Here is a 144,179-nt window from a genome sequence, read left to right as displayed (position 1 = left end):
TATAATAATGTAATTCAAATAAAAACAGCTTACCTTTTTATTTCACCAATAAATAGTTGTTTTTTTCTCTCTTTAGTTGATAGATTAGGTTAAGTTCTCTGTACACTATTTAAATGCATTGACTCGACTGCAAACTAAATCTGCTATTGTTTAATGCTATTATTGGGTTTAAAATTACAATTCAACAATATTTTTGTTTAGAGGATACATTGAAAAGAAAATTGGATGAAGTTTCAGAATTTTTCCTTGTTAATCTTTCTGAAATTGATGACGAAATAAAAAATGAACAGATAATCAGAACTCAACTGCATGAAATACAGTCAAAAAAGGTAAATTTTAATGGTCTCATTAAATGTAAATTTTTATATTTTAGTACTATATATTATTACTGCTGTTTATAAGAAATGTTTAATTCGTTTTGCATTTAACCTTTAGTTAAAAAAAATGACAAATGAATATCAAAGTGCTATTAAAAAACTGAAGATTGAACATATTTTGATGGAAAGACAATTAAAAGCATATAATTATATCTCTTAATGTATAGATATTCATTACTATTGTAGATACATTTTAAAAAGTCGAGGCCATGTTATTTTTCTTTAAAAAATATTTGATTTATATAATTAATAACACCTTAAATGTATTTTTATTTTTAATAACCTTTATCATAAAATGTTATACTGACAAAATACCTTAAATGTAATAGTGTTATATGGACATTACTATTTATAAAATAAATTATTTATGTATTAGGTATGTTTCAAGTGTGTTTTAATTTAAGCATATTTAATCAATAGTTTCGAAACTATAATCAGGTGCACGTGGATTCAGATTTGCGTAATACATTTTTAAATATTATACATACATCTATGTGTAATTAAATACTTTTGTTTTTTTTTTAATTTTAATCGATAGGTTAATTGTGTTGTTTTATTTTATGTAAATGCATTAATTTTGTTTTTTTTTTTAATATTTACATAATGCATAGCAAATAATGTCAACTCATTGCGTGTTTAAATATTAATGCTGAAGCGAGGGAAAATATTTTATACAACTTCTTTGGTACGAAACCACGTGGTATCAACCAGACATCACTTGCGAAATGCTGTGAACCATATGTTTTATTGTGCTCGCTATCGGAGACGAGTTCATTATCTCGGGGCAACAAGAAGGGAATATTAAACAATCGAATTTAACAATAATTAATATTATTACGTATTCAACATTAGTTTTTTGTTTAAAAATTCGATTGTTGAACTTAGCGCTTAAAATTTAGTCTGGTGATTGTTATTCGGTTCGAGAACACAACAGAGAATCATAAGGTAAGTGGTAATGTTAATATACAAATTGTATGTAGGGATAAAATATTATACTTAATATATTCCTACCTAGGTGTACATGTATTATATTATTATTTTTAGTCGTGTACATATTACCATACACATTTAATTTAGTAGCGAACACGCTTATTTGTTTAATAAGGGTTTGTGTTGTGCATTGTGGGTCTTCTTGAATTTTTTTTATATAGTGTAGTCGTGTATGTGTTTGGTGTTAGTGATGTGTGTTAATAATATGTAGTATGTTAGTTTTACTGTCAACTAGCAAGGGCGTTTAAAATTGGAATTCAATCGGGTATAACACCAATCATTACCTACATATTTTAAACCTTTAATTAAACATTTCATATGTTTTGCATTAATATATTATTGTAAGTGTTCGTAGAAACTGAATTTGTATTAGTAATTATTATTTTGTTTTTCAATAAAATATTATAAATTTAATGTTAGGAGGCAACCTAAAAAAATATTGTAGCTTGTAGCTTTAACAAATTAATTACAGCATAAAATGAATATATCAACATAAAACATAACTTTATTTTAGCCATAAGTGTAAAATACATTTGTTAGTGTTATAGTATTTTTATAAATTGCATTCATTTGTTTTGATATAAACATTTTTAATTTGGACATAGTTTTAATAGTGTTAATTTATATATTAATTTTAATTTTGACTAGATGAATTAAATGTTGTTAAACTTGCCATTGAACATATAGATTATTTATTTGCTGTGATATTAGAGTTGAAATTCATTATATAAAATATATTACTGTGAAACATGTCTAAGATGGAATCGCAAGACTTATAATTTTGTTTAACACTATTTAATAAAATATAAATACACAGTCTATCTTATACATTTTGCCAATTTACTCAGGGTCTATCTAAGATAGGCTTTGTTATAATTAAAATGATGCATACTGCACGCAAGCTTTAAATTAATGATAATATTGAATCCTTCAATGTGCTATCTATTATTATTGGTTTGTTAACCATTTTATTATGCTTAAACTTTTATTGCATTTCTTGTTTAATTCCCATACTATTTTTAAAGATTATAATATGTATCTGTAGTTGGATTGTTGATACCTACCTAAATATTTATTTTTAAATTGTAGGAAATACAATTATTCCCTTCATTAGGTACATCAAACTAATTTAATAGTAAGTAAAATAATAATATTTTCCGTTAAGATTTTTGTGAAATAAAAAAAAAACTGATTAACAGTGGCAGGTTAAATATAGCTATGTATTCGTCCTACGTTTTAAACAAAATAATTCTTCTTGTGAATGTTCACGCTCTACAAAATACGTCGGTTTGAACAATAGATCGTGTGTTGAGTGATGACAGATTATTTGGAATTTAAATTTAGAAGTAAAAAAAAACGTGTAAAACGCAATATGTAGTGTAAGATAATAATATTTTTTTTTACAGTGTATTCGAGTTTCAAAAAAAAAAAAATTCGGGTTCAAAAAATATATATTGAGTGATAATTAAGCAGAATATTAAGTGGCGATTGTACAAACTGCAACGCGAATTCAACCGTTTAATAACCGTCCAAGGTTAAACGCGTGTAGTGTACCCATATGAAAATTTCGTATAAAATAAATTACTCTTTAGATCCATATAAAGCTCAAGCATAATGTTATCATCATCGTCGTCAACCAGTACCTAATAATTTCGCGTTGATATTACAATTATTTTCGCATAATTTGTTCATTGTTGTGGTCTAACCACATCGACTGCGGCTGCCTACAAGGAAATGCCTAATAAATTGATCGTCATGTAGTGTTCTTTTCAATTTTAATAATAATTGAAAACACACTTTATTTAAATGCTTCAAAGAATAAAATATGTTGACCATAAGTAGCAAGTTGAAGGCTATGTTTCCGCGTACGCGTGTGTAGGAAATATGTTTTTGAAAGTAAACGAACGATTGTCGAAATTACCAGCGTTTTATGTATAAATTTCATTATATTTACATCGAGTTGTTGGATCGTGATCACCATAAAAACGAACGATATATTTTTATCTGTACAAACCTTTTTATAGCGTAGTATAATGTGTATACACTATTGCGGAGTATTTAACCTTTAGTTGGTTGAATAATCGACTTTAATAATAATCGTTTATATTGGTTTCGTGCAAAAGCAAATGACTCGTGCAGTAATACTATTTTACGTGTTTACATTTTGTTCTTCTGAATTTCGGCTGTCGTACCCCTTTGTTACAATTACAGTTACGAAAATCCATTTAAAGCCCTCACAGAAAATCTCCACTAATAAGGACTGCCGGCTGTGACAATATTTCATTAGAGACCACCCCTGCAATGTAACTAAATTCAGAAAAATTGATGATTAATATACGCGACCAAACCATTTTTTTAGCAAATAACTAAATTGGATTGCAACAATATTTTCGTTCAATCCGAACGGTGAAGTTTTTCTGTTGACCATAGAAAGCGCTAAGCAATCTAAATATAGTTTACAAATAGATTCATAATTCAATCAGATATCCGAAAATTTAGTTTGGATTGTTCAGTGCTCTCTTGCACACATTAATTGATACCATGAGTTAACTTTCTCTTGTCGATTTACAAGTTTGCTATTTTACTGAAAATTTGTCTAAAAAAACACCTTTACCGCGAGAAAAATCTACAACACTGCTATATATATATATATATATATATATATATATATATATATATATATGGTGCACACATTAGTACCTGCGGTTGCGCGCCAAAGTTTGTATGTTATAGATTTGTCACACGTCATCGTGTCTCGTTCAATCTTTTTATACACTAGTTTTCTTTTATATTACTATTATTTCTGTTAGACGTTTGGGCGCGCAGCCGTCCCGTTGTTATATACAGCATGCATTGACGTCGTCTTCGGTCTTCGGGCGTTAACGGCATTTAACGTGTATACATCTTAGACGTGTGCCCATCAGCAGCAGCTGACCAGCATTATTGATTGATTGACGTTTGGCATGCTCATTGTGTTGCCGCCGGTCACTGCAGCAGCGAACCACTTTTTTATTTAAGTAAATATCTGATAATTTTCGTTTTTCTCGAAATCGCCGCTTATATTACATTACATTTTTATTATGGTTTAATATTCCGTAATGAGAATTATCGATTTATGTTTTATTATTATCGTGTTTGAGATTTGAGGCTCGCTTAAGGTGTTGTGTAAGACCGCCTGTATGCACAGACCAATGAATTTTTACTCATATACACACACATAGACCCATGTAGGTGGTCGTCCTTAGTCGGCGGGTTTATTGTTCTTCCATTTCCCTTGCCCCCCGGCTTAACCATAAAACCAACAACAGCTGAATCGTACGGGTTGTGCGACAGGGCCACCTATGTAATATATTTTGTATACTAAACACCTCGACGTGTCATTTTCTCACTCAGTCTTGTTAATTAGTGTCGTATTGTACACGGTAAATTATATGGTCGATGAAACTTCTGGTAGCGCGTTTAAAATCATGTCCATACAAGGTGATTACGGTGAAAGCCCCTACTTAGGTCCATTAAAAAATATAATTATTATTGTATCGTCAAATTAGTACGATCGGTGCGGATGAAAGCAGTCTTATGGTTTTCTATTTTGTTGTTTCGGGAGGGAAAAAGAGAGGTGAACATAAAAATTTCACCGGGATAATAAATTAACGTGGCGTTTTTCTTTTTCTCTCCCCTTCCTTTCCTCATCTTGTACAACACGTTTTCAAAATGCAGCGACAAGGATAGAATATTGCACGGTTTCGTCATAGCCATTGAATAACAAATATATATTATTTATACATACACTACGGAGACTACGCAGTCTGTACAGTTTACCTATCACCGTCGCCGGTAGCCACAAACCAAGTGGGTTACAGTACAGCAGAAAATATATACTAATATTATGATGATTCATAGCGACCGATTTGTGTTACATACACGGGAAAGCGACCGGCAAGGTCATTGTCCAACATCGACACCTACTAAGTTTCCGTTTGTGTGTGTGTGTGTGGTTTGTAATATTACTTGTCGTCTGGAAAAATGCTCTTTAGCCGCGGCTGGATCTTTTTAAATCTCAAAGAAAGAATCTCGTACGCACACACATATCCATTGTCTACACCGAATACCTCGTGGCCGGTTGCCATCGGTGCGTGTACAACTTTTGTATAAAATAATATAATCCTATATACTGAGTTCTGTTTTTTTTTTTTTTGTAGTACAAATTAGCTGACAGCTGGTACACCGTGTACGTGCGCATTGTCGAGTGTGTGGTTTCTATTGAGAGAACGGAGGCGACAACGTATTCTATGTTGGTTGACCTAAAAAGAAATATGAAAATAGTGATCGGTTGGACTATGTTTTCTATGAAAACGTTTTTTACTTCTTCCAATATTATACTTTTCTAATAGTTGGTTTTCTCATAACATTTCTATGCCGATTGCCAGGAAGATGTTGGCGTTTAGTTTATTTTTTTATGACACATTTGGTTGAGCTCTTTCATTTATAAAGACGAGGGGACTGAGGAGGGATCTAAATCGCATTCAATAGAGGTAAACGAGTATAGTTAAAAAGTGTACTCGAATTTAATACTTACAATACCTTTTTTGCACGCAAATTAGCCACAGTCACTTAAAACCCTAGTAACAATAGACTATAAAATCGATGGTGTCTGTTTTGTTTTTGTTGTGATTTTATTTCAATTTTTATTGTTTGAACGAATGTATTTTGGAACGAGAAAAATAAACGAATCACAAATGTTGTTGAACAAAAAACAATGAATATACTGCAAATTTTCTTGTTTACACCAATGTTGAGTCTGCATAGCGTCGCACGTTCTACCAGTTTTCATTATATTTCTAAGAACTTTACTAAAGTACTCTGGCGTGAGCGCTACGTACTCGACTGGATTATTACTCGTCAATAAGCGACAAATGGTTTGTTTGCGTCGTTATTCTGCTCTGTCTAGCGCCAAAATGTCTGACCTGTTTTATCAGAATGAAATACGGATCAGTTGTCAGTTTTAAAGAATTAAGAAACATTTTCTTAAAATAGTTCTTCAAGAATCGAGTAGGTGTTGGAACAAATTAAATTACATTTTCTTATTAGGTATTATATACTAATAAATGTTAAATATGGTCTAGTATTACATTTTGTTGTATTTGAAGACGCTAGAAATCAAGGAATACAATTGAAATTTAAAATAAAATCGAGTCAAGTGCAAAATGTGTGCACCATCTGGTCTTTGTAGTTTGAACACATTTAAATTCAATTGGTTCAACAAGCAACAGCGATTGAAATAATCAGCTGTGTTCAAATGTCTCAATATAAAAATACCATAATTAATTATTACTTAACACATTGTGCAATTGACTTTATTTTATTTTTTATTACATTTTTACGATATACCCTATAGTATTTATTGTAAAATATTATGTCTCTAAAAAGTCGTGGAGTAATAATAATACTTACAAACCATTATAATAAACGTGCAAGTGTCTTGGCCGTTTGGAAGGAAAGAAGAAGTGGAAGTCAAAACAACTGAACTTCAAGACGTCAATTAGACGTATCTCTAAATTAATAGGTTTTATATAATCACAAATTTGAATGTTTAACAAATTTAAGATTTTTGAGTATACGAACTCATAAAATTAGTGACGTGTAAATGTGCCTTTCCCATCACAACTGTTGTGACCTAATATTAAATGCGATAACTTAAGTGATGACAGTTGGGCATAAATGTTTACATTTTGTGCTCAAAAAAAGCTTTAGGGTAAAAACGATAAAATAATTGACCAGATTGTGTTCCTAACTACGCAATTGTTATTGTTTATTTTTTTTCTGGGATGGACAAATAATGCTAGACCTATTTTTGATGTATGCTGGAACGAAGAATAATTTTTGAAATACGCGAATTAAACGACACAAATTCCTTTTACGGAGAACATAAACAAGACGAATGGGTTTTCCTTCTGTTACAATGTCAAGATTAATAACATTTTTCACACTACTATAGTCTATAATATTATATTTGCCGATTTGCGTACTCGTGGATATATTTTAACCTAAATCAAAATATGGTTATCGATTGTCGTGTAATCTATATAAATATGACTTTGAGTCGTCAAGGAAACCGACATATTTCTGTATAATCTAACATTTTTTATACTTTTTTTTTTCACAAAAGAATTTGGTTAGGTATAACGTAGAGTCGTGACGGTTTGCATTATTATTTCATAATACGTTTGTCCCGTTATGCAGCCTATGTAGTTTTTTTTTATATACCAGTAAATTTATACGGTTAAAAAAATCCAAGATTGTCACAGCAATCGCGCGATTGACGTGCACCAGTATTGCGGTGGCTAATTAAATGTCAACCAATAGGTATTAAATATTTTGTCTATTTAGGTTTATTACATTTTTACAAACCATTAGGTAGCTCGTCAGACTAGTTTTTATTTTTTGCTGAATAACTTAAAAACCATTTTTTAAAAAGATTTTTTTATTACGTTGGTGGTTCTTGTTACATATTAACATAAAATTATTATTGTATATTTTATCCGTTAAAACCAGTTACGGTTCTCAGTCAGTTTTTATGGTTTTTTTTTTACAATTATTTTTGGTCGTTTAATATATTTTAAAAATAAACATGTCTTTTTTCACACGGGAAATTCAAAATGGTACCAAGACGACCATTCTTCCACAAAATACAGCTATATAGTAAAAACAGCGGTAGTTAGTACTCAAAAGTAAATCTTCAACACATTTATAATTATTGTTATTTTATTGCCGTATTGCCTGTATCATCATGTGTATAATAACGATATTAGCACTATAATATTCTGTATTAAACGTGTAACTAATTTTGGAGTCCGGGAAGAGCGTTGGTCTGTGTATTGAAGACGTTTTCATTACCATATCAATTTATTGGTCTTTGATGTCATTAATGTTTAATAATTAAACAATTATTGTCTCTCAGCTTTTGTACAGTTGCTATTATTCTTTACAATCCGTATACGTTGCTGTAAGCCACCCCGTCGCTATTTAAAGCGAGTCCGAACCTTAGGCGTCCTTCTATACATCAATACAATAGAATTTTAAAAAAAATGAAGGCCAAGGTCAATAATATGTTAATATATTTTCTGTGCATTGGAAACTACTGTGGGAAATTCACTTTAAATAAAAACAATACTAATATTAATATTAAATATTATAATGTAAAAAAATAATAATAATTTCTCCAACAAAATTTCCCATGAAATATAAAAATAATGCTAGTGTCTTTTAATAAAATAATAATAAACAGTGGTTAACAGTTTCATAAAAAAAAAAACTTAAATAACTCCCAAACATTTAAGCTAATCGTTAGACTACTTATTATGAGTGAGTACTTAATAGATTTTAAGTGTACTATAATAAACATCTTGCATGCTATATCTGCATTATACATTACTCATCGCCACACGCCATAATGGGTTATAATATGACTAATAGACTTTTGTAGATTCGTTTAATTTATAGTTTATTAATGCGGGTGTTCCTAAGGTGCCCCTACCATCGAGTGTTGGCCTAGTTGTCGCCGAACTATGAATTAACATAATGATAGACAATTTTGCACACAATTTTGTTTATAAGTAGTTTAAGTTTTCCTCATAGCGAAAACAAATTTTTAATTAGAATTAGGCAAAATTGATTTAAATAACAGCTAAAACAAATCGAATAAGATATTAATTAAAACTTAAAAAAAAAAATGTATTTCAAATAATTTACTTTTTGAAGGGCTGCGGGGAAAAATATCAATGTCAATTTTTTTTGAAAATGAGATTTTGGTATCAAATTATTTGTATTGATGTATTGTATCTTTTATAATCTCGAACCAAGGAAAAAAATAGGTTATTACGTTTTGAAATTAAAAACATGGTTTTCTCAGAATGTTAAAAAATTGACATTCATCTTTTTTCCCCGCTGCCCTTCATTTGATAGTTTTCAAATAACATTTGAATAATTAAAATATAACCAATTTTATTTTAAATACTTTTATTTATTTATTATGTTAATATATTTGTAAATCTATAAAATTACAAATAACATAATTTAATAAAATATATTTTAAATACTTTGAGGGTTTAATAATATGTTGCACATAAAAATATCTGTTTTTTGTATTTCTTCTCTGTTGAGTATTTTATTTTGTTTAGTTATTAATGCAAATTAAATAGTTATTTTGACCTCAAGTTATCGCTACATAGTCTGTTTATTTAAAATATCATTATCAAAATTAAATTTAAAAAATACATAAAAATGGAAGTACTGCTAGTTGTGTGGATTGCTATCTGTTTCGTTTGCCGGAACAGTTGGCATGTGTTCTCCATACAAATAGTTTGTCGTACTCTATTAATATACCGCTCCGTGATCAGGAAAAGGAAAAACCTCTAAAAATAAATTAATATAGTGTGCCTTTAGAATTTGCATCATCAAGGCCAAATTTGTTGTTCTATGATAATGACTATGTATAGTAATAACCATAATAAGAATATAATATTATACTGAAAATATAATTGAAGATTGATTATCGATAACATTTTTATCTTGTGAAATTAACACAAATACCATAACTAGATAACGATGATTTTATCGAAAGTTCAATAAGAATAATCACTATAGATTATGTGTACTATACGTTTAAAAATTAAAATCCCACTTAATATCATTAAACTTGTAAAAATTGTTGCCGTCACAAGTTGTATTAATTTGTTCTTCTTTAATTTGTGTTCCAGGATCTAGCTAAGAGGTTAAGTTCCAGAAAATACTTCAGAGTATGTCTGGAGATTACTATTCCGTGTTGGGAGTGACCCAGAATGCATCCATAAACGATATTAAAAAAGCGTATGTATTATTTATACTTAATACTTATTCCTATATACTATCATCGATTGGTGATTAAAATACAACTATTTACTTATATTAACAGGTATAGAAAATTGGCATTAAAATGGCATCCGGACAAGAATCCAGAAAACCAAGAACAAGCGAATAGAATGTTTAAAACAATATCTGAAGCTTACGAAGTATTATCTGACGGTACTGAAAAAACATGATGTATCTCTGTATTTGTACAAATCTATTACACTCTTAGAAATATCTTGAAAAAAATTGTTTTAAACAACTCTAAACATATATATATAATGACTAATTAAGCTAATTGTTTCTCAAAGAATAATAATGAATAGAATATTTAATGATTTTAAAAACTGAAATAGTGGCATACCAAATTATATATATATATACTAAGTAGTATATACTACTACTTGTAGTACTACTATATATATACTAGTATATATATATATATATATATACTAAGCAGGGGCTATACCTTAATATTGTATTTTCTTCAAACAGAGACAAAAAGAAAGTTGTATGACGACCAGCGTAAAAGAAAATTTTCTGCATCACCTAAGCCGTTCTTCTACAACTTCTTTGAAAGCCCGTTTCATCGTTATTTCGGTAGAACCCCTAATTTAAAGTTTATTTTGTGTCGAGTTATTAACTATCATTTAACAACAACAATAATCCGTAACTAGCATTATTGGCGTGCGCCGTCTAGTCATGGTCGTACCTTGGATTTTTTGTTTAGCTTACAACAAGTAAATTTAGTTTTATGCATTTGGAATTTATATCAATCAATTAAAATCATTTCGTGCATTATGTAAAAATTATAATGTATATTGTATTTCAATATTCACTAAGGTAGTGTAAATAGTACCTAAGAAAGCTGCCCATTCGAGCTATTGCTAATTTAATTTACTCGTTGACTGCATAGCAAGTTGCTAACTAATTAATAATCCTAATGTATTTATTAAAGTTTTAAAAAAGATAATCATTGACCGGCTCTTCAAAAAATATTATCTTAAAATACAATTTTTTTAATAGACTTGCGCACGCCTATGTAAACTTGTTTTTAATATTTACTGATTTACATTTCACTAAAACACCAAATAAAATTTATCAGAGCCGGAGCATGGAAAATTAACAAGAAGAATTGACGCCTATCTAAAGCCACTCTTAACCCTATTAATTTCTCTTTTCATACTAATAACAACATTTTTCTTTAAGCAAAGTTGGCAATAAAAATCCCAAACCCAAAGAAATTGTATAGTGTTTTTTTTGTTTAATCCCAGCGAATGTTTGGTTTTTACCCAAAACTATTGGGTTTGTGCATACCTCAGAAACTTAACTGGGTTGGGCTTAAAAAAAAACCTGGGTTATTGCCAACTCTGATCTTAAATGATTATTAGTTCTTAAGCCTTAATTACTGATTTACAGACAAAAAACGAAAGGCATACAACCAATATGGCAAAGATGGTTTGATAAACGGTGGAGCAGGACATGGTGGTCGCCGCAGAGGCCCTCGACACACTAATCACTACGATCCATTTGGCCAAGACTTTGGATCTGGATTTTTCAATTTTAGAGATCCGGAAGACGTTTTCAGAGAGTTTTTCAACACTTCTGATATTACAGACCTTCTATTTCCGGGTATGTATTGGACATTGATATATATTGTAGTGAGATTATGTAAATTTTATATTTTGTGGTTAAGTAATAAATGTGCCAGTACCATGCGACCTTTGTAATATGTAGCAACTTCAGTGTTAATCAATTGTGGAATTATGTACACATAAATATATTACAGACATAATGTTTTTGTCAGTAATTAATCACTCCATAATTAAATAGTTTCAAACATATTTTAGGCCAAAGGTACAGTGGACATCATGAGATGTCGACGATGATGAATCCTTTTGGATTTGGAGGTTTCGGCGGAGGATTCGGTTCTGGATTTGACGACATGTTCTCAATGGCAAATGCGGGATTCGCTAATGGCGGTGGTGGCAGTGGCGGTAATATAAAAAGAACGTCGATATCCACAAGATTTGTTAATGGGAAAAAAATTACTACTAAAAAGTATGTAATATAAAATGTAAATCAGTTAGTTAATGATAACTTTAAAACTTGCAATATTTACGTCTATTACAGAATATCAGAAGGAGGCAAAGAAATAGTCGAAACATATGAGAATGATATGCTCAAGTCGAAAACTATTAATGGCGTGCCACAAGCAATTGCATACGGCCATTAGATCGATCTCTCTTTTCACCTCATTCTGTATTGCAAAATAAAAAAGGTTTATGCGAAAATAAACGTTCTCCATTCTAATATGGGAAAATAAATTAAACTTTTTTTGTATAATAATTCTATTAGAAAATAATTTTTTTTATTCATGAATAAAGTATATTTAATACTACTAGGTTTTTTTTTTTAAATAGCTGTGACATTGATTTTAAGAAATAAATTAATTTTCATAAAAGCACGTAACGATAATCTATCGACAGGCTCCACTGATTAATAAGACTTACACTATTTTTACGCGCTTTCATAATTTTATTATTATAAATAAATATATGTATTTTAACTTAATTACCTTTTTTGGTATATCATATTTAAAACTAAATATAAAAATAAATACCCAACTATTTATTGTAATAATAATTGTTATAAAAAGATAAACTTATTTTCTCTCTCGCCTTTTCTTTTTTTTTTTTTCATCTAGAATAATATTAGAGGGTTTCACCATCTTCCTATTGTGTTTTCTACGTATGTTGTATGAGAACTCATTTCGTATTATATGGTGTATCACCAACATTGTACTTATATTATTAATGAGATATTAATATGAATAAATGTTTAATGTTTATTAAATATTTAAAAACTGTGTGTTTCTTAATGTTTAATGTTTATTAAATAGAAGCTGTCCGGACCCGGCGTTCCCCGACATTTAGTCTGCCAAGGCTGAGCAAAATAATTCCCCATCCCCACCCCTCATCTTTAATCTCTTATCTTTTATCAGATAACAGCGTGACAGAATTTTTGTGACACTTTTTCGGTTATTATGTCCTCCTCTTACTCAAGGGTCCCAGTCTCAGTCCCAGATCCTAATCCAACAGTTAAAAGCTTGCCCAGAATCGTGGTACATAAAATCGGCCTGTTCCTTTAATCATCACCTACCATTTGCTCGAGTACCGTAGTTACAAACCAAGTGTTTATTTTGGGTTACTATGGTTACAAACATTTAATTTATTTAAAGTACAAAGTTCGTGTTTGAGGTCATTCTTAGGGGAGGAATTTTCGAAAAGTACTATGCCAGTTAGGTTCGCGGGAGTGTACTCAACAACTTCTCAAAGTTTCAGGACGATCGGATGAATGGTGTACTAATGCATAAAGGACAAATAGACAAGAATTCGTTTTTATATATATAGATTTAAAAACAGTGTGCTGCTTATTATTACTTTTGTCTGTTTGTATAAATAATTGTTCGAGCCTAATGTCATTTGAAAAGCTTTTAATTAATATTGATTGTATGTATCGTTAAACAATTAGTATTAGTGCAGTGTAAGTGTTATAATATAATATAAACGTCATAATTGAAAAGAGAGCATTGTCATTACGGAGATAATTTTTAAATCGGCTGCTTTAGATAAATGAATAAATGTACGGTAGAAATCAAAGTGTTGGGTATTTTTTATAATTCAGCGTTAAACAAAAATAATGTAGTAAATAATGAAAAATTCGCAAAAACACGAATTATACCTAACTTAATAATAAAAAATTGTTAATTAGTTAATTTATTAATTATAGATAAAAAAAATGATTTGAGATAATTTCAAATTAAATTTTAATAACTAAAAAATTGTTATTCATTTATAAGTAATAAATTATCTTAAATTGTTTGTCTAAATCAGGGCTCATACCAGGGGCAAATACCCCCTCCCCTGAAATATTTTGCTTATAATAATGGTCACGTAAACTTTCAATTGTTTTAAAATATACACTACCTCTTAATTGGGCCTTAGTAACTTGTGCTCTTACAAATAATTTAATTTTTGACAAGGAATGAAGTCGAAAACATAAATGTATTGTTTTTATAATTATAATACTTAAAAATCCAATATTTGAAAGTTGTTTATGGTTTGTGTGTTTTTCACTTATATTTAATTACTTTTATAACTAGACTCTTTGATTTTTACTGTTTTATGTTAATGAATTAAACTTTATTTTTGGATAAATCAGACTTAATTTGTTTTCACCAAATTCGGAAAATTTATCACATTTCATATAAAAAAATGAATCAAAGAATGCTTATCTCTGTTCAAAATTAAATTTAAAAAAAAACGATTGAAACCGTTTTTTTGAATCTACTTAAAATAACTAATATCGTTAGGTAAATTAGTATCGTTTATTCGCATAAACATTTTGTCGATTTAGTTCATTGACTTCTTTTCGATCGCCAACATCAACAAGTGTTAGTGTCTAAAATATAAAAAACGTTACAGTCTACTTAAAGCTTATCGGCTAAAACTATAAAACATGGTACACGCTTTAGCCTGCTGGCTCCTGAATAGTGATTATTTCTGATCTATAATTTCCTTGCGATTTATGACGACTGTATAGTCTTAATTAATAATTATATGTTCTGGCTGAAACGTTTGCATGACGACGACGACGACGACTCGTTATATTGTTCGTTTAAAGTAGACGCGCTACTTTCGTGATGCTATCTTGTGTCGTTTTCGAGCTAGGAGGCTAAATCTAAAGCATGTCCCATGCTAAAAATTGTCCATAGCCGACTTCTTCTAAACAGATGTTCGCCCATTATTTGGTATCGAATACCGAGGATTTTTGTCCAAGACATTATCATATTGTGATCAGATATCCGCGTATAGAGGTAGAGGTCATAGGGTCGAAGTCCAGAGTATTATACGTCTAAATCCGGAAGTAATCGGTAGCGCAAAGGGGTAGGTATACGACGTTCGTGTGACGGAGAAGGCGAATATGTGGCAACGTTGCTCACCCTCGCCACCGAATAATCGATGCACCACTACAGGACGGCCGCCGCCAAAGGGGAAGGCCACCCTACCTCGCTCACACTATGGGTATGGCCGCCACAGTGTACCAATATCGATGTGGCACAATCTAGTTTCGATATTTCTTACATCACCACATCGATAATAGTAACTGGAGAGCGATTTTCTACATTTTGAATTTTCCTGCGAGTAGTGTTATCGACAAATATATTTAAATGGCCACGTTTAGTTATACGGCTATAATGTTTTCAGCTACATATCAATTGGTTTCAGTTCAATAAGCGTAAATCGTAAATGTTGACAAACTAATAATATCATACATAGATCGCGCTAGCTTAAAAAAGAGAAAAAAAGACAAATTCAGGGATACCAAAACCTTAGATTTGAAATATTTCGATATACGGCCTTCTTGTACTGGCAGTGCGAATTATTTATTGGATTTATGCAACTCGACGGAGGTAAAAAATATGAACGATTTGTTTGTCGATCGCAGAATTCCTAAAACAAATTTATTTCGCATAATACCTCAAAGATTAGAGATTATTTGCAGATTAATTTTTTTTTTTTGACATATCTTATCAGTTTTTTGTTTTTACTTGAATATTAAGAGTGTATTTTTTTAGGTTTTTTTTTATACAATAAAAATTAAGTTTATTGTTTTGTATGTAGTTTACACATTAAGCGGCTAGTTATAAAATAACCAATATTGTGCTGGAAAAAATCGTTTTAAATGTATACATTTTGGTTTTTATTTCGAAGGTCATTGTTATTAACCCGTTTTAATATAATTAAATATTATGAAGTTACGTTGTTTGCATTCGATTAATTATGTTGTACAACAAAATGTTGCCTTTTATTTACGAGTAAAAACAAAATATATACATTTTAAAAAATTTATTTATTGGATTAGAATCTAGTCTCTAGCACGTCAGTTTAAGCATAGGTACAAAACAAAAATCACAATTTTCTTTTGTGTTTAAAATAAAAACTAAACATTTTACATTACTTATGAGATTCGTTCCGAATTGAGTGGAATTAAATCAATTTCATAGAAAATATAATAAAAATAAAAAACTTTGAAATAAATTATATTATTCTAATAGTACAGAACTCTTAAAATACCAAAAAACTGTGTTTTTTAAAACTATTTTGGATTTTATTTCGAGATCTTATTGTAATGTGAAATAGGCAGACTATGCGCATTCATAGACAATTTTAGAACCTTACACCATAAGCCTGTGGTTTTCATACCACTCATTACTGCTGGCAATTATTATGTTTATCAACATTTGAGGATTGAATAACTTACAACTGACTAATGGTGGACAACATTAACGGTTAAGTCTAACTTAAGCTATAATAATAAGCTATACTGGGGTATATGGCTTTACTATCAATAATATTCAATATAATAGTAATAACTAATAAGCAGTAGCCGGTGCTGTAAGTATTAGCGATGGGACCTTTACATATTGTCCGGAAAACATTATTCTATTTAGGTATTCAAAAGTTATATACATAATCAATATAAAATACATTACTTTCATTAAAATTAAAAATATTTCGTCAAACAATTTTTTACAAAAGCAAAAAGATAAACCAACAAAATTCTAATTTTAAACGAATTATTCTTTCAGAATTGCTTTTAAACACATATTTTTCTACAACATGTAGTATTACTAAAAAAATATGACCAATATTTATTTATAGAAGGATCTATCACCTTTTTCCGTTTTCGTAAGTAGTTTTTGTACCTTTTTTTCATAGTAGTCAGTGGTGGTTGTTTTGAAATTTTGGGAAATCGTAGAGAACAATAGCATACCCTTATAAGTCGTCGGTTTTCGTTAATATTTCCAATACTTTCATTTTGAATATAATTGTTTAAAAGTAATTTAGTTAACTGTTTTTAATTACTTTAGTCAAAACTTATTTTGTTACGGTATTAGTACAATTCATATAACAATCAAAAATGTTAATGAACGATTTTGAAAATGTTACCAAACCTAACCTATCACAATTTTAAAACAAAACCCATACATTTATTCAATTTTTCTTTGATACCAAAGGAAAGCTGGCCTAAAAATAATTGTTCTTGCACATCTAGCAGTTCTAAGCTTTTAAATCGCCTTTAAACAGTTTTCGGAATTTATAGCGTGTTCTGTATGTTTGAATTATTTTCTAAAATTTATTTTTCAGATAAAGTTTTTAATTTTCTTTTTTTTGCTGAAATCAGAATTTATGTAAAACTTGTTTTTGTGCAAACAAACAAAAATATTATAAAACTGTTTTTTTGTTTTGTAATTTGTTTGCGATATTGGGGATGATTTATAAAATAACAACAATTCTGAGATTAATATTCGAATTCAGCTAAAAGGATTCGAAAAATAAAAAATGTATCTATTTTGCCTGTTGGTTCATATACCGAAAAAAAAACTCATTTTTTGTTTGACTTTAATAAATTGTTTGATTGAAATGTACAATTTATCGATATGTTTTTTTTTATTAGATATTCTTTCCTAGTTTCGCTATTTTTCTATTAGCCGGCAACGGAAGATGTGCCGGCGGCACAGCATCTTCATCACGTCCGCCGCTTTGCCCCTCCCTCTTCTACCCCCAAGTTGTTTCCAAAAAACGCGCTGTCCACCTCCCGCACCCGCAAACGGCGGACTGTGAACTTTTGCGTAGCGATACGTTTTGCGTTGTGTTGTCGACTTGCACGACAACAAAACTGTACGCGGCGGCCGGCATCGCGCAACGTGACGTTTTGGCAACGTGCGTGCCGCGAGCTAACGGTATCGTCGGGTGCGCCGGTGCGCGCGCTATCGTCGCTAGCCGTCGCCGTGGGCGAGTTGGGTTTAGTCTATTTCGAGCGTCGCCGTCGGAGCTTACGCACATCGTCGCCCGGTGTCGCGTTTGTTAGCCCATCGAGCGTGCGTTTTCGGCCGTCGCCTAGCCGCCGCCGCTTTTTAACTGCGCGCTTAGTGGAGTGCGCTCGGCCGGTCCGTTAAAATATGTAATTGGCGAGCGGGCACCCACGTCCTGCTGCAACAGACATACCCGATACCGGCGGCGCAGTCCAAATGGGCAACTATTGCTCGTCGAAGCAAAAGGACAGCAATGGCTCCGACGAGTAAGTGTGCATGTACAAACGATGGACGGTGGTTTTCGAGGGGACGGGGGACGAGGCAAACTCGCGGTGCGACTGGCGCCCCCTCCGTCGGTCGTGCACCTGCGAGCGAGTTTCCCGCGTCTTCTAATGGCGCGCCGCGAACGGGGTAGGACGGCGGCGGCGGAGCTGTTTGGACAGCTGCCGCCGTCTCAACCACACTGGTTGGCGTGGCCGTGGACGACGCGTTTAACCACAACAATCATTATTCGGTGATCTCTGGTCGTATTGTTTGACCGATCGCGTCCAACAAGCGCGACGCGTCATTTTCATCGGACGACACGCATAGAATGTGAACGCGTCGACCATGGCGCATCTGTGCCAGTAGTCACTACAAATGTCACGAAATCACATTGCGCGTTGTCACTACTATTGTTATACTTGCTGATTGTTTTCTTTTCATGGTCTTAGGCGGATTGGGCAAGGTCGCGGCAATTGGGTTGTATCAGTTCCGCGACCAAGATTTGATTTTTTTAGGGAGGGTTTGGAAGTTCTAAGTCGTATCGACAATCCGTCAGATGATGTATGAAAGGAGATGAGATCATAATATATTACTATACTCGTAGTTCACCAAAAATAAGCCGATTTCGAGAAAGATTATTACTGCAAAACCCTCCCCTCAGTAGTGCCGGGACTGGTTAGAGTTAATAGTAATTTATCTAAAGAGATAAATGTGCCGCCTGGCCGGTATTTTCAAAATTGAATCAAGTGTTATTGTTGCAAAGAGTCAGTAAGGAAGAAAGTCTAAACTCAGACATTTTAGTAAAAATTATGCCTATTTGTCAAAAGTTTGAATAAAAAAGCTCTTTATATTGTATAAAAACAGCAAGACTATTCGATATGCCAAACTTAAGATATAAATTATCCAATCGGACAAGATATCCGTCTTTTGCGTGTCTGAATCTATTGTACAAATTATCTACAGTTCACAATTCCCAGGGCTCAGTTTAGTGTTAACGCCATCAAGTTTCACCTTCTGGCCTGAGTTTAATTAGAAAGAGTACGAAAAGGAAACGAATCTAGATATAGTTTTCTAACCATTATTGATTTAGTTGTTTTGTAAATTATACACTGTGTAAACACTACTGAAACATAAAAAAAACTACAGGGTTTGGTGTCATCAGTCCTTAATTATTTGCCCCCGTTGTTGATTGTTCGTTAATTGTCAATCGGAAATTAAAAAAACAAGTTAATATTTTCCCGGCTTAGGTTGAGCTTAAAAAGTGTCAAAAGAAAAATGTATTATACTACATTACCTAAACCTTACTAGCAAATTTATCTCACTTATCTCGTAAAATAATTAACTTAAAATTACAATAAGTACATTCATAAACAGCAGTTTTCATTATATTTATCATTATATAAAATGTAGGTACGTTATGTAGATAATTAACAAAACATTTTTTTAATTTCATTAAAATCAATCAGAATATATTGGTTATAATTTTCGTTTATACCTCATTTCAAACATAACATATATATGCACTTAAATGTTGGATACATTCACACCACATACAATTTCTATACCTAATTTTAAATTATTATTCTCACTGCAATGCTAAGTAAAGGCAATTTAAAAACTATTAGGTACTGTCATTCAACGATACCGCAAATGTTTGACAAAGAAACCCGAGAGAAAGTTATATTAAAAACACGCTTTAAAACGTTATCGTTAATTATCTAGTGCGTTTTGTGATGTCCAAAGCTAGCCTGATATTTAAACAACAACAGATAAAATTACTATGGCGAAAACAGTATCGTTTTCAGTTTAGATATTATTATACAAATTGCATTATTTTTCTCGGGTTTCAGAGCAAAATAAAATTCAATATTTTTTAAAACTTGTCTCTCTATATAATTTTACTAATCAAGTCGACATTTTATTCCAAGACACATAAATTCCCCAGCAGTTGGCCTATTTGCTTTTTACAAAACCCGTTTTTAAATGTGTATGTAGAAAACCAAATTTTAGTATCAATTGATTTCCATCTAAGCCCCGAGATTTCTATACGTGTTTATTATTGGAATTGGAATTTGTTTTTGAGTTTATTTTCGAGACCGCTGACGCTTTTATGCACCTCCTACAGTAGCAACTTTCTCTGTTTGCGGCCCAAAATCAACAACTTTATTTATTCCGTTTTCTGTCGACGAAGAAATATTAAGCGAACTAATTGATTTAGATTGCCAAAAACGCTGTTCAATGTTCGCTAAACCATCAAAAACGCCAAGTCAAAAAACACAACAAAATTCCTTATGATATATTTGGCATTAGTAGTTCGTTTGAACTATGTATGTTTTGTTAGCCGCGTGTGATGACACCAAAACGACGGGAATCATTCCAAAATATATTTTGCACTTTTCTAAAATAAGAATAGCCAAATAATAATTATTATTAAACTATGATATATATATATATTATATTTATAAACATTTTTGTTTTTCTCGATGAATTCGTATAGATACAAGAAATTCGTCCGTCCTAAGAAAAACAGGAAAAAAACAGACAAATCCAGCAATGTTGTTGGTGAAAAATGTAAAAATGCCAACACTCCAGCAACGACGACCACTGATATGACGAACAACAATGCCGAACAAACCAACGATGAAGAATTCCAAGGTGTCAGGACGATCGACTGCCATCAACCGTACAGGCCGGCCGAAAACTCCATTGTCAAAGGTGATGAACGGCATTATTTCATCGAGTCGGAGGAAGGCTTTTATAAGGTGATAATATTAAACTTTGTGTTTTTTTCTATCGTCGTGCAGTAGAAATCCCGGAGAATAGTTACGCTTACAAACTGCCGGACGAGCTGAAATGCGTTTCGGACGACATAAAAAAACTGCTCCTCGGCGTTCCCGATCCAAACGCTGATCAGAAGTCAAACAAAATCGTCGTCTATGTCTGCTTTCCAGACAATAGAGGTACGCACTACGTTCTTCGCACGGTGCACACACATTAAAAGGAATTTACCGTCTCATGTTTTACTGTTTGCAGGGTTCGCCCACGAGAGGACTTACCTGCATGAAAAGTTGATGCCGGCCGTGCGCTCCAAATGCACCGAATCCGGATACGAGTTGCACGTGGTCGACCTGAACTGCGATCGCGATCAAGAACACACTTGCCGATGTCCGGATGTCGACATTAACGAACTCCGTCGCCAGCGTCGTATAGGCCACGTGGTGCCGTTGTTGTTTGTGGACGACTCGCTAGGTACACCGGTGCTGCCCAAAAAAATCACTAAACAGGACTACGAAGTGGCCAAGTCCCGGTCGGAAATTTCCAAGCTGCTGGACAAATGGTACTGCCTGGATGAAAATAATAAAAACTACCTTCTGAAGGACGAAACGGCATTCGAAAGCACAGCCGAAACACGGGTAAGTGCGCGTACAAGACAATTCAAATATTGACGATAGAACCGAAAATGTATGACCCAAAGGGAGGAGTTGGGAAAGCGCGTTAAACGCTTCGCAAATTGCTATTTTAAGCGCTTCGTTCGATAGTATGAATGATAGTATCCTACGGTGTGTCGGTTGTCAATGTCCAAGTGTTAAATGTTAAATGAACGTAATTCAATGAACTGGATCACTTTGATATAGTTTGATTCAGGGGAGCCTTACGTTATTTCTTATAGTTGGAATCTCGGATGTCGGATTTTCGGAATCGACGCTTAAAACATAAACCGTCACAAGTTTTCTTTTAAATGAAAAATTTGTCTTGTACACATCATAGTGTTGTTTTTTTTTAATGATAATTTCCGAGTGCTATATTGCATATTGTCTCGTTCTAGGAACAAGACAAAAAGCTGTTGTGCGACGAAAAGATTCAAATGCAAATGTCAATGCTGAAGTATTTGGGTGTCAAATTTCGTGCAGGTTACTTCGAAAGAGTTTTCCAACATGTAAGTTGTTCACTTTAATGAAATATTTTGCACGAGTATTCTAAATGTCTAGGTAATACGTGTTGCAGGATATCTACAACGAAATCGTGTTGCGAAATGTATTAGCTAAAAAATCCGTTTGGATCGTTAAGAATCATGGTTCAAATTCTAATAACAGCAAAAACACTGCGATGGAATTAAAAAAAAGACTCGAACAACTTAGTAAACACTTAAAGGTAACGTTTAAATAGATCGGTACATTTAACTACATCCGGTCGGTAAATATATGTATAATTGTTCGCATATAGACCGAACTTCCAGAATCGAATATCATCATTTACGAAGATGTGAATAACGAAGAATTTACAAAAAAAAACACCGCCGTACTCTTGTCAATAGTCGATTCCATCTTGAAAGACAGTGTAAATTATTTTATTTAAAAAAAAAAAAAAACAACATCGAGTTGTTCTAACTGTATTCTTGTTATTCGTTACGTTTGTTCGTGTACAGAATAAGCCCGAAGCGACGTATGGCGTAGACACTTCGTTGTTACAAGAGTTGCGAGTTCAAAATGCATACGGTTGCAATATGACCAAAATGATTATCAATCGAGAATCGTTGATTGACAATATGAAAAAGTACGTTTTTCGTGTAACGTCAAGATGAAGACATTTATCACGCTATTTATCAATTAAACTAAAGCGAACTAAGTCCCGGTTAAACTTGATGTCTTGTTGCGGTTGAGTATTATGGGTAAATCGTTATTTTTCGTTTTTCAGATACCTCACCTCTTCGAAAACAGTTTATCCTCTGGTCGTGTACGGTCCGCCGGGATGCGGCAAAACGACAATTCTATCGTTCGTGGCTCAACACAGTCACATATGGAACCAAAACGCAGCCACCGTAGTGAGATATGTCAACGCTTCGGTTCGCAGTTCAACGCTAGAGCAAACCCTCAGCTCGGTGGCCATGCAGTTGAACTTTTTGAACAGCGGCAAATCGACGTGGTTCAAGCACGTAAGTGTTTGCTCTTCGTTATACGTCTTCCGGGTTTCAATGATATTATTTTGTCTGCGGTTTCGCAGGACGTCTATTTGTATTCAGAACACATTAAATCACTTTTGATCTCCATCGGTGCCAAACGACCAATAGTGTTGATCATTGACGGCATAGACCAAGTGAGAGGGCGTTGAATGATTCTCCGGGAAAAATCTCATCTAATCGATTCGGTTTTTGTTGTCTAGTTCAAAAACAGCAACGTGGGCTGGGTGACATCGAAATTGCCCAAGAACGTTAAGGTTATCGTATCGACGACCGAGACTTCGCCTCAATTCGAACGTTTGCGTCAACAAAGCGTGCCCGCAGAAGCGTTCATTCAGGTAAATTCCACAACTACGTCGAGTGGTTATTCACTTTTAGACGATTTAACCGTTTCGCATTGAATAGATCCCATACTTGACCGAACAACAAAGCAATGCTCTGACGTCACTCCTCACGACTAAGGACATCGCCAAAAATAAACACTTTTACAACGGCTTGCACATGACGCCGTTGAAACAGAAGACTTGTATGTTTTTGCCGTATACGACAAAAGTTGTCGATTGGATTGACGCTTTTTTCCACGGTATGGAGACACTTCTGGGAAGAGAAAAGGTGACTCAACCCCGACATTGTGTTTACGAATATGACGTGAATATTTTGATTTTTTAACGGCAGGTGTCTATCACAATTGGCCTTTTGTGTGCGACCCGATACGGTCTACTCGATTCGGAGGCAACCCAGATGCTAACGTCCGAAAACGAATTCGATGTTAACGATAAGGGTAAGCGATCGACACGCTCGACCGACGTTTTAAACCGCTACTTACATTGGTGTGTATTCCAGATAAATCGTCGTCGGTAGCAATGTTTTGGGCGGAGTTCAACGAGTTGTTCTCAATACTTTTGTTTTGGTTCAAAACCGAAAAATACGCGACCGTCCGGTGGAGTAATAGCATAATCGCTGAAGCTGCGGCAAGACGATACGATTCTTATGTGCAACTGTCAAGACCCAAACTCTTATCGTACTTTGAAGATGTAACGGACAATAAATCTATTTTTTTTAACCTATAAATTGATACAATATGAACTCGAATAATTATACATTTTTTTCTGTAGAAATCGCTTGGCACCACTTCGAGTTCACTCAACAACAGTTTGTCGAACCGCAGAAGACTAGATGAATGCACTTATTTGATGGACGAATCCAATGTGATCAGCCGTTGCTTCGATAATTTGAACTGGATTTTGGATATGTTAAATAACGGATTAGTGATGCAGGTAGTAATGTAGTATTTACAGTGTTTATTTTCTAATACAAAATCCAAAATAATTTGTTCATAAGCATTACGTCACGTGGGAGAGGGGCAGTTAAAAATAAATTTCCCAAATTTTAAAAGATCCCTCTTATCGTTACGTGCCATAAACCAGCGCATTTCTGCTTCGTTTTCTCGCATGTCTGGAATTTGTATTAAGGTCGTTGAAGTCATTTCTTGTTCGCAGTATGACATCGGAGACCCGAACTACAAGTTAATCTATTCTTGTACGTTGTTTCAGCTTCTAGACAACTTATCGGATTATTCGGATAATCCACAGGCTAGTTTCCTAAATAAATTCTTGTCGACAGCAACGCCTGCTCTGATGCACAATGGATATCAGTTATACTCGCAGATGTCATTGTACAAGCCGACGGAAGAAAAGTACCGTACACTAATAGAAACACCTCCATTCCCCACACTCATGCCTCTCATCCCAGATACGGACACATCTAGCAAAATAACTTTTGACGTCGTCAAGCGGCTGGCCGAAGATTCCACTTATGTGATTACCGTCAGCACTAAACAACAAGAGTTAGGCGTCTGGGACGTTCACACGTAAGCAAACTTACTGCAAGACATATTCGTTCCCTTTCTGGTTGACCGTTGTAGTCATAATGTTTATTATGATACTTAGCTTATGACTCTTCTTTGTTGTTTATAGTTGTAAGAGAGTGCGTACGCTGAGAGGTATTCCACATCCGTCAGCAATAAAAATGATAGACAATCACCGGTGTATAGTGTTGTGTGAACGCAAGTTGGCCGTGATCGACTTAGCTACGGGAAAAGTGTTAAGCAAGCTTAAAGGTTGGTAATGCGGATAGTTCACCGCGGTTTTCTCACAAACACGCTGACATACCCGATGGATGACTTTCAGGCGTTATGAATCAAAACATGCCGTACTTCGACCTGCATAGTCCCACAAAGCTAGTGGCTCTGGCTAGGAGTCGTATGCACGTGAGCCTGATTGACATCGAAACGGACACAATCGAAGCGTACTTTAAGGCCGGCGAAGACAGATTTTTGAATTCGCTATTAGTGTCAGGAAATGGACGGTAGAGTAGACGTTTTTTTCTCAAGTCTATATGAGCTGATCTGGCCTAGGCAACCGTTTCGTGTTTTTATCTTATTATACGTATAGGGTGATGGTGTGCGGCGATGAAACCCAAAAACCGTTCCCGCTGCTCGTATGGAATTTGACTTCTAGACAACTGATGTACGATTTACGGATACCGTACCACGAATTCATCACCTGTCTGGCGGCCATCACTCACGAGGGTCACTTCGTTTGTTGTGTAGCTCAAGTAAGGATTATCCGGCAAATGCCTATTACCTATTTCTTTGAAATTGTCCTTGACCACTGTTGTTTCTTTCACAGGAAGTCGACGAGCCAGGTCCAAACTTTATAGTAGTCTATGACCTGCAATCGGGCACGTTGTTTAAAAAATGGAAACCGGGCGTTAACTGCGTTGCTTTGGATATATCGTCCAAAGACAGTTGCGTGCTGAGCGGCCACGAGAACGGTCAAATATGCATATGGGACTTGACGACTGGCAATTGTCGATGGACCTTGGGGGGTCATATGGCGCCAGTCACCAGTCTCCGACTAGATCCCAGAGGAGGATCGTTTATATCGTTAGACACTCACACCAGAGACCGCACTATCAAACTGTGGAACGTGACCACCGGTGAGTGTTAAACAGACGATTATTGTAAGCTCCTTAAAAAAATTAAAAGTGGGGAACTGAGGAACTGAGTAGTTCTACAACATAAAAGTACAACATTTTATGTATATTAATAGTATATAATACTCATCAATTATTTATAATCAATGCTAAAGCCTAAAACGTAACTATTTGTACAATTTTAGGATTATTGATATGCTCGTATACCTGTTCGCTACCCTAAAAAAACATCACTGATGTAGCTAGCTTGTTCATTATCAAAGTCCAAGCTCAATTTTCAATCAATGGGTAGAAGACCTGAGAGCGTAAAAGCGGCACTTTTTTCCAGTTTTACATAATAACACAAATATTGCATAGATTGATCCGACTTAGTTATCGATATTACTTTCATTAAAGTCACAATCGACGATTTTAGTTATTGCGTGATCAACTTGAGGCTTCATATTAATGAAATTGTAAATATGTTGGCATATTATGCGACATTTCCATGGCGTAAATACCAGAAAACAAGATGCGGTCTTTTAGTATACAATAGACGAACTCAAGAGATGTTTAAAGGCACTTAACCATAATGTGGGCAATACGTTATTAAAATATTAACAATTTATTCGTGCTTATTAGGTATTTAAATTTAGTACACGCAACAATGTTAGGTATTGAGTAATGCTTAGTTGTGTCGATACCTTTGTGTAATGTATTCAATTTAATTTCCTGTTTCCTACTTAGTACTTTTAATACCTAGCCTAATACTAATAACAACTTGTTAATCGATAGGTAGACACACTAGGATATGTATTGTATAAGGGTTCTGTAAGAGTTAAAGTTAAAGTTATATTTACAATATCTACTCGTTGTAGTATATACAATCGTACATTATTGTAATCGCGTAGTCGTCGTCGCCGCCGACGTGTTGAGTTTCTACAGGGTACTTCCGATTGCCATGGCCCATGTGTGAATCAAAGCTAATGACCTCCAACCTTTATATAGGTACATATATGATAATTGATAAGTAAAGTGTACAGCTATACATAACGCAGAGTTTACAAGTTGTACCTATAATATATCAAGTAGAAAATACACGACACCATCGATTATGTAACATTACGGCGACACGATATTAATACTGCTTTCGCGTTTTGCAATTCATACTAATCACATTTACTATGTACTTATCTGTTTGCAGGTGAACTGGTGTCCGAGTTCACACCCGCCAAGCCAATAACGGCCTTTGACATTTTGCCCGGTGGACAATTTGTGGTGGTCGCCTCGTCGGATTCGTCGTACCCGACAGTGCTGCAGCTAAAAGGCCCGTCGGTCGGCGCGCCCATACCTCAGAAGAGCGTTTACAGCGAAGAATCGCTCGACGTTAACTTGTCGTTGGCGTTTCGAGAAGACGACAGATGACAGCCGAGTGTTTGGAAATTAATTGATGTCGTTCTTAAAATAAACATTTTACAGTGTCTGTATGCTAATTTCGAAGGTCCTAAGTGTACGCAGCCACGTCGTCTCCCCATTTGTTAAAACTCATGCTTCACCCTTCGGCTGTTTAATCAGATACGGTTGATATACTTAGGAGGAAGTCTCGTCGTCGAACACAACAGACAAGGCAATTATTGTGGGCCTTGTCGCAACACTCAAAAGCCATAAATATCTGATAAACAACTTACTTCTATTTTTTTATTTCCTAAGACTGATCCTAATTGTAAGAACGAAATTTTAGCACACTATTGTTAATTTTGTTTTTTTTTTCCAAATACACTATTGAGTGCTCTTTGACAAATTAAAACCAAAACAACAAGGCGAGATTACACAATTTTTTTTCTTTAATTGTGTAGAATTGTATTTTGTAAAATTCTAAAATATTAACAAGGGCCGTTCCTTAAAAAAAAAAATAATAAAATAAAACAACAAGGAAAAAACAATATTTGATTACAAAATTCTAGCAATCCTGAAGGAAGAAATGCTTCTCCAATTGCAAACAATAGTACAATAGTAAATATAATAATAATTATTATGTAACAAATAAAATAACATCACCTTATAGATAAAAAAATGGTAGATACACATAAAACAAATGATAACACTGTTTTAGGTAACATTTTTTCACAAATAAATAGATTTATGATTGTACATTCTTAGTGTAATATATCTTAACGACTATACCATTTCTTAAAAAACATTTACAATTACCCAAAACTATACAAAAAACGTACATTTTTTTAGTAATAAAATTATTATTGTATGTACAAAATATTAGTTTTGCATTAGTTTATTTTCTTACACGTCCTATTATCTGGTTGCATGTTGATCACGTTTTTAAATTCTTGGTCACCGGAATCAAAACAAACCATGTGCTCCTTTACTTCAGTCTCCATTATTCCTAAATGTCAAATCATGTTAGTTACTGTGTATTCATTTTTGAACACAGTCATGTTAGGTTGCACCAATATTTTATAAATTTAACATTCTAATTGTGGGTTTTTATTTGATACTTATGAGTCCATTAAATATCTATGGACTTTTCAAAACTTAAACGCAATCTAACAAAATAATTAATTGTTCCACAATCATCCTTGTGTATTAAAATGTGTTACTACAATTTAAGCTATTTTTTTTTTAAATTTATTTATGTGTAAAACTAAAATCACATATATTATGGGCAATAATTTGAAACAAACATTTTAAATTTACTTTTGAGTTTCCAAATATTCTTAATGTAATTACCTAATTTTATTACTTTTAAAACATACATTTTTACATTAAAAAAATAGACCAATTTACAACAACAACTATTGTGGATCATCTTAATTATTTAAGTAGTTATATAATATTAGATAATAAATCTTACTATCATTGCAATTTTGCGATTCATCATTGACTTCACACAGTTCATCTGAGCTTGTGTTTAAGAAATGATTATCAGATTCCACATTTGATACTCTAAGTATAAATATAAACATTTAATTAACTTTAATTAGTATATATTTTTTTTTTATGACCCTTAGGTCGATTTGACAACTCTTTTTAACAACAGTTGTATCATGGGGAAGTGGATAATGACGTAGTGGTTTGTCGTTGCCTTTCTGATCAGTCATGTGGTCATTTCTCTCTCCAGACATTTGTCTGCTCAGTGAGAGAAACGGCCACTAGACTCAAACTACGGCTAGTGCGTAAAAGCACTGCGGCGTTAAGCCTCTTGGACACGACGAATGAATATAATATAAAAGAATTATTGTTAAACTCACGGCATTTGAAGATCATTTATATTAATCATAGGTCCACCGCTATATATTCTCCATAAATAATCCCATTGGCCTTCACTTACAGATATATAATCAGTTCCTTTAAATGTAGAATATGAAAATATTGTTAGTACTTAGTAAATAGATTGAACAATAATTTTTAAAAATAAATACAAACCTAAAACTTTGCTCTCAGAATTGCTTAGTAATTTTATATTGTCAATAGGTCCCGGCGGTTCGTTGACTACACTATTTAAGAATGCCTCCCATCGCTTAAACCAACACATTGAAATGGCATAATCAGCCAGCATGTCCTGAAAAAATAGTTTTAAATATATTATTTGTTTACAAAAAAATGCAGGATGTAAAGTTTATTAGTACGTGAAGGTTTAATTCTTCTCCGAGTCGTGAAAAATGTTTAGTCTCGTTTTCTGCTCTTTTTTTCAATAGCATATCCATATATTCTCCATAGCAAATTTCGCATCTTTGAAGTTGATTATTGGTACATTTTGGACCACCTCCAAATCTACAAAATATCATACAAAAATTGAATAAATTTCTATTTAGTATAGAAAGTAATGCTAGGACTGGACGAGTGACACGTCTGTAATGGTCGCTATGGTAAAATATATGCCAGTTCGCTTATTATACTTATCAGTTTCTATTGCCAAAAATTAAAATTAATTCTTTTATTTAACCTACTTGCTATATAAATAATCCCAAATTTGGCCAGATACCATTGTTGCATAATGATTAATATGTGGTTCATAGGTTGGTTTTACTCTATTGTGGTGGCACATAAAATCATAGTTGTCAATGGGACCAGGTTCGGCAAATGAGTTGAACTTTGACAGCCATTTAGTTGAAATGAAACACGCCTCTTGTGAGCAGCTTGGCTGGTTTTTATTGATTTGTACTTGTCTCATTTGTGTTCTAATTCGGTTCGTTGTTGGACTATTTTTCCTGAAAGTAATTAAAATGTTATAAATATTGTAGAAATTCTATTTAGGCCATACACTTACTTGTAAAAAAGAACGTATGCTTCAGAATTACGAACAATTTCAGCAGAAACCAATGTAACACACTGATCATCGAATTCATACCATTGCTCATTGATAGGATTTAAAGAATAACATGTATAATGACCTCCACTACCGATTGTACCATGATGGCAAATCACTGACACCAATTTATATGTGGTGACTTGAGAAGTGCAATCTATGTGAACAAAAGAATAACATTATAGGAGCATTCCAATACAAATAATAGCAAAGCAAAAGCAAAATCATAGAGGTAGCACAAAGTAAAATAGGTGAAATTAATAATAACAAAATATATTAATCCAACGCGATATGGTCAAATAACCATACCTAAGCTCTAAAGTAAAGGTTATAACTTAGGTCTTAATTCATAAGATTATAGTCATTTTTACAAATATTAAGTAAACAAATTTAAATTGTCATTTAATACATTTTTTTTTTACACATATATAAACATAAGTCTTTTTTTTTGATATTCACATAAATTGACTCTTATTACTTTTAGCTATTTAAACAGTGACCTCAATTCTCATAATACATGTCATATGCTGTTATAATTTGTTTGACGTACCTTTGTGAACATATGGCCGTAAATCCAATCCATCAATGGGAAAAGTTACATATGAAGTGATTTTAGATGAAAACATCAACTCATGTCGAAAACGTTTTAGGTGAATGCACAGGACTTCAGGTAATTCAAGAAGTTTTGAAAATTTTATACCATTTCGAAGTTTTTTACACTTTTCACAACTAAAAATTTAATATCATTAAATAGTATTTGAAAGCTAGTAATTAAACTAAGTGCAATGCATACCTATACATATTGTCTCCCTTGAGTTCGTCGGCACTGAAAAATGCAGCAAGACAATCATGCAAGCCAACTGTCGGCCCCCAAAACCATTTATACATCATGTCCCAAAACCAGAAAATCCAATTCTACAATAAAATTATAATAGATGATTAATTAACATTATTACTCGCATATTAGTACTCATAAATAATTTAATATTATTAGCAGTGTAGTTGTAAGTATATATTGCCGCCCCAGTAGAACAATGACACAACTGCAAAATTTGGTAAAATTGACTAAATGCTTCAATGTGTTTAGATATTGCGAACGCATAAGGTAGAAAAACGACATAACTGTAGTAGTAATAATTGTCCAAGCATTCCCATTCCATTAAAATTACACCCCATAACATTTTAGTGAAAATAATTTGTTTTTTTGATTCTCCTGTAAAATTTCAATTATTGCAGTTGTGTCATTGTTCTACCGGGGCGGCGATATGCTATTTGTATTCACCTCCCACTCTACCTACGGCGACACAATTTCCATTAGAAATACATGCATACATGTAAATAGGAAAATGGGAAGTGGGTAGGTAACACACAACATAAATACCACTAAATATTATATTAATTATTATACTAATTATAGTTTTAAATAATTGTTAGAATAGTTATAAATCACTTGAACAACTTGTTGATTTGTATAAACATCTGTCAGCTTATGTACTGAACACAAATTGGTAGAAGAACTTTGGTGTAACACAGTAACGTGATCACGAGTAGGAATTGGCAAAGATAAATCTTGGAAAGCTTCAACCCTCGAAGAAACCTGAATAATAAATAATTCATTTATGATAAGTGTTTGCATAAATAATAAACTGAACTTAAGATGGCAATAACCCAGGTTTTTTTTTTAAATATCCCAACAGTTAAAAGTTTATTTTGATGATAAGTTTGAACGCATTTTTGGGTAAAAACCAACATTTTCAAAGTTTTTTTTTTTTTAACCATACATGTTTTTTAAATGATTATTATTAAAGACTCAACTTACACGGTTACAAGTTAGACATTGTACTGAACTTAATAATTTTCCATCAAATATTTCAGAAATAATGCTGTTATACTTGAAGTGAACCTTAAGATTTTTTTGATTTAAGTTTGTCTTATTCCCGTGGTTCATTTTTGTAATCAAATGTTGTTGAAGCTGCTTGTTTAAATTCATCCGTTCAGACATTTCTTCAGACAGCGAACTACGTTCACTTACACCAGAGTCGCATGTTTCATATTCATCTAAGCCTTCAGAGCTGCTATCAGCGTTCGTTAATGACTTAAGTTCATCGTTGTCTGAGCATTCCTCTTCATTATCCTCTGCAGCTGTTGTAAGATGGCCCTGTTCCAGACTTTGTTTTCTAGATATTGCTACAAAAGATAACCAATATGATAATATTATTTTAGTTAGAATAGTGATTATAAAAAATATATTACCCTTATACGAATGCCGTCTAGATGGCACTACTTCTAATTCACATTCTTTAAGTTCTTCGTGTAACTGATCCATAAAGCATCTTAAAAATTCCTGTGTATCGTGCTGATGAAAACCTCTAAACATTGGGTATACCTAAAAGTTAATAACAGAAGAGCGTTCATTAAAAATATAGCACAATACTGGTATCATTATTTCTCAGCGAAAAAACATATAATAAAATAAAATTGGCTATTCAACATTTTCTAGCCATTTTAAAAGTGTAAATTGTATGATTAAATATTTATAATAAAATAATAAACAATAAACATACATTACGCATTGTATATAAAATTGTAGTTGGTGTCACATAGCCGGGGCGTTTAGTGTGCCATATTTCCTGAAGGAGGCGGTGATAAGCTCTCGAAAGGTGTAAAGGATTATCCGATTGGTGGCAAGGGTTTTCAGGAAAACAAGTCAGAAAATATTCTGTCAGTGGAGGCGTATTAGATAAAGCTTGGAGTGCTGCATTCATGTAGCAAGTATTTCCAATATTTTGAAGACCAGTCAATCCTAAATATTTATAAATTGCGTTAATACGGAACAAAAAATAGTTATTAAATAGACAAAATAAAAATTGTATAAAGCATAAATTCAAATCAAAACAATTGTATAGTTCAAAATATCAATCAATCGATTATTATTTACAGGAGCGGAACTTTAAAAATACAAATTCACAAAAATATGGTTGTACTTATAAACAGACATTTAAATAGAATATAATATATCAAAGGAATACAATTTTTATAAGAATAATACTAAAAAAATACAAGTATAAAATTTTAAAAACTATTCAGAATTATTCAGCTTTAGAATTTTATAAATTTTTCAGTTTTAATTTTTTTATAGCTCAGTGAATATTCTTAATTCAAGTAAAAATATTTATAAATTATAACTAAACTGAATACTTATAATATTTTTTATAAGGCTAAAATAATGATTTTTTTGTAAAAATTCAATTTTTTTACATTTTTAAAAGAATGCTTTTTTAAGGAATGGACTTGTGAAGAAATAATGAGAGTACCATAAAGTTTAAGCTGATGAAAATATTTAGGTACTTTAGATTTTATTTTATTAATAGATTATTTTTATATTTACAGCTATCTAGAATTTGATTAAATACAGATATGGTATTTGAATATTGAAATATTTTAGTGATTTCCATCACCAATACCTGTTGGCTTGTGGTCTTTTGTGAGCCTGTATTCATCATCACTATCTTCTTCGGCAGATTCACCACTATTACTTGCCACTACATTATTGCGACATAATTCTATGGAACAGTTAGATCCACGGCGTACGCCATTTAACGTCCTAGGATTTTTTTCGATGTTGTATTCCTTATCACAAATATAACAACATAGTCGCATCGACGGTAGACTAAGATGCAAACAATGCGTTTTATCTTCCTAAATACATCAAATTATAATGTTACGTGGGAAGGAAGTTAATTTTGAATTTTGATTACATATTATTATTATCACATTCAGTGTCCAATGACCCATATGTAATACGTGGTATGAATTAATTAATTAATTATATTACGGCAGTAAAGCAAGGATTTTATTTCAGGAAGGGCTAACCTTTAATTTCCGAAAATTAAAAAAGTGACATACCGCGCTTTCATTAATAATTTATATTTTCTGTAATTTTAGGAGGGCTACAGCTTCCTCAGCCCTTCCTTTAAATACTCCATTGATGTACGGACAATGAACGTGGTATTATGGCTACTTACTGTAAAATGAAAGTAACTGTGATCGCATCCTCCATCGAAACAAAATGCTTGCATACATTCGGGATTGATACAAACCCATACTTCGGGTTTTTTCGACTGACAAAAGTAACAAGTCAACACTCCAGTATGCTGTAAAAAATAACATAATTAATTATGAGAAGTCATTAACAATATTAAAAAGAAACAATTAAATGCATACGTTTTCTAATAAATTAATGCTTTTATCGATGGCAGTCAAATGATGAACGGTAAAATGAGGACAGTCTTCCATTTCCAAGAACAATTGTTTAACTCAAGAATGTGTACAGAATTATGTAAAGATAATTACCAAAAGCATAGACAATTGCTTTTGTTCATATTTATGAGAACGTTTCCATAGTACGTTTCATAGAACAATAATGTACAAACATCATTGGTAATAGTGGCACATCATAATAATAAGCATCTATAAACGAATCAAGAAGCAATAAATCACCTGGAAAAGTTATCAAAACAAATATATTATACCTATTACATCATAGTTAATTTAATTATTTCCCATAAAAATCATACAACAGATTTATTTATCCACTAATGAAGAAGAATAAATTAAGATGTATCAATGCAAATTAAAAAAAAAAAACACACCAGAAAATACGTTTTTTAAGCACTGAACTGTAATAGCTGAAAATATTCGAAAAACATAACGAGATATTTAATAATGTAACTTTAAATTCTAATCAAACCCGTTGTCGTTTTAAATTTTTAAAAATTATTTAAGAAATTGTATTGCATGTCAAAATATTAGGTATGAGAATTATTAATTTGAACCAATCGCTGATGCACAAATAAACAAATTTGTACCAAGTTGAAAAAACTACTGGAGATTAGAGAACGGTATAGTATCCTAAATGGCCTACTCCACAGATAAAACTAACACAAGATAACTCGATATGAATGAATGTGATTGTGAAAAGGGGCGCTTACAAAACATTTTTTTACCAGTTCACCTTGACAGTACTGACGTGTACGTAGCGAAAAATTATCATCAAACGGGAATTGTACAACACTAATCACAAAATATATTATGTCGTATCATCGTAAACGTTATTGTTTTACTTATTTCCAAATGCCGTAAATAAATTTTGGTCAAAACAAAACCATCATTAAAATGTCGTTTAACCATCAAACGTTTACAAATATACGGTATTATGAAAACTGTGTTACATTATTTTATAACAATTTTAATTACGGTCATGTATCTACTGTAAAAACGATTGTTTAACCAAGAAAAGAATCTGCTGCACAACACGCAATTCTGATTAGTGAATAGTGATTATTGAATCATGATCATTGTCGACAATTTACAACTCGCTACACTCGTTAAAACATAGTATTTCCAGTTCTACCACTACATTAAACAGTTACTCGAAATTAAATTAAAAAAAAGGAATTGTAGGTACCTATTTAGCAAAAAAAAAATATATATACACCAATGTCCGATAATTCGTTTAAATTGAACTCCGCGTGAATAGTCTATCCAAGTCACTAAGAGAGACGCATTATTATTATACCCGGTTCAAATTACTCTCATCTTTGACCTTGGCTCTCGTTATTCAACTTCCATAATTTCATCTATGTTTGACAATCAAGGAGGATTAAAAACTATAATAACCCACGACTAAAGCGTTTACGAATATTTATTATAAATGGTTTGGACTTTGGCATTTAGTCGGAATTATAGAACGGGCGTTAAGCGTAAAATACCAAACTATATTAGACCAGTAATTATATTTTACGGACTAAACATAATATTATGTTTAATATTTTCATCTAATAATTCTATCCAAAACATTGGCTCTTAAAATTTCGTTCAAAACGATAAACCCATAAAAGAAATCGCTTTTGCTTTCCAGTTTCCACAACAACGGAATAAGGATGCCGGAAAGGCGAAAAATATAACAAGAAATTAAAAGTCGAAAAGCGATGAACTGTCAACACTGATAGAGCATACGCACATATGACCAGGCAGCAGCACTTGCAACCTGCACAATGCACATTCATTGTTACAGATGTAAAACAATAAAAGCGTATGTCGGCAACTTGTGATAACCGTGATATGGCTGCCGATATTTTCGGGCGGCCGGGTGTTTCTTAGGAGAGAATACCGGCTACCATATTGTAAATATTGATAACACAAGTTATACAGACATACCTATAAGTTTTTCCGCGATTGCACTTGTACTCCGCAGTAGAAACGTTCGTGATCCGTATGCTGTTATGAACATAACCAAGAGTTGAGTGCATCGCGTCAGATACAACGTAGGTCTTTGAGGTGAACACAAGTGCCGTATGACTATAAGTTAACAAGTGTCCTGTGTCCATACTTCGTTGCTATTTCGTCAACGCTTGAAAAATATATAATTGTCATCGATTCATTTTATAAAAGCAATCAAGCTCCATTATGGAAGACGAAAATAAAACCAAGTTAATGGGTGGACACCCTCAAGCAGGTAAATTAAAATGCACGAGGAACTAATTGTAACCACATGTTAACAAATTTGTACAAGTTGTTTATTAAATCTGTATCTTAAATGATTTCCAGTCAAAGTTGGAAATATGCGTGTTGTGCAGCATAAAAATAACGAAAAAGACAAGAGTGTAACTCCCGAGGTGACTAATTCGGCTTTGAAAGTGGATACTGGGTATAAAATATTTTCCATTAGATTTATACGTATAATTCAGATATTCCTCAAATAATGTATTTTTGTGAACATTTCAAAATGTTTTCACAGTGTGCAAGCTGCTGCTGTCGCGACTGCACATAATCTTAGCAATATTCAAACAGAGAGTGTTCAAAAAGCTCATACTAAGCAAATGCCATGTGTTGATCCTAGACAGCATCATCAGCCAAAACATGTTATTCATCAACCTCGCTAAGCATTAATATGCATCTCAACATACAAGTTTAAATTACTGTTATTTGATATTTCATTAACAATTTCAAAAGTACAATTGATATTCTTATACTTTATGTTAATATTGGTCATCTCATTATATTTTGTAAGTGGGTTAATTTATTTTATTTTTATTTTCTTCTCGAAAACAATAATTTTGTTGTTAATTTATCATTTATTAATGAAGTTATATTTTATTATATTCTATAAGATTATTTTTGTAAAGTACCAATAAAAAAGTATTTGTACTGTTATTAATTCTAGTATTGATTTGTATAAATGTGTAAGAAGAATTTATTGGAACTGCCATACACATTATCACTAAGTATATGTAAGTTTGATTACTATATGCCAACTAAGTATTTTTCTAAAAAAATAAAATGGTTAATAATTAATCTTAAATAACATTATACTGTTAAATTTATAGATATTTCAGTGTTACTACTATTCAACAACCTAGAAACTTTATTTTATGTAAGGATTATTTGTTAAATTACTCCAAAAAACAAAATAACAACCTTATCTTATCACTAAATTAATAGAAGTGGTTAGGAACTTGTATATGTAAGCTGTTGTTGTTCAATTAATAATTATGACACATAACATAAATGAATCTGCATTCCCAAATAGGTTCAACTTTCAACACATCAATTTTCACATGAATATTACATGGACTCGAGTAATTTAATTTTAATTAAATAATTAAACAATTATTGCTTCCTACAAAAAAAATTGAGGTTATTTTATTTTATAGTTATTTTTTCGTCATAAATCCTTTTATGGCATGTGTGTAATGTTTGGTACATAATATAATTAAGACGTTGAAAGTAAAATAGAGAACGGGGGTTTAGCCCCACCAAAAAACCAAAAAATATGTTAAATTTAATGGCAAAAAAAAATCAGTATGGTTTTATATTATTAATCCTATAGGTACTTATGTCATTTATGTAATAAACAATATAAATAGTAAAATATTCGGTACGAATCTACAAAAGACATAATATTAATTGATTCACTTTGAAGATTTTGTATATTTCTTCACACGGGCGTCCATTGGGAAGGGGGGCAATAATATGAACTTAAATCTAGTAAATATTACCTAATACCTAGACAGCCTAAATATTTTGTTTTTGTTTTTATATGCAGAAATAATATTACATATTTATTTAGCTTACATTTTTTTATTTTTTTTATTTTGCCTCTTCCCTAAAATTTTACTTATGGGCGCCCATGTATTTCTTCCTCTATAAATTAAATATGCAATACACTATTAGGTAGTGCAATACTTATCAGGGTAAAGTTTAATAAAATAGTATACTCCTAGGTATTTAGACTTAAGTAAATATTGAAAATATTTGTACCCCCCCCCCCTCCTTAACTAGTTGCTATCCGAAAGATTTGTCTTTGTGTTTTTTCTTATCAAGTAGCTCAGTAGGAATAATAATTGACATTTTTATTGTTAATAGGACAACCTTTTGTTCATAGAAACATGAATAATAGTAATAAATAAGAAGGTTCGCTTAATCGATATTAAGGGGGGGAAATCGAAATTAGGTGTAGGGTACTTGATTATTCTCATTGATTGCGATAATCTTAAGATATTTTTATTATTTTATTTTTTAAGCATAATTAATTAGATAACTGTAGTAGAAATACAATTTAGGTACTCATATTTAAAAGCCAAATTTATGCCTATGAAGTTTGCCGTTTAGTGTAAAATCGTTGTATAGGTACCTAATTTATAAATTATATATTAGGCTCACTCTGCGTTACTTTGTCATAGAAAACATTATATAAATGGAATTGGCCATTTTTGTATTTATTACCTTAATGTATATATGATCTGACTAATATAAAATTATAAAAAACCTAATATGTGTATGGTTTTTCATTAAAATTATAATTTAAGTTTTAACATTTGTGTGTTTTATTACGTATGTGGTATTGGTATAGCACAATGACAACTGTTTATAGTGAGATTGTACGCAACATGGTTTAACACTTGCGTGTATTTGTTCAATTTGTAATTTTTTGTGAATAAATAATAAAAAATCCTAGTGCGATGTTTTTTATCAATCTAGTAAAGAGCAAGTAGATTCAGTAATTTTGAGCACTTTGGTCAAACTGTTAATTTCATTTTAATAATGATATCATTAATAATAATTAAATAACAATTTATTTTTATAATTGTTTTGTCATAATATTTACATGTATCATAAAGATAAATAATGGTCCCTTACGGCCTCCCATCATTTTTATTAATCAAAATTGCGCTTATAATAATACGCAGTTCATGTATTAACTTTTGAACTTTATGAGCTTAGGTATAAAATAGTAATTCTTAAATAGTATTATAATGCTTAGAAAATGGTAAAATTCTTCCTTTAGGTATTTCATTAATATCAGTTACAAACATAACTGTAGAGAAATATAGCCAAAAATAATATAATACCTAATAACAATTGAAACATATTTTTTCTTAGGTTCAATTAATAAAATAATCCATTCGCTGTAGGAAGATAACTATGTTTAAAACTATATGCATAAGCGTACTGGATATGGGGGGGGGAAGCTTAATAAGTAATTAAGCAAACTGAAAGGTTTAGTGCCCTTTCCCCCAAATAGTGAGTCAATATTGCTCAATAGCGGTGTACTAGCCTGTCGCTTTTTAGGTAAAAACGAAAAAGGATGAGCGGGAGTAAAATAGTGGTATTTAATTCAGCTGTGATTAAAATTAAAATTCTTAATTCATTATTACATACAATATTTTTTATTATTATAGTAATTATATATTAAATAATTCATCTAGAAACCATATCATGATGGCAGCGCTGGGCCTTCAAGGCCCGTTAAGCAACAAGCGTTGTGATATATTGAATATTATTGTCTGTTGAATATTTTAATTAAATTTTCAAAAAGTAGACATAAAACTATAAAAAAAAAAAATTACGTATATTTTAATGTAGGTACCATTTATAGAATTGAACATATTTATTTTTATGTTTACCACATACGAATACAATATATTGAATTGTTTCTTAATTACGGTTATTTTATAATGGTTAAAAATAGTTTTATTGATATAGTAAAGTATTTGGGATTTTTTGTCTTAATGGTCGATTGAAAGCAAATGTAATTGTTATGATTTATGATGTTTACAGTTTATAACTTTGCAACAATAATTATTTTATTTTTAATAAATCATATCTACTGAATATTGAATTATGATGTATAAATAATTCAATAACCTTGGATAATATTCAATAGTGTTTGCAAGGTGTAAAGTAAAAACATAAGTTAATCGACTATGAAAAATAAAATTTTGTGGGCGAATGACGATTGCCGAAAATGTAATATATTTATTAAAATTAAACGACATTAGCGACATCTACAGTGTTCTTTAAGTACTGACGTGTTCTTTTTATTATCATAATTCTTATCAAATTTCTAGTTTTTATTTCCCACGGCTTATTAGAAGAATAAAATACCTATAGAAAAATGAAGTTTTATTGTACTCGTTTAATGAATTGAGAAAGTACAGCATTATTTTTTAATTGGAAAAACTTATCATCGTTAGGTTTAAGGTAAGAATTTTTTAATCAAACAATAATTATTAGTTAAATAAATGTTATTATACATATTTTTATTAAAACTAAGTATTGATTTTAAATAACAGCATGGAAAAAAGTAGTTTGCTTTAATTAAATATCTTTTTGATATTATAGATGACAGACTTTTCTGCTTGGTATAAAGATTTACCATTTTTCACAAAATGGTGGCTTACTCTGACAGCAGCTTTTACATTGGCTGGTCGATTTGGAATACTTTCCCCTTACCAGTTTGTGCTCATATATGAACCATTTATAAAGAAATTTCAAGTGAGTTTTAGTGCTTATATGTTAAAAGTGTAATAGTCTTAGTATTTAGAAGAAGTAATTAATATGATCTATAATTCTAATTTCTAGATATGGCGACCAATTACGGCTTTATTAATGTATCCATTGTCTCCCGGCAATGGGTTCCATTTTTTAGTTAATTGTTATTTCCTCTATAGTTATTCTCTGCGATTGGAAACAGGTAAAGGTTTATTACTTTTTGTTTTTTCCTTTAGTAAATAAAACATAGTTTACTCTTGTTAAAAATATTTTTGTTAATTTAAAATAGCAATTATCGATACACATGGGCACAACTAAGGTCACATTTAGGGAGAGGATAAGTTTGTTTTAAATAAAATTTAACAATAGCCAAAAATATTATAAAACAATTACGTAACATTGACTATCTATTATTAGTTAATATTTATATTAGTATGATTTAATGTGTAGCTTACTGTCAAATTTGAAGTCCGAGTGTGATCTACTTTTTGTTCATTGACCAAATACTATATCATGTAAAACATGTATCAAAATATGCACTCAGTTAATCATGTTTTTTTTCAAAATACATATGTTTTATCACACAATGTTTTTTCTAACATTTTTTGGTCAAGTTAGTTTTTTTACTTATGTTTAATACCCAAAACACCACATAAAATGTACAATATAAAAGTGTTAGTTGTTTCATAAAAAGAACCTACATATTTTATTTTTTCTTCTAAAATATGTGTTATTTTATGCATTAGATATCAGTGCAGTCAGAATTAACTAAGCTGACCTATTATTTTGTTACATTTATGCGTTTCCCAATATTATATTTAATTTATTATTATATTATATGCGTTTCCCAATATTATTATTAAGCAATTTATAAAGAACTCTACTGGAAAACTGGAAAGAACTAATAATTTTGAATGTTCCAGCTGATATTTTTGGAGGAGCTAAGCTTCACCCAGGCCCCTTGTCAAGTTGTGCCTATGGCAATATATTTTTATGGCTTGGGTCTAAAAGGCCAATCTCACTTTTTGCAACTTTCGGAAAATGAGCTTTGAAGTTTTTATTTTCCATTAGGCTCTATGTCAATTTTTTTACCAAACTCTTCATAAGTAATTCAATTTTTAGCCTTGGAGTGTGATTTTTTCACAGTATATAAGGATTTTTAAATTTTTTCATTTAACGGACTAACTCGTTTATGCCCAAAATTGACATTGTCCCTTTTAGCCCAAGCCACAGATTTAATATTTAATTTTTCAAAAGTGGATAAAATAAAATATTTTAAATTAATTTTTCTGTGATTTTAGATTCATATGATGGAAGACCGGCTGATTATTGTTTTTTACTTTTATTTAACTGGATGTGTTGTGTTATAATTGCCTTACTAGCTGAAATTTTGGTAATTTAATGTACTACATTTACTATAATATGGACGCTCCATACAAACCACAGCACATCTCAAATTGCCAATGGAAAATATAATTTCAGCTTGAATTAACAAAAAGCTGAAGTGTTGTTTTTCATTCAGCAAGTGAAACGTACTGTTTATTTAACCTAAATTGTATACCTTTAAAATTCAATGAATTTCAGGTTTTAATGGATCCTATGGTATTAAGTATACTTTATGTATGGTGCCAACTAAATAAGGATGTAATTGTAAGTTTCTGGTTCGGTACTCGCTTTAAAGCCATGTACTTGCCTTGGGTATTATTTGGATTCAACTTTGTTATATCCGGAGGGTTAGTTTATTTTTTAAAAATGCATGCAAGTATACGATTTAACATCATATTTTTTTTTTCAGAGGACTGCAAGAATTAGTTGGAATTATTGTTGGTCATATATATTTCTTCCTTATGTATAAATACCCACAAGAGATGGGTGGACCACAACTGATACAGACACCTGCAATACTGTTAGTTTTATTTTTGTAAATTAGTTTTACGGGGATATTAGTTTAACACAGGACTAATTTTCCCTGAAAATAGATTTATGTTTAATGTTTCTGTATTATAGTTTAATAACTATTAGTATTTTACTACCAACTGTTATTATTTGTCATAACTGTTGTATATTTTTATTTTTTAGGTACAAAATTTTTCCAAACCAAAGAACAGTTCACAGTTTTGGTCAACCGCCAACTAGAACGACACCAGCAGCAAATGAACCTCAACAACAGGGTGTAAACAGAGGTGTCTTTCAGCGTCATAACTGGGGGAGAGGCAACGTATTAGGACAGTGATAACTGATAAATAACAAGTCTGAATCAATGTTTTTTTTCATCTTAAAAATATCTTTCATCTAATATAAATTTATTAGATGCGGAATGTGATTTGTTTTTTAAATTTTATTATTAAGTTATAAGTAGTATAGAGGTGAGAAACTTTTGTGTAAAAGTGGTCCAGGAGATTATAATTTTGGGTATTGGCTAACGCGTAATTTTTTTTATTGTAATTATTTTGTATTATGAAAATAATCACTGTAAAATAGAGAACTACATAATATTAGTAAGTAAAAAGAAAATTCTATAGACTATTGCTTTAAATTATAATACTAAATTATTTAAAAATAAAGTTGTTTATTTGGTAGAACGTAAGTACTGAAAATTTAATTTAAACTAAAGATTTAATATATTTACACATAATATTTTGAAATTATATAAATTATAATAAATATAGTTTTATTTGTTTAATTCACGTGTGAATATTTAAGAAAAAAAATGAAAAGTAATGTTATTTATTAGATTTGAGATTATGTTTTGCACAACAATTCATTAAGTGCCAGCAACTTTGTTGTTTTTAAATTAAATTACTTGTATTTATCTTTTAAATACTTTTTATTTTTTGTAGGTTAAAGCTTACAATTTTAAAAACAACCTACAAAATAACTATTTTGAAAAAAAAAATTTGATTAAATTTTATGGAAAAACCAAGAAGAGTATATATTTTTTAGCAATAACAAGGTGCAAACATATCCTGTTAATCTGTTGCACTACAAACAAATTTTCATTATAGGTGGATATTATATAGTGTCACAAATTTGTTGACACAATGATGATGACACAACTTTTTTTAGGGTATCCAGCCCAAAAACATCCATGTTAAAAATAATATTTTAATATGAATTTTCAAAAGTAATTATATGTATCTACTTAATGAAAACGTAACTTTTAATTGTTAGATTTGTCTTTAAAAATATCTGAGATATAAAATGTGTAGGGAAATTAAATGCGTTTTGGAATTATTTTTCAATATTATATATGTTTTTGTCCCTTCCCTAGCCTTTCAATGTATAATTATCTAGTTTTTTTTACAAGTTAATAATTTAGGGATTGTATCGAGATGGCAAAAATGAATCACACAATACGTAAAAGAAACTAGTACAGGATAGACTACTTTTAATTTTTAAAAGTGCTATAATTTTCTTAATTTGTATTTAATTACTATGCTTTGTGAATATTTATGGTGCAATTCATCAGATGTCAAACTATATAGTTCTTAAGACGTTTGGAATAATGTATATTTTACAATAGTTGACAGTTATAATGCCCTCCCACAAATAATTTTATATGTAAAAATAATTTTTGGATGGTCTCGTAGCATCTTGCCTACGGTAGTGGGTGATTAATTTTTTGGTGTGGTGACTTGATGGCGTTTTACGAGTCTTTTCCCTTCTCTAAACTTGGATTTACATGGGTAATTATGAATTTTGGTTTGTAAACAAGTTCTTTGTTTCATTTGTGTTGTTATTAGAGCCTAAAGGGTATTTTTCTGGGACGTGACTCTATTAAAAAAGCATATAAATCAAAGAAGTAGTGGATGTAAAATATATATTTTGTTGCATGAATTAATTGACAATTTTATGTATACGAAAATATTTTAAAATTAATTTTTTCTGAAAATTATTTATGATTTTATTTAGATAGTATTGACATTCTGCAATTTATCTTTAACAATAAGCAACATGTGTAATACCACAGATTGTAATATGAAATTATGAATTATTGGTAATTGGTATTATAATGCACATTTTTAAAATTCATTTTGATAATAGTAAATAGTAATAAATTAGTTAACGTACAGATTTTTTAGTGCTAGATCGCGCTAGCGTAGCTTCAAATAGAGATTAATGTGTCCTTCATGCTGCCGGCATTACAAGGTACTACACAGCAGCTGGTTAATGGTAAGCGGTAACGGATAATAGGGCACACCGCCGTCGGCAGCATACACTACTCACTAGTAATAAGTAATAACTTAGGTCTAAGAACTCGGGACAAATTACGCAGAGTACATCATTACTAAGTGTGTCTTTAGTTGCAGTTAACACTGGCTATACATCCATACATTAAACTTTGTTGTGTTTGTTACTTGCTGCTTCGTATTTTTTATGCTGTCGGCTACGGTCAAGCCCCAAGGCTAGTGTAGTGTACACTGTACGAGCGGGCAGTTACGGACTGCGGTGGTGACTTCACTCATCAGTCTTGTCAGTTGTCTGGCCGGCCGCCGGTGGTTGATTACAGTGTTTTCGTACAGTGCGGCTTCAGTTTGTTATAAATGTAAATAATATTCTTAACAGAGTTTGTTTTTACTTTGTGGTTAACATTAATGTAATCATTTTTGGGTAATTATTTATTATTTCGCCATAAGAAATCAGTGTTCTTCCAGTTTAAAACGACGAGCGAACGCTAAAATTAAACAACGTGAGTACTACGCTAAATTGATAATTTTGTTATTGTTATTAAATCAGTCATCTATCACCATGTCGGAATAATCACGGCCGTTAAGTCTCGATCAAACAGTTTTAATCGTTATTATTGATTCGATCATAATTCTGTTGTTACTTGTTAATATAACCTTACCTTATGTTAAAAGTTACTTCGGTTTGTTGTTATTTTATTTTATAGGTATTGTGTGTGTTATCGCAGAATATTTCTAACAAAATACTTTTCGAACACAAATGGAAGTAAATGAAAACAAATTACCCGTTTCACTTGCCGGCATTCAAATATTAATATAATGTTCGAAATTGGCATATTAAAAAAGTCATTAATATTTAATATAATCTAAACATTTGTTTTTATAACGGTCATTCCAATTCCAGCTTTGTTATGTGTATAACAGATGGCGCTAGCGAGGGCTCCATTTGAAAATTTGCGTTTAAAGCAACACGTTTTCGGCGGTGATTACGAATAATAAAGAATTTCCAATTTTTAATTAATAATAATTAGTTATTTGATTATTATACTAAGTGTTAACACTATCGGTGTTAAAGCTTCTTCAATTCATTTTTTTAACAGTTGTTGAACATTTTATTTTTCAATTTACGTTTTTATTACAGGTAACCTTGTCTAAATGGTTTTAATTACCTATTACTATTATTTACTAAAATATATGTTATATTTCAAAATTATTAAAATTTGATTAATTCAATGTGTTCAGATTATTAAAAAATCAAAATGCCACGAACAAAGAGAAGAACAGTCAAGCGAGCGTCGTCTGATGAGGATAATATGACTGTAAATATGACTGTTGATAATCAAACAAAAAATATAAAACAGCTCTTGGAAGAGTTTGAATCCGAAAGTATGTACCTAAATGATACCTATAAAATTTAATATTATTATGAAAATATGTTGTATTGCATTTGTTTAATTCACCCAATTAATTAAATTATTTTCTTTTTTTTTTAAATCTAAATTCGAGGTCTGAACTAAGAATTCTTACTGGGTTAATAACATTTTCTGTTTCTTTTGTCTTTATTTTTACTACAACTCAACAAATTTAATGAAAATAAAATTAAACAATCGGCATTTAATTTTTTATTAAACACTTCAATACAAATTTTAAGCGATGGTTTGATATTTTTATATGATGAATATTTAGTTCAGTTCAGTCAAGTTTATTTAATACTCATGAATTATAATGTTTTAGAACGAAATATCGAAGACAACTTCTATGATGCTTTTGAAAATTCAAGGAACGCAATAGAAAATGCATTTTTAATGATAAAAATGAATTTAGGCGACAAATTATTAAAACAAAACCTCCAAGATTATGTAAGTAGTCGTATAAGAAAGATTTAAAACATAAAATAATATTTTAAGTTCATATATATTAGTTTTTTTTCTATTTTAATAGCTTCTTGAAAATAGTGCAGTCAAATCTGCTAAAGGATCCGAACGTCTCGCTAGACCAGTTACCAAATCTGCTGCTAATGGTGGAACCACTAGAAAAAAAAGTGGTAAGAAGATAGATTTAAATAATATACTTAAGTTTTATTTTTGTATTCTTTAGGTAAGTATTTTTTTTTAATAACGAATTAAAAAAGTGTTTTTTTGTTTCTTTTCACACAATAACATATTAAGTTGAATTTCTAAAGCTAAGAGCAAAAAAAAAAGCATTATAAAAAAATTAATTTTGTTTTGTTTATATAATTGTTAAAAATTTTTAAGCGCCTTTTAGGTTTTTTTTAAAAAATGGTGAGGACAAGTATAAACAAATTATTAAATTATTAATTAACAACAATTATCAATTATTAGCCTCTGTTTGTTATAATATATGTATTACATATGTTATGTTATGTAGTAGATAAAATATAAATAATACATTTGGAAAATACACATAAAATAAATTTTGCATGTGTTGACACTGAACAGAGTAGAAGGTTCGAAAGGAAAGAACGTGTATATATTTAAGAGCACTCAAAAAATTAATATACAAAAAAATTGTTTTTAAATGTGCCCCCATAATATGTGTACAAATAAATGTTTATCCATTGCGATAAAGTTAAAATTGAATTTTAATAATTCACTTGACATTATATAATATGTAATTGTTATTTCAGCATCTGCCGGTAGATCTAAACAAACAAGCTCTACCGCTACAGTAACCAAAAACCGTAGTAAAACGCAAAGTGAAGAAAGACCGCCGCTATCTGAAAAAAACAATGAACCCAAGTTTAAGGTAATAATAAAAATAATTTCTATTTATTTTATTAAAGTAATTTTCTCTATAAACACTTAAATTTAACTTAATCAACAATATAAATTATGATTTTACAACTATAGAAGGTAAAGGTAAATTAGAAATGTATGTATGAAATAAGCATTTTAAAATAGTACAAAGTCAATATTTAAATGTGTAGTTGTTAATAAAACTAACAAAATTAAAATCATGGTTTTCAAATTTTATTTTGCGTTAATGATTAAAAAAAAAATTGTATTAAGTTAAGTGATTTCCCAACATTAAATTTTAACCTACATGTGAGATTGTTCTTAAAAATAGTTGTACTTAGTTTTTGTTATATTTTTAAAATTTTACCAGACAACTTAAACTTGATAACCGCACCTCTTTAAAATTAAAAATACGATAATATTATCTTTACTTGTGTAATTTATTACGGAGCAATGAACACTGTAAAGAATAATAATTGAAAGATTGTTAAATAAAATAATTTATTCAAAGAAGAATCTTCAGAATATTGTCATTTTTATTTAATTTTAGACGCCAATGAATCGACCACCGATGCCAGCTTCAGCAACAGTTACACCTAAAGTAAATATGAACGAGCCTATATCCATGATGAGGCGTCCAAATCAAGGTGAAGTAGCTCTTTCAATGACCGGCAGTCCTTTAATGGTATCATCCGTTTCTAGAGACGATATGGCTACAGTCAGCGTACCATTGGCAAATGGAAACGTAAGTAGTTATTCTTTGTCCTGAATTCAAATAATTTTTATTAACCCATATTAACTTATATTTTTAGGTACTCTCGATATTGCCCAGAGCTGGTGCTACAATGGATATATCTTTCGACGAACAGACCAAACACGAATTGCTTCTTCTCAAAGGTAATATTGAAGGGTTATTAAAAATGAATAATGGTATATAAACTTGTAACAATGGTTCATTAAATTTTTTTATTTTATCATTATTTTTTTTAACTTTGTGCTAATACATAATAGGTTATGAGTAATATATTAATTTTCTGTGGTAAATTATATTTTATTTTTCTATTGGACGAGGATACACATTTTGATTGATATACCTCTACATATTTAGATATGTAAATTGTAAAAACAGACATTTTAGGTTCAAATATTTGTTTTGTTAATTAAATGTTAATGTGTGAATAACAAACACAAATATATATATATATATATATATATATATATATATATATATATTATTATTAGATATTATATGTATTATAATTGTATAATATATATTTAAGATGATAAATACATAAATACAAAATATAAATTTTATAAAAGGATAATATTTAATAATTGATATTATTTTTCTTTAAATACCTTATCTACTTTATAATGTTAATATGGTAGTATATAATTTTTGTTTTTAGTAATCGTGTGTATAAAGTCATTTTGATGATTGTTCTTGTCACAAACTAAGAACTGTCATAGTTTGTGATTTATAATATAATTCCTTTTTTATATATTGTATTTAGTTTAATAAAACATATATTATTTTATCATAAAAAAACAACTATTATGTATGTTTATATTTATCTGTTCCTTGTTTTGCTCATTAAAGAGGTAACATTTCATTTGCGATAAATCAATAGTAAATTGCTACTCATGTAATAAAAAAAAAGCCAGCACAGCGGTGTTGGGGTATAGACCGAACAGAGCATATTATAGGGGTAGGAGAGATCACAGGTCTCCAACAGCAGTTCAGTTGTACGGCGATTCTTGTAGCAACAGACAAGTTATTTTTTTGTACATTTTTTAGTAGTACCACTTGGGACGGTACTAAATACTTTAGTGCAGGTAAAAATTGTGCACATTCGTTGAAATTCAAAAGCAATGTGGTTGAACACGAGGGAAACTATTGTTGGTTGTCGGTTTTCCACTTTTGTTTTGATGACCAGCTGGTTATCGGATATTGGCTGCATTTTATAATATAATAGGGGATTTATTCATAATTATTTTTTATTCTATCATATTTTAATCCACCCATACTTATTTAAGGTACCTACAGGTATTATGGTTTATGATCAAATACCATTGTCTACAGAATTTACTAAAAAATATATTTTATAACAAAAAAACATACATACAGAATATTATCAGGTATCATTATGTATCCAACGATATTTTGAAAACAAATTTTAAAAATTTTAAAACAAACATCATGTTTTTCCATTTAATTAACTAGAAACGGAATGATATGAGCTTTCATAGTCATCTTAGTATAAGTCTTTCATGATTGAACGTCGTTTTCCCCGAAATACAGTGTCTCGATTAAAATTTAACAGGTATAATGACAGTATTATTGTATTCGTAATTGGGTTTTTAGGATTTTCCTTAACATAAAAAACATTTTGACTACAATTTTTGAAAATATTGTTTATTATGCTGTAATTTGTTATGCCCGTCCAATAGTCGGACCTAAGGTCCAAAAAGTACACCTAAACAAGCGAAATAAAGAAACGCATTAATCACTACTGGGGCAAAAGACAATTTTCTGTGTTTTCATTGTATGTTGGTAGTATAGAATATCTCACACAAGTTTGAAACATAATTCGACCGTTTTTCAAAATAGTTAAATTGTTTCATAATTTGCGGTTGAGAAATGTGTGCATTATTGGGTTTATTTTTGTTACATTTTCGATTTTTGACTTTATGAAGTACTTTTTAAAGACTCGCTTCGTGAAGAAATCGGTCCATCTGTTTAAAAGATATCGTAGAACCAGACACAAAAAATAAAAACACTTTACATGTGTATCATTTAAAAACATAAATCATAATTTCTAATTTTACAGTTTGGTTAGAAAATAAACAAAGATTTGAACTACACTATCTTTGATAGTTAAACGATTAACGAGGAATTAGATCTGAAACAAGATGTAAAACACAAAATTATGTAAAACTATTAAAAATGGTAGTCGTCTAATATTTTCCACTCACTCCAATAACAGTTTTATGAATATTAAACATAATACATACGAATAAATATAAATTCAAAAATATATATACTAATCGTTTTTTATAAATTAAAACATTTGATTGTCGTACAACAACAATGACACAGAATACATGTTTATGTATAATAATAGGTATTATATAAACCGAAAGAATAACAAAATTGGTACCACAAGCTACCAAGTAACAATAAACAGATATTAATAAACATGATAATATTAAAAATTTAGGATTCGTAAGGAATAGTGCCTAAAACAAATAATAATATATACAATCACAAGTTGTATATAGAAGATGTCAATTCTGACTGATGTTTAAGAACAAAATTAAATCACAGTAATAGCTCAATAAAATATAGTAACAACAGTGGTATTGGTGTTATAAGTTTACGATGATAGAATCGTAATCAAGACTTCAATTTATAAAATTTCTAGTAAGATAATTATGTAGTTCAATAGTATTAAATTTAATAATAACAATTAAAAATTATATATAATAATTTAAAAAATTCAGAAATAATGTTGGTATAATAATAATATTATCGTTTGCGTTTAGTCGTATAATAATGTATCGAACATTTCATAAGAAATATTAATAATTGTTGTTTAATTAAATGTAATAAGTAATAACACTAAGTGTGTATATATATATAAAATATAATATTATGGTAACGTGCATTAAAATAATTGTTTCCAAAGTACCGATAATTATCTAAGTGTGCCAGAAAACTTAGTCTTTCCTGAGTTCTCTCGTATTGTTATCTATCTCTATACCATTAAAAATAAGTCTATTGCGGTTTTTAAAAAATAATTTAACGGCTAATATTAAAAGTTTGCAAAATAATAAAATTGTATATTATCGAAACCCCCAAAAGTCTATATGGCCTAGCGCCTATGTATCTATGATAGATCTAAACACTAGTGTGCAGTTCGCCCGGTCCCAAAGATCCATCGCCTAATTAGTATTGCTAAAACGATTATGCTAAGCCATGATGGTCGAAATATACTTGGATCGTTAGTAAACTCAACTATATATTAATCATCATTTTACCTAAAAAAAAAACCTAATAAGTGAATAATATTGGTCAAAACTATAAAATAATCAGTAAAGTATTAGTCAACAAGTATAGAGTTTCGAATATTGTTTTTTTCTTAAAAATATAATTAACTACTAATCACAGAAAATATTTAATAAAAATTATTCCTATACAGGTGATACATTTAACATAAAACACTCATTTATTCTGAAAATAATAAACTACTATTTTGTAATTTTCTTTTTTTGATAATATTTTAGTTAATGCTATTTTACTGTTTTAAACAATATTAAAATTTTTATTTTTTGATAAAATCTAGTCTTTTATCAACTTTTGAAACTTAACGAAACTTGAATAGTAACGTATATTATTATCTTTTTTAATTTAAGAATAATTTTGATTGGTCTGTTAACTAGTTTTTAATTATTTTATTTTAAACTTCAATAACTTTGAAAACAAGTATTCAAAACTAGTTATCGACTAATCGCAAATTTTAGCAAACTTCTTTTTATTAAAAAAGTTAATTAATATATACGTTACCATTTAAGTTTTAAAAGTTCATAACACTTTAGAGAATATTAAGAGAGGTTTGTCTACTAATACAATAGTATTAAACTACTAATTTTAATACTATTGTAAAATAAAAACAAAAATCTTTAAAAAAAAAAAAAAATCTATAAAATGTCAACTATTTTAAGAGAAAATTAGTGTCTTACGTTAAATTAATCAACCTAAAATCTTATGAATGTACAGTTTGTAGAATTTATTATATAAAATTTGATTGGCACGTTACACCTTAATCTTACGCGTTTTACCGGCGAGTACCTACCATTGGGGTCTTAGCCTAAAAGATTAGAGCATTTCCTCCTGTGAATTAAAATCTCAGCTCGTTGACAATATTATTTAACTGGACAACCGCGTCCGCCTTTCCAAAATGTTGCCAAAAGTACGTCGACATCGATGCTCACTTTTTAAGCAGATATTAGTTGGTTGTCAACTATTGAACGCTAAAAATTCGGATTGAACCCCTACGGGGAAGGAAAGTTAAAAAACAAAATCTCCATCCATTGGCATCTACCAAGTAAAAATTCAACGAATGTATGTAATCGAATTGTTTGACGATAAAAAAAAAAACGTTTTAGTATTTATTTTGTTCCGTCCAGTTAAAATTAATAATCCAAATCGTCGAATGTTTTTGTATTTTTATTATATTTTTTCTTATGGACGTAATTATTGCAGTTTTATGTTTATTATTATTATTATTATTTTTATAAATGATATGTTTTCCACCGCCGTAAACGTTTTGCCGGCTGCTGTGGCAAGGGTGTATGTAGACAATTAATAATGGCGTAGAGGTCTTACGTGCAGTAAGGAATTTTGGAAAGAAAAAAATTTAATGACCATTCAGATACGAGACTGCGGGTGCGGTATTGGTGATGTTTCTGTCGGGCATAATGTGTTTGAATATTATAATTGAATAAGGTTTCGAGAGTGGAATCGACTGAGAAGTTTTTAATTAAAAACGGTTCAGGTGCGGCATCGTCGTTGTGTTATTATTATTATTTTGTATTTCTGGAACGTGTACCGGAAATATAACTTACGGGGAAGTTGTTTGACAGATCCTACGGTGTATTTTATAGGGGAAACGAATTCGCGTTGTGTATCCCATAATCGAAAAAACGGGCAATGGTTATATACTAAATATTTTCCGTCTTTTTTGTTTCCGAATCTCCTAAGAACTCGTGCACCGCTTGCTCCTGAACGTCGTTACTTTCTATGGACTTATTAGTACTACTTGTAACACTCGTTTCCCCGCACACAAGTCATCAAACGAATCGTTTATTTGTAAAGAAACCGAAAAGTAATGAACTAATAACAATATTACCGCTACATATCATTTGATTGCGATTAAACGTGTACGCGGTTACACTACGGGTACGCTGGCTATAGCGATGGGGTTTATTTCAAAATAAGTCTACACTTTTTTTTAATATTAAACGTATAATGTTTTTTCAAAATACTGTATTTGTGTTTGTTCGGGTTTTCGGCACGTGCTTTCCCCTTAAGGATATTGCCCAATATATGATTTTATTATTGTGTGTACGATCCTGTGAGAATTGTCATGTTCCTCCGGTGACGACCCGGGTCGATTTCTCAGACCGCTTGTCCCCTTGCGTTTGAGTTTCTAGAGAGTGAGGGAACCGAGGATATATAATTTCTAGCTTGGTCTTTCGATACGAAAGGTTTCACGTTTTTTATGAATCACAATTATAATTGGAGATGATGACTTTTAGAAAACTTGTGGTCACGAATCGGTGGCACTAAGTAACTTACACCCAAAGCAACAGCGACGAGCCAATGATAAAATACCAGTAAAAGTATAAACGTATACATAAAAATATCGAATGGAAACGGACGCGGCAAAGACTAATTGACTGGTAGTGTGTTTTTTTTTTTTTTTGTTACCATCTCTGAAGACTTAAATGACAATAATAATATTCATAATTACGAATGATATCGATAACAATAATAATAATTAAGTAATAGTAATAAGAATACGAATAATAATAATGTATGTTGAACGATAAAAAAATGTAAGTCGTCGGTCTGGAGCTTTTCGCCGACGGTGGTTGTTGTTGACAAAATCAAACAGACGTCTCGGTTTGGTCCGCAAACGACACGAACTGTTCTTGGCCTGAAACAAGATGACACTCGGATCAGTAATACAAACAATATTATGTAAATAAGATGTGAAACTCAATCTTTGCTAAGTCTTTAAACTAAAGTTGTGCCAATAAGATAAATACTTCTGAATCAATCTCACCGCTTTCATGTGCGTCATACGCGGCTAATTCTGTTAAGACATTCGAGTAAGTTTTATGATCCTGTGTGTGTGTATGTATATGTATCGAATGCCGCTCTGTACACACAAGATAGAATTACCCGGATTTATACTATACGGTTAAACGAGCAGGAATTGATTGTTAGCATTGTCCTTTTCGATTCATTTCCACGGAATCTTTTTGGCTTGAGGCACCGAGATTAAGAGAATCGAATACACAGAGTATTTTTTTTTTTTATTCCCTATCTCCCTTCGGTATACCGGCTGTGTCTGTGTGTACAAAAGTAATTGACGCCGATCGGTCACCATAGCTTTTTGTACATAAAACCTCATACATGGGGTTTTAATACGTAAAACTAAAATCTATTTTATATTTAATTCAAAATAATGGACACGTCGACTAATTATATTACGACAAAGCACTCTACGGAAGCTTTTAGGGGGACCCATTGTCGATATTAATAATTATAAACCAGGACAACGTCAAGTTCGCTTTATTATATTATGTACACGACTTTCACAGACCTACTGATTTTGCGATTATTATCAAATTTTGCATGCAAAGTAAAAAATAACATCGAGTTAGCAGAATTTAATGTAGGATAATCACCCTCGGGCTCTCACAATGCATTATTTGGTTTAGAACGGGTTTTTTTTTGTTACAGCTTTAATTTATTCATATGAAGGTTGGACAATTTATAAACTAAACAAATTATATTGCAGACACAGAATGTATCTAAATACGGATAATTAAATCAGGGACAGGGACATATTAAGAAATTTGGTGCTCTAGGTATTGGTGGTCTTATTAAATTGCTTTGAGTCCTGTGTTAGATTAAATTGGTTATAAAACGGCATTAGTAATGGTGTAATCTTATGTTATACAAACGAATCATGGCTTTGCAATAAATAGACAGTTGTCGACAAAACGTTAAATACCATGCGGTCGATTAAGGTGAGAGTTAAGAGGCTCATCACGTGGTATACATTGTGTTACTACTGTTTGTAAGATGCATCCTGATCGAGGTATGATATAGGTCACGTTTAGTATCACGCACATGATGAGCCAATCATTGTACAGAACAGTCGTTGAGTGACAAGTAAAATGCTTACTATAAAGGGAGGTGTGAGATTATTCTAAATCATGATAAGCGTATGGGAAGGGGTGCCATTAAGGTAAACTGACAAAGGGTGTCGTCGAGCAGACAATACCTGGGTAAATTAAGAATTGTATACATAAAACAATGGAGGAGGGGTGGGAGAAATAACTATCTATTGTGCGAAATGGCCGTTTTATCTTCACAATGCGAATGTGTTATTTTACTGTGTGTTTTGTTGAGTTGACTTTTTGTATTCGGTATACAAAGAGCTATTATGCCGCACTCAAGCAGACAGTTTTGCATGTTTAAGTATCGTCGAAATTATACGGTGCAAACAGTGGAAAATTGTGTTAATAATGACTGAAAAAAAAAAAAAATTAGAAACTTATTTGCAAGGAATTAAACCAATTGTAATATGTTTATATTGGCACTTTGAAGCAAAAAAAAAAAGCCCTTTAAAAAAGAAATTAGATCTTCTCGATTTAACTGAACGATAGGTAACCGACAAAAAAATAACAGTTTATTTTTAAACTTAAACCCAAATAAGTAATCTTGTGAAAATGACCGACGCCACTTCTACCATACATTATTTTTTTATACATACTTTTTAGGCACACTAAGAGACCATAGCCATAAGCTGTTATTCAAACTACATTAAACGCGAATATATAGAGGGATGTTTTTCTGCGCAATATTAGTTTATTAAGTGATAAATGTAAGACTTAAAACTGGGTCTCTTATGCAAAACCCAAAGCTATAACTGTAATATATAATATTATATTATGCAAAAAAATGATAGAACGCGTTTGCCGGATCGTTAAAAGTTTGACATAAAAACTGTTATCGATGACAAAGAAAAAATTATTACTATTCCGAGAGAAAAAAATGAAAACCGGAATACAAATAAGAAATTTGAGAAAATGATGATATCTATTGAGATATCAATGTACTGGTATTGATCAGTACAATATGGAAATTCTGAACAGTAAAAAGCCAAATCGTTAGAATCAGAAAAATAGTGTTGTCTACCTCCCGAGTAACAATGTCTAAAGAATTCGGTCAAACAATTTCATGTTTTTCGATTGGAATATTTTCACTATACTCGTGGATATCTGAAAGATAAGTATAAGTTCAAGTGGGCGTATGGTTGAATAAAAAAAAATTGTACAATATAACAAAATCACATAATTTAGATTTTTTTATTTTATCATAGTCTCTCTAATGAACATTTTAACGTTGATACTAGGTGAATTTATTGTTCAGTTATAGGCCTAATTAATATTTAAAAAAATAGAGTATTAAATCAAGGCTATTCACCAACGTTGTATATATTATTTAAAAAGCTTTTCTCACGGACTTTTCATATTTTATTTTGTAGTAGGGTGTTTTATATTTTAGCTTTGATGCCAAGCTGACATTCTATTGGGTTTTACAATGACGTAAGCACAGAGTTTCAATAGTTTAGTAATGAATATGAAACAAAAGGCGGCCTGTCATAGCCAATTCTATACCGTTTTGAAGAATGTTTGTTGGGTAAAAAAATAATAAAATAATCTAAATTTTTGGCATTTGTATTTAAATCTTATTATTTCCCTATTTGAGCAAGACGTTCCACTTTAATACAGTTATGATCATAAATGATTTTTCTATTTTTGGTGATGTTAAAAACGGTGATGAAGTTAGATTTAGTCGGGCAATCTTACTTTCGAAATTATTCACAAAAGTCAAAACCTTTTCATTTACCTACATAATTAAAAAGAAAAATTAAAAACTTTATGATTTTCTAAATAATTCATCTCTCATACTTTATTTCAACGATTATAAGCAAAAACGATTTTTTAAATTTTTATTTGTATAAAATGCGATTTTTATTCAGATTATTTATTGTTTCATAATTTTTTGATAAAGAAAAAATTCACCTAATATTTCTACTTTTCAATTTAATAATCAGACAAAAAGCGTTTATATTTTTTTAGGATTTAGTTGTACTTCAGTTTAAAGGGAAAGGTTGACTCAATACAGATTAAAATGTTTGCTTAACAATGCAAATTGCTGTTTTTCAGGCGATTTATGTGCTACAGGTGGATTTTGAATTGTTTGAATACAATGTTATATTGATTATATTTGACTTGGTGGTGGCGTTATTGAACGTCAAAGGGGGTCAGGCAGGTATAGAAACGACTCCACCGTCGCATAATAGACAAATTGGTAGTCAATAATAATATGATATGGTGGCGTCATAGCTACCATTTAAAAATTCAGAACCATAATCCTATTGAAATTATTTCAATTTCCTATTCAATTTGGAGCGCGAGGAAAATTATTCTTTGTTTAAGAGTGAGAGAGAGAGAGAGATTGTACTTCCAAAGTTATGAGAAATACTCTTTAGACGAACACGATCATAAATCTACATAAATTACCGGGATACGTCCGTTTACAAATAGTATTATTATGGATGAATATTGAATTCGGTGTTGTTTTTAAACAAATAAACACCGTATAAATAATAAATATAGAAATAGGATTGGACCTATTCGCCAGACTGGAAATTAGCTACAGGGTTGTTACCTATACTTATTAGATATCTATGTATAAAATAGTTCTAACTAATTCAACAGATCAGTTCTACGTCACTGTTTGTATTGGAACATTTGTGTACAACTTTAAGGAGAGGAGTTTATATAAAAGAAATATGCATGTAATATATAAGTATACTAAAATAATAATACGTAGACATACACTACAACATTTTGTTTTTAGCATTCTCGTGTATTAAGAGGTAGGTGAACACACACCAAGTACTACTGAAGGGCTCAAGTAGATTTACGGATTAATTACACAATAAGGTAATCGTTTACTACGATGCTTTTATTGTTAAGCGATAGAGAAATGTATACCGGCACGAGCCGCGCGTCTTCTTGAGCCTTTCATTAGTTCTTAATCGAAATCGACTTGTTGACTTCTGTCTAAAAAAAGAAATAAACAAAAATAAGGAATAGAAGTTGAACAGAGCCCAACAAGAGTTCTAGGATAATATTATGGTAACAATTATTGTTATCGGTAAATATTCTGTCAAAGATAATTTGAGCTAACGTAAGGCCTATGTTTAGTAATAACTTATAGCAAGTGAAAAATCAAGTTTTTATGCTCATGTGTGGCTATTTACAAAATTTTTTTAAATATAAATACATTTTCTTATTATTATACATAATATTGAGAGTGACTTATGCATTTTTTAAACACTATAATTTTTTTTTTAATTATCAGAGCTGGTTAAAGCCGGATTAAGAGCGCGCGAAGCCCCGGAACTGAGGTTTACAGGCGAGGCTCTGGCCCTCTTTCTTAATTCGGCCGCGAGCTGGCAATGAACTCAAATCAAATTATTTTTTTTATTAGACCTAGTAGGTACACAATGGCAGACCTAGTCGAATATATTGCTGAGCGGGCGTAAAGCTATACTTAGGTGTCCACTTACATTCTAAGTACTTGGCGAGATCGTAATCCTTGATCTGCTCAGCTATTTGCTGGGCCGTCCTGTCGTACTTGTCGGCGGCCTGAAGTGGAGCGCCGGCCGACACCAGAAGATAGCAAATCTTCCTCTCGCCGTTTTTCACTGCCACGTGCAATGCAGTTTGGCCCCTGACACATGTACGGGTTTAATTAAATTTGCACTGGCGAGGAGTGTGGTCTGGCTGGGCCATCAAGTCACCGAGTGTATCTAAATTGAAATATTATACTCACTCTTGATTGTCTTTGACCGACACTATGTTTGACGGTGCGTTGGCCAGTATGTACCGGACTAGATTGGAATCGCCGCGTTGACTGGCCACGTGAAGAGCCGTCTGTCCGTCCTTGTCGGTGGACATAAGCGAGTAACCCATTTCGAACAGATTTCTCAGCTATAAAACAAACACAAACGCAGTATTAGGTCGGCAAAAAATGAAAATACAATTAGTGATGGAACAAAAAATCGCGGAAAACGTAAATAGCCATTCGGAGGACAATGAAGATTGTCAAACATGTTTTAAGTATGTTTTATGCTCGAAATTATTCGAAATTGTTATTTACAAAATATCCTTTAAATACGTTTTTACAACATCTTAAAACATATTTGAAAAATATTAAAAACATATTTGACGAAATTTTGAAAACATTAAAACTTGTTTGTTGTTTGGGACGGTTAATTGTTTTTTGATAAAAAATGTTTAAAAAAATTACTAATAAAATTCTTCTATAAAATCTTATAATGATATTATAATAAGATGTTGATATAAAAATAATAAAATAATGGAATTCGTGCATTTAAAATGTGTTGCTATTTAATTTTTTGAAAGTTTTATTGATAGCGCTTTATTTTACATAATTTAAACATTTAAAAAAAAAACAATAGTAATAATAATTTTAATAGCAAATATATTTTTGGACTGTTAGGAATTTATAAGTTATTGTCTACTTTTGATGCACTCGATAAAGGATTACACTGTAAAATACCATTTGGGCACCCATTATATAACCTTTATAAAGTATAGTTAATTAATAAAAGATAATAAAAAGATATTATACGAGATGATTACGAGAGAAAATTAGATAATTAATAGATGAGCGTTGCATTTGCTTTAGACATATAATTACCATATTTAAATTCCCTGTTTTGGCGGCGTCAATGATTTTTTCGGATGTTCGTATTCGACTGTATTGACTGAAACAGAAACAAGAATATGGTTTTTTTTTTAATGTAATAATAGTTTCGAAAATAATCAATAACCAGAGAACTACAAAATATTAGTATAATTTGCAAAATGATTTTATTTTTATTTAAATAAACAAATTAATGATTTCTTTAAGAAAAAAAATAATTAAACGGAACCCTTTTGTCTCTTTGGATAATATAGCACAATAGTGTTAGAATTTTTCGTTTGTTTCATAACAGCGGCGGATCTTAAGTTTTTTGACGAAGAGGATGATTATAAATTTGCTCATAGCTCAGACTCTTCTAACAATAACTGAATCAATTGATGCTAAAAGGGTCTCAGTCCACAACTTAAAAACAAATCATTCGTAAACATACATTTATTAACATTCACGAATTCAATATTTATGTTTTTTTCATCAGTAATAGTAAAGTTACTGAAGTCGTTTCATCATACGTCGAGGCTTTATGAAGTAATGTTAACAAGAAACCGCAATAACCTAATTTTTGTTAATATGCGGACTTATAGCATTAATCGATTCGTCTATGGTGTCTAGAATAGTCGGTATTCTTTAATTAAATCGGTTATTTTTCTAAGAGGGAATGAGGAAACAATAAGTATGGCTTATTATCTATATATATATATATCCACCCATGTATAAATAAATAATTATACACTATGTACTTACTGGTCTTCGTTCGCGTGTACATTGAATAAGCGGTTGTATATGTCACTATTAGATGCATGCAGATTTTATTATAATAAAAAAGAAAATGTTAGTTATGATAGTATATATAATATGATAGTATATATCCCAAGCGTTAAGTACGGTGAAATTATTATACATTCTTGGAAGTACTTTGATTATAACCTGGGGTGACATTTCAGTTTTTTTATGGAGATGAGGAGGAGAGAAATCTAAACAGACAATTTTCCCACTAGGGTTTTTACTGTTATTTAATTTCACCCTATTTGCCAAAATTAGATCAGGATGTACAATTTTCAACAGTATAATGTTCGCTCTCCCCAGATGGAACCTCTAAATTATGCTCTAAAAATATCCATAATAGGATATTTAACTCAACAACGTTCATATCCGAAAATTAAATACATAAAACCAACACGAAATATTTATGATTATTATAAACAGGTAAATATTATAAAAATTTCCATAAAGAATATAAAAGCGTTTTTTTTTGTGTTTGCATTTTTTATCGTCTTTCTCCCCTAAAGTCCACAGCGGTATTCGATATCAAAATAAGTTAAAAACGTAATAAAGTACCGCCAAGAATGGCTATGCGTTTAAGTATAGATCATAACACCTACCAAGCTTTTAAAGAATGAGGATCCGTCGTTGTTCGATCGTCATTACGCCGAAACGACACGGACGACTGACCTTTGATGCTTTCCAACCGTTTCACCTCCGACTTTACCCGCACGCTTCAAACATCGATAAAAATAATGTTAAAATAAAACCCTTAAAAAACACACTCTCACCTACCTTGACGTATTGCGCACGTGCCTATTGTGGCGTTGGTAATTATAATATATATATTATTTTAATATTGTTTTACTGACCTCGCTTCCGGTGTTTCCGTTTCCAAGTCCTCGCCGCAGCCTTTGGCTTTCAGCACAACCGCGGTGACTTCTTCTTCCACGGCCGGAGATTTGTGTGGATCGTCTAACACAAACAGTTGGTCGTGTGTGATATCTATTAGATAGTGCAGACTCTCTTGGGCTCGATCGATTCGGAAAAACCGCTCGGCTGTGCAACCTTAACAGACCGTAAAACAAAACAGGTAAAATACAGTCGACACCTTATTTTCCTATAATCGTCGGCAAGTCGACAAACGAGCAAAGGACAAAATCACCCAAAACGAGAATGTCCTCCACAATAGAACTGGAACAAAGGTTAAGATGTTAGGTTTGGTCAGGTTGAATTAGTGTTCACTTTACACGGTAGCATTTCTTTTAGAGGTAAGGGGCCACTGAATATTAAAGGTGATCGGAGTTTGTTGAAAGTGTTATCAGGTATTTGAGTAAATTATTTTTCAAATGTTGAATACTATTCAAAAATTTGTAAATTTCAGATTAGGCATGATAATAGAAGAGAGAAAATTTTAATTTAAATTTTAAACTAGAATATTTAATTAGTTTCCATCTTGCATAATACCTTTTAAGATTGTTTTCAATCAATTTGTGTTTTATTTCTACATGTTTTCAATCGAATGACTGCGCTTTTTGTTGGGATACAAATAAATCGGTCCATTCCCCGGTTAAAAAGTTACAGGACGTCTAGGCAGCAAAAATAAACATCAATGGAAGACCAATACTTTTTTAACTCTGCTTTAGAGCTACAATTATTTAATTTTATATTGTCTAACTACCGCATACAACTCGTGAGACATTGAATAGTTATAAGATAAGGAGTTATCTCCACTTGCGTCTTTGCACTATGCCTTGAATAAAGATGCATTGAACTGTATTGAATCTTATTAACTCAATGATTGCAATACATGGGCCCGGGTCGGATGGTAAGAATTATAAAATTTTATATTTTTTGTTATAAGTTTAAAATGCAAACAAACTTGTATTTTTGGTGGCCACACGATACAACCTCAGACATCATGCCCTATTTTTTATAACTTATAAGAACTATTTCAACCCGAGACAGAAATGTTGAAGGCATTTTTGCTCGAGCATCCATTAGTGAAATAATAATGAGAAATAGATACGTACAGTCCACGAAGCACCAGTCTGACGATAACTTCGGCAACATGTTACCGCTATGGTCCTTGCACGGTGCGCTGTTTATTTCCAATTTCTCGATCAAATTCCGAACGGTTTCTAGGTCAGCTATTGGCTCTACTTCGATCTCTCCTAAGTTGATGGCTGAAACATAAAGATTGGCAAAAGTAAAATAAACAGGTATTTTCTGCGACACGAAGGTAAATCCGCGATGCCGGGCAAAGTAAATTGTTATTTTTGTCGAAATGAATAAAAACAAAACAAGCGTGAAAAAAGAAACCAATATTCCCAATAATATTTGTTTTCGATTGAAACACTCACATGAATGGACCAACACTTCTTTATCGCAATGGTGTTGTTCGTAATCTTGGAGTTTCAGTCTTTGGACAGCTACTTTGTGCTTCTCTATAGTAGCCTCCCTGTAAACAATGCAATACATAGATATTAGATTGGCCGAGAAAGCTCATACGACAATACAACGTATAAGCCTTCCGTTTTATTTTCATCTCAAAAATGGTTTCTTTTTTTCGCACACAAAACACCCGCTGGCTATTTATTTTAGAGCTAATTTTCGGATTTGTACTAAAATATTCAATCTTTAATAGCTTGTATTTTATAATATATATAATAATTCAAATATTCATATATTATTTATTGAGAGGTCGAAGTTCGATATGATATCTGGTTCTTATGAGCCGTAAAAAAAGGCCGTCTGCCATATCGTTTTTTCTCCAGCGAACCGGACTATAATTGAAACTCTGTAGTTACCGAGTAGGCGTTTGTCTGCCTTTTCGTCGTTTGGCCATCATCGTTGCTTGATTGAAAAACCCTAAGGTTATCACTGATGGCTTCAAACGACAAGCCTCGCCGTCCACTTGCATGGGAACAGATATGTCAGTGGTGATTCGTGCGGTTTTACACTGGCACAACGGCGTCCCTGTGCCTCCGGTTTGCAATCTTGTCTAAAAAAAAAACGTATAAACGGTAAATAATTTAATAACACATCAAACTCATCACGTCTTCAACTAAGATAACTAATGAAGGAAAAGTAAAAAGTGCAAGTTAAAAAAAAAAATAATAATCAAGTTTTTTAACAACAAAATATCATTACATGGTCGAACATTTTTTAAAATTATACCTAAAAGACCATTCACTATTTTTGTATCGTGTTATTTATATGCTATATATTATGTATTAATATTTTTACAGTACTAAAAATAGTGATTTATTGTTAACAGTTATACTCTTTGGTTCCGTGTATGATTACATTTTGTACGAACACTAAATAATTAGAGCTCTCAAATTAATACCTACGGGACTACAGATTTATATCTTAAACGTCTACATCTTTAGAATAATTATACAATATATACAAAATTATTCAACGTAGGCTCAAGTCCAGGAAATATTATGTCAAATTATGTATACGTTTTTCAAATTCGAATTGAAAAGTATAACTAGCTAGGTATTAACATTTAAATAAGCAATAACTTTTTTTATACATTTAAAGCTATTTTAAACAGACTTGTATTGCATTCAGGTGTAAATTAAGCTGAGAAAACTTACAGAAAATAAGCAGACTGCATATAAATTAGATAAGTAGAATTGAAAAGTTATAGTTGAATTAATTTCATTCTCTTGGTAGTCAATATTGAATGTTGTATTGTTTTGGATGTGTTTCTTTAGTATAATATTGTACAACTACGGATACTAATACGCTTATATGTGTTCAAGTGTATTACTAGTGTAAGTATACAGTGTTATTTATTGGTTGTTTTAAAAAAAATATTCAGTATTTGTAATTGATATAAAATATAATTTAGTATTATGTTGTACGTTTTACAAATGTTTTTACTTGTTGTTCAGGGTTAATTTTCTAAATTGAGAACAAACATGGAAAAGTTTAACAGTTTATTCTAAAATGATGGTTGAAACTTAAGTTCCCGGAGTGACAAAAAATAAATTTAAGTAGAGTTTAACATGTTTGAACAAAATCAGACATATTTAATGCATTTGTGATGTTTATATAGGTATTATGTGTACTTAATAATTTGAACTCAATAGTGCGGCTAAAGCAATGCGTTAATGAATAATCCCTTCAAAGTTTGTAAAATTTGTTTTCCAAATATTTGCATTAAATGGTTGACTATAGGAAAACTTACTATTTGCATAATCGTTAATCCGATAACCTCGATAAGCCCGTCGTCGGTGGAATTGTTGCCAGCTGACTTGTTCCACGGCCGCGTTCCGCCACCGTAGCTGGGAATGTTCAAAAACAATATGGCGTGTACCTTGAGTTCTTTTATGCGCTGTGTCAGGTCTTTGCCATCGCATTCCAAAGTCACGTGGTCCGATAAACCTTTCCACTTGCGGTCTAACAGTTCTATGCCGCCTCTAACGCCATAGAACAATTTGTTGTACATTCTCGAGCTGAACTTCTCCGGGTTCGCCTCTGTTGACACGAGACAGTTAGTGTATAGCTATTTAATTGTTAAACGCAAGAGTCAATCTTAATAATTAAGGATGTTGATCCAGTCACTGGTTTTTGGCTTAGAAGATTTTATATAGAGCTACAAGATATGGACATGGACTAGGTTTTATAAATGACAAATGACTCAATGACTAGGACACGTTAAGAGGAGACAATGAAACCCTGAGATCGTTATTAGAATATCAATCGCGAGTGTATACATTTTAACCATCTATGTTATATTTTATGTTATCACAAAAGTCACTGTGTGTTTTTTATACCAATGATCTTAAATTGTTGTAGCTACCAATGAGCATATATTTTTGGGGAGTGTTGTATTGGAATAGCATGCTTCAGCGCTAACGACACAATCTGTCTGATAGTCTGTCGTTAGCGCTGAAGATGACAACATTGTTGCCGAAATACGTATACGCCGAGTGTATTATTTTATGGTTAAGGGTTTTAAATATTCTTTTCTTTTTTATGTATAACTATAGGTTGCTCGAGTTTTTTCTAGAATAATGTCTAACTTTAAAGCATCTCACACTTGAGGAATAATAAGAAGCCTTTATTATTCATTGAAAATAATGTAAATTAAAAGGAACAGTTTTCAATTGTAAACTGGCGGTAATAGCAAACTATGTGAAAAAAAATGACTATTGAATCGTTTAACCTATGAAACGGTGAGTATGAATGTGAGTGACATTAATCAAGTAGAAAGATACCAAGACGTGGATAAATGCAGAGCGACAATAGTTAAAATATCGTATTCTAGAGATTGGGATTGAAAAACGTGGAGGGCTAAACGGTGTCGATAAAAAGTGTTTCGGTTATAAATCTATCAGCGGAAATTAAGAAAAATAAAAGATTACTTTTTTTCGATCGAATCCGAAGTCGTATAAATCCTGAATAATCCTCAACATATTGGTGTTTTGGATTTGAGGTTTCTCAGAATGACTTTAGCTAACTGGGGCAATATAATTCATTAAAACTATGGTACTTAATCCTATAACGTGCACACCGGCTGGTCTATCTTCTGCGTGTATAGCATCAGCAATTGCCTATTAGACAGGCCCAGACGATGATTTTTGAAAATGCAATTACCAGAAATTGAGACTTCAAATTTCAGATAGGAGCTTAATACGGGACCTGCGATCAGTCGTATGCTCGTTCGTTAATCTACAATTGTATATCCCATTATACATTTATATTTTGTGTGTTTTTAAACAAAAAATAATAAAACACAAGATGCCTCGTAACTTCATACCGATATTTCAGATACCAACTTCAAAAATAAATTTGAAAATGTATCTACCGGTTTTCAACCGGTTAGGATGGGTAAAATTCGAATTTTAAAGGTACTTACAGTTTATCTTGGCAAATTTCAACCTTAAAACTAGATAACATTTAGTTGTAATGTTCATAACTATACAATACGATATGATGACTCCTATTTAAGTGGGTTTTACAAAATTTCCAAATTCCAGGCAGGTCTATAATCAATAAAACCCTAGTGCATTAAAAACTGTTGGGCATTTAAACGATGAAATTGAATGTTGCCTTTCAAAATACATTTTTAGTTGTGAAGTTGTACGTTTTTTTTTGGACAAAAAAAGGACTTTGACATCTGATAGTAAGTTCGGGGGCATGGTAATTTAGCACCTAACGCCAACGTTGTAATTGATGATCTAATCGATTATGCCGACGTTTACGGATGGTTTTGACCTAACAGCGCTACTCGTATGCCTAGATTTAATATAGCCACGTCAACAGTATTTATTCGAGATCAAGCCAGTGTTAGGACAATATCACAATATACTGACCTCTGGCCTCGTGGAATTCCAGTGCAATCTGAGCGTCTACGCCCAGGGAAAAATAATTGTTCATCACGTTTAACGGTAAGTTGTCTTTTCCGGCGTGATCAGCCGTTTTAGCGGTATCGTTGGGCACCACTTCCAAATTCCAGCGGTCCAATCGAACCGTGTCGCTCTCTTCGAGATTCGTTAGAATTTTCGACACGGGTTCGTCCATGTAACCCTGTAACGAGGAATTTGAGCATCACACGTTAGATTTGTGTTGGGAGGTATAACCGGATTACTCACCCCGCCCCAACCGAGCGCCCGGGCTAGGTCATTACCGGTGCCCAGGGGTAGTACTCCTACCGGGAACGACACGGCGTTGGCTATTTGGTCTAAAATGGAAAGAACCCAGCCAACGGTCCCGTCGCCGCCACAAGCCAGCACCCGGAGGTTAGGTACCTTTTTGTACAGTTCTAGACCCATTCTAGGACCACCTCGGCTCAGGTCGAACACCTGCCGAGGGTTGAGATGCCATTGGAATTTCTGTAGAAGTTTTACACCCTGGTTTCCGCCAGACTTTGGGTTTATAAATATTATCACAGGTTTAACGTTCAGCGTCGGGATAGGTTTGATCACGAACAGTTTGTCTTCTTTGTCCGGCTGCAAAACAAACATATAAACATATATATATATACATACACGGTATCATCATTTACACTCGAACGGCAAGACGTTACTTAAGCCTAATCACGTGGCCGTAAGGCAAAACGACACCTGAACGCGAAGTCTTAATTTAATATTAAGATACGAGGCGGCGCGGCACCTACCATAATAGGCGAAACGCGACCCCAGCTGTATTGCCCTAACGACCCCGCGTTACTAATGAACTGTACTTAAACTTTTGTATCCATTCAATGTGATGCTACCTTTTTCACACAAAATGTTTGTTTTTCATTATCAATTTTTACATAGAAAGGAGAAAAAGCACTCTCTCGTAGTTTATACATACGCATGTATAATAAGTGCAATTTAATTATTATTATTTATACATTTAAATATTTAATATTTGTATTTGGGCGTTACGATTTTATTTTTTTTAAAGCGCGAAGAACGATGCGACGCCCGTTTAAATTAATAACCATACGTGGCAATAATCTAATCTAAGTAGTTACTTATATATTATAATTATTTATAATGTCAATTTTGAATTATCTACCATATAAACCTAATTTGGTAATATGTATAAACAGACCACTGGAAAAATGTTTTTTGTTAGAATTTATGTTATTTGTTTCTAAAAAAAACAAAACGATATTATTTTTAAATTATAGGTATTTATTAGGCACTTATACTTATTACAATTCAATAATGGGGTTTCTCTAAAAAGATAATATCACATTATTTGTTTAACAGAATAACTTTATTATAATTATGTTTGTTTTCATTTTCTTTTTAAGGCAAAAAAAAGCAATCTTCAAAAAAAAAATATTATTTGGCCGTGATTCATATCTGTGTACAAATATTAAAGACAAATATTTAACCGTGTAGAATTTGTGCGTTATTTGAACAAGTCTCTATGGTCAAATCCTATAAGTTATTAAAAGGAAATTAATCAATAAGGGTTCTAGCGGTGCGCATAATATGTAATTAGAAAGCTATTGATTTTTCACCGTAAGGTTAATTATTAAAAATTTAAATAACCGACAACCATCCGGTATTAGATGAACCCCATGAGCAATTTTAAACTTTACCAGAGACGGATAAGTTAGAATATGTATTTTGGAATTAAAAAAAAACTTATTGGGATAATACGTATTAAAAAATTACAAGTATAAATAATCTTCTCTTATTTCTCATCATTCGATAACCTTAGACATATTAGAGTGTTTGCATCCCATTTTAGTAAACCTTAAATGATGATTAACCAAAACCTCATTTATTTAGTTCTACTGTAAGCATGTTAAAGTCATAGTAACTAGGTTTGAAATGGCCGTCATCGTTTTTCTGAAGCTCTTATCCCTCCTACACTACCGTGTTAACTGTTAAGTGAATCAAAGGTGCCGCCGCACATATACTGAATAATATAATACCATCCTTCTCGTTGGAAATTAAAATTCCGACGGTCTAAACCTTTTTTTTTTTTTACACTGCTGAATGACGGTTCTAAACCTGACCGTTTGAAACCTACAGCTATCTCATAAATAAATGTAGACGCAGCTTTCGAGTGACTTCGTTGAAAATGGGCCAACGTGGTACGTTAATGAGTAATGACGTTCATACGGATGACATTTATGCGGGACAGAGTAATGAATTTAGAATTGAACATCACACGCCACTCATCTCCTTTGCGGAATAATGGTTTTTTTATGGAAAAACACACATGCATATTTATTATGAAACAATTTACTATATGTGAATTTCAACTGCGTTGCGTTCATGTGTTAATTATAGTGAACTTTAGATAAAAAAAGTATACATTTGAAGATTAAAAACGCTAAAATAAGGTACAACACTTTTATAAACTGTTATACATCATACATGTATTTTGTGTCTTGTGCATTTTCCGCCTATTGAACGAACGTTACCTTGGATGAAATTATTCACCGTAGTTTACAGGTTGTTATCAACCAATCAACGTGAGTACCCCAAGACAGTTGCCTGAACAGTTAGAAATCTTATAGTAACAATAATTGTTCTCACCATTTGCTCTGAACATTATTATACCATATACTCATGTAGACGTGTTGTCTTGTCACCACAAGAAAGCGGAAAATCAGTATTAAATCTTACCCTACGTTGAAAATACTTGAAAATAATAATATATTATGTTAGAAACTATTCCTATATATTTTGTCAGCTATTATTAAAGACATAATATTATGTTTAGTGGAACATAATCATGACATATTGTGCAGTTGTGCAGTATGAATTACAAAAGTAAATTTATGTTTAGCGCCACATGATTAATTAAATGATGAATACAATTAAAACTACATTTATTACAAATATTTAATTTTGTAAGAAGATACCGTCTAATAGAGCGCCCACGACGAGTATGTTTTTATCTATAAAAAGCCATTAAATATAGTATATTATTTTAAGATATTTAAAGGGCTCTGGGAGATCGCGGTAGGAGCAACGTCGAACCAATTCCCTGAAGATGGAACATGCAAGTGTTTCGAAACGTTGGCGAAACAATCAAGATAATCAAATGGAGTAACCACAAGGTGTGTAAATAGTGTAAAAAAAACCATATTTGTTACAATATGCAAGTATAAAATAAGACCTGGCGCGCAATAAAAAACTAACTATAGATAAAAATACATAAGCATTGGTTCATTATAATTTTTAATAGAGTTTAGTACGTAAAACTTTTTCATACAAGTCTATGGAGATGCAGTTGTGCAACATTTTGGACGCTTTAAAAAATGTACATCTTATGTCTTATAGCGTTTAGAAAAAAAATGTATGTATATTTGTTATGATAACAAATATAATGAAAATACATTAAGTTTTATGCGTATAAAGTATGCAATACTGGCTATTGCGATATTACATATATTATGTTAAATGGTCACAGTTGTGTAAGTATTTTAAATTCCAAAGCGATAACCCTTCACTCGGATTTCCCATGAGCGCCCTTAAGTTTTCTGAACGGATACAATCAGTTGTATGTAACTTTTTATTTTATTTTACCTATTACAGTTTATATACGCCAGTCAGCTTTTCTGTGATATAATTTTTTGTTTTTGATAGGGTGATAGGAGAAAAACAATTACATACCTTATCTTTTGTTTTCTTTTTAGAAGACCTTTTTTTCGGTGATCTTATACTGGATTTAAAGTTACCTTTCCTGGGTAATTTGACAATCCAAGAAGGTGGAACGATTATATTGCTATGTTTACCTGAAAGACAATAAAACAGAATTATTTCTCACAGTTTTTTCATTTTCAAAAAATACTTTAAATATTTTGAAATTTATAAATGTTAAATATATTATTATATTTTATCTTCAAAAAGATACTTATGGTGAGTTCGTAAGAGAATGCAAATTTTAATGCGGGTTGTTCCTTGTCGGTCTTAGAATTATATATAATAAATTATTAATAATAACTTCATGCTTCTCGGTTATCTACTTTCTAGTAAGTTGATGACAAGTGTGATTTGTATTTAGTTTCGAGATGTTCTCGGCGTTGTCATTTGTAGCTTAAAAGAAGTTACACAACAAAGTTGGTCGTTGCTTTACACTTAAAAGTTATTACACAATTGTTCTACAGATGTTATTATTTCACTTGCCGCTTGCGGTTGAAGGTAGTTTTGTTAGCTGCAGGTTGAGGAAACGCGGCGAGTTTAGTTGAGGCTATTGTTTGCTTATTTAGTTGTAGTCCAATTACAGTTTAGGATTTACAATATACATATAATATTATATTAATATGTTAATTTCATGTCAACATTATTCATTTTTATGTTCATATTTGCAAATTTACGTCAATTAAAAAAGTAGTTAAAATACAATTAAAATAATTTGTTTATAAAAATGTTTGGCATTTAAAAATAGTCTTTTTTTTGTGTTGGGAATTTGTTACTTCAGAACAAATGGGTTATGAAAATCATCCGTTATTGTTTATCCCGCAATTATCTTGTCTCCCTGTTCTTCTGAGAAAACAATAATAAATATGAACAGAGCATTTTTGCTTTTATCATTACTTTTCGAAATGTCGGAAACTAAGAGTTGTAAATATTGTATGTTGTTTTTCAATTTGTTTTTTACTTTGCTGAGTAAAAAGACATTTACTTAGCGAAAGCACTTTATGGTAATTCATTACAAAAAAATGTACAGTTGAGTTGTTTCATAAATTATAAGTATATACATTCTCAAGCGGTTGAAAGCAAATAATTATTCTAATTTATTACACTTGGTAACCGGAGGTTGAAACGCTAAATTCCCATTGGAATTGTTTTAAGTATATTTTAATTATAAACAATTAAAGTCATTCAAAGTTTTCTATCAATAGGCGTCATGAGAGTTTTTAAAGAAATAATAATTATCAATACTGTTTATTAATTTATATTATGCTACTAATATAATTATGTATATATATTTTTCTATTTTTATTTAAATTCTATACATTTCATAATATTGTCAGTTTTATATGTTCTCAGCAAATTCCAACTCGATAATGTTTATTTAATTTTGCTAATGTTTGTTTTTCTCTAGAATTTTTTTTTTTGAAGACTAAATAAAATTAATTATAGTTTAAACAGTTGGCGTTGTTAAACGAAAAAAAAAATATCTAACATATGCTTAGGAGCTCAAGTTAATTAAAGATGGTAAAGTGTTTAGAAATAATTACTGTTCATTATTATTCATTGTCCCAAAAGCCGTAATATATAATTAAAAGTATTAAAATGACTTTATCTGTGAGTTATTTTGAAGACTAATGAAATGTTATAGCCATTACAAAGGAAATCACGGTAGAAAAAGTAATATACGTCTGAGTTACAGTAAAGCCAGTGACTTGTTTTAGAATAGAAGTTATTATTTTTGAAGTTTAAATAAATACAAAAAAAAGTTTTTGCTAGATTACATTTTTATTTGTAGGTTTTAGGAATTACAATATATTTCAGTTTTTTAAGAACAATCTTTTAATGAAAACGTACACTAAACTTTACTTTTTTTAACGCTCTTACACAATTTATTTATGTACCTATCACAAACAGAAAATATTGTAATACCAATTTTCTTAAATTTGTTAAACATATGTTCAGTGTTCTAAAAATATGTTTTGGTACAAAATTCAATGTTTCAAAAAAAATGGTATTTATTATTAATGTTTTTTCATTATAATTTAATTTTTGAAAATATATTTAAAACTGTCATAAATAACATTGTTGAAACTTGAAACATTAAATATCTATTTGATGCATGTGCTATTTGTTTATATGTATAGTAAATAAACGACACGCACGTTGACAAAAGCTAATGTTTATAAGTATTAGGTAAGTAAAAACAAGTAAGTTGGCAATTTTTACTGCATATTGATAATTATAGTTTTTTAGATGTAAAATTTGTTTACTAACAATTCATATTTATCATAAGTGTGCAACTTGCAAATTTGCAAGACAACAATTTTTTAATAGTTTTATTTTAAGAATGAAAGTGACGTGATGGGTTACCATACCACACTTAAAACGTGCATTGTGTAACTTCAATGGACTACGCCGGTATATTGACACGGCGTTTTGTATAGGCAATTTAGCATCATTGGCGGGTTAGGCGTTCTTTAGGTTGACTCGGCGCACAGACATTTTTTTTATTGATTAAGTACTCGAGTAGCTTTAAAGAACTATATTAAATATGTTTTTTTTCGATCATAATAATTTTATTCGAATTTTCCAGTAGAGTGTTCAACCATAATATGACTACATTGTTAGTCTATGTACATTTTAAATTATAGCTTCTAAAATTATATGACAACTGTTAAAATGCACTAATATTAAGGTAATAAATGACTACTGTCTGAATTCAAAATATATTATGAGTGTTTGTATTAAGACAGAGAGTACAACTTTTATAACTTATAATGATGCGTGAAAAAAATATAGCTGTTTACTGTGGGACATATAATTAAATACATTTATTTATTTGTATGTATATAAATCCCAACGGATTACTTGTAAGTTTTATACAGCTGAGTATTCCCATTAAAAAACTTGACAAGGAGATTTTCAAAGCACACTCATAATAAAACTAACTAAAACGTACAAAATTGCGTTTGATTAAAATCAAGCACAATTCAAAATATATTCCAGTATTTTATTATCTACCGCGGTTTTAATTTTTTTTTTATTACAATAATTAGTACAACCACATATTTTATTTCTAAAGAAAACGGTGACTTAAAACCAAATATATCATTAGTTTTACTCTAGATATATTTTGTCTTAGGAGTTTAGCATTTTTAACTGTACACAAAAAGAAAAGCGTTTTTTTTGTCTAAACATTTAGTATCATTTAATCTTTTATAAACTCACCAGTCAATTTTTTTTAAATTATTTATTTCAATTTAAATGGCCAAAAAAAAAATATACTAGGGTGTTGAATTTGTTTTGAAATTGCTTTTTATAGTAATCAAAGGGTTTTCAAATTTATTCCATATCCTGTACATATTAAACGTAAGGAACTACCCTTAAACTATTTTTTAATTTAATAGTTTGAAATAGTTTTCACATTCAGGCTTAACATGTTTTTTATGCATGAGAAATTTGTAGGTACTAAAATAGATCATTTTATAGAGGAAGAAAAAAATATTTTTAAAAACCTGTAAAGTCTCGAGAGTAGAAATAGACTCAAAGTTTTAGAGACTTTCGTTTATAAAGTAAATATACGAATATATATTTACCTAAGAAACATGGTTCATTCATTTTTGTATCGTTGAAACACGCCATCTTGTTGTGGACGCTCAGCTTGCACCAGGAACACGTGAGCGCGATTATCTCTTTGGAGCTGAACGAAAGTACCGACTGGAACGCCTGTCGAGAGGAATAAAAACCGTTACTGTTGTAGCACTGTATTTTCAAGCCATTCTCAAATCATAGACCTGATAGAACCTGACTCGTCGAACACAAGACAAAAGGAAATTCATCGGATAAGATGCTGTGACAGTGTGTCAAGTAGGTAGATAGAGAGGAATAGAGCGATACGACGGTAGTACAATAAGTAATAAGAATTGTGCATGTTTTATTGCTGTAACTATTTGTTTTATACAACGACTTACCTTTTCTGCACCTTACGGTTTTGAGGCCCTGACTTGTAATGTCACAAAAGGCCAAGATAAACTTGAAAGGTTACAATATAATACTGATTTTTATGTTACAAGTTTCACTGCCTAGGGATTTGAATTATATAAATCGCACATTATCTGAATGTATTAAGACTTTAATATGGATAAGCCGGAAGAGCAATAGAGACACGGATAAAACAACACAAGAGGGACGTTGTATACAAGAGAACAGACGAATCTGCAGAAAACAGCGGACATAACATTCAGTACGACAGGGTAAAAACATTAAGCAAAGAAGCAATAAAAATTGAAAAATGCCTATAAAATGTCAGCAGAGAAGATGATTGGAAAATTAGTAGCACGTGGAAACAAAATTATTCAACAGGAAAAAAGAAAGAAACAAATTTAATCAAATGATCAATGCCTAACATTACAAATTATCCTCATAAAGACACGGGATCTTTTTTCTTTCACGAAAATCTCTAACTAGTTTTCTACTTCCCTCCCTCCTGCAACCTTGGTTAAATATATCGACACGGTTTATACTGTTCGAAGGATGAGGGTTTAGAAAGTTCTGTCCACTAGTCAACATAGGTGTATGGATAAAACAAATTTCCAAGTGTCCTACCCCCTTAAATCAATTTCAATGGAAACTTACCTTTCCGCATTGCGAACATTTGTCCTTCTGCGTCCTGCGGTGCATCCAGTGGTGCTTCACCGTTTTGTGTTCTCTGTATTGCCGCACGCCGTCATCTTTGAAGCTCGATTTGCACTTGGCCGCCTCCGGCAGATTGCTCATGCACTCGGAATGCACGATTATCCGGCACGCAGAGCATTTTAGGCGAACACCGTGTTTCTGCAATCCAAACGTGCATATATAACCATTAATAATATGATTATTGCGTAAACAGCGTAGACAAGTGAACCAGTGGGGTGTATAAAATTGAGTAGAGCGAAAAGAAGGAAGAAAGGTATTCGACCGATGTCTACGGCGGTAAACGTTTACGGATTAAGAGGAGCGAATATTGTTTTCGTTTATATCATAAACAACAACTTGATATTTTTTTACGAAACTAGGATGGGGTGACAACACTCATCCCGTCGATCAATAGACCCACGCGGTCATTATACAAAAAATATCGTTTCAGGCAGACCAGAATACTTCAATAGCGATATCTCTACCCTCGACAGTCTACTTCTTTTTGATCTTCGCCTTACACTTACAACTACATATTGTATTTTCGTTATAACCTTCAAATAATGAACAATAAAAATTAGACGAAAGTTACACTAGCAAAACAAAAGACATTGTTTAAAATGAGTTTATAATCACACTACATTATTTTGTTTGTTAACATTAGATTTCATCATTGGTTTTGTTTTGATAATGAAAAATAAAGAAAACAACGATGCAGGTTCTCAATAAATTTATAAATTAATTTTTATGTTACTATAATACAGTTCAGGGTTAGTCTAGAATTGTACCTATTGGGTCATACTCTTAATAGTATCGGGAAAGTATTGATTTCATAATGTCTTTGTTTTGACCTTTAATACGTTTTTATACTTTGGCAGGATTCTTTAATCAGTATTCCTATTGAGTAGAACACATCGTATGTTATATTATTTTTAAAAGAATGATGTAAAGAAGTTGTAAAAGTCCACTAATTTTCTTTGAATTCAAGAAAACCAGCAAAAATATAAAGAAGTTTTTCAAGTTTTAACACGTCATTCAACTTTATCTAAAATGGTCAGAAATATTCTTAAACTTTTAAAAGTTTAATACTTATACGTTTTATATTATTATAAATATCTTACAAATCAAAATTGGCCCAAAACGCATCGGACCTTCGTGTGAAACGAGGAAGATGTTTTTGTTTATTTATTATTTGTCTATATAGAATTATGGACCAAAGGAGCCGTTAAAGGTATTAAACCTTAAAAAAGCGTTCAAGAGGAATCGGTTTTAGTACAGAAACTTAAATTGATGTGAAACCGTATAAGCATATCCAACACGTAAAGAACAGCTTTTATCTGTAATCAGCATTTTATTAAGAATAAACCATTTTTGTATACGAGCGTGGTATTATTTTTGAACTGGATTATAGGATTTATTTACTATATTGAGTAATCCTATTTAACATATGGCATCTACGTAAAGCGTCTTACGTTTGATGAATCACATACTTATATACTCGTATTTTTACTATATTTAAACATAGACATTTAAAATTTTTTCTCTAAAATTGCGAATAATACTAGGTTAATTAACTTAAGCTTGATTTGAAAACGTTGTCATCCAGAGAGGTTTTTTTTATAGACTTTTAAGTAATTTTACTATATTTAGTATCAAACTTAAAGAATATAATATATTACGTAGGTTGTACATTTGTATTTTTCATAATTTAATGAAGTCATAGCTATTTGAAAACATAAAAAGTAGGTTTTGTTTATAAATTATTAGACAACCATTTCAATTTATCAAAAATCCGCAAACGTTAATCCCCATAGATATACTAGATTTTATAAATTTCACAATGAAGGTTTTTGTTCTGAAATCGTCACTGACTAAGCAAAACTAGCTGTTTTGCTTAGCTTCGTTTAAGTTAGACAATTTTTACGTTACGCAGTGATAACCTGAGCCGAGTCGATCTAAGTATTATATTTTGAAGAGTGTGCACCGGAGTTTCAAAAGGGTTAGGCTAGTTTTGAGAGTAATGAGAGTGCAGCCGAATAATGCCCTTCGAAACCACTGTTGCTATAATAATTATATCATATATAGTATTGTAATTTATTTTTAACAGGTTTTGCCTAGTAGAGACTAGACGACCGCTGTCGTGGAGTAGGGCAAAACGCGTTGGACTGGAAGTGAAAATTAATCAATATTGACTTCCGTTCAGCCGCTGCATGCCTTGAGCTCAAATCGTTCTACAATGCATTTATTGTCCATGAATAACAAATTAATTTTAATACTGTTACCGCTCAACAACAGACCTCCCATTAAATATCAACGGCAGAGCCTTACTTGGAATCCTAATTAAATTACAGAATTGGCCATTCATACGGGTCTATTCCAGAGGCCGAAAGTTCACGGTTACCACGCTGGAAAGAATGAAGACGTGCGACAGCACTAATCCTCAGTCACGTAGCCAGAGTTCTTATTTTGAGCAGAATAGGTCCACTTTGCGCGAATAGGGTTAAGTAGCTTAAGCTCTCCGAAAAAAACAAAAAAGGATAAATAAAAATTACTCATTTTTGAAACAAATGTTCTTAATACAATTTAAAGTATCGGATACCTTAAATTTTCTTTCAAACTTTAGTTTTTACAAAATGAAACGGCTCTGTTCCAATATCAACATATACATCAATATTGTTGTACATTTATTATCTTTACGCTCTCCTAATATGAATATTTCCATTGCGTGTTTGTCTAATGGTGTTCTTTGGAACGGTATTCAAACAAATTCTGGAAGGGGTCCGGACTCTTTGAACACTTCCCTGGCTACACTTAGGCTGAACGTTACTTTAAAATAGATAACATAACCATTGATTAAACTAAAATTATGGATTGGACATCCTATTACAATATTGTACTGTCGACGGGTGCGGATGTGAATACAATAGTTAATAGTACATATTATATTATATTTGTTTTATTTGTACGTCCATCTCAGTATGAAACGACAGACGCATTCGTTTCTTTTATTACACGAGTTGTTACTTTGCTAGGTAGCTGCCTACATCAAGTCTCTCGCACATAATTTAAGTCATACAACCCATGATTTACCAGCTGTATTATATTTTTACAGCACCAACATCATTATCACGATCGCTGTTATTATTATGTGACGTTGGCCGACATTATCATGTGAGGCGTTTTACAAAAGAATACTCCAAATAAATTGTTTATACGTAAGCGGTAAGTACACCTGTGCTAAGTCGTTTTACCTACCAAAACCGCAGTCTGGTTTTATTTATTTATATCGGCACGAAAATCATAATTTATTCAACATAATATTATAATGTATAAACGTGTGGTTTCACTTTATCCGGCTGGTGTACCCTTTTTTTTTGCCAACACAAGAATAATATCTTATCTCGCTTTTCGCGCCTTCCCGCACACGTTGACAGTTACCTAAAGTAACATATAGTTGTTTATGCGACATCAATTGAACCCATAATCGACATACTAAAATATCGTTTGGCCTTTTTTTTTTTTACATACAGATATGACACGTATAAAATTATAATAATATATTATGTTGCCGCATTTAAATAAAACGTTTAACAATTACACCATCTATTGATAAATTAACATTTATTAGGGTACGAAAAAAATGTATATATAGTTAATTTTATTTACGGTAAACAAAAAATTAATACATACAAAATTCAAATACAAATAAAGTATTTCATTTTCATGGCGTTGGGCAGTGCTTTACATATTATCCAAACACAAAAATAGAAAAAAAAATCCTACAGTTATTACCAACAGTCAGCGTTTTAAAGGATTTATAAAAGGTTATAAAAACACTTAGGTATATACAAGAATTTATAGACTATATAAAAAATATTATAAAGGATTTAAAAAAAGTTTGTAAAATTACTTATTTATTTATTCATACAAATATGATACAAACAATATTTATTCTTTTTCAAAACAATACTTATTCAAAGTATTATATTTTAACAAATTTCCAAGTATAAGTTCATTTGAAACGAGTTAATTTAAAATTTAGGTTAAATAATCAGTTAAAATTTTAACTTGCAAGGTAATTTTTTGTAACCGTAGGTTAAATAATTTTCGGGTTTTCACTAATTGTGTTTCAAGGATTTATAAAATGTAATTTCACCAAACAATAGCTTCCCACGTTCACATGCATATGCCTCTCAATATTTACAAACAATAATAAATGATTACAAACCGTGTGTAATAATAACGGGCTCTTAACACAACTAACCCGAGTTTATTAATTATATTAATGAATTGTTGATTCAATAGCAATTTTTACCATTTACATAAACACACGGTTAAGGGGAAGGGTAAGCGACAAATTGTTTACAAATAAAGACTAAAACGCGAAGTCACTTTCTGAAGTGTCTACCGAACCCATAACAATTTTTTTTAACATGTATATATTATATGGCCGGGGGTCAAGTACTAGAAATTGTCCGTAACGTTGGATGTTACTCTGTACGTAGCCCATTTAGCTCCCGTTTTACAAAAAGGTTAATTCCCAAACGGCTCCGGTTTTTTACAACACTAATTCCTTATGGTCAGCGAGTTTATTATGGAAAGAAAACGAAAAATGTTCTATCATTTTTTCAGACATTTTAATAGATTTAATAGGGATTGCTACCACTTTACCAAATTCGGAATTCGTATTGATAACTGGTAAGGACGGCAGGTCTCCAAGTGTTTTGGCACTCGCTCGCTCACTGTGTTTTTTTTTTATAATTATACATCTTCCCTATGGAGGCTTAAAAGCCGATTTTTTAATTTTGTTTTCAAAAAAATTTTTTAAGCATTTATATTTTTACTTTTTTATAGTTTTTATCTAATAAATCTAACTAATTTTCTAATTGCTAAATCAAAAATCGGCCTTTTAGTCGCTAAAGAAAAACGTGTACACCTACTTATAATTTGGCATAAATAATAAAATTGAATATATTATATTATGTGATATACTATGCGCTTAAGCATTTATAAATTATAATAACGGTATAAGACTGTATCTGCGATTTTACATAATATCATAGTGAAGTCGGGACGTGGTTCTCGAGTCTTGACATTGTTATATTACCTATAGGCTTCACACTCGGTTAAATATTTAGAACTCGTCCTGAGGGAATCGCAAAAACAACAAGACAGCGCCAATACCTGTCTCATTAGAAACGAGACAGACGTGTTGCTTATTCACTTTGCTACACTACGTCACGTATTCTAATGTTTACTTCATTTAGTATTCAACCGCTGAAAAATATTCTACACCGCTAAAAGTAACGCACAGATTTGTTTTCTGTTTAAGTATAGTCCAGAGGACGTGTATGGCCCGGAGAATTAGTGTAAAAGTATTTTACAAATATTATGTAGAACTGAATGAAAAACAATGCTATAATGTACGTTATGCTGTTTAATGACGAACAATATGCAGTATTTTAAAAAGAAAATGATGTTTAAATATTTCAATATATAGTATTTCTAAAATTCTAAATAGTATTTTATTACTATTCATTAAACTGTTTAATAATACATGTTAAAAGTGCGTGCAATAAGCCTGTAAAAATGTTAGTGACTACATATAAAAAGTCACCCTGAGTACATAGTTTAATGATAAATGTTAAAAACTGTTTAAATTAAAATGTAATTTTAATTGTGTGCATCAATCGCGAACTTTATCTAGATCTTCAAGATTTTAGTGTATTTTTTTAAATTTGCGGTCCATAGTGGCATCTTATGGTCTTTCTTCACAGAATTATGGGTAAAAGTTAATAAAGTTGGAAATTCTATGAAATTATACAGTGTAAAAATTAAGGAGACTAATAAAGGAAATCAATTTCTAGAATTTCTATACCAAAAACATAAAATTTTAAGTTAAAATTATGTTTGTGTTAGTATTATATTTATAATTATGTTTACGTTAAATCTATTTCTTGCAGGTAAGTATAGTTTGTGTTTAAAATATTTTTTCCCTTCGCAGGACTTTTAGTGCAAGTGAGTAGTGACTCCTCTGTCGGTGACTTAATCCAGGGTCCTTTTTTGCAGGACATTTTTTTTACGCCATAGTATACTCAGAACTTTATATATATCTTCCGAAAAACGTTATGCAACTACACAGCCTCAACATCATATTTTTGTTTTCTTTAGCTATCATTGTGACTAAAAGCACTTTTTGAAGTAATACCCGATATTAATTTCTTATTTTTCGTTATATCTACTTTATTTCTATGTCCTTTGATTTTATAATACTTGTGAAGAACAAATAATTGGATCGTTTATTCCAGCACAATTCCCAATTCCACACAAAGCGATACGATATGTAGATTTTGGTAATTATTAGGATAATATACCCTGAGTATGTACTGACAAGTGACATATTTTGTTTATGGATAGGTACATATATGTCCATATATATATACAGAATTTGCGTACAAGGACGCCCACAGGAAAGGACAGGGCAACTCCCCTTAGCTTCTCTGTAAGTTAAAAAAATGTGTATCCAATAACCCATTAACATTTTCATCTGCGGGCGCCTTTGTTTGCTTGTATTCGGCACTCCAGTTATGATTATAATATTATTATATTTGCAAAGTTATTATTATTATTGTAGTATACCTGTTGTTCTCGAACTCTGACTTGCTCCGCAGAGAGAAACCATTTATAATAGATTAGCTGTTTTTATTCGTTTGCGCTAAGGGCACAAACAAAGGGTACGGTTGGTTACAAAGCAAATTATTTATGACTCGAGTTGCGTTAGGTTTCCCCGAATCATTTCCGCTGTTGGCTTAAACTTTAAGATCAATTATTTATTCCTTTTCTGCTTTCCAATCCGTGTAAAACGCTGTGAAGGCGCTACAAAGAGCGGCCAGATTGAACTTTGTATAATATAGTTAGAGAAAGCCAGCACGTCACAAGGGGTTTACCCCTTATAGATTTACCTGTTGGATTTGCTAGGGTTACATTCGTCGGTCACGAGTGTCTGTGTATATATTATGTATTTATTCGATTGTTCCAATTCGAAAAACTTGTTGCTTAGAGATAAATTACAATTATTTGTTTTAAATATTTAAACACAATAGTACAGAGAGCCTCAACAAATAAATTAGCAGTACCAACCTGAAATAACTTTTTCCATCTGACCTATGTAAATTTAAGTACCGATTAAAAATTAAAGAAGTACACTTATGTACATTCTACAGCATTCTGTTGAACTCATGACTCCTTTACCTGTATTGCGAAGGAACGTGTTCCAAAAGAAATAAAACATTTCTGGAACATTTCCTGTTTTAAAGAACGCTAACTTGGTAACTTTTAAATAATACGTTTTTGAATGTATACATTTTGGCGGAAATGTGTTTTGTTGTGTTTAGTATGTATTAAAAATAGTAAATACATTTTTTTTATAGAATTCATAGTCCACCGTAGCTCTAGTTAGGAATTACTTAGTTGAGAAAATCACTAGTTAAGCTTGTACTCTTCGTTCTGATATTATTGTTTTATTAGTTGTGTTTTTATTATTCAATTTTCAATAATAATACATTATATTTCATTGTACAAAATGTACCTATCGTATTGGAAATATCACATTACATTCCTTATATAAATAAGAAAAAAGCTGTGATTAGTATAGTTTTATAATATTGTACATACAATTAAAAAATATTAATATACAACCGTAATTCAATAGAAATTCATAATGTAAATATGAACTGTCGTAGTAAAGCTAATCGATAAAGTCAAAGAAAAAACACACATCATTTAAGAATCAAAAAACAGTTTAAAGTATTCAAGGCCATTGTGGTACTGATCAATTACTTACGTATTATATTTTATGTATATCGTATTATTTTGTTATATTGAACGTAAACGAATAGCAAGTGAAAAATAAAGGCTCGCATTGTATGCATACAATTATTTTTTATTACCTACCCCGTGCATTAAATATTAACGAGCAGAATGTCGACTGTCAGAGTTTAGATTGAATATTTCATAAAAAAATATCACAAAATTGCACGTCAGTTCGGAAGGGTAAAAAAATGACCGATTAAACAAATGTTTAAATGTTTATAATAATAATCAACAACAAATGTCGGGGGGGGGGGGGTAGTTCTTTATTATACAATTATGTGTGTACAGTATACATAATATATTATGCGATGATCAAATATTTGTAAATGTGTTATCGATTGTAAACAAACTAAATAATTGTAAAACAAAAAAATGTACTCTGCGGGACGCAAATTAAATTTAAAGAAAAAAATATACGTATACATAAGTTGATATTTAATAACGTTTCATTTGCTGAGCAAAGTGTATAAGCGGGAGCCTAAAATAGCCTCGTTTCGCGTATCAGGAAGGTGTTTAAAGTAAACTCGCTCGATACTAGCGTGTAGGTTTGTTTGAGTTATTAGCTTAATAACGAAAAGAACTATTATGTTAATGTATTCAAATACCATAAGTGCCTTATAAAGTTGGACATTTCATTCATTACGTTAATGAAGTAATGATTGCCAGGGAGTATTTTTTACTTCAAAACCAATTTATACAACATGATGTAGTTAAAAATATTGTTTTGAACTTTCGTCTCGAATAGTGATTTTATGTTTGTGGTATTGACGAAAAAAGTAAAATGAATTCAATCAATCTGGATGGAAGAAAAAACATTTATTCTATTTATTTATAATTCGAGAAAAAAGATGAAATTATTATAAAACAATGAAAAATATTATGTTAGAGATGGACTAAAATAAATAATTTGTTTATAATACACAAGTCATCAATTAATATAACATAGAATAAATTATGACTAATTAATTTCAATTAGTTAAATTACAATAATTAAAACCTTATTTATAGTCAATCGTCTTAGCTAAATAAATAGTATTTCATTTAAAATCCTCCTTATGTCAAAGCTATGTTTTTTTTATGGATTTAATCTTTTTTTTTGAACATTTTTGCTTTGATTTTAAAAGAATTCCTTTACTTAAAATTATTTACCTTGTTAATTCCGAGGCTTATTACTAAGTTTGTTATTTATTGCTAAGCTTATTACTACGGTTTCTTAACATGGGATTTTATACAATGTACAATGTCCTCTCTACGAACATCATTCATATTTTGTAGCTTAAGGCGCAAGACCAGGACAGGCTCAGGGTTCCTAACCTCTCAATGCATAATATAATCACATATTATTATGTCATAAAAAAATGCCATTTTTCTCATTAATTCACCAATATTTTAGGTTTTTTTTTAATTGGTTAATAAATTATTATTTATTTAAAAATCATATCATATCTTATCATAAATTCATCGTTTATCAACATGATTGAGCTTAATACTTAAGCCAAAATAATTTGAGTTACCTTCTACATGTGTATTTATTATACACAATATATATATATATTAATTACTTTATAGTTAAATGTGTTATCTAATTGGTTTTACGAAAATAACATATTGAAAGTTTATAAAACTCCTGAAGAGCGGTCGGATATATTTGTTCATACATGATTGTACTTCAAAAGATTATCAAAACTTCATTTTATATTTTACTATACAACATATTAATGAATCAGGTGAAAAAAAATGCATTAAAAGTTTAAATCCTTAATAGAACATAGTTACTCCCAGTTAGTCATAGTTAAAATTAGAAGAGAAAACTCAAAAAACCAAACAAAATTTGTAAAAACCAATTTAAATTATTATTTTATGACATATTTTTTGTACCCAAATTATTAAATTAATGGATATAAATTTAATTCCGAGCAACCGAAAAACATAATTAGAAATTTAAATTTTAACTCAAAGGCAAACATAATTTTAAAACTGATAACAGTTCAATACAAAGACGGTGAACATGCCATTCGATCGAATTCATTGTTTGGTATATCGTGATATGATATCGTCGTCAAGTTATTTTTTTTTTTTTTTGCGTTCACCTTTTGTAGACAACGCGGTACAGTCGCTGCTATTTTTTTATACCTCTTGCGTTTACACGTTTTTTGCGAACAATTAAAAAATCGTTTGTTAGCCCGCCGTTGCCGGAGCGTTTTTTTGCGGTATGATGAAAACATTGTTTTTGGCCAGATTATCACGTGAAGGTTTTTTTTTTATCTCGGTTGTAAATCTTCGACGTGCCAGTATTCATTAACCGATTCTTGTTCCTCGCCCCGCGGTTGTTTTTGGGCCAAGACTGCTCAGTCTCGGGAGGAGACGGCGCACAAGGGGCCCCGACCAGTGGCACTGGAGAGGGTGATCATAGGGGGCATAGGCGGTAAGTGGATCGTCGACGGTTCGCGTTGTCTTTTCAATTTCGTGACCTCGATCTTTGAACCCGCCAAAAGCCTTCGTGATAAATGGCCGAACCCTGTCAACGGTAAGTGACACACCGGCAGTCCACCTCCGCCGCATTACTGTTGCCACGAATCTCTTCCACCGCGATCCTTATATTATTATTGTTATTGTGCAGACACCACTCGACCTCCCCTCCCTCCCCTGCCCTTTCGGTCATCGCTATGTATCCGACGCGACAAGTGCTTTGTAACCCCAAGACGGTCGCACGCGGAGCGTCTTGTACACACAGGAGGTATACACGCGTGCGACGAGCGAATCGATGGCGAATAAAATTTGTCTGTGCCGACGAGCACCTTGTGTCAACCCAATTCGGGCGGATGCAGGGGAAAGACCGGGACCGAACGTATATCTCTGGCGCAGGTGGCTGTTAATGGAATGGCTTTGCATGCAACAAAAAAAAAAATAAAATAGCAGTCAGCAAACGAATTTTTTTCATCTTCTATATCCGAGTGCTTTCTGTTTCTGCGGATTTATGGGCAACGCAAAAAGTCCACCAACAACGTGAGTAGACGATAAAGAAAACAATACATTTTCCTCGCAAAACCGCGTGAACCGGGTCTTCCGTTTAGCGCAATTGTCAGCGTAAGGATAACAAACTTATTTTCAAGGCGATCGATCGGTTCGGCGTCTAGTTGTCATTTCCACATTGCTTCATAAAGTCAATTTGAAATATTATGTTCTATTGGGTACATAATCGGAAATAACGTTGGTGGGGGAAAAAACACTAGAAACAAGAACACTTTTTACAGTAAAAAATTTTAATTTGTTTTCAATTTTTACATAATGATTTATTTTTTATTTTTCATCATACTGAATATTTACATCTATACAAATATGCACAACAGTAAATTAGTAAACAGTAAAAATTGAATAATATAACATGAAGTAGGAGGGCAACCAATGAAGCTACCTTCTTTGAATTTTCATAATGATTTATTTACATTTTTGTAAATATTTTAAGAACATTAATGAGCCACGAAAAACGGATATGACTAATATTTTTTATTGATCTATATACTGTAATATAATGTTACAGCTAATATTTAGTAAACTATTGCCTAGACAAATTAATAAACGACGTTGTACGTAGTATGAGGTTTTTATCATTATATATATATATATTTTTTTAAGTATAATTTTCTAATATTTTTAAGTGCCGCCCAAAAAGTTTGTTAAGTACAGTAGTCAAAATAAATAATATTCCATTTGACACATTGGTCACAAGTTAACGGGTTTTTGTGTGTAGGATCAGGTGTTGGGGTCATATGCCGTGTTGTATGGCTCTCAGTAAGAACCAATAACAAATAGACACAAATATTAAACCAACGAACGGCGCATGTACTCGTATAGCCTATATAACAGTAATGACCCGACATATGAGACACTCAGACCGGCCGAATGGGTTTATTAATATTTAAAGGCTAGTTTTCGCCTCTTCGGTCTTGTAAATTGGCATGCAAAAAAAGAAATCGTATATGAAGCCTAAAAGTGAAAAACATTTTATATGTCGGTCCATTATATATTTATTTCTCTAAATAAACTTGGTTTATTGTATTTTCGCTATGCAAATATTCACCATGGTTTGGTTTCAATTTTTTGTCATTTCTTTTTTTTTTTGTGGCGCAAGACACATATTTTTACCGCCCACTTACTACGAGAGCACAGGAAAATATTCCACTCGTCTTGTTTGACACTTCAATTTATTCGATTACCTCGGTTCCCTCTTGTTTCGGTCCACGGTCATTGAAACAATACATTTTTGGAAAATAAGTTTAATAAAAATTCAATTTTGTTTTTACTTTTCTATATCGAATAACTGTTTAACATAAAAAAACGTTTCAAATATATTAAATGAGTTACAAGCATTTAAATCGAGTTAGGAAAGTTTAACAATATTTGCATTCGCATTATTTACACAAAAGCTCTTTCCCCCTCCCCCTCTCTTAAATTTGTATTAACGTTTATAATTCTTAAACGAATATTTTTAAAGCATTTCGGATAGTTTATGTTTACTCATTATAATACCGAATACTATTATAATTAAACATTTTAATAAATTACACATAAATGAAATATAATTGATTTAAACTCTTAATATTAGACCAGTCACGTCGTTTCAAAATAACAATCTCGGACTCATTTAAATATAATAACTTTGTGCTGAATTGATAGATTAAATTATTACACTTGCAATCATAGCTGTATGTTCGCGATTAACATTTTGTTTGGATTTATTAACAATAAAAAAGGTAGAAAACAAATTATTAAATTTATTTTTACTAAACATCGTTGCCATGTGGAATAAATGGAAGTTCGTCGTTTGAAAACAAAAGCTAAATTCAATTTCGAAACATATGATATTCCACGTATTGTTGTCGGAAAAGCTTTGGTAATTATTACAGTAAACTGTCATCTGCGTTAACTTAAACGAATAAAGGCTCACTCATCTCGAACAATAAAAGCTTTAATTATTTTACTTGGTAATCATTTTTTTCCCGTTATTTTCAACTGTAAAATAGTGTTGTGACCATTTTTTTTTTACTACAGCTACCAACTATGTTTGCAGGTGATATCAAACGGTTTTATTGTACATTTTTTAAAATGTATCACAATGATAACAGAATATACATTATACATACATACTTTTTACCGATTCAATTCAATTGTTTGAGTACTTTTTTAACTGTCAGTATTTAATGAAAATTTAATTATAGTAAGAATTTATTTCAATGCAAAAACCATTATATTATTGTATACTATGGTAGATGCTTTATTTAATTACAAAAAAGTTCTTAATAAAAGTAAACTACAAAGTCAAAGAAATTACACGGATAAGAAGGTATTATACCTTTGAAAAAAACTATTTTAAATTTAATGTACAGCTTTAATGAAATTAAACTTTTTTATTCGTAGAATATATTATATGATGATGATTTACTACTTATTTAATAAAACCATATTTATAATTAGTTTATAAACAATTTAATTACATATTCTTCTTTGTTGGGTTTCTATTTTTGGTATTTTTTATTACAATCCCTAAAAAATGGTCATCGTTATTTAGCATGTTGTGGTTTTTAGATGGTCTAACAAATTCCAAAATATTAGGTTAATTAAAAACTTTTTGACGATAGTTAACGTAAATTAACGATACCGATCATGTTAGAGATATTGTGCCGAAGATATAAAGAAGACTGGTGTGACGCCGTGGTTGTTTAAGCCTTAAGGAATACATATAACATAAAAGATAAGATTTATCAATGATACAATATGGGAAAAAATGTCCATCTTTGTAAGAGCAACATTTGTTAGTAAATTAACTACAAAACAATGTTGCGCTTTTCTAACCTGATAATAATTACTTATGAGCCAAATGCAATAACATAATACAGCAGAAAACGGCAGTGGAACTGAAGGATTAATTTCAGTTTCATTTTAATTTGTTCGTCCCATTAAGTAATTAATCCTTATATAGGGCTGATTATTTATGTGACATTATAAATGATAAAACAGAGGATACCATAGAAAACTAAAAAAGAGGCTGATGGCCTTTTTTTTGTAATTAAAAACTATGCTGTATTGTATTTAGATTATATTATACCTTGTGTATGATACGAAATTCCAAATTACTCTTTGTATTCGTTCTAAACTCACCACTGACAGTAAAAAGGGGGCCTTATTGTAATAATTATATTGTATCTCTTATAAGTTGTTGATTTTAGAGAGTACAAACCAATTTTGCCTGTTATATTAAAATGCGAGTTACTGATTCCTTAACTATACGAATTCATAACAATTTTTCATGTATTTTTTAGTAGTGTAAAAATACTAGTAACAATAATATAGGTTAGGTAATGCGATTAGGTTTTACATTTGTGAATGTTTCAATAATACTCTTCGAAACCACAATATGATTTCGTGTGTATCATTACAATAGCAATCATAACGAATAATAATTTATTATTGATGTACCTATATAATAAACGTCCAATTTGTATGGATCATTTTAATGTATTAGTAGGTTTTTACTATTTTTACATTGTAATTTTCCTATCGCGTGTCAACAGGTTGAAACATTACCTTGCGTTATTTCATATTTATTTTGAGAATTATTACTACTATACGTGGACTTTAAAATTTTAATAATTTTGAAATGTATTATTAAACCTGAGAATTTTTAATGATCACTGTAAGTACATTATTGTAAACAATTTTAAATAAAATATCAATAAAACGTCGTTACATTAAATCATGCAAAAATAGTAAATTTTAAGTACACATAAAAACGATACTTACTACCAAGTCTTCTGTAAATTGCGTTTGGAATTCCATTTCAAGTTATTTGTTTTTAGAGTAATCAATACAATTTTAGTAATTTAGTATTTTAGTATTTAGTAATTTTAGTATTTTAGTATCAACCAGCGATAATTATGATAAACATACAAGGACGATAGCTCAATATTGTTCATAAAACTATCTATAATACAACGTAGAAACAAAATACACATACTCATTTCAAGCATTATTTTATACATTTGTTTTCGCTGATGTTTTTTAAATGACCGCAACTAACTATTACGAAACATTATAAACTGATCAACGAGATCATATCTATATGGTTTATTTTTAAACTGAACATCGACAATACAGTTTTAACGATTGCATTCGTGTACCTATTTTGCATACACAACGCGCCTTGCTACATATAATATTTATTTAAGGCATATTATATTTTATTTATGCCAGACAGCAATAATAATTATTGAAAAAAGATAAAAGCTTTTTAATAATTTGAAATAGTAGAAAACATTTAAATTAAAAGCGATTACATTTAATCAATAATCATCAATTTCAATAAAAAGATATGAACAAAATATGCTCTAATGGTTTTAGTAAGTTTGTATGCGAAATATGTCATTCGGTCAAAATATTTTCTATTTTAACGTTTTTATATCATTTAAAAACATATTCTCAATGACTGTAGTCGTTGTTAAAGTAAAATAACACCCTATTTTTTTAAACTTTCTATACAAATATAATTTATTATAAAAAGATGAATCATTGGCCAATGAAATAATTTTTAAATGTTTGTTTATTGTTTAAAAGCGTTCTAAAAACGATTGTATAACTTTTTAAATAGTTTTTCTTATTTGGTTTAAAGAAATTTAATTAAATACTTTCCATTTAGAGAATACCTATGTGTGCAAAAGTCTCGAGGTATTTAATAATGTGTTTTTAGCACATAAAGTAGTACGAGTTTTGGCGGATGTTATGGATAATGTAATGCCTTTTCCATTTCGAATTTTGAGTATTACCTTTTGCATACGTTAAGCGCATTAGTCCGTTTTCATCTAGTGCCGACCATATTTTGGAACTAGTACCGAATCGATTCATTCCAATGTCCATTAGTAAGGTCATTTTATCTATTGCACGGAATCCCTAAAGTCAATAGAGCACAGTAGTGAAAAATTTTCTTCAATCTTCTCCAATCATCTTAATGTGAAAAATGAAAAATATCATTAGATAGATAAATTCAAAACCAACGTAGCCTCTGCTAGTGAAAAAATTATATCCAAATATGTTATTAGTAAAAAAGACATGATTAGAATAACATAAAATAACGATCAGTTGTTTCTTGAAAATGTCATCTCTTTCCCAAATGGAATCTAACGAAAAAAATATTGGTTATGAATACACTAATTTTCAGATTTTTAAAATTATTTTACACAAAAATAGTAAACGGCTTAGGTGGACAATTGAAAAAAATGTTATTTAGCTTAGCTATCTGGATTACCTACTGAGTCTTCCAGATGCAATTCCAAGGCTAATAAGCTTAAGTTCTCTTCATTTTCTTCATACTTTTTAAGTATATATTAATATTGACAGCTATAATCTAAAAATAAAATGTAACTTTACAATCGAAAAATAAATTACCCAACTTAATTTTCATTTTCATTGAATTATATTATGTCTGACTGATTGAAGGGTAATGGAAACGGTATTGCACCGATCGTAGTTTTGTAAGTCCGCCTCGCTGAAGTCACTTAGTATAATATGTATTCATATTTCAGTTGAAACATTTAACTACAAGTTTTAATTTGTGTAGGTAAATTACTATTTGATGAAAACAACATCTATTATTTTGTGATACGGCTTCTAGTTTAAACATATGCAGTATGTGTTTTATATACATATTACAAAGTATGGAATGTCAATTAAAAACCGATCAATACATACTTTACATCCTCACCGAAATTTTCTCTCGAATACTGAAACTGACGTATTTGTATAATTATATGTCATCGCATAAACCTTCATTTCACTAAAACTTCTTAAAATAAATTTCTCAGAATGCATCTTAGTTGTTGGCACAGCCTGTGGAGGAGGCACGGGCACAAAATTGCTGGACGATCGCTTAGGGCAGTAATTATGATGAAAAAACCAATGAGCGACATTTAGGTTGTAAAAAGGTATGTAATTTTTAAGGTACTCCTTTGGGCCAACAATTTAAATTGTTCACTACTTTCCTTTCGAAATCGAGAAAAACAAAAGTAAAACAAACATGAACTAAATTATCACAAGCACTGTAACTATAAGTTATTAACTGAAATATTTTATGAATATTTATGTTTTAAGATTCGAATTTTAATAATTTAATTATAATATAATATAAAATAATGTACATAATAATATATTTATGTTTATATTTGCACATATTACGTTACATTTTTATATTGTATTTAATACGATTCACGTTAAATGGTTTTTATTCCCACTTATAAGAGCCTTTTTTACGTTTTAATTGTTATATATATAAATTAATAAGTAAATAATATATTTACTTTCGGAAATGAAGGTATAATGTGATTTGCACTGTATGCACTTGTAAAGTGCGTACAGACAAACGATCAACCCTAATCGTGTTTACTTTAATACTAAACATATTTTTGGAATTACAATGATTTTATTTGATATTTAATTCCTCCAACACGCGGGCGAGTTTCAGTCACATTGCAATTAAGTATGTTTCAGGTAAACTTTAAACGTTAGTTACAAAACTATATGTATATTATGTGACTGTGGCAAATTTTTACACCACACGCGTAACCAAGGGCAAACCCTTGATTTCAGCACTCTCAGTCATAATATTTGCTTCAGTACTGTGGCTACACCGAATTCACTATACTTCGTCTCTACTATGCCCCCAACCTACTATGTGGGCCTTTTGTATTATTAAACTTTAATCTATTAAGCTGGCAATTTGTTATTATGTCACTTCATGGCAACTATTGTGTAAACACAGATAATATATTGTCATCGTTTTTTTCAACACATGTATTTTTTCTAGTAGGTTTTTATTTTCTAGTTTACCTGACTCTTGTCTCTCTATATGATTTATTGTTATTATTTTTCCGTAAAAGAACGAATAACACTTTTTTCTTTAAATTCAACATAACGTTAGCGTTTTCGGCAGACACATTTCTTTTATGATTTGGACTAGGATTCATTTAGATTTCTTAGGTAAAAAGCGATGCTGTTATTTGGCCCTAATGGATTTTTGAAATCTGCTCTTCATTTACAGCAATGACAATTTAAATTTTTTAGTGAATTTACAAAAAACATTTATGCGAAGGATAATGTTTTAAACTTAAGCAAAGTCATTGAGTCATAAAACAAAAACACGATATTACAGGCGAATTCGTGCATAATTCACGAGGACCGCCAACTGTGTTATTTTTTATAACTTTAGTACGTTATTTTAATAAATGCGATATCGAAAGTAGACTTGTATTTATTTAGACATGACAACGAGGGAAATTGTCTATTAATGGACGTGAAATAGCCGAATTACTGTAATTCGGTAACTTCATTGCAGTAAACTTTCATCATTATCCATTGGAAAAATGTCTATTCGGTGCGCAACAATGTATTATGTAGTGTAATGGCTGCATAGTTTCACATACAGAGTCTTTTATGCCATACAAAATCTCTTTTAAGTGTTAAATAAATACTTTCTTGTTAACTATAATGCTTGTTTTTTAAAATTTTTATTTTAATCTAGAATTTGATATCTACAACGCAGGAGACACACTACTATATTTTACACAGTCTCGTTAAAGTTTTAAAATTACAATTTAAGAGAAATAAAACTTTTAAATAAAATTGAAAATTACAAATGAATATAAAACACCACAATGATCGTTTAGCGAATTCAAGAGCCGATTGTTGTATAAGTTTATATTCAATTTCGTAGGTTTAATGAGTAGTCAGTAGTCAATTAAGAAATAAGAACTAAGAAGTCCATTGAAACCGAATATTTAAGTATTAATCGAATGTTTCTGAACATTTATATAGCATTTTTTTCAATTGGAAATTTGATCATCCCATCAAAAAACAAAATACAAAACTACTAGAATTAGTTTAAAACTTTTTGCAAACGACTGTTTAATGTCTTAAAATTTAAATTGATACTTTTTAAAGTAATATAATTAATTGTATGAGCCCCATTTAAAAGATAGGAAATTTAACGGTTTAGTCTAAAAAGAAAATTTTATATTTCAACTTCATTACGTTATATTTATAATTTCCTACAATGACTTCGATTCTGATCTAGTTTAAGCACTGTTCTAGCCTTAGATCTTGTACTAATACTTAAAACAAATAAAATTGACAAACTTTAATATGCAGTAGAGTTACAGTTTTGGAAATTTCAATTGGCCACATTTTTATGGTTACTAAATTGTGTATCATCTGACAAGTTATATAATCCCGAAATGTATGAATTTATATTGCGCACATTAAAAAATTATATTGTAAATTTAATTTTTGTGAATAACCCTAAAGAATAAATAATTGAATTTGTTATCTCAGAACTACATATAACATATTATTTAAAAATATTAATTCATTTATTGATAAACTTCAAATTGAAGCATGAAGTTTGTTTTTTAATCGAGTTATGCTGAAAAGGTTAAACTATATATTGTGAAAACTACTGTAGCTGATGTTAGATGTAGCATAGATAATATTATGACCAATAAAGGTTTTTTTTTAAATTATCTTATTAGGTATGCTTTAAAGATATAAATTATAATTTGTCAGTTATGCTGAATACATAAATTATATTATACTTTAGAATAAGTGTTATGAGTGAGATTTATATGTTTCTTTTACTACTGAAAATACATTTTCTATTATTGCAGCAAAAAGGGACAAACAAATTGTTAATATTCAAGAACTTTGATTCAATATATTTACTGTCTTTCCATTCAGGTTCCGTTGGTGTACACAATAGTGGGTTTGCCTTGTTGATTTCCATAGGGAATCAACGCTTTTATGAAGTTTTATCGACATTTTCTCAGAAAATCATCAAATAAAGTATTGTAATGCTGTTGTATATATTACTATATTATGTTATAATTTATAATATACCTACGGTAAAGTACTACAACAAAACAGAAAAGTTTTATTTAGTTGAAACTCTCAGGTATAACGAATTTCCAAAACAACATTATGCCATTAAAATTAATAGGTATCATTATTAGTATTGATATATATATATATATATATCATAAGGTTTTGAAACTATAGTAAATGCCGAAATGAAAGCACACATTGCGTCAAATGGATATTTCGCGTGTCCTTGCTGAACGATATTTTAGTTGATAGGTACACATAGCACGTTCGGGAAAATGATTAATACCATTGGATTTTAAGTAGACTAAATGCATTATAAAATTCATGGTCGTTCAAATTTTCAGTTAAGTTAAGATATTGTAACAGACGATTTGTTCATGTGGTTTGACCATAAAATTGATTGGCAAATTTGCAAACTGTTTACATTACTTGTGCATAATATTGCCTAGACATATTTAAATTTATATTATAGCACTATTTTTTTTTAAAAATAATGTTAAACAAAATACATTTGTACAGATATAATATATCAATGGTTCTCTAGAAATATTACCTAAAAAATTGAGTCTATAATATAAATATATATAATGTATTAAGAACATTTGTAAAAGTCTGTTGTAACAATTTTAGTTTTCATTAACTAAACTGTATAACAGTGTCACAACGTAGAATACCGACTATCGATACTGATCTAACTAACACTATTATACTGACCTAATATTCAACTTTTGTAGTTGGGTTATAAATATATGATTGGTGATCATGAAATACGCATACACGCATACACAGATACACTTTTTTCACAGAACCTCGTGGTTGTTTTGTTTCATAGACAATTCTAATGGTTTCACTGGAATACATTATTTTTATTATTGTGCTGAATAACCGAGTGGTTTTAATCACCTACAAGGTGTTTAAAACGTAGTTATTAAAACAGCCATGTCCGGCAGAGTAATAATTAATGTCGAAATAGAACCAATGGCGTTAACACCGTGTGTAAACGATACTGACCAGAGTAATAAACACTACCTACTTCACCGACACACAAGCAATAAAAATAATATATTGCCCGGTCATAAGAGTGTTGTCAGTTTTTGCAAATCACTTCAGTGTTACAATGCGTATTATTTATAATGTGTGGATTAGCTAAAACCCCAATATAAAACCACATATCTAAAATTAAGTATTAATTGTAGGGATGGGGAGGTTAATCTTCTAAAATATTCAAAAAACATTCGGAAGCTAAACTTTGTTATTTCGAATCTTTTTCCATACAGAGAAATTGTATTCAAATATTCGAACACAAATGGCATTTGAAAAAGATAAAGGATTTAATTGGAATCACGTGTAAATCTTTCTTAAATTTCCAAAAAATATATTAAAAAAACATTTACCGTGCATTCGGATTCGCCGATGTAGCAAAAGTCGACGTTGTGTGACGTTACAGACCATAAATGATCGTCGTTGCTTGCTTCTTCCGTCCAATCTGGAACGATTTTTAAAAGCTTTTCGTTGCCATCCGTTCCAGTAGCTCTAAAATGAATAATGAAAAAAATCAATAAACATACATAGTAAAAGTTAACAATTAGGCACATAGAACATGTGATTGCATTAATTCGAATAATATATTTTGAACTAGCACTTATAATTTAAGCTCGAACAATAATGTGAATATCCCACAGTAAAAATCAACCTTACACTCCGTGTAGTTTTATGCTATATATTTCTTACATTTTTTTACTACATGTATTACATGGTTAAAAAAAAATCAATGTTTGATTGTATTAGCGTTCAACTTTAATACAAAGAAAAAATTATAGTTTGTTTTTGTCTATAATATGTTTTATGGTTTTTAATTTTTTTTTATTAGGTGTGTATATTAGAATATGCGGTTAAAAACACACAACATAGTACAATTCTTATGATTACCGATTAACAGTCTGCGATCTAAACAAACTCTGATCAATACTTGTGGTTTTTACATGCTTTTCTTTAACACACTAACACGTACGTACTATATGGTATTTTTCAAATCTTGCAAAATTAATTAAATCCACTTCCCGATGTCGTAGAGACTCGGCTAGACCCTCATCACGGATGGCAATAAAATATCCTGAAATAATATAGGGACTCGGACATTCAGGTCGCAAATGCCAGAGGGTCAAATATGGAGGTCATTTCACTAAACATATTTCTTGTTTTTTAAAATCTTCCAAAATGAATTTAGAAATCTATTCACAATTTTTAAGTACCTTTAATAGGGCTAAAAATTAAAAATTAAATAAATTAATAAACAAAAATAAGAACTTTTTTAAACAATTTTAAGTAATAAACTATTAAATAACATCCTTTACCAACATACTATTACAATACAATAAACTTCATTGTGAGAAAAAAGTACCATGTTTTATGAAGAGAGCTATTTTAGCTTCGATGCAAAGCGAGAAGGTATTGGTTTTACTCTGATGTGGGCTTTTTTTTTCGCTGTATACACTGTAACTTTTTTAATACTAGACCAATTCCTTCGAATAGCAACTCTATAAATCACAAATTTTGTCTAGTTTGTACTTTGGGGGGGTAAAAGTTGAAAAAGTTTAAGTCTTCACAGACGAAAGTTGAAAAAACAAAAAAAAAAACCGTACGAGTTTTTAAGTTAGAACTTTTACTGGCTATAGTATCGAGAAAAAGAGTCGGATCGAGTTGAAATGTATAAGAAATATTTATTTGGTATGCCCGCGCACGTCAGTTTTGTCAAATTCAAAATATACCCATTTCCCGCCCCCCTAGGGGGGGTACAAGTTTTTTTGTTTTTCGGGGTTTTTAGCCGTAATTTTAAAACTTTTGGGTTGAAAATTTGCCAGTAGTTGGAACTTATATGTATCCATAACATATTAAGCGAACTAAAAACCCAGTGTACCAGATGTGAGAAACGAACTAGACACTAAAAACTATCAGTTGGTAACGTCTATCCGTGTTAGATTAGGTTAGGGCCCAATGATCGGTATCATAATATTGTGTTTATTACATGATATCACAGGCGACTAAATCGTGTGACTGATTATAGTAGACACTCGATTTATTGGGAAAAAAACCTGTCCGTGTACTTATTAAGACACTTAATGATTCTGATACGACAATACCACTGTCGTTATCTCGTTATTTTATAGCCTGCGTTATATAACCTTACCGAAGGTTAACTATGAGTATTTAATGTCCAACTACCTGCAAATCATGAAGAGGACTGTTGTTTTTTGGATTCAGATTAAGTGTTGGTTTTTATGCAGTATACCGCCTCAAAATGTTTTTTTTATTACAACATTTTTTTAAAGGAAAACTAATGTTTTGTATATTGTTATACTGTTATTCATTTAAAGAGATTCACGCTTGATTGTTTAAATTGTCTAATATTAGATAATCTGCTTCGTGCTAATTTTATTATTTTAGTTTATCAACTTGTAGCTCTAATTTTGTAAAAAATATTTCATTATTTTATTACTATGTACTATTACTATTAAGATAAATTTTAATAATAATTAAGTCATAAATGATAATACTTTATTTTATGACTAGATCAAATCTCGTGAATATTTAACATCATGATACTGCTCCTATGCTATTATTAAAAAAACACAATTTTTAAAATCTCCATAAAAGGTTATTGTTAAATAACAGGCAACAGCCGACTGCTAGTGGCTATACACGTTAGTAATATTTAACTAATAAGTAATAAATGTAGGTAAAATTTATTGTTTTCTCCATCACAGTACCAGTATACGATTTATTTTAATTTAAATGTAAGAAAATCGATTTTTCTTTAGAAAATAACAAGAAATTAATATACAGGATGAGGCAGTAAAACGGCGATTTTCTAATGTATTTAAATGGTAAAACCCGTTTCACTATCCCACCCTTTACATTTTAAGGATCTATGAAAAGGTTTTTTTAGTTGCATTTTATTTTGTACATTGTCAATCTAGTAAAATAGAAGTATAATATAGCTTTGAAATAATATAATCTGTGAAGTATAAATAGTTTGTGTGAGATTGCTTTAATGGAAGTATATAATACATAAATATTAATTTTATTGAGAATAAGCGATTATAATTTAAACTATGGAGTACAAACGATTGAAACATGAATCGTCGACCATTCCAACAAAATATAACAAGACATTGTATATGTGTTATTTGGTCCACTACGTTTTAGCAAAAAAAAAAAAACCAGTACAGTGGGGTCAGTGCATAGTGGGGACGGAGCATAGTTGGGTCGGGGCATAGTGGTGACGGGGAGGTCACAGGTTTACAGGAATTTTTAAATCTGAAAGTGATAAAATCACTTTCGAAAAAACGCTTCGATGCAAATCGGTAGTTAGTATTTTCAAGCCAGTACAGTCCAAACCAAGCACAGTATAAACCAGCAAAGTTAGAAAGTTTTAAATGAAGGTTCTGTATTTACAAATGAGCATCAAAGCGTTTATTTAAAAGCGATTTTATTCAATTTTATCACTTTTATTTATAATAATTCTTGTAGACCTGTGACCTCTCCGTTTCCTCATTGCTTTGATTACATTATGCCAATACTCTACTGTACTAGTCCTCTCGGATAAAATCGCTTTCAAATAAACGCTTTGATGCTCATTTGTAAATACAGAACCTTCATTTAAAACTTTCTAACTTTGCTGGTTTATACTGTGCTTGGTTTGGACTGTACTGGCTTGAAAATACTAACTACCGATTTGCATCGAAGCGTTTTTTCGAAAGTGATTTTATCACTTTCAGATTTAAAAATTCCTGTAAACCTGTGACCTCCCCGTCACCACTATGCCCCGACCCAACTATGCTCCGTCCCCACTATGCACTGACCCCACTGTACTGGTTTTTTAATACATTATTATTTAAATAACTATAAAAAATAAAAATACAACTTTTTTAAAAATTCAGATAATGTTTTATATTTAAGTTTTTTTGTAAATTAAATTTGGTTCAATATTAGTGTGTGACACATATATTTCATAATACTTAACTCAATTAATTCGGACTTTTTTGAATAGGGACGCTTTTTAGGCAAAAATTAAAGACATTTAACATTATTTAAAATTGTAGCTAATTTTCGTTTGTTTTCAAAGTATTTGACATTTTAAAAAAAAATGTGCTACAATTGATTGGTAAACTGTTCTTGTAATGAATTATTTTTTACTTTACGTTTTTACTATTTTTTTTAAAAAGTTGTATTTTTATTTTTTATAGTTATTTAAATAATAGTTTATTACTTAATCTGCGATTTGTGTATTTTTTAATTAATGATAGTTATAATAACCAGATTACCATGTGATTAAGTTTTTTTAGATATTATACCATATCAATGCTATGTTAGGTTTTTTTCTTTGGAAGTATAGCTGACAAATTGTCTGCTATACTTAGGGGAAGTAATGCTAACAATATTATTGTAGATAAATAACAATATTATTTATCTACAAAACAATTTCTTTTAGTCTTTAAATTAAACCTTTCTAGGTATTGTTTTTAGGTTTCTACATATTTTATAATCGTCATTATTCTGACAACGATTTACCCGATGCTGTGTATGAGTATTGTGTATGATTGCCAGTACACCTAATTGCAATTGGGTAGTTTCCGTCGATGGCGTCGAAACATTCAAAGAGGGTGGTTTAGCATCGTTGGACGACATCTTTGTCAGACACACATAACATTAATACAACGGCCTTTTCCCTACTCGAATGGCCGTTGTACATACAATTTGCTCTACTGATTGTACGATCAAAGCGCACCTTGCGGTATCATGGCCGTGTAGGATAGAAATTCAAAAAAAAGGAACAAACTGGAATTTCAATTAAATTTGCCGACAACGACATTACTCGATGTTTGGTAGTAGTGCTGGTCGATTGGAAACCCATAATAATTGTTAATTCAACGACAAGAGAAAAGAATTTCCGAGTTGGATGTGATGGTGCGATAAACGCGCGTTAAATTCCAAAACGCAATAAGCATTTCGTGAAAATTATTAAATGAAAATACCACGAAACACCTCTAATATTGTAAAAACCTTTTGTTGTAATTACGCTGTATATTCTTGTCTGTACATAAAATAAATATATATTTACATTAAATATTTTCGGCGGGCTGTCGTGGCCAGTAAAATTTTAGCGTAAAATGTGATATTTAAACGAGTACTATAATAGCTTATATGTTTTTTTTTATAAAATACTTTTGGAAAAAAATCACTAATAATATTAGAACTATTTATTTTAATATTTGTGCCAATTTGTGGTTTTAAAAACATTAAACAAATTCTAGGATCATTTTAGGTCAAGTATAATTATTAAAATATTTGCACTTTTTAATAGGTATTACGCGGTTTTGAAAAAAATTTTATATCTATGTGTCTAAGTTAATGTTGTTTCTACTTTCACAGTGTAATGATATTAATTTATCCGTACTCAATATATTATTAGAATAATAATGGATACTGACAACCGATTGTTATCATACTCGAGTAACTCTCGCATAGAAAACAATTTTGGCATTTTGTAAAATGTCACAATTCATAGAAAGTGAGAATGGTTGACCCCTTCTTAGTTTTTTAAGGATTTGTTTTTAGGACAGACAAGCTGAATGAAAAATGTAATCATGTAAGTATAAATCAGAACAAGTATAATATAGAAAACAATTACAGATGTAGGAAACGCTTTGGCAACGATAAAATCAAATTTTAAAGTACTAAAGTAAATTATGTACAATTGTTCGCGCTAAATTGACGGGACACTATAAAAAACATTTTTAAATTGCGTTGTATTGAGAAATGAAATAAGTAAAAATAGCATAGTTTTTTAAAAAAAAATGTTTAGCGGAATTTCTCAATAGGAAAAAATAATTTCAAAAAGGTCGTGCTCAAAATACATTTCAAAAAAAACTAGTCAAAATATAAAAAAATATATAAGGAGTTCAAGCTTTTTTATAGTGTATCAGCTAATGTTAGCTTGAAAAAGTTCAAGGCGGCAAAACGGTTACAGTCAATGGTGTAATTTTATGTTAACTAGCGGTTCAGTGTAATACTCGTATATGATAAAAATTTCCTAACAAACATTATACTGTATAATGCGCATAAGAAATATAAAAGAATTATTGTTTCCTCCTTCATACTTTTGTTTTTTATAGTAATCAGTTTAAAACGAACCGGAATTCGAGCAATAAAAAAATCGCCTATTATTTTAGCCATGCATATAAAACGTTTATTGCAAAAACATTTTAGGCGTTGTCAGAAATAAATAAATAACGCATTTCGGTTGATTAAGTTTAATAAAATAATAAAACCCATAACGCTATTAGAACTTGATCGTTTCTACTGTAATTTGCTTAACTTTAAAATGTTGAATGGACTTAATTTTGTACGTCATCAAGACAGCGGAAAGGGCTGTACTTGAAAACTTTGATACGTCTTCCTGTTCAATGTTTTGTTGACGAGCCTTACAAGGCATAGTCTGCAGTATTTGTATGATATGTTCATTTAATAAGTTCCGAAGAAAGTTTTCCATAATATTCAACAAAACATATTACCTTAAGGCATTTAATATAAAACAACCGTTTGTGAAGTACCTGTCGCGGTACAGAATTTAATCTATTACAATACATATGACTTTGTATGATGCCTTCACAATAACAGCAAATATATATATATAAATATTCTTAGTATTTTTAAAAACTCTAGTTTTATTTTACTTATATTATTATTGTTTTATAGTTTTAGTCAATTATTGAGACCGTAGATTTGTTGCACAACCTAAATCGTTGACACGTCGTTAGTTTTTGTGACTATGTTAACTTTTACAAAATTCCCTTCTGACTGATTTTAATCTCTTTTCACAATTTTTTTTATAAAACAATTTACAAAACTTAAAATGTTGAACTAATTGGGACCATCTATTACACGGTTTTAGCCTGTTATATTTTTAAGGAAAAATGTTGTTGGGAAATTTTAATAGGTATATTTAGCTAATACTCGAGTGATGAATATGCGCAACTATAAAACCAAATGCGTTTGTCATTGGAAATCAATTTAGGTACAAAATCGTACGGTCGTCTTAAGCTGGTATTTTTTTTGAACAGACACAATTTCTACGTCAAACGGTTATTAAACGACGGTCTTTTTGCTTGTATGTGTAGAAAAAATTTCTGATCACATACTATTTATGAGCCTGAACGTCGCGGTGGTTTTGCAAGGCCGGCCTAACTCTTGGAAAACCCTCGCGAAACGTGTCTAGTACCGATGTTGTTGCGAAGGGAGAAAAGCTGGACGACCCGTCACTTCAACGGGCTTTTATATATTTTTTTGTCCGCTGTATGCATGTACTCAATATATACCGTATTCGCGATATTTCAATTCTTCCATGTCATAAAAAAAAATTCAACGTTCCCATGGTATTATCTTTTATCCGTACTGCCGGCTGAAATTGTAATTTTTATTCTATTCAATAACGCGTTCGCAATACTGAGTTATGGGTTTCGATTTACCGCAAACGCCGGTCAAGTGCGAGTTTCCTAGTCCTGCCTCCTATTGGTCGTCCGATACCAGACTTATGTGCATTTTGAAAAGGGAAAAAATAAAATTATACGCCATTTACAAAAGCCCATGCCGACGCTACGAATGGTGACCGTGTTGTTTGCTCTAAATGTGTGTACAATCAATCATAAAATTGTTTTAATATGTATCCACTTCTCGATAATTTTATATAGTTTACTTTCCGTGCATTTACTTGCGTTTTAGCGCACTTGAATATCTTAAAAATAATTTAGGCAGACCTCTGTCGAGCATTGTTTGTTATATTATCGTGTAATCAAAACTACAGATAATGGGTCAATCGTTGTCAACACTTTGAACTCAAATTTATTAAAAATTATCCCATGACGTAAACGTTAATATTATATGACCGAATACAAATAATTGGACAAAATTAAATTGTATTTTCAAATGACCCTCTTTTTCTTAAAAATAATTCAGTTTAAACAAAAAATCTAGTTACATATCGACTTGTTCGGTCTTGACCATTTATACGTGTAATCACAAATACTTGTGCCTACACATTTTATGTAATGCAATTTATAACAATTAAAATGTCCAACCATTTATAACAACAACCTAAGTACGGTAACATTGATATTAGTGTTGGCAATTTTTGCCGTTTTAATTGGAAAACGCAGTGCACTTATTAATTGTTGTTATTGTACAAACGAAAAAACCAAAGTATTGCGCGATGAAAGGAACAGTAAAAAAACAAATAAGGGCGAAAAAACACTGCCTAATTTGACGTTTGCCTTCTGTTCAAATATATATACATATATTTTTCCGTTGCTCTTATCCTATATATCAATTTTTATTCAGACGATATTTTTACCAGATACCAGGGGATGATTGATTGTTTTACCGTCTACTTATTCTTTTTGTCTGCTGTTTTTTTTTTAAAACATCATTAGCTTTTTATTTCTCTTTTCGCTTTATTCTTTGCTGTACTCGCCGACATCCATTTGCCGTCGTTTTGTTCTCGACCGCTATTATATATATATATATATATATATATATATATATATATACGCCGGCCCTCGGCTTGAAACGATAATGTTACAATTATTGTTATCGTAAAACACACTATATTATTATTAAGAGAAAAACGTAAACGATTTTTCAAACGCCAGTTTGGAAAAATCGTTATATTAGTTTAACCTCGTGAAATCTTCTTTAGAATAAAAAAAAATCAAGGGAGCGTGTAACTGTTATTTTATTTAAATAAAAACAGCATTTTCTAAAGTCCCAAAAATAACAATAATAATACAGCTCTTAACAACCTGTATTTGTATTCAATCCAATGCGAAAATACATTGCTATTATCATTATGTAGTAGCTTGTATCTATTAGGGTTGAGACTGAAATTCAAATTATTCCAACTGTTCGGTTTCGTCGATTTTTAGAATAAGAGTGTTGTTTTTGTTTTTAAATAACAACCTTCAGTTTGTAGATCTCGGGGAAAGGTCGGAGGGGGTTCCGGACTAAGTCACCATTGTATAGTTTTGTATATAAATGATAAAATTTGGATAATTCGAATTATTCCCATCCCTTATTTATATTGCAGAAAGGGACGGTTTTGTAAACGTCTACAATGATTAATACGTTTTACTTTTTAACTACACCGAAAAACAACATTGATAGATATGTTTATCTGGTGATAGCTGATAAGAGAAACTTCTAAAAACGTGTCCACGCTTAGGATTAAACATAAGCTAAAATTTGGTCAATGATCATATAGGTGTTTTTTAAGCTGTAGTTTCACGTGTCAATTGTCGATACAATTTAGCTTTGAAAATATATTTTGTACGCTGATTTCCAACTAGTTTTTAATTTTGATGCAAAGCTGAAAAGGAGTTAAAATATTTTCCTAGATCAAAGATCTAGAAAAATACACTTCAAAGTGTATAACAGTTTTAATTATGTATTGTAATTCTATACTGTTCTATGGTCAGACCAATTAAGTAGAGATTATGGTTCAATACTGTGTAGGGAATTATATGTAAATCTTTGGACCAAATCCAAAATCGGTTTTATCGATACATTGGATATTATATATTAGGAACAACCGACGTAGTTTCTCCACTAATCAAACCCACAATAGTGTTTTCAGCTGTTAGTATCTTAATATGGATTCTTTGGCTTGGCGCCGATGGCATGATGACGTTTCATTCATGCCAGCTAGTGAATGTTTTCATTAAAATTGTGTTCTGTAACCTATTACAGAGACTTCTCGTGACCCACAGTTATTTTATATACACACTCATAGTGTTATTCATAAGTATGTCTACAATGATGGTGGAATTCAGAACATTGTAATACGATATTTAATAAGTAAAGAGTTGTTTAATTTCAAGTAAAAAATGCTTAAAGATATAAAAATAATGTAATTTAATAACCTTTTTATGTAAACATTAAATATGTGTTTTTCTCTTGGATAGAATATTAAAACAAAGTTGTTTGTCATAATAAAAAAAAATGGTTTAACCAAAAATAATAAACCAAATTGTATTAAAAATATAAGTAAAATCATAAATCGTTTGGGTATAATTTTGCTCTAGAAGTCGCGTTGGCCTTTGCTAACCGTATGTTCGAAATGGACCCTCAAAATGATATATAAACGCTAAAAAAATATTATCTTTTATTATATTTCGATAATCAATATTAAATCGTTTGTAATCCTTGGGGCGTCTACACATATCTAAATAAATAAATAAAAAAAATGTGCTGTAGTATGGTACACAATGGATCACTATTACCTTATAAGCGGTATTTAATTAGCCGCCCCTTATTAGTGATAAGAGCATGACGCGTGAAGCAATTCCCATGAATGACAGGATATATTATATTATTTATAGACGAATTTACAGGCTATTTGTATAAGTATATCATAGTCGGTAATTATACATACATCTAACAAGTTCTATTATAGTTTATCTATTGGCAATGAATCTCGTTATAATAACCCATATAATACTATGCGATATAATATTATTATATAGGTAATATGTATATCTTGTCTTACCCCTTGTCGGGTGGTACTTTGTGCGCGGGCACCGCTGACGGAGGCGACGTTTGATTGTTGGTGGACAACGCTTTGTATCTGGCCTGCTGGTCCGTCGGTAGTACTATGTCGACGGATCTCGACCTCAGGTTACTGTTGGTGGCTTGACCGCAGTTGGGGTCGAGCAGTTGCGTGGGCGATACCGGCACCACTTCTTCGGGCTTGCCGGCCGGCGTGGTCTTGTTGATGAAGCACGAGTCCATGCTGGCCGCCCTGTCGCGCTTCATGTCGGGCACGGTCAGGAACAAGTCGCGTACGGCCGCCGGATCCATGATGTCGTTGATGACGAACGCCTCTTGGCGTTCCAGTTTCGGTGAGGTGATCGAACGCCGCCGGTTACCGTGGTATTCCTGGTCGGGCGGAGTCAACTCCAACGTCAATGCCGGATTCTTGGCAGCCACCACGACCAAAGGTGGTTGGTCGGCGGCCACCGTTACCGTGATCTGACAACCACGATCGTCCTCGTCGTCCATGTCCTCGCTGGCCGACGTCGACGTGAACGACCGCTGACTGGACAATGCAATAGAAAAGGGTAACATGTCAATCGACGGGTACACGCCCTGTTGTTTATACAAAGACCTCAGAAGCAACACTCCCCTCACAACCAGGAATGTAGCCTATATTGAGACAAAATCGTGTGTGAAGAATGTCCGGAGTTCAAGATCAGAGATAAAATTGAGCAATTGCAGTTAAGCTTGGAGGATAAATGGTAAATTCGCGTATTTGGGATGAATCGTGTGAGATATAGAATGAGTCGAAGAGCAAGGCCAAATGTGTGTTGGATGAAAAAAGGGTGCAATTAAACTGTAGCGAGAGCCATCAAGCATATTATACAGAAATAAGCAACGAACGAGGGTAATGAAAAACTTTGAAAGTAGTTGAAACGATAAAGTCGAGATTTATGTAGGAAATACCAAATCGGAAATGGCGTTACTAGTAGAAAAAAGGAGAGAGAATATATTGAGATTATTCGTATACTAATAAAGAGAGGAATGAAACAAAATGGTGCAAAAAAAGTTGAAGAAGTTAAGGTTGGTGTGATTCAGAGGTAGATTTAAGAAAAAGTGAGTAGATAATAAAGACATGAATTTATGTGGCGCAAATAAAGAAATGGCGACTGATAGAACTCGATTATGGTGGCCAACTTGTATGGCATAAGACGCAGAATACAAAGATAGTTATGCGATGAACACTACGGTGAAAAGGGTCAGTTAAACCGAATATCGGTTCAGTTTTGTCACTTGATAATTGGACCAACTAATACTGGCTCTAAGTACCACTACATCTCTAATTGTCTAAGCTAAAAGAACCCTGGAAGCAACTGAAATGAATAAAGTTCACATAGATGAATGTAGTGTCTCTCAGATGAATAAGAAATAAGCGAGTGAACAGCAATTTTAATGTTGCGCCAGCAGCAAAAAAAAACGTTTAAGATGTTTCGTGCGTGTTGAATAAAGATGTAGAAATAATATAGTAAAACGTGTATGGTCAGGTCAAGTTAAAAAGATTCACGGTATAAAAGGCTCATAAACTCGTTAGAACGGTTTTAAGAGGAAGGGATATTTTATAACAATAAATATTGTTGTACTGGTTGCCGCCGCAGTTGGTTTTTATACCTTGGCTTTCGAATTGACCATTACCGGCGGCTGTTAAACAAATGTTTACTCCGGTCATTGTAGCTTTTCCGCTTTTATTCGAAATGCCCATTGGGCTCGCGTTCGAGTATACCGAATGTTTAGCTGTATAACGGCGGCAAAAAGGTCTTCCGATATCGATGAAATCTTATTACGTCTTCTACACGCAATATGGTTGGCGGTAAGATGTTATTGTAAGCAGTGAGAGAGAGCACTTATAGCGGTATAAGTGCTCTCTCTCATCAAACAGTCGTCGACCATAACTTTGCAGTTATTGAGACAGTAAAGCGGAACGTATAAGCTGACGTGCAATCGACAAAACAATACAATATAATTGCATTTCAAAAATAATATTTAGAACGTTCCTGTTTGCGCTTCGGTACTGATTAAATCGGATGTGTAAACAACACAACGGCAAAGGCGAACGTTGTGCTATAGAATCGAATTAGCTTAATGACCGGAATCCTAATGGATAACGATAATGTTTTCCCGAAAAAAGGTTGACTAGATATATAAATGATAATTTACCGATGCGGCGCACTCAGAGTCGATTGGGTTTCTAATTATCTGTGATCTAACACGCAAAACTTTTAGACCCAAAACCCTTTTAGAACCTATGGGATAAATCATCGCCTAATTGCAGACAAGTAGTGTTGACCGTCCTAAACATATTTCTCCACTTCTCGCTATCCCCACAACTTAACCCAGCCAAACCCCTCTATATATTTATTCATATCATCCACTCACTTCAGTTTATATCTAAATTTCTTTACTTTTCTTTCGGCTACCTGTTTTCATTATGCTTTCTTTTCCAACATGCCCTAATCATCGTAGTCGATTCTCTTTCAATTTCGTGATAACTGCATAACTCCTTAACTACATTTGATGTACTCATTCATAACCTTCACAGTTAATCTAACCAATCCACAAGTCGGGACCTCTAATGGCGGTGAACTCTTATGCTTACTGATAATTTTCAGACACTATCTGTTAAGCACATTCACTATCATACTTGGACATACATTCTTGGGACTCTAACAACTGTTCTATGACATGAACAAGTTACGGAATCGAGGAACAATTGATTGGACAATTTCAATGGTGGGAGTAGTTGCATGGCCGCCGTTTCGGGGGAAATACGAGGGTATACCTTTGGTTTTCATCGCCAGACGATGATCGGTTCATCTTGGACAGCTCTTCCAGATAGGCACAGTGGACGCACGCGGCGGCGGCCGGCACCTTCTCGCCGGACGACCGCCGCCGGTGGAACAGCTGGTGTTTGGAGGACGGCACCTCCAGGAATACGGTGCTGTCCTCTTTGTCCGCGGACGAGTCGAAACTCCTGGACCGCTGTCCGCCGCCGGTGGGCACGCGCAGCGACGACGACGACACGCCGTCCAGCGAGCTGTCGCTGGTCATCGACTTGCGCGCGTCGTCGTCCCGCTTGGAACAGCCCAGTTTGATCTCGTCGAACGACACCGACCGCACCTGTTTGGGCACTTCCAGGCTGTTTTGCATCTTCATCTCGGCGCCCGTGGGCGTGCGCGACCGCTTGAAAGTTGAACGCAAACGGTCCATTTGGCCGATTACAACGCCACCACCTAACGCGTTTCCGTACAACCAACGCAACGCCCGTAAATTACTAAATTAGTATACAAAACAATAACCGTATCGACAACTTGTCTTAGAAGATTAAAAAGTCGGATCCGGGACAAACAGGGTTGTGTATAATATCCAGATTATCTCATCAAGATAAAAACAATGTATATATTATAATATGTCTTTTAATTCCTATAAAGCCCAGACAGATGATTTCCCCGGAGAACGTTTATGTAATTTCAAGGGGTCAAGTATAGGCCAAATGAAGTTTTAAAAAAAAAAAATTTATCCTTTTTTTGGCAACGAGTCTATTAATTTTGAAGTTAAAAAAAAAAAAACAATCATTCATTCGATACACAAAGTAATGGCCATTTCAATTGGATACACTATGTACACTATGTATCGAATGGTCTGGAAAACGTTAACGCTAAACGTGAAATTCGAACTAATACTCGCCTCTAATCGTCCGACTTTACCTCTTCTAAGACGGTTTTAAAATTATTATTATTGTTATGTTTTATTTTATCTTTTTACGATTTACATAACGTGGAAAAATTCACCGAACCAAAAACACCGCTCCGGTAATTGCGCACCGGCCATGTTATACGTTATTATTATTTTGTTACCTATAAAAATTAATAACGTTTGTGTTCCAAATCTACTTGATCCACGACCGTGCACGTCCTTCTCCTCTGTGTTCCTCACGCTCCTTTCCAAGGATAATATACCTTATCACTATATGCTGTACACTTAAAAACATCTGCTTTCCCGTGTACCAAGTCTTACATTATTATATATACACAATAACGGCGGGCTTTGGAAATTACTCGGCCGTTTTTCTTCTACCCATCTTGTTTTTGTGTGTTTTACTAGAAATCAAATATTGGTTTTTCACCAGGGCCACGAAAATGATGCCCCGTAACCCGTTTTCGTTTTTGCTCATTCCGGCTTGTAAATTATTTCAATGTGAATTGTTTGCCCGGAACACGTCCAATTACCAAACTTAACCTGACTCGCGAACAACTTAACATAGAAAATGAATTTCAAGTTTTAACTATAGTGTTACTAAGTATACAATAAGCACCACGGTAGCGAGGATTCGTAATTGGTACTTGAGTTTTGTTTTTCTAGGGTTATCGCAGAATTAGCTTATAACATTATTTTTTTTTTACAAAGAAATAATGCAACTTTACCGAAACCCTATTATATTCAACCACCGAATGCTTGTAAATGCAGCTAAATTTATTTTCCACAGAACTACCGTAACCCAACCAAAGAAAAATCATCGAAGAGTTATAACATTATAAAAGTCATGCAATATGGTTTTCCCACCATGGTCCTGGTTTTGGTGGAAAAACCATATTTTTATAACAACTGCAATTCATCATGTTGTGCACATAATTTCGACCTCTTCTGCATAGGCGCAATTTCAATTTTTAACTTGGGGGGGGGGGAACTGGACTTTTTTTTAAATGTAAATATATTTTTGTATTTTAAAATTTGATGCATAACCTAATTTTTTTTGTCTAGCATTGGGGGGGGGGGCTAAGCCCACCCTAGCCCCCCCCCCGTATTTGCTTCTATGCTTTTCTGATGGTTAGAAAACAGAATTTCTTTTACATTTTTTTAATGAATACGCACAGTGTGTGTACACTATGTATTCGATATGAAGCGAAGATTTTAACCTAATCGGTTTTCGGTGTCTTTTATTATAATTTGACACGTGGAAAGTGAAAAACCTCTTGAGTAACCTTCATTCGTACAATACACATTATCTAGTAAGTAAACCGCTCGCTATTAATACACATACAGTGTTTACATTATTATAGAATTGAACGTGAAGTGTATTTAATCTTTTTCGCCCGTTTTGACTTATGAGAACGCCTTCGGTTGTGTTATTAAAATTGAACGTCGACTCTTATTCGCAACGGTTTTAGTATGCAAAGAACTTCATGGTTCATAAAATATGACGGACAAATCGTTATTTCCACAAGACAGTCTAGAAGTGTATAAATATTAAACGTTTTAGTCGTTTTACTTGCAATACACCGTCTAGTTTGGATTATACGTAATTACTTCCATTTATGAAATATTTTCCGCGACTTAATTCAGTAATAATTATTATTACTGAAGGAGGCACATGGCGAGTGGAAACACAACTCAGCACAGACTCTAGCTATATAATAGGCCAAAGAAAAGGAATTTAATAATTATTATCACTGCTACAACTCATCGTGGTCTATATTTCCAACGGCTTTAAATACATTTGACAACTTTTATCATCTCTGTGCGTCAACTTGTAAGGCGCCATTTGAATTTCAACAGGCCTAAGAGTAAGAATCTATTTGTGTATAGTAGGTATAACAATTTAATATAGTATTCCAAGTGTAAGCAGATATGTCAGCTTTGATTAAACTTAATATTATTACACCTATAAATAACCTAGGTCGGTAGACCGTATGATTTGGGAAATGAACTACACCAAACCTGACCAGACGAAATTTAATCAAACCAATACTTGGCGAGCTATTTTTTACTGACATTTTTGTATTAGAAAAAATTGATGACACTATACAAAGGGTGGTTGGTTAACAATGACCCAGTTAATATCTCAGGAGATAGACTAGACTTATTTAAATCGAGTTCATTAGAGGGTTCGACACATAAGGTCATATATTTAGGCTGACGAGTAACAAATAACCGTAAAAATGTAAAAATCAGTAAACTAAAAAAAAGTGTATTGCCTTTAAACACATTGACTGGCACATAGTTAACCGATCATCCTGTATGACGGCGTACAACTTTCCAGGAACAACCACGTTTGGCCGGCGCGTGAACAGAATGATCGAGGAATACCGCAGGACGATTTTGTCATTTTGATCAATCATTCAGAACACGTTTTATTCGTTATCCGGTCAAGTCGGCGGCCATATTTGTAATAACGAACGCGTGTGAGACCGATGGACGTTTAACGACCAGACCGGTCGTGTTAAGTCGCCAGACACGTTTGAAATTAGACAAAAATATGCCGGAGTTTTATCCATATTTTATTGAATATATAAGAAACAAGAAGCAACCAAAACTCTTGTACGAATTGCTTGTCCAATTATTACACATTGTCTAAGTTGTCTGTATCTCAGCAGTCGATGGTAATAATAATTCAAACGGTTAAACCATTTCGTACACCCAGACTCGAATAATTCGATGGTGCTCGGGAAAAAAACTGGCCAAGTCTAAAATGTGCGAAAATGAGTTTACCTAGATACCTAGATTCAGAAACATTATACGGATGTCCGCAGAATTGCCTGCAAAATTACTCGACGACGAAACTATAAAATGTAAAATAAAAAAATAGACCATATTGTATTTTGTTATGTACCTGAGAGGGGGGTGCGAGCGTTTTCAACCTGACACTATATTATTGTTATATACACGTAAGTGCGTCGCGAATCCTGGTCAGGTCTCGCGCATTGATGCTTTGTATTAATATAATATTATGGAGACCAATTTTTATTTTTTTTGCAGTTTTGTTTAAATTTGCCAAACGTCCTCGCCTGACTTATGTAAAATATTGTGTTTGGAATATATTTATTTATTTGAAATAACGTGCGAAGTAAACGTATGTTGTATTATGTGTAAATAATATAGAAACAACATTTCGGTGAAAATTGCACATCTGTATGTAACAGAAATAATAGATCTTAATATATTATGTAGTAGGCTGACGAAATAGAATGCAACGCAGAAAGTGTATACAAGCACAGTGCAGGTCGTAGAAAACACTTTCTTAGATATTATTATAGACTTCGAATTGTCGGTTTTAAACAGTTTAAATCATTAAAAAAAAAAAAAATGGTTCTATGTCGATTGCAGTTTTTATCGAGCAAATTTATGTTGAAAAGTTACATTTTTTTCTCAGTTGCTGTATATTGTAATGATATGTTCCCCGACAGTTTTTATTTTGTCAACCTGACTATTACAAAGTGTTGTGAAGTGAATATGACCGCTTTGGACGAGATGAAAAAAACTAGGTTTTAACGAAGTGTTGATCTGGCATAACAAAAGTCAGCGTCTTAATTGATTAACAGGTGTTTTACCTATTGTCGGAACAACTTTTCTCGTTGATTTTTTTAAATCCATTTGGCTGACTATTAAAATTATCCTTCCGGTCAATTTACTTGGAGATATATATTTTTAGCAGCTATTAATTATTTATTTACCAGCTACCATAACGCGCTACTAAATTGACTAGTGCTTCGACTACATATATCCCGGTATTTAATTTCGAACCCAACCGCCGCTTTACCCTAGATTTACCGGGTCATATACAAAAGGTAAATAACGTAATAGTGGTAATTACTAGGGGTTAGTATTATCTTAGTTGGCTATTTGTAAAGCTGATTGGTAAAATATAAAAGAAATGCAGTAAACTAATAATGATATACATGCATAGCAAACAATAAACAACCATATGCACAACACCGTAGTGAAAACGTAGTATGGAAAAAAGTTTAAAAGGGAATTCTTGTCACATTATTTTTAGTTTAATTTGAAAACAATAACACTTTTTTACTCAAACAATTTTTAGTTAAACAACTGTATTTATAAATTTTGTAATTTTGATTTTTTTTACTAAAATATTTATATGAATAAGTTTTACTAAATAAAACTTGGCAACGTGTAGAAAAAAATGGATAGGATAAAAGTTACAAACATTTAAAAAACTGTTGACAGCTTGTGTTTTTTTAATATTTATTTTTAAGCTCGCATAAAAGATATTAATGCCAGTGATCCATCAATTTCGTGTATTTTATTAGGTACTAAACTAAGGACGGGTGTCTGTAAAAACTTTACAGTTTTCAACTTCAGTTAAAAAAAAAACAAATATATTAATATAACTTTTATAATATTTTTCTTTTAATTGACGTTGTTTTTAAAATTTGACTTTATGCGTTTATATTACTCTTGATTATATGAAGAAGAGAAAAAGATTTTGAAGATTAGATAAGTGTAATCGTAAGTCGCAAATAAGTAGGTATAGGATAATAAAAGATAAAAAACCCTCTTTTAAGTTATTTTTTCTATATTAACATATCATAATCATTCTTTAGCCGAAATGTTATATTATATTTTTCAGCAATATAACCCCAATTTCTCTTATACGCTAATGAACTTATGATAAAGTATAGTAAGCGTTACCATTGGAAAAACTTAAGTTCATACAGTTTGAACACATAGGTAAGGTATGGGGTTATTTATTTGGATAATATATTGGCCTAACTCTTTACTGGGATAATTTTGAAAATTCAGATAACCTAGAGGGTCATAGTTAACATCATCAACCTGTATACACTCGCATATTAAATAAGTACAATACTTGAGCTGCAGAGTTCTGAGAAGTAAATAAATATAATAAAAACAAATTCGATAATACTGGGGAAACAAACAGACGTCGAAAGAAAATGTACTTGACCACGTTCACGAGAGAAATGGGAAGTAGGTAAAAGTTTTTACCAACACTTAAGGTTTTTTTTTCTTTCTGAGAATCCAGTAAGTGTTATAACGTTGTGCTACTGTAGAGAATCTTATTACGGTATATTAAACCGCAAAACAAATAGACAGTGACAGTAATTTGATATTATACTTTTTGTAAATGAATATGGTTACTTTATGCAAATTAGTATACACGAGTAAGCGAAATCAGACTAATATATCATTGATTCTCTGATTGAGCTTTAGGGAACAATATATATTATTGAAAGGTAATTATATCATACAAAATTACAAATATTTATAATAATAAAAAAAACTATGACAAATGTTTCTTAAACATTGAACGAATTTTGTATCGATTGGTTTTATTGATTTTGAATAAAAACCGGTAGGTATATTGTCTTTTAATTACAAGTCCACAAAGTACAGAAAAATTACCGACATGATTTTTGTATTAATATAAAAAGGGCTGCTCAACGGATCTTTTTACTCACACCGACGAGACCGACCAGTAAAATGTTAAATTTTTTTTGCTGTATTTCTATACGTCATCCTAAGTCTCTTTTCAAACGGGAGAAAAACGAACACGGAAATATAAATTTACCGGAGTACTTTTTTGTCAGTCTTTTTTTTTTTCCACAGTCAGTGCACACGTGTGACCAATCACTTGGAAACGGCATTTTTTCTCACCGTTTTTTTGTTTTCCACCACTACACGTCCTAACCTAGTCGGTTCTTGGCTGATTGATGGACAAGTCCACAAATCGGTATCATTAACAAAAAGGAGTCGCACCGTGTACAGGTAAACCACGCCAATTTGTACACCGCATGAGGCAAGTGTCATTTATCAGGTCTAAATAAAATATTTCACGGTTGGTATACCAGACTGCGGTAAACATGTTTTTTTTATTTTGGAGATTTTTTTAAATATTCCGTTGAACTCGCAACAGGTACGGCTTATAACTCGGAACTTTGATAAGAAATATACTCGACATCAAAAGCATATTATTATTATAATAACAACGACATTAACCTTTTTTATCAAAACAGCGTCCAATATGACTGAAGGTGTTACTTATAAAAAAAAAAAAGTTAAAAAATATAAATAAAATCAGATATCTATTTGCAACGTTTTGAGTAAAACGTTTACGGTAAACTTTATTTTTAGTTTGGTTCGTAATACGCATTTGTCGGCAGCGACAATAGTTACTACACAAAAGCTTTTAATACACACTAGAGATTTACTAAAACATAATTTGATAAGGATACGGTTTTGCAATGTTTTTAGGGAAATGGCAAAATTTAAAAAAAATCTGATGTGTTTACCCATTTAAAAACCTTTGTAGTGTGTACTTAACACAAATTGTTTTGTCATTGCTCTCAAAGTATTATTATTTACCTATTATTAAGTTCACGACCAAAGACCTTATAGCAGACCAGTAGAATCCAATAAGATCCACTATTGCTTTACAAAAGGAAAACTTTTTCATAGTGCAATGGTAAACCAAACTGGCGAAATAGTTTTTACAACATTAGATAGCAGGCGATAACAAAGTGAAAATGTATAATAATTTTAATTAAAATTTGATTTAAAATCAGTTGCTCGTAGCGCCACTTAAGACAGTGTTCAAGAATAAAAGCAATTTTTACTACATTTTTTCAAAATTTTCATTGAGATGTTTTGATATTTTAAACACTACTTAATATCATCCGCGTTGAAATGCTTGCAAGAAACGGATTTATTTTGAAAAATATCAAGTACTTTGGATTCAATATTTAACAATAAATACAATTTGTACGGTTATTGAAATCATTTCTAAATAATAAAATTCGACACTTTTTCAGTAGTACAAAAGAAACTCGGTAGGTAAACAATTTAAAATGTATAAAACTGTTTTGTTTTAATGCACAACTAACAGAATTTAAAATAGCCGAGTAAATTATTGAAACGATTTGGCGCAATGTCCAATATTATCGATTTGGATCGTCCTAGGTTGTTTTTATTTGATTAGATGTAAACAGAGTTTGCTTTTAAAATAAATTTGGCATCAACATTGAAATATGCCTAAAATAATTGACACAAATAAAAGAAGTTCTGAGTAAACCACGTTTCCAAACATTTCAGTGCTAGCAAAGTTGATACCACTTTGTCGTTTACCAACAACTGAAAGGGAAATCAAATTACTTGAATTATCATAACAATCGTTATGATGGGTTTGACCTTGAGTTAGTCAAAATTACTGATTTTCTTTTTGCATTTGTGTAGCCTATTTTCCTAGGGACTTTGAGAGAGTAGGCAATTGTATTGTCGTAAATCTATTAACAATAAGATACTCGAAGGTTTAAAAATTCAAAAAAAATTCTGAACTGCCACAATAATGCGATTTTTTATAACATTCTTCATAGTTATATACCATAAGCGGATTGATGAATAATTGTTATACAATGGACAATCGCGTGACAGTAAAACTACGGTTGGTGCTGAAACGATTATAAATTATACTGTCTTTATCGTTTCCGATGATTCGACTTGTAGAAAACAACATAACGGTCGTGACAAGGCGCATTTCGCCACCGACTTAAACCATGCGTACTTTTGACATTTTCCAGACGACAAACACAATAACATTATCATAAGGCACAGCAGCGCCGTCTTGGAAGATTAGTTCTGGCGGATGTATATAGTGTGTGTATGTGCGTGTGGCTTGTGCGTTCGGTCCTTGTAGCGGGGTGTATGTTTTTGACTCTTTAAACTCAGCGAAAATATTATACTATTATCGATTTATGACTTCATTCTCTCCGACGACGTGGCCGTCGTTTATCATAAATACTATCGGGAAAAGCTAAGGCCGAGTGTCACGGGAAATGTTATTTTTTGCTTGAACGCTCAAATTCCAGCAAAACGTCTTTCGGCGACACGAGAATTTTATTAATCGTTAGGTATTACGGTATATAAAGTAGTAAGGTCTCACTCGAACATCGAACCGAGAATGGAACTGATAATGCATTATGTTGGTCCGGTCGATATGCAATGTGTATGTATTATAGGGGAAGGGGCAACTCGGTTAACAGGTTTTATAGTCAAAAGCCAATTAAATTTCGGGACCACAACTGTCTGGAAATTGTAACTAACACTTTTACCGGTCGTTCGATTAAATAATTTGTCGAACACATAATATTGGTTATTGTTTCATAACCTTATTGTAAGACGAAAGCTACAAGACGCCATTCAAATGTTAATCTAATTCCAGCCACGAGGATATTAAAAAAAAATACCCTTAAGTAAGTACCCGAGTTGTACCAAATAGCTTAATGTAGACTAGGGACAGCTTGTTGGAAACCCGAATAGATTTCCAGAATAGCCATGCTAACAAGTTAGGTAACTTTGTCTCCCGTTAAACGTGATTTGTGTTTACAATATTATAATATTGCACGAGCCCGGGTAAAAGTTTGGTCAGATCAAGCATTTAGACCACCAACCTGTGCTAAGTTATATAATGTCATACACATTGTTTTATTTGTTTAGTTGCTGTGAACCATGTATTTTGTTTACATAATTTCGATTTTGAACACAATGTTTTACCATTAATCTTTTTGTTTCCAAAAAAAAAAGAGTTGGTAGTTAACGGTTAAGTGGCAATAATTGGCATTATTCAAATATCATAGTATTAGACCACAACGTGTCAAGAGGTATGGCCTCTCTCTGAATATTTTTCATATATATTAAACCATTTATACATACTATACTATTAAACAGTTTATGGTTCCAATGTATAAACCGTTTCATGACACAAAAGCAACATGGATAAAACATTTTACTATCCATTTAAAAGCCATCGGATTGATTTTAGTAAGATGTGATATTATTATTTTTTTTTTAATTGATCGACTAGTTTTTATTTTAATGACCAACGCGTGGTTTTAAAAACTGAAAGAAACTTTTATTTTTTTTTATCTCAAATCTTTATATTAAGAAAGCTTTTTTCCATTAGAAACAGAGTTAAAATTCTACAAATAAAACGCAGTTGCATTTTATTACATTATACCTAATACACCATTGTAAAATCAATACCTTCTCAGCTCCGCATCGAAGTTAAAATTATTGGAACAATACCCAGCTGCAAACTAATACACAGGTTGGCATTGTGTGGCAACTTATATTTAAGTTATCCCCACGAATTAAGATGAATGACTAGCAAACGGCCTATGATAAACCACTATTATAATGGCTGCCGAAATTGCAAAAGGCAGCTAGTGCCATCTAGCATACTGGTAAAAATCCTTAATTTAATATAACATGTTATAATATAACATTTTTTTTTCTGTCTGTTTAAAATAAAATAGTACTTATCTTTTTACAATTCCCACTTAATTTCACCATAAAGACGAATTAAAAAATAACAGATATATATTTAATATGAAACGATACAACTGCGCGTTACAATGCCAGTGATGCAAAGTCAAGCTTCTACTGTTTATGACAATTAGGCGAGTTTCTTGGAAAACAACGTTTTGTTTTCTCGGTAGGTTGTTATATCAAAAAGAAATATCTGAAACTGAACACGATGTATCCTTGGGGAAATTTCAAAGTGAAAACGCTAAATAAACGCTTATTCAGAAATGTATTAAACGAATATACCATCGCTACGGAGAACTGAAAAACTCCTTGGAGTTCTCCAAAACTTAACTTATTGTCATAAAACGTTTTCAATGATTTGTGGTTTTTATGCGTGCACTTCCGGCAATTTGACGTCAATATCGTCTTATAATATTTGGAGTTTTATTTTTTCGTTTCGAGCAACTCACGAATGACCAATTACGTCGTACCAATCCCTCGGGGTACTCCGTATTTCAAGTATGGTGTAAGTTGGATAATACTTTAATTCAATTAAGGTTTAATATATTACCTAGTGCACGTCCAGAGGGCAGGAGTTCAGGTTGTCGACCGAGTCGCTAAAATATTATACGTACCTACGATTCCCGATGGCGATAAATCTGCACAGTCGGTGAGACGAGCCAGCTTTACAAATCACAACCCATCGATCCGTTTGGCTACTTTAAGTTAATCGTTTATTGATCTAGTAAAATCCCAAACGGCAGGGCCTATATTAAATGTCTCTGGTTAGCAAGCATGATTGGTGGTTATACTCTTCTCTGGTCAGAATTCTAAATGGCCAACGGTCGTACTCAGAATCCGTGACCGACATTTTTTCGACGAATTTTAGGCGTTTATTTGTCATTGTCCGAATTTAAAATGGGATCAATAATTTGACGGCGAAGCACCTACACCGGTTGCTCATTTAACTCCTTAAAAACAAGCCCACGCTGAACTTTTTTCAACTTTTGGGTTTTTCTACACGCTATCTAAAATATATATAATCTAGACAGACAAATTAATATGTAACTTATTGATTTTAAAACATATTTATATAAACTACACTATTAGAGTTTATCCGTTATAGCGATCAATAAATCAAATAGATCAAACGTTTTAACCATAATTACTGGCTCCAAATATTTCAATATCTCCTAAATTTTACCGCTACGGTCAATGTAAAATTGTTCAATTTCGACGTAGAATCTAAATACTTAGTTTGTATGCGAGTGTTTACAGTTCAAATTCAGAATTCAGTCATTGTATAACAGAATACTTGAGTTAGGTGTACAATGCGAGCAATGTTTTGGGCAAAGTGAACTGTTAATATTTATTTTCCATGCACATCAGGCATTGTGTTAAAGTGTTCAAACACGTTCAAACACATGACACAGAAATATTTAACTGATTATTATTATCAAACATTATATCATATCATTAAACGATGACTAAGAAACTTCCTTTGTTTTAAAAGGATAATAATAGAATAGGAAATAAAAACGCAAGGCAATAAATTGTCTATAATGAAACAAAAGTACACCAATTAATTATAATAAAATATGCATTCTATTTTTTTATTTTGTAAATATTTATCACAGTTATGGGAATTGTGTTTAATGTCATGTCTATATGCTTAAATAACTCAGTCAATGTACACTCAGCTGGCGTAGTTATTGCAAGGACTAATTTCCTTTTAGACAAACATGTACTTTTTAAAAAAATCGTAAAATCAAATTCGCATTATTACAATTCAAACTCATTGGTTTTACAATACATTATGGCTATCAAAGCAAAGATACTAACAGATAACGTCACGAATAAAATTTGAAAGATAATGATAAAACATGATTGATTGGCTGTATTAAGCTAAAATTTTTATAAATATTGAACGTTATTTTGTTTTATAGACTCACTCTTTTAAAATGTATCTAAATCGTTTTCACACGGCTAATCTAAAAATGGTCAGTATGTAGTTATTAACTATACTAACCAACCCTAATAAAACCAGTCAAGCCCAACCGTACCTAACCGAACATGATCAAATCTAACCTAACTTGATCAAATTTTTTTACAGTTTAGATGAATCTTTTACTATGATTGGTAAATTACACTTTTTTTTATGTTTTCACCACTTATTAACGTTGTAACCTAACTTTACAATGTTATCACTACGTTTTATTTGAAATACAGTGAACAGATATTTTACACTTGTAGGCAAAAGCCTGACTACTATTATTATTATAACAAAGTATCGAATTTAAAAAATCAAATTGGGGCACTTTTGTGGTGAAACCAAATTTAAAGGTGCCGCCATGCCGTGCGTCGCCTCTGATTATTATTATTGTACTAGTCGACAAATGGCCCGGTGATCTGACAAAGCAAACTAATCACGTTATACACGGCGTTAATATAACATAACAGTTTTATTTCGCGTTTAATTATCTCGCAAACGACCCATCGTCATTCGTCATCTACACGAGGCATGGGATTTCTTTCGTTTTAAATAATTATATACAAGACGTGTTTGACCATTATGGTTAATCTCCCGCTATTTTTTTGCCGGTACATATAAAACCTAGTTTTCTTAATTAACCGACTTTTACACTTCTTTATTTTATGTGTACCTACGCACGTCACGCCTGTGTCGTCTCACAAAAGTTTGTGTGTGTGTGTTTGTTATGAGCGCATAAGAAATTTCATTAGAGCGCCGTCGACTGGCGTAGAGTATTTTTTTATTAGACAAAAACACGCTGGCGGTGCGGGAGTGGGCCTGCGAGGTAATTTCGTGTGAAATATAAAAGCAAAGAATTTTGGAACAAGAGCCAAAATGACGGCGACCGCCTATAAAGCAGCTTAAGAGAGTATTTCCGGTGTGTAAAGCAAACCGTGTACCGCCGTCGTTCATATATTATTATGTTGTGTGGCCGCGTAGAAAATGCAATAACAGTTAATTTAGTTCCGGTTTTCCCAAAGTTACGCCCAAAGTTTGTTTTTTTACTCTCAAGCGAAGCACTGGTGTTGATCGTTTCGAATCACGGTTGTTGTTTTATGACAATATTAATAACACAACCCCGCTGAGGTAACACTCTTCATTCGTAACAATTTTTTAAAATTATTTATTGATATAATTTATATGAAAAAATGCTAACCATCAATTTACTAATCTAAAACGGGTTCTTGACTTTAAATTACTTTTTGTCAAAACTTTCTTTTATAGTTTTTGAATTATATAACAAAAAAACATTTGTCTTAATAACTTTATTGATTCGTTGTCATATAATATTTATGTAAGAGGCGAGCAACAAAAAAAAAGGATCTAAAATTATTTAGGTGAAACTTTACAAATAATCATGAAATACTATTGTACTTTGAAAGTTTTTCGTTTGTGTAGGTTTATAAGTTCCTGAGCAACATACATATATATGTAATCAATCAATAAAATAGGTGCCGGAAAATAAAAATTACGAATTGTTTTACATGATATTAAATTACATTACTCTATCTAATATTAGATATCTAAGGTTTGTTTACATGATGAGTTTATAAAACATTTATTTTTGTATCACTTTTTAATTATTTTTATAATTAGAAATACATTTTAATCGCGACAAGGTTCACTAATTGGTATTTTTGTATTTTATACTCAACAGTTTATGACATCAGAGCGTGCACTATTTGAAACTTATTTTACCAGAGCCAAGCAGTAAGATTACACAGGCTATTTTACAAAAGTTCCTGCGTTAACTATACATATATATTACATTTTTTTTAAAAACGACATTTTTCTCGATAATTTATTGGAACAACGAAACATAGAAGGAACGAGTACACGTGTATAACACGCTTAATCGAAAGTAAGCCTTTTTAATGAGCACATTGCTCTTTAGGTCAATTATATATACAAGTAAAATAGGTATTCCTAACAATCAAATACGAAATATTATTATCGACTGCTTTAATACCGAGAAACAATACATACGCTCAGTCATCAAATACAGCTAACAAAGGAAGAGGCTCTCACCGAAAAATCAATAACAAACTGAAACTATCAACTTCTATTCACCTCAATTGTAATAATGAATGTGTATCCGATTAGACAAACGCCATGTTATCAATAGTTATGTTGTTGACTGATTATTGTTTTAAGTTACAGATAGAGTTATTAAAAAACATTTAAAAAAAATATATATATATATAGGTAAAATTTACTTTAGGTTTTAGTTTGGGTCAACTATTAAATATAAATTATTTTTTTAAAGCAATCGAAAATCGAAGACGTATTGGACGAGTGAAAATAAAGTTTAAGACGAGATATTAAATTACATAAAACATGGTAGAATCATACTTTAAAGAAAGTTACTAAAACTTAAGTAAATTGTATAAATTAGTTAAGAATTACAACAAATAAAGACCATGAAGATTCTTGTTGCAGAAAGTCTTACACCGGGTGACATGAACGACTCTCGAAGAGTTTATGAACCCTTTAACATTAAGTAATAAATTAAAAAATGATTTATAGACAATTTTGTTAATGTAAATGTTTGCTGAATATATTCCCTAAAAACATTTTATTTCTAAATAGTTGGCTATTTTATTAAAATAAAAAATAAATTAACGTTATGTTTGCTATTGGTTATTTTAGTTAATATTTTGTTTTTAATTATTTGAAATCATTAATTTAAAGTTATTTTACCACTTTTTAATATCGCTGTGTTTGAAATTACATACATATTATAGTTCTTGGATACATAATATTTATTACATATAATACTGGATTTTCGATTGTGTATAACGCCATTGAGACTAGTGACGTTAAGTATTTGTATACAAGCACCATTAATATTTAAATTGAATAATTATTAAATATTCTACTGGAATTAATATGAAAATAACACCATTACCAAAGTGTTCAGAATACAGTCATAATAATAATAATAACATTATAATTGCTCACAACCATTACATTAATTAAGTATTATAAATGACGTACTTAACAAGTTAAGAGAACTTTATTCTGTCGCTGTTTGATATTTCATAATTTATTATGGAAGTTTATTATACTTAATATAAACTTTCGAGGCAGCTTTTATAATATCGGAACATTAGCGTGGACGCCAATTAAATAAGAAAATTAATTATTACCCTTTTATGTTTTAGAGACGACGTTTGAAAAATAAATAAATAGCACAGTAGGTGGATTTCTTTGCCCCCCCCCCTCCAACAAAACAAACCGCGTACTTGTTTTTTTTAAAAACCAATGGGCACACATTACTTTCTACCTGTAAACTATAAGACGACCAGTTAATTGGATTCCCTGAAATAACAAATGTTACATCCTGACGCGGCAAAAGTATACTTATTATTTCTAGTATGTTATGTTGATAATATTTAAGATGATAATGTCTTACAAAAAAATAACAATATGATCCACGCTTATATTCCAACTGCACACGCCTATTCGTTTTTCACATTTAAACAGACTGCAGAAAGTGCCACGTGTTGCTTTAAAAATAAACTTTGTGTAGTTTTTGCTGTGCGATTTGGATTAATAAATTTTTTTTGGGAGGAAAAGTTTTACAGTCTGTATACTCGAGGTCTGGTTTATGGTATTTCCAACGTTATTAAGCTGATAAAAGTTAATGCCGAAAGAGACGAGAGAGTCGAGCAGCAAGACGAGATGGATGACTGGTAGACATAAGATCAATGGGGGGGGGGGGCGAAATGCTCGGACAAATAATGTTTTTCTTGAACTTGAATTTTGTACAGTTCACTAACGAGTCGTGCACATTACATGATTGGTTATGATTTATGAAATACTGCACAAAGGTTATTCACTTGAAAAAAGTAAGAAAAAAAAACCAACGTTATATTATTTTTATTTTTTGCATGGAAAAACACATTTTATAGACCAAAAGTTGTGCTGTATCTAACAGGTGTGTAGATCAATTAGCTAATAACTCAAGTAATAACATATATTATGCCTCATATACGACAATATGCATTGCACCAATTGAGATATTATTCTAAAAAAAATTAACTTTAAAATACAAATTGTTGTTTGGGAAAAAAGGGAAATATTTATTTTAAAATAAATAATATAGTTTTATTATTTATTTATTTATATTTTTTAATATGAAATTCGTTTAATGAGAACTCGTCGTGTAGAACATTTAGTAAGATGTGTTTTAGCAATAAGAACACTACTCTTTCAACAGTGTACTTACAATTAGAGTAAGTTATGCATTAGTAAAAAAAGTTTAGTTTCCATCTTAAAATATCTTAAAATGATATTTTATCTGTTTAAATGTTTGAAAGCGTGCTACATAAACCTACGTTTTCGTTGTGTAAACAACTTGCGTGTACAAGACTTTAAAATCTTCTATAGTTATCTTTTATCTTTAAATTTTGATAAACACAAGCTGTCATTATATGTGTATACCTACTGTACATAAAGTCCTCTTGAAATGAACAGCTTACACAATTATTGGAGATTTTAAATTTCATCAAAACTATCTATGTAATGACGTGTAATAACACATGGTTTATTTCCTTTTTTAAACGGTCGATACGTTAACTATTAAAAAATTACTCGAGTTGCTGATTCTGCAACGGAAAAATATTATGTCAAGTATCATCTATTCCCTCAACGTCACCCCTACAAGGCACCGTTATGCATAATGTAAAATACTGACATGTCAGCTTATCTGATTAACTTGTATAACGTTAGCAATTTACTTTAACGACGACGTCAACTGCGACATTCATCACAGCCTGCAGGTGATGCATTAGGCCAAAGAACGCACCATCTGCTTCATGGCGAGGTAATTCTTTTATTCGATATTCTCTTGGATGGCATATTATGAAATAGGATGTATTATATTGTATTAAAAAAACATTAATATATAATATAAATATAATATAGAATTGTAATGTCAACAGTGCATTTATTACAATATACCTTTAGGGTAACGTTGCCTTATTTGCCTAAATCAAATATATTTTATCAATTTATCCAAGGTCAAGTAATGTCAATATCGGTCCTAAAAAAATCGGATTCTCAAAACGACAAATTTTTCTCAAGAGGTAAAAAATTGGAAAAGAATAGAAGTATGATAAAAAAATAATGTTAATGAATAATAAAGGGGTCGTAAACAACCGTCAGGCGCGGCTGTAGTAGTAGTACAACCTAGTGGCAAAATCGAAATTGCTTCTTATTGTATCTAAAATGTATAAGGCAAACTTCTAGTTTTCATCATTATTAAGTTCGCCTATCAACCATAGTTTACGCCTTAATGGTTTTGATAAGTTTGTACGCATTCTAGATTAGGTATATTAATTATTATAGGACGTAACGCTTACCTTTTCCTAAGTTTATAGTTTGACAAAAAAAAATATAAAATCACTATATACTATGGAATTTTTTAATTAAAAAAAAAAATACTCAGATCGATGACTTCAATCAAGGGTGATAATAACACAATCATTCGGAATCGAACAAAACTCGAATAATAAAATATATTGACATTCGTTTTGCAGAAATTCATTTGTTTTTTATGAAGAATAACTGAAAATCAGTCACCGAATACAGATTAAAAATCTAAGAATTCAATAACCGGAATGACGTGTCTCACGTGGGGTACGCTCAAACGCAATGTAATATGCGGTAGCGGGTAGAGGACACTATCTCGATATTAAAAACGCATCATGCTCGACCATACGTTTAAGTTCAATTTCAGATGATGATTGGCAAGACCACGATGAGTTGCGGAGCGAATAAATAAACGGAGAGACGTCTAAGGATTTCCAAAGAATATGTACAAATCATTGCGCGCACGTTTTTTTTAAAAGCAGTTTAAAAAAAATGTCTCTAAACAGCTGTAACTTAGCTATCTAGCCGCTTAAGTCGTACATAGCTATTAACATTGTCGCGGTTTATACCCTTAAATTGTGTCATCGCAACTATTCATAAGATTGACAGTATTGACAACATATATAACGGTAACACTGTTTAATCGTCTTTAAACAGTTTAATTAGTTGGTGAGTTTTATTAAAATATCAAAATTGTAATATATATTAAATGCAACTAGGTTAATATATTGTATCATTGACATTCTGAACCTTCGGTCTTAAGGTAAATTAATAGTAATACATATTTGCCGTGCTCATGTCGAGAAGACACTATTTAGTGGTGTGGCTCTCCCGGCTATTTACCAGGAAGTTTCCTTAGTGATCCTTTGTTCGTTTAAAACGTTTCCTTTAAAAAATTACGTTTAAGCACTTCGTTGGAACACAAATATAGTACGTATAATTTGTTATCCTATTTGAAATATACTTAAAGACTTGTATATTTTCACAGAAACATAGGCTTAACCAAAAATTGTTTATCGCTCTTAAATTAAAAATCAGAGCCAACAAAACCAAGTTTCTAATCCCATAGTTGTTTCCTCTTATAGTTTTTTCAAGTAAATTATTATTTCAACGGTATTCATCTGATTATTGCTTGTTCTATAAACTAGTCACACAATTTGTCTACACAATAAACTCGAAATGAACAGTTTTATCGACATACCGCAATCATGATGCAGCTGCATTAAGCGTTTTTATCGGATAATCGATATTAAATTATTATTATTTTTTAAGTTGGTATCCTCAAAGTATAGCCTTAGAAACGTCGCTATTAAGTGTTTGACGCAAAAGCTGTTTAAACCAAACTGACCGAACGCAGTTTTATTTCCGAGATAATAAATAAATATTACTTCAAACACGCTAGGTGCATTATACGGTTTGTGTAAACGTTCAAACGACCGTTACCCTCCCTCTGGTACAAGCATAAACGACAATATAATATGTACATTGTGCACGTCATAAGTTTATGTCGGTGCGTTTTATTTATCGTTTTGGCAAAAAAAAAAAATGAGAAAATTTTGAAATATATATATACATATAAATAGGGTACACGCACGTGGCCGTAAATAATAAATATCTACACGAATAACATGCACTCGGTAAATGTATTGCCCATATTTTGGCTCATTAGTAACCATTGCATACAATCAAACTCTACTAAATTTATAATTAACGTTCATTAGCAATAACAAAGAACCCATTATAGGATTTGTGATGTCACGCACAATAGTTTCTGTATATTAAATTTATTGGTTTGGTAAGAAATGTGCTTCGAGTGACGCTTACTATGTATCTAAGCATAATATTGTATTTGATGGCGGTATTTGACGATTGGTGCAAATTCAATTTTTTTTTTTTTAATTTGATATAGGTCGACATGCCGGAGTTAAAATACGGATTGTTTGATCGTTTTAAAAAATCAATAGTAAACTAATTAAAAATTGACGTTACGCTAATTATAATACAACAGGCTGGTAGATTATCAAAAACTACACTAGCTTAACGGCAACTGTATTCTATTCGAGTCAGTGAAGTATTTGACGAGGGAAAAAAAACTAATTAGTTTTCAAGGTTGACGAGTGCTCTCAAAGGCTCAACTCCCGTCCGTGTAATCGCAACGGTGTAGGTACAATGAAATTTGCATCTTCGTCCCCGCAGATGCCTAAACATTAATAAAAAGGGAAAATGGGCGGCAAGAATAATTTAAGCTGTCCACGATTGTCCTGGGATTTGTTTGCTTGTGTAAGTTTGGGCTTAAAAGTTCGATGGAAAATCGAAGAAAGCGCAATGACGCAAACCGAATGAGGTTTAACTCAATAGTTTCTTTGGGACTTAAAGTTTAACTTTTTGTGTAAGTGCACAACGTTGGGCGTCGGCGGCTACAGTGGTCAAGGTATTTTTAGTATGACAAAATAAAAAGCTATTGCTCTAGGTTATTAACGGTTTATCCAATATCATACATCCTATTTATCATTTGCGATAATTACATTTCCCCAAAGTTCATACACACTATTTAACGTCATAAAGATATAGTTTCATAAATGTAAAATAATAATTTGTGTGCAAAATCGAATTGAAAACTCATATTGTTGACCGTTGTAAAAAATTATGATAAAAATTATAACAAAATTCTTCTTCTTGCCTGCAAGTTTGTATATTTAAAAAAAATGTCTTTGTATAGAATGTTGTCGTAACTATTTGTATAGATTAGACAACCAAAGAAAAAATACAAAGAGCTCAAAAGAATATTAAAAGAAGTTTGCACAAAATGAGAGCTTATAAAAATTCTGACATTTTTTTTCTCCGAAGACACTTTTCTTACTGATTGATTTGTAAAGTTTTTTTGTAAACACGGAATAACTGAATGTGAATAAAGTATTGGAGATCATAAAATGTGACAAATCTGAAAAGTCTCACCTGATTATATATTTCAATTTATTTACAAACAAACAATCTTTATTGATTGATATGAATTAAATGATTAAGAAAATAAAAAATATTCTATTTACTAATCCGAGTATTATAAATTCGAAATGAAAAATATCTGTGTGAGCGTGCACTATATATTTTGAATCAAACCGTTTGACTATTATCTGCGTTATTCATTTTAATTCAATTTATATTATTTTATTTATACATAATATTATGTTCATTAAGAATTCCAATATTGTATTTAATTTGTGACAATTAATTTAATTAAGAAGTTAAGATTTATCTATATTTAGATTATAAATACTCATTTAGAATTAAACAATTCTATTAAAGACATTTTGTTCTGTAAAGTTTCAAAACAATAAGTAATTTCTTAGCATAATGTAGTCGTTTGTATTTTTATACAATAAATACAACACATGTTCGACGGGAATCGACTGTAATATTTCAAAGTTTAACGGCACACGACGATAAGTAAGAATAAAATCCCAAAAATGTTGGTCTAAAAGTTATAAAAATTAACAAAGATAGACGGTAATGTGCTGAGAATTTAATGCTGATTTTAAATTAATACGGCTAATCTCAAACAGACTGTTTAAACTATAGAAAACAGTCAGTTACTTAATTCGGTTAATTAATAGCTATATAGGTATCTGATGCGTTTGTCTATCACTTAAACATTAGGAGAACCTGATGACGTCGCTTTCAGGTTAATATTTTGTGTAGTGTGTCCACACGTGTGTGTGCAAAGTCGACTACGTGACATAGTTTTCCTTAATTACATTTTTCTTGGAAATTCTTAAAATATTTTCACAGAGAGTCAATTATTTATTATAAAATAAACGAAAAACTTTTATTCGTAACAATTATGAAGCAATATAAACGCGAGACGTCGCAGAATCGGATTTAAAGTTTCTGTCTCGCTGAATGCAGTTATGAATTTACTTCGACTCGTTCTTCATATACATAACTCCATTAAACCTCTAATAATAATCAAAGTATATTAGTAGTGGATACTCTTGACAACATTATAGTCTATAGGCCGTATCGTATATTGCTTTATCGCACGACCCGTGGATCTTTTATGAGTGTTTAAAAAGTGTAAGTATACCAATAAATGGATACCAAAAAAAAGCCGTGCTCAATCGAGTTGACCATTTTTTAATATCAAAAAGTGTCATTATGTTTATTTTGTCAACAAGTTGGACAATTATTGCACTCTTATTGCTTTCGAGCTAATCAAAGAGCATTAAGTTATTACAAGGTGATCCATTTAACGTAAGACACTAATTTTCTTGGATAATATTTACAATTTTGTACTTTTTTCTGTTTGAAAAATATATTAGTTAATGGCTTTTTACAATGTTAACTTTTTTTTATCTTATTCGATAAATGCTACAGCTCTTTTATCGACTTTTGAAACTCAAATGGTAACGTAAATATTTTGAAACATTTTTTGTTTTCGAAATAATTTACTAAACATTTAGACTGGTCGATAATCAGTATTGAATAGTTACTTTTAATGTTATTAAAGTGTAATGTTTAGATCGGGAGGAAGAGTGAAGTAATTAATTATTTGTATATGCCCATGTTACTCAACCGCACTTTACCTCTCATCCTAAATTTTAAACTTAAATAACATACAGTATAAAACATAGTCAAAACTGGTTATCGACCAGTCAATTTTTCCAGTAAATTATTATTTTCATAACAATTAAATTAAACGAAACCATTATTATTTTTATTTCAAACGTTGATAGCGCTCTAGAAAATACTTAAAAAGGTAAATACCTCGAACTTTTAGTGTTGGAAAATAACATTAGGAAAAATGTTTTTAAAAAGAGAAACTACAAAATTTCATTTATTTCAAAAGAACTTTAATGTCTTACGCTAAATGGATCGGCCTGTATTCAGCGTTGTCCTTTTTTTTTTCGTTTGTTTTTCTTTTTTTGCAAATTTTATTTTTATTCTGCACAAGTACTCGTTTGCGTTTTTTTTTTTTTTAAATTTAATTACCCGTCGACTCGAACAACCGATTTGTTGGCCACAAATCAAGTTTGAAAAACAACCTGCGGCTTGAAGTAAACCACCTCCAAGCAAAAAACTTTTGTCCGCAAAAGCATATATAGGAATAATAATAAAAAAAAAGTTTCTGCATGCTGTGTGTGTGTGTGTCTTCAATTCTTTTTACTAATTTTTTTTCGCCCATGTCCTAGCTATTTGAAATTGTTTTTTTCCGGGCTGGCGAACGTCCAGTCACAAGCACGTATCAGAACACCAGCGGAGGGGATAGGATGGGTTTTTTTTTTTTTTTAATTTAATCGCCCGTGCGAGAAATAACGCTCTCGCGAACCACGGCGAAGGCGGCGAGTTAAACGCCACTATACACACAGCGATCACTAGCCTTGCCCAGAGGTCTTATATACTGAATTAGACACAAACGCTTTGCGCCTGTATAGTTATTATTACCATTATCATCATTACCGTCGTTCTCATCATCAACACCGCGTCGTTGGCCGTTGCACGTGCAGTTGCAAGTTCGTGAAACGCCAGCCAGACAGATGTATTTCGGCTAGGCTACATTAATAATATAAATACAAAGGATTTTGTTTTTAAATATATTATAACTGACTAAATGACTAATTCCGGAATTGTATATAATAATAACGTAGATAATTGTAAAAACTTAAAAATAAATTGCAATAAACGGTTCTCCAAGAGGAAAAGGCAAAGTTAAACTCGTTTCAAACGGTCGGTAGGTTTAAGTGAATATTAGCGTTATTCAAATAATATAAAATATATTATTACTTTTGAAAATCGGACGGGATTATAAAACACTAAGCCACAGTACGAGACACTAGGTCTGGAAGATTTTTTCCAATTGGAAATTTATTGCTCGAATTTTGAATTTGTACGATAAAAATATACATTTTAGCTGTAATGAAAATATGTTAAAATCCTATTGTTGCTATACTACTATGTAGCTAACTGACTGGCTTCTAAAGAGTTGAAGATTTTATACAGTCGGATAAAATTATTAATTAATTTCACTAAAATAAAATTGAATAGCTTACACAATATAAAAAAAATGATTTTTAAAAAAACGGAATTACTTTTTACTAATTTTATGTCGCCAAAATAGGCAAGTGGTCTCGCGAAAAAAAAAATTGCATTTAGTTTGCAATGTCGAACCTATTTAAAAATTTTAATAATATATGTTAGCAAAAATACGTCTAACAGTAACGCAACTCGTTTTAATGTTAATGATATACAGTTTCAAAAATAACAATTATTTAATAATTGTAAACATAAGCAGGGGAAGCTGGGTAGAAAACAGCCTAGCAATAATCCTTTTTCCATAAAACTTTTGAAAATGTATACCATTATAAATTTAAATTATAATATAATATATACAATATAATTTTAGGTTTATGTAATATGCAAATTGAAAGTTAAAATTAATAAACAAATTGAGTTTAAAAATACTACAAACGTGTTTTATCTCAAATATTTTTAACGAGAATATTCGTTTCTTCCACATATTATTAATTATATACACGAATATTTTATCTTGTATAAATATTTAAGTGGCTAAAATCAGTTGTTTCGAAAAGGATGACAAATTAATGTTCAATCGAAGGATAGGTTGTCTTAAAAACTGATGGGTTACATCTGGTTCTAAATATGTCGGAAAACGCATGTAAATGCCAAACAAAGTAATTTTGAATTAAATGCTTAAAATACTTTTAACACGTTCACATTGTTTTAGTGATTTATTTCTGACTGTCCGTTTCCGGTACCCAACCCAATACTTGTTTATATATAATTATAAAAAAAAAAAAGTGTTTAACTATTGAAATTAGAGGAAATAATGTGGTTTAACGGGAACTAATACCGAGTGGATGTAAGATATTACATAATACCGCAGATGTTGCACAGATTGATTAAATCTATTCTCATCTTTAATAAATCTTTTTTGAGCAAGCTGATTTATTAAGGTTTACGATTACGTTCCATTATGTATCCCAGCGGAATGCGAACACATTTATAAATATTTTCTAACAATCCAATTTCCTTTTGTTTCGTCCCGAAAATCCGATTAAATTGCGAAATATGTTTTTTAAATTAAATAAAAAACTATCCTGATTGTATAAAGCGAAAAATCTTAGTCTATTATAATATTTTAAGTTCCGAGAAATTAATAATATAACACTATTCAGGATTATTCAAATAGTTTCATCAAAATTTACATTATATTATTATGTAGTTGATATTAATTATAATTTGAATACTAAAACAATCTATACAATACCTAAATGAAGTTGTGTTTGTGTAACCGTGTAGCTACATAGACTGTCGGTTGGACAACCTTAAATTATTACCGGATCTGAATACATTTGGATTTGTAGGCGTTGTAATACCAATTGAGCAGCTTATTTGAATACTATTAGAATACACGCATCCATCATAAGTTCTATTTGTCATTGATGACACAATAATATTTCAGAGAACAAAGTGTAATTAAACTAGGTATCACGAACAGTGTAGATTTAGAACGTGGGTTTACCATATTGTGATAGGAATCAAACTTAAACGATTCAAGGAAAAATCGAGGAAATTTAATTGTATATAAAATAGGATTGATAGAACAGTTGTTAGAAGTCAGAGATGAAGGTTAAGAACGTGTTATTATTGGAAAGCAAATGGTAAGTTTAAATAATTGAGGAGTTTTAGATGATATGATCTGAAAAGAAGTAACAGATGCATTGTCTGACGTAGATGGAAGTTATGGAAGTTAGCAATGAAGTTTATAGTATAAGGCCAAGTAGCAGAAGAAATCCATTGAGGCAAATACCCGGATTTCGTTATTAGATTTGTGTAGTGTTAATCAAGCGCACATCAGTTGTGTTAAGGAAATGTCAATTATTACACTCAGCTTCTACCCTTTTCGATACGGTAAACCGATAAACGTTTGGTGTGAAAGGGTTAGACCGCCCATACAAACCAATTTTCGTGCACAATAAACACGTCAAAGCGATATACACACTTCTTGGAATAATAATTATGATAAAGTATTCAAATTGCAATAACTCACGGTCAGAATGTCTAACAGAAAACTACTTAACGGGGAAGGGAGGTTCGATTATTTTTGACGAGTTAATGAAATATTTTACCCCACACATTTATCACGCTTCCGGTCTAAATTATTTACATACGATTTGCCGTTAGAATTTTTTTTTTTTAAATTAATATGTTTAGCTATAGCGTTATATTAGTAGTGTAAAAAAATGTAGAATAACTATCGGCTTATCCCCCGTATAGCAACTGATATGACTAAGGTTAGACCGTTAAAGATTGTGAAAGGTTGTGAAAAACAGAATGACCTGTTGGTACTTAAAGCGTTATTGGATAAGGGAAAATATTTGAGCCTGCAAATAAAACGTCTCGACGATTTATAGCAGACATTTTAGAGCCGTAGAGTCGAAAAATTGGCTTTTTTCAGACTGTTTAATACATTATAAATTTCCTTGCGCTATAAAACCTTAAAAAACATTTTCTGACAATAATAGATAGTCAACGAATAAGAGTACAATACTATTATTAGTTTTATTATTAAGGGACATATTTTCTAGTATCTTCTATGGGTTATGTTTGGAGGTTTAATGTACAATTTATTTATATATTTATAGATGTCACTCCACGAATACGGTAAATGGCATTCGTAGCATTTAAGCTTATTTTTGTTCAGATTAAATATCTCATAACAAACTTGCCAACTGCAACTTTTTTGGTTAGGTTTACAATACTTCAATGGGCTTTAAAAAAAAAAAAATCATCAAAATGTAAATTATATAAAAATGTATTTAGCGTTAATGTAAAGCAAAAAAAAAACAATGCGGTTATAAATTCATTGATTCATTTGGCACTATGTCAATAGATAAGTCACACCGAAACGCGACCTAGGGACAAACATGTTTGATTTGAACAAACAAATATGCGCCCAACCAGCGCTGATCGGTCACGTCAATCAAGCTTACAAGCCCTACTATCCTATCATTATACCTATACATAAACTTTAATAATGAAAGAATAGACTATTTTCTTTTTATTTGATATTATAATAGCAGTATAGTTTCCTCGGTGTTATGATTAATGAACTACACGCCCGGTTCACCGTGTTGTATACAACAAGCTTTAGATCACTATTCACAGTCTAATAAGTATAAGTAATGGAAAAAAGCAACCTCGAAATTACACATTATACGTAGAATACTTAAAAGTGTATGTAGATATTGGATAATCGTTATTATGAATGTTATTATTGTTTATAATATTTAGTTATTATATTTTTTAATTATAATTAGACTGACTTTAAATTGTTATTTAGGTACAATGTAGAATGTATAAGTTATAAAAATGGATTTTGAATTGTCAAAAGAGAGTTTTGGGTTACTGCTACTTTCAGGACCAAAATAAAATAAAATTCATATACATTAAAAAAAAAACCCGTTGAAAATCCGTTATTTTCAAAAAAATTAATTAGAATCTGAGAACTCTGGGATAAGCTTACCGCAGCGATAATGAACAAGTGGATGTACAAGGACACATCATACAGCCCACGGCCCCAAGAATAATTCAACGGTTAACAAGACAACATCTGTAAATTATATTGCAATGGTGTGCGCAAAGACTTGGTATTTTAATGAAACCGCTATGAGAATCGCAACACAAAAGCTTAAGAATAAGAAGCTGAGGAGAAGTAGGTATATTGTTACAGTTTATAATGTCTATACAATAGTTTAAATGCTTGAGGTTCTTTATGTGGTATGTGAAATAAACGAGTAAAAAAACACAATTAAAACAACGTAGTTATAAATTATAAGAAAATAACTACAATTAAACACTTAGTTGCGTTATAGTACACCCCACATCAGTCTTTATGGGAATTAATCTATGTTCTTTCACAATATATTCACACAATTTTAAAGATAGAATATAATATGTACAGTAATATATAGTTGTGTCTAACGTTATATTTTAACTGTAGGACTGTCAGAAACAGAGTTGATCCGTTAAAACGAACAAAATCCCTTTGTCGTTTAAAAAAATAATAAAAAAAACTCAACAATCGCATTAAATACGTTTTCATAATTAATACTGTAAAATATTTTATGTTTAGAATTGTTTTGAATGTTTAAGATATATTATTGTATTAACAATCGTACGGGTAAAAAGGATTTATTTTTAAGCGCTGGTACCTAATATTATATTCAAACGGCGACAAAAGCTCGTTAAGTACCGCCACACAATTGGATCCGGTCGGGTTAGGACGGTTTAACATTATATTATTCTATAAATAATTTTAAAAAATTTAAAAAAAAAATCAGTTTTGTTTCCACGTAAACTCTTTCTTGACGCAAAAAAGAAATGTAATTTTTTTTATACAAATTATTTTATAAAATATGATAATTTATATTAAATTATTTGTTTACAACTGTTTAAAGAACTGTTTGCCGACATGGTTATAGTGAATTTTCTGAGTACAGAACATATAATAATATAAAATGTATTTACTCAAATGTGGCTGTGCCCAAGGAAAATACTCCACTAGGATTAAGATCGAATGTTTAATTGATTTCAAAAAATTTGGACTTAACAAGTTAGTATACATTAGGAGTATTGTATAAGATAATATGCCATATGTGAATACGTTCTATATTACAGTACCGGTGTGCTATCTTTTAAACAGAAAATCATATTTAACTCCAGTTGGAAAAAACACTAATGTTATTTTGTAGTACTATAGTACTTTTACAGCAGAATATAATTTTAAGAATTCAATCTAAACCATCACGGACAAAATATATTTTAATAATATATCGTTAAAAAATAACAGTATTTCCCAGTATTTATGTCATACATTTGTAGTGCTCTATTGATTTTTATATCATGTTTTTGGCAGGAAATCAAGTATTAATAACACAAATGTTTTAATAGTTTTTCCTAATTGTTCATAAATTATTTTCATAACATTAGACAAATAAATGCAATATTTTCTACTTAAGCTCAATAAAACATTAAAAAATAGTATAAGTATTTACAAATGTTCTGCGTGGTAATGGTATGAACAATGAAATATAGTTAAGACATAATATTTTTTTGAAATTTAAAAATCAAGATTATGTTTATTATCTATAAATTAAGGTGTTCGTCGGTGTTTTAAACAACTTGTGTTGTTCTTTGTTATTTAATTTGAAACCGTAACTCTGAAGGTACATTCATTTTATACCCTACTTTTCATGGCCAACCCCAAGAGTACAATTATTTTAATTATTTTTTAAAATTAAAATTGGCTCTTGCTCAGTTAAAGATTAAATTATTTTATTTTAAAAACATAATGCTCGATTATAAAATCGGTTAATCAATCGATTGACCGTGATCACTTATTGCCGTTCCCTACGCCCAAAATATGGTTTTCACATATTTTGTGTATAATAATAACAATATTATTCTATTGATATTATACACGGTACAGAGTGTATTGTATCCTGTACGGTGTATTTAAATATACAACAGAAACGCTGTGCTGGCGCCACGGACGGCATCAAACGTCTCGTCTGACGGTCATAGCATAAGAATTTCGTTGTTTCGATAATACAGAGAGAAATGATTTAAAATTTAAATATATACACTTTTTAGTGAGCGCGTTTCTTCCAAGGGCTTCCAGATAGCGCATCAATTATGCGTAAAGTTTGTACAGGAAAACAACAATACACAGTGTACAATACATTGAAATCCGGCATAGCGTTATTAATTAGCAATTAATATTTATGAACTTGTTTCGTACAAATCACAATATAATATTATACATGCCGTTACGCGACAGGACACGGCAAAATGTTATTCTGTATTCTAAAACGATTTAAATACATAGGTACACCGTAAGCACAAAAACGGATTTAAATGCTAAAACAATACAATCTGAATTGAATAAAATACACGGATAACTACAATCACTCTTTTTTTTTTATGTTCGAAGTTAGCAAATGTGTTAAATTGTTTTTTTATTATCAAAATTTGTGTACACATGCAAATGGCGACAGTGCTAATAATATACTGTTGTGAACGCGTGTACGGTGGTTTTGCTCATAAAAACCATTTAATATAAAAAATTCATCATTTTTTTTTTGTTTGACATAAAATAGTTACAGTTTTAGTGACATAAAACCGCAAAAGTCAAGTAAATCTCTGAACGATCTTTAAAAAAAAACCCATATCTCTTTAGTCTGAGCGACAATTCTAAATTACTTGTTAGACAAGCTATTTGAACATATATATACTGAAGTTCTAACTTCTTCCAAAGACGTACTTAATACGTTATGGGGACGGAAATCAAGAAAATTTAATATTTTATTGCAAGAATAAACTGTCATAATATATTGTGTGTAATTATTATACCTCAAATATGATGTATTCAAGCTTTATTTACGTGGTTCTATAATATGGTGAAGGCACGATCAAAGTGAGAAGAGGGCAAACTATGCAGAACATTTTCCCACCACTCTCTTTTGAAAATTCCTGAATACGCCTCTGTAAATGTTTATATTTTATTTCTCATTCAAAGTTCAAACAGTCGATTCTAACTCCAACAGTGCGTCAAGAAGTGTTCTTTGAATTAAATTATAAACAAAAATGTACACGCAACATTTCACGAGAAAACCTTTTTTAAGGAAATAAACAATTGATTAAGTTGACACAGTGAATAAACGAATACAGTACAATATATATGTATATTATATTGCTAATAAAAAAGGCACGGCTTTATTATTCATAAAAAATAAAACAAATAATTATTTTACTTGTACTTTTTCCTATATTTATTTCCAAAAATATTTACATTTATTTACCCAATAAAGATAGAGACACTCGTGCAAATCATGGGTGGGATACTACAATAAGGATCAGTGAATACACATTTCCCAAAAGAAACTATAAATCTAATAGTCATTTAAAATTATCAATATAAAATGCATATAATAATTATTTACCCAATTTCGATTTTTTTAATATCATTATTTTATATATTATGGCGGTACTACTTCAACGGCTTAAATAGAGGTTGAAATATTGTTTTTTGTTAATGACAAAAGAATATGGTTTGTTCTCTCTTTAACGTTTTGCCTAAATTATTTTTAGAAGCCATATTTTAGATTTTACAAGTCCAAAGAAATTCCAATCATAACATGTAGTCAGGTGCCAATGTTTTAGTACACCTCTCAGTTACCGCAGACTAGGTAACAAATATTTTATTCAGACTATCCTAAAACACTTGAAATTATTTTTAGAAGACCTAACCTTCCTTCGGCTCTTCTTCCTATTATTTACCAGGCGTCAGTAATTATTAATTAATTAAAATTGGTGTTTTTTACATTTTTAAACAGAACTTGTATTGAGAACAATTTTTTCGGGAAAGTTTTTTTTTTTAATGTGTTTGCTGCAACTTTAAATCCCTCAATTTACACAATTTAAAGCGTGATAATTCCTCACACACACACACAACAATTATTCTCCCTTTGACGGTTTCGCGCACCCTCGAATTTTTTTCCGCTGTTTTAATTCGTTTCTAATTGATTTTGCATATATTATACTGTGCGCACGTGAATTTTTTTTTTATTTTTTATAATTGTTTCGCCGACCATTTTCCGACACGGCTAATAAGGTACGTGTTCGGCAAAAACTCAAGTACACCAAAGTGTCCCATAACCGGCGCGGCAGCTCTTGTACAGGTGAATTTTTCCATAATACAAACAACACAATAATAATAACGCAGGTTCGATATAACATTAAGAGTACAGGAGATAAAAAGGTCACGAGTTTTCCCTTAAACTTGTATCCATATAAGTGTAGAAAACATTTTAAATTCTATCAGTGGCGCAACTAGAGCTTAAGAACTGCAGAGTTTAACTCATTCGAAAAAAAACTTGTTGGGTCACCTATACTTCAAACACGAGGTAAAATATGTTTTTTATTTTTATACTTATTCGAGACTTAATTTTGAACATGTCGACCATGTATGCACAAATTAACTAGCAGATACTGCTTAATAATACCACTTTTGAAAATTAATCCTAGTTAAAATTTTTGCGAAATATTATATTACAACAACTATAAAATGTATTTTTGTTTTATTTATGAAGAATTATGTAAACGATTTTACAGATTTACAGTTCAACAAAGAGTTCAAATCAAATTAAGTTCTATATTTTGTTTTAATAATCTTCTGGTAAATTGAATTACCCATTCAAGGCTACCTGATTAGGTCTCTAGCTAGGATAACCATATTTGGGGCTGAGGTAATAATATTATTGTCGCAACATAATTCAATCACAACAGAGTTTTCAACGAATTTAAGGGAGAAACTATATTTTAAGCGTTCGGGGGTAATAAGGAACGTCTAACGTTACGCCACTGAACATTTATCAGAAACAGTATAGGTAATAATATTATATGGATAAAATACAAACAAATATTTTTTTAAGTCCAAGGATTTTATGGTTGATTTCGGCCATAATTTACAACTTTATTTTATAGGCTCATAATATGTGGCCAAACGCTTGATCAATTATATCCAAACAAATATTATTAGCGATTGAAAACGGCTATTTGAATATAATGTGTGTGTTTTTTTTTTCAATCAAATAACGCCCAACTCTTTGTACGGTATATTTCATAATTTAAGTGTGAAAATTGTAAATTTTGGCCGTCACCAATTATTCCGGACGTTTCCACTTTCAACAGGTCATAGTTCTTGTAAATTGACTCGTTCGTGGACAATACCATCGCCTGTACTCTTTCAACTCGTATCTCGCCTGTACGCATTTAAATTATTTTAGATTTTATTCAAACCCTTTTTAGCGAGCGCGTGTACGCTTTTGGGACGTGGTCGACCGTCAAGGGTAGCAGACCAGACGTCGTCGCCGTCGTCGCGTTGACATCACGCGTCTCATCACTGGGGCGTTATGACCGCACACAATATTATATATATAAATATATATGTGTGTGTAGATAGGTAGATGCCCCGGACGAACGAGGGTCAGAGGGAGGACGCGGGTCCCCCCAGTGCGAAACACACGAGCACGCGGCGGAGCCACCACACTCACATCGTAATTATAATTATTATATTAAGGGTTGTTTTTTTTTAAAAAATAATTTTTTTTTTACTTTTGTATTTAAAACACAACGTTATACGACGAACGCGCACACACGACCGGCACGCGAAACGACGGCGTACCGCGCCACACTGCGTTTGAACGGTTACTGAGTCGACCGACGACTGGCTGCGTCCCGTTTAGCCGGTGTCGTTGACGGCTGAGCCGCTATCATCCCGAAACTCGGTTCACCCGGGCGCTGTGTTAGTCCGGAGAGAAATTTTTTTTTTCAAAAAATATACATTTAAAATATATATATATATATATGTTTTTTTTGTTTTGTTTTACCAAAACGGCCGTGAAACAACAACGCTAACGACCTGGTCATTTCGTTTGTTCTTTACACACACACACAAAAACAATCATAACAGAGCAATTAAAATAATAATAACCGCATATTAACGTCCAAACGGACTAAACGGATTACGACCGGGCAGCAAACATTTACGCATCGGCTGGTAATTAACGCCCGTCGCCCCCTTACCACACAAAGGAGAGGAAGCCCGCAG

At 31.3% G+C, this 144,179-nt stretch overlaps 7 protein-coding genes across 16 annotated transcripts in view; 5 read left to right on the top strand and 2 right to left on the bottom strand.

Moving 5' to 3' along the window:
- Positions 1-579, top strand: part of LOC126846198 (uncharacterized) — a 2,181-nt gene extending 1,602 nt beyond the window's left edge. Inside the window, exons 5-6 of the mRNA XM_050585445.1 lie at positions 202-329; positions 436-579. Coding sequence (XP_050441402.1) covers positions 202-329; positions 436-537 — 230 coding nt within the window. The 3' untranslated portion in view covers positions 538-579. The remainder of the gene's footprint in view (positions 1-201; positions 330-435) is intronic.
- A 564-nt stretch (positions 580-1,143) lies between these two features.
- LOC126845602 (dnaJ homolog subfamily B member 6) lies at positions 1,144-13,057 on the top strand. Of its 3 annotated transcripts, none has more exons than XM_050584354.1 (7): positions 1,144-1,322; positions 10,124-10,232; positions 10,318-10,427; positions 10,746-10,850; positions 11,670-11,882; positions 12,101-12,311; positions 12,384-13,055. In XM_050584354.1, the coding sequence occupies exons 2-7, from the start codon at positions 10,165-10,167 to the stop codon at positions 12,484-12,486; spliced, it is 810 nt and encodes a 269-aa protein (XP_050440311.1). In that variant the 5' UTR covers positions 1,144-1,322; positions 10,124-10,164; the 3' UTR covers positions 12,487-13,055. The 3 variants fall into 3 exon arrangements, with proteins under 3 accessions (XP_050440311.1, XP_050440328.1, XP_050440319.1); XM_050584362.1 differs by lacking the exon at positions 1,144-1,322 and adding an exon at positions 4,239-4,384 and having other exon boundaries at positions 12,384-13,057; XM_050584371.1 differs by lacking the exon at positions 10,746-10,850 and having other exon boundaries at positions 12,384-13,048.
- Positions 13,058-18,125: 5,068 nt separating this feature from the next.
- LOC126847425 (uncharacterized) lies at positions 18,126-28,863 on the top strand. The gene is made up of 21 exons (XM_050587637.1): positions 18,126-18,398; positions 20,894-21,111; positions 21,201-21,356; positions 21,430-21,809; positions 22,223-22,333; positions 22,402-22,548; positions 22,621-22,734; positions 22,823-22,950; positions 23,092-23,329; positions 23,398-23,490; positions 23,557-23,691; positions 23,759-23,965; positions 24,029-24,134; positions 24,197-24,387; positions 24,469-24,630; positions 24,907-25,223; positions 25,330-25,472; positions 25,543-25,720; positions 25,807-25,969; positions 26,044-26,353; positions 27,534-28,863. Exons 1-21 carry the CDS (start codon positions 18,349-18,351, stop codon positions 27,752-27,754), a joined length of 3,768 nt encoding a protein of 1,255 aa, XP_050443594.1. The 5' UTR covers positions 18,126-18,348; the 3' UTR covers positions 27,755-28,863.
- LOC126847426 (ubiquitin carboxyl-terminal hydrolase 20) lies at positions 28,264-35,891 on the bottom strand. 3 transcript variants are annotated; one of them, XM_050587640.1, is made up of 17 exons: positions 35,645-35,891; positions 34,878-35,153; positions 34,679-34,807; positions 34,118-34,352; positions 33,218-33,456; positions 32,907-33,039; positions 32,473-32,840; positions 32,104-32,250; positions 31,447-31,568; positions 31,204-31,382; positions 30,615-30,810; positions 30,295-30,555; positions 29,974-30,118; positions 29,771-29,906; positions 29,596-29,692; positions 29,199-29,290; positions 28,264-28,730 (listed from the first exon to the last, which is right to left on the bottom strand). In XM_050587640.1, exons 2-17 carry the CDS (start codon positions 34,947-34,949, stop codon positions 28,615-28,617), a joined length of 2,667 nt encoding a protein of 888 aa, XP_050443597.1. In that variant the 5' UTR covers positions 34,950-35,153; positions 35,645-35,891; the 3' UTR covers positions 28,264-28,614. The 3 variants fall into 3 exon arrangements, with proteins under 3 accessions (XP_050443597.1, XP_050443595.1, XP_050443598.1); XM_050587638.1 differs by lacking the exon at positions 35,645-35,891 and adding an exon at positions 35,306-35,613; XM_050587641.1 differs by lacking the exon at positions 35,645-35,891 and adding an exon at positions 35,186-35,298 and having other exon boundaries at positions 34,878-35,123.
- A 5,165-nt stretch (positions 35,892-41,056) lies between these two features.
- LOC126847427 (derlin-1-like) lies at positions 41,057-44,172 on the top strand. Its single transcript, XM_050587642.1, has 7 exons — positions 41,057-41,198; positions 41,340-41,492; positions 41,580-41,691; positions 42,791-42,882; positions 43,074-43,222; positions 43,285-43,395; positions 43,569-44,172. The coding sequence occupies exons 2-7, from the start codon at positions 41,340-41,342 to the stop codon at positions 43,720-43,722; spliced, it is 771 nt and encodes a 256-aa protein (XP_050443599.1). The 5' UTR covers positions 41,057-41,198; the 3' UTR covers positions 43,723-44,172.
- Positions 44,173-45,659: 1,487 nt separating this feature from the next.
- LOC126841288 (uncharacterized) lies at positions 45,660-49,614 on the top strand. Of its 3 annotated transcripts, XM_050577673.1 has the most exons (8): positions 45,660-46,035; positions 46,127-46,179; positions 46,919-47,062; positions 47,411-47,535; positions 47,618-47,720; positions 48,324-48,442; positions 48,983-49,177; positions 49,245-49,614. In XM_050577673.1, exons 3-8 carry the CDS (start codon positions 46,936-46,938, stop codon positions 49,368-49,370), a joined length of 795 nt encoding a protein of 264 aa, XP_050433630.1. In that variant the 5' UTR covers positions 45,660-46,035; positions 46,127-46,179; positions 46,919-46,935; the 3' UTR covers positions 49,371-49,614. The 3 variants fall into 3 exon arrangements, with proteins under 3 accessions (XP_050433630.1, XP_050433616.1, XP_050433623.1); XM_050577659.1 differs by having other exon boundaries at positions 45,660-46,179; XM_050577666.1 differs by lacking the exons at positions 45,660-46,035; positions 46,127-46,179 and adding an exon at positions 46,640-46,817.
- Positions 49,615-54,895: 5,281 nt separating this feature from the next.
- Positions 54,896-143,748, bottom strand: LOC126837780 (eye-specific diacylglycerol kinase-like). 4 transcript variants are annotated; one of them, XM_050571741.1, is made up of 21 exons: positions 143,369-143,748; positions 110,807-111,257; positions 107,984-108,532; positions 97,779-97,917; positions 76,552-76,749; positions 75,513-75,642; positions 71,893-72,014; positions 68,413-68,769; positions 68,134-68,347; positions 66,003-66,292; positions 64,609-64,802; positions 64,162-64,259; positions 63,832-63,984; positions 62,671-62,866; positions 62,419-62,532; positions 61,781-61,825; positions 61,034-61,100; positions 60,143-60,300; positions 59,877-60,040; positions 59,299-59,367; positions 54,896-55,154 (listed from the first exon to the last, which is right to left on the bottom strand). In XM_050571741.1, exons 2-20 carry the CDS (start codon positions 111,232-111,234, stop codon positions 59,339-59,341), a joined length of 3,645 nt encoding a protein of 1,214 aa, XP_050427698.1. In that variant the 5' UTR covers positions 111,235-111,257; positions 143,369-143,748; the 3' UTR covers positions 54,896-55,154; positions 59,299-59,338. The 4 variants fall into 4 exon arrangements, with proteins under 4 accessions (XP_050427698.1, XP_050427690.1, XP_050427705.1 ...); XM_050571733.1 differs by lacking the exon at positions 59,299-59,367 and having other exon boundaries at positions 143,369-143,747; XM_050571748.1 differs by lacking the exons at positions 59,299-59,367; positions 61,781-61,825 and having other exon boundaries at positions 143,369-143,747.
- Between the last annotated feature and the right edge of the window lie 431 nt (positions 143,749-144,179).

Source organism: Adelges cooleyi, unplaced genomic scaffold (genome assembly GCF_023614345.1).
Source record: "Adelges cooleyi isolate 19-005CV unplaced genomic scaffold, UGA_ACOO_1.1 ACOO_flye_CR_arks_rails_tigmint_CR_PRNA_108, whole genome shotgun sequence".
NCBI lineage: Eukaryota > Metazoa > Arthropoda > Insecta > Hemiptera > Adelgidae > Adelges > Adelges cooleyi.
The sequence above is the reverse complement of the archived record's forward strand: the minus strand, read 5'-3'. Positions and strand labels throughout refer to the sequence as shown.

Bases quoted from the DNA above. Each gene is read 5' to 3' on its own strand.
- LOC126845602 (XM_050584362.1), top strand. From the start codon at position 10,165: ATGTCTGGAGATTACTATTCCGTGTTGGGAGTGACCCAGAATGCATCC. The intron at 10,428-10,745 runs GTACTGAAAAAA...TTCTTCAAACAG, and splicing joins TTACGAAGTATTATCTGACG to AGACAAAAAGAAAGTTGTAT. The intron at 10,851-11,669 runs GTAGAACCCCTA...ACTGATTTACAG, and splicing joins CCCGTTTCATCGTTATTTCG to ACAAAAAACGAAAGGCATAC.
- LOC126847425 (XM_050587637.1), top strand. From the start codon at position 18,349: ATGGGCAACTATTGCTCGTCGAAGCAAAAGGACAGCAATGGCTCCGAC. The intron at 21,810-22,222 runs GTAAGTGCGCGT...GTCTCGTTCTAG, and splicing joins AAAGCACAGCCGAAACACGG to GAACAAGACAAAAAGCTGTT. The intron at 23,966-24,028 runs GTGACTCAACCC...TTTTAACGGCAG, and splicing joins CACTTCTGGGAAGAGAAAAG to GTGTCTATCACAATTGGCCT.
- LOC126847426 (XM_050587640.1), bottom strand. From the start codon at position 34,949: ATGGAAGACTGTCCTCATTTTACCGTTCATCATTTGACTGCCATCGAT. The intron at 33,457-34,117 runs GTATTGGTGATG...ATAAATATTTAG, and splicing joins AAAAGACCACAAGCCAACAG to GATTGACTGGTCTTCAAAAT. The intron at 31,383-31,446 runs GTATGCATTGCA...TTAAATTTTTAG, and splicing joins AAGGGAGACAATATGTATAG to TTGTGAAAAGTGTAAAAAAC.
- LOC126847427 (XM_050587642.1), top strand. From the start codon at position 41,340: ATGACAGACTTTTCTGCTTGGTATAAAGATTTACCATTTTTCACAAAA. The intron at 41,692-42,790 runs GTAAAGGTTTAT...CTGTGATTTTAG, and splicing joins TTCTCTGCGATTGGAAACAG to ATTCATATGATGGAAGACCG. The intron at 43,396-43,568 runs GTTAGTTTTATT...TTTATTTTTTAG, and splicing joins ATACAGACACCTGCAATACT to GTACAAAATTTTTCCAAACC.
- LOC126841288 (XM_050577673.1), top strand. From the start codon at position 46,936: ATGCCACGAACAAAGAGAAGAACAGTCAAGCGAGCGTCGTCTGATGAG. The intron at 47,063-47,410 runs GTATGTACCTAA...ATAATGTTTTAG, and splicing joins GGAAGAGTTTGAATCCGAAA to AACGAAATATCGAAGACAAC. The intron at 47,721-48,323 runs GTAAGAAGATAG...TTGTTATTTCAG, and splicing joins AACCACTAGAAAAAAAAGTG to CATCTGCCGGTAGATCTAAA.
- LOC126837780 (XM_050571733.1), bottom strand. From the start codon at position 111,234: ATGGACCGTTTGCGTTCAACTTTCAAGCGGTCGCGCACGCCCACGGGC. The intron at 61,101-61,780 runs GTAAGTACATAG...TTTCTGTTTCAG, and splicing joins GTACACGCGAACGAAGACCA to TCAATACAGTCGAATACGAA. The intron at 55,155-59,876 runs GTAAGTGGACAC...ATCTTGTTTCAG, and splicing joins TCTCGCCAAGTACTTAGAAT to GCCAAGAACAGTTCGTGTCG.